Below are 129411 nucleotides of genomic sequence, written 5' to 3'. Positions count from 1 at the left end.
CGTTGTAACTGAATTGTAAGAACTTAGTTTTAGGCATATCCTGTTGATGCTAACTTGTAAAAATGCACGTCGAGAGAAAGTGCTTTAGTTCATTTCACGGCATAGGTTTCAATCCTGCCTAACAAAACCATATTACTCATGAATAACTAAGAGACATTGGGTAATATAGCAACCAGTTGATACTTAATCCTGATGGAAGTCAGGAGAAGGAGGTGTACTGAAATAACACGACTATATAGTGGCATTCCTTGGATTCAGTCATCGAACCAACCTTGCGAAACGTATAGTACTACAAAAAACGTTATTAGAGGGATGAATCAGTACCAGGAATACATACATATAGTACCAGTTGATACTTGATCCTGATGGAAGTCAGGAGAAGGAGGTGTTCTGAAATAATACGATTAAATAATGACATCCCTTGGGTTCAGTCTTCGTACCAACCTTACGAAACGTACAGTACCACAAAAAGCGTTATTAGAAGGGTACATCAGTACCAGGAATATATACATATAGCACCAGTTGAAACTTGATTCTGATGGAAGTCAGTAGAAGGAGGTGCACCACGACTAAATAATGGCATTCCTTGGGTTTAGTCTTCGAAACAACCTTGCAAAACGTACAGTACCACAAAAAGCGTTATTAGAGGGGTACATCGGCACCAGGGGTACATACATATAGCACCAGTTGATACTTGATCCTGATGCAAGTCAGGAGAAGGAGGTGTACTGAAATAAGATGACTAAATAATGGCATCCCTTGGGTTCAGTCTTTGTACCAACCACAAAAATTAGATGGGTACATCAGCACCAGGAATACATATATATAGCACCTGTTGATACTTGATTCTGATGGAAGTCAGGAGAAGGAGGTGACGACTAAATAATGGCATTCTTTGGGTTCAGTCTTCGAACCAACCCTGAGAAACGTATGGTACCACAAAAAGCGTTATTAGAGTGGTACATCCGATAGAATTACAGATACGCTTCCTACTAAATCTGAGTGAAGTATTAGCAAACTGAAACTAATTAAAAAGTATTTGCGATCTTCTATGAGCACGGAACGCTTACCAAGTCTCTGCGATAGAAAACTGAATTGCACACGAATTAAATTATGATAAGGCCATAGATTCATTTGCTGAACAAAAAACTCGAAGAGAAGAATTGTAATTTCAATTCACAATATGCAATAATATATTTGATTTTTATTTTACACCATATCCAGAACTGTTTATAAAATATATATCCTACACGTTCACGTCTTTATATCTGTTAATAAATAGGCTTGACACAGAAAGAACAGCGATGGATGCATTATTTCCAGAAGGCCTATGTCCAAATGTCAATCAATTCAGTTTTTGCCCCGCCTGAAAGAATTTCAAGATCCGGGGCTGATTGACTTATCCACAAAAATTTATTTCAATTGAAATGTTTTATTGTTAAACATATCGGACTCAATTAACTATATTTCAACCCAAATATCAAATTTCATATTTCAGGAATAAATTGCTGCAATTTACAAGGATTTCTTTGTCACCGTCTATGTTATAATTTTTGGCATCTTGTGGAAGTGTTATAAAACCAGCATATCGGATAGCATATCAGCCCAACTGCTATGGATACTACTTGTCATTTATGATTCGCTGCTACCCATAATCGATACGAATAACAAAAACCGCATTCAAATTTCAATAACATTCTATTCGGCAAACAACACAAAAAACGCAATGAAACTCCATTCAGTTTCCACATTAATGCAAATGAGTATTGACACAAAATTACCGTGTAAACAAAATATTGTATTCTATACCCTTTATCGATAGGATATGTATTCAAATCGGACCGCTCGGCTTCGACATCCCGATATATCCGCGTTCAAAGGGTAAATATTGTGACAAGAACTAACGAAGGGTTGGTGCACACCACCACACATCACACGGTCGCGACTACCGTTCTTCCTGATTACCATATTTGCATATACATATCGATATAACAAAAGACAACAGGCCAACATCCAAAATAAGCATGACTACTGTTCAGTTGAAACTACACGTTCAATTGAATATGTTCGCTATTGAAGGGACTTGTAGATCCCAATACAAATGTTACAAATAGTAGTATACAGTGTGGGCGATTTCAAACCGCAACACCCTGTTATTTTGGATCCCACGAACCATACTCATTTTCAAGGCTTACTATGACTTGCAAAAAGGGTCGAAATTTCGAGAAGGACCATTAGGCATTTTTTATCAAAAATGTGGATACCCCATTCCATTTCGAACATCTACATTTTAAGTTTCACCCCAATATCTCATACAAGGTGTTAATTATATGATGACAAATGTTCAAGTCAATGATTTTTTGACTGATCCTGTATGAGAGTCTATGAAATTTACAGAAAAAATGAAGTAACTATTCAATCAAATAATACTTCGCATACTCAGCTACGAAGTTATATAGGTTGTAATCGTTTAATGGAGTTGTCTCTTGTTTGATTAAAATCAACAAATCAAAAGTTGAAAACGTGTTTTTAATTTTAGAAAAACAAGAACAGAAATGAATTAAATGATGAATGGAACGGTTTTTTTAGATAAACACTTTCTTTCAAATATCCCCACAGAAAAAAACCAATGGAGCCAAGCGTGGTGATCGAGTGGGCCAACAAATAAAAGAGCTATTCCTTCCAATCCATCTTCCTTGTAATTTTTCATCAAAATATTGTCGCACAGCAACTCCATTGTGAATGGAGGCACCGTCTAGCTGCGTTCTTCAATGCTTACTTCTTCCATGAAATCCAAGAATGTCGTTGTCAAAAAATTATAGAATCCTCCACCGTTTAGCGTGTTTTCAAAAAACACTGGACCTATCATACGGTTTTTGAATATTTTTACCCAGATATTGATTTTTGTGAATACTATCTTTTTGCATTTATCATCCACTGTGGATTCTCCCTTGCCCAGTACTTGGAATTCTAAGTGGACACTGTAGGTACCGTTAGTGATAAATGTCGCCTCATCGCTGAAAAGAATATTACTCAGAAAGTTATTATTATTCAAATATTCACCTTGGCAGAATAAACAGAATTCCAACCTTCGTTCCTCATCGCATATTTCTAAGGTGTGCATGATTTTCGGTTTGAAGCAAATAACTTAATTTGTTTTCAAACATGTACGTATTTTAGACATACTAACGTGTAAATCTCGTGAAATCTGCCGCAAGCTATTTCTCGGGTTTTCTTGAACATATAGTCTAAAATTTGTCCGTCTTTCTCTATATTCCCTCTTTGTCTCGTTACATGTGTTTCATTTACTCTCCCGGTTCTATTGAGTAACGAATTGATCCTAGAGACGGTTGTATGGTGAATTGATTCACGATCTGGATGTCTTTTGTTGAATTCTTCCGCAGCCACCCTCGTTGATTAATCATTATCACCAACTAAACGCACAATCTCAATTCTCTCGACTAAGTTTAGATTTAACATTATGAAAACTCGCAAAACCCTTTTATAACTCTCTTCATTTTCAACTTTTGATTTTTGGTTGAACTAGGGACATCTATCTTTACCTGTTATGACGACAAAACTACGTATTCGAATATTTCATGTGTTCCTCATTTCAATGGCTACTTCACATTTTCTTTGAAATATATAGTTTGTTATACAGGATCAGTCAAAAAATCATGAATTTGGGTATTTGTCATCATATAACTGACGCACTGCATGAGATATTGGGCTGAAACTGGTATATAAGGGTATACAGGGCTATCCACTGTTCCGATAAGAAATGACTAATGGCCCTTCTCGAAAAATCCATATCTATCAACATCTTTGAATAGAGCCTTTCGAGTACCGTAATTTGAATTTTTATTTTTCAAAATCTGTTCATGGTTTTCAAAAAAACAGGGTGTTGCGGTTTTAAATCGCACACACTGTGTAAATATGAATGTTCTATAAAAAAGTACAAACACTGAAGCTTCTCATTCAAATGAACCTCTTTATTTTTTTTTCAATATTCTTCATTTTTCTTTAATTGAAGATTATACTTTATTCATCTTTTTAGTATAATTTTCCAACTGTGATTGAATCACGAAAATAGTTTTTGGGAACAGTGGGATATGGACACGCATCAAAAATTGAATAAATTACTCTCACATTTTGCTATTTGAAAATAGGTAGGTACTATAATTTCCGATTCATCTATTTTATTGAAATATTTCATGGAGACACGCCTGAGATGGACAACTGGAACGAATAAAAATATAATTTCAAATCTGACATTTTATTACTTTAAAAAATTTCAACTCAAGTTTATTAGAAACAATTCAGAACTATTCATAACTGGACACTATTAAACCAGATCCTTTCCTTGATTTGATCTAGGATAGTACGAAATTTTTCGAATATTCTGGTATGCAGGGTGTTTCCTAATTACGAAACTGCAGAGCTCGTATTGAAGAAACCCTTTATTGTGAGATTTCCACTACACAGTTTATAAAACCGTATGTCAGAAACACATGAGTTACGACTATGACGTTACATTTGGAAGAGAACACCTCGACATCACCTGTCCTAATCGCTGGATTGGACGAACAGGACTTAGAAATTGGCCTGTTCGCAGCCCTGATACGGTTCCTCTGGATTTATTTTTATGAGGTCATCCGAAGGCTCTTGTTTATTGAACTCCTGTACTAGACATGAATGATTCAGAGTTTCGAATAATTGACAATTGCAATGCCACAAGGAATACTTTGGGTACTTTGGGTAGTTTTGTGCTGTAATTGCAAAGGCTGCTTATCAAAAACTTGGAGAACACTGTTCTGAACCAGGAAACTGTACACACCTAAGCAACTTTTGATGCTTTATAAAGCTCAGATCAGACCTTCTGTGGAATATTGGTCTCATGTATGGAGCTCGCCCCTAAGCATACTCTGAAGCTGCTGGATTCCCTCCAGAAAAGAGCCACCCGCCTGAGTGGAGACGTGAACATCACTTGCAACATTGATAGTCTGGAACGTCGAAGAAAGGTGGGAAATTTATCACGGTTAGTGTTTAAGTATTCAAGTAACTTGTCACAATTGATTCCACCAAGAGCGGTACATTTCAGAAATATGCGATGGACTGTGAGTGCTCATCGTTTTGAGGTTCAAGTCAGTGTACCTCGAACTTCACTGTTTAAGAACTCTCTCATTTGAGAACGGTGGAGAACTGCATTTATGTGGAATACATTTCCTGAGAACGTTTCTGTAAATGGATTTAATCTCCAGCGATTCAAATCCAATGTAAATCGCTACTTTCGCACAGGCACCGCTCTCAGAACCACTTAAGGCTTTTTTGTGGTGCATGTGTTTTGTCCTTAAAAAAACAAAATTGATTGTAGTCGTGTATTTTATCAGGAAGCGAACATTTTCAAATTCAACTAGAAAAGACAAAACAAACCAAAAAAAAATGTATTTTCAGTTGCTTGACCTATAAAAATGAAAAACTATCGAAAACAGCAATGTTATAGGTTGTGATACCCATCGAGACACCACTGGACCTGATAATTTCAAGCTCCTTATTGCATAAAATAACTGTATCAAATTCGAACTAAATAGGTCCACGAATATTTATGACATACCTAATATATATATCGTAGGTTGAGAAAATTCTTGACTATGACTTATTTCGTCCAATTAATCAATTCTTTCTTGTTTCATTTCTTGTTGTTAGATTATGTGCCCATTGTGAATCCAAGATGGTCGCAGCTACAAAATGGCGGATTACATATTTACTACTACTATAGTAGTAGAAATGAAAATTAAAAATTGAAAGATTTCAAGCCAAGTTACTTCACGATGTTTCGATTGTTAGAATCCACAATCATCTTCTTGTTAATTGTTTAATTTTCAATTGTTGTTTGTATTTTATTTCATTGTAATTTCAATTTTTTTGCTTGATATAATTGTTACTCTTCAGCTAATCTTTTAAATTTTATTGATTCGTTCATGGATTTCAAATCATTTTATATCATATAAGACAATAGAATTCCGAACTAATGAAATGCAATGATGTAGATAATGTAATAAAAGCTGAAAATCAATTCGGAATGTCCTAGGTAGCAGTCATCACACCACTCTCCTCAGCAATCTACGGTATTGATCAGATAAGATAATATCGTTGGGCGTAGCGTAACCTGAGTAAATATTTAAATACACCGCCCAATAATCTCCTTATTTTTTATCTGATCAATATCGTAGATTGCTGAGGAGTGTGGTGTGATGACTACTACCTAGAACCTTCCGAGTTTTTTTAGCTTTCAGTACATTATCTGCATCATTAATTTTTTTTTCAATAAAACCGTTTTACATATTTTTTTTGCTTATTTTATTTCACTTCTTGTTCTACCATTTTTTTTATTCAATAATATAATATAAAGAAAGCATTTACTAACTACTCGATTTATAGAGAATATAATGAATTGAATTTTTTTAAATATCTATTATAATCTTTCGTGTTCAGCGAATTTTCAAGTGAAAAGTTTTTTTATAATTAGTTTACAAATAATTGTGTTTTCGGACGTTTTCTCCGTCAATATTTACCTGCGAAAATATTTGGAGAACCAGTATTTTGTCTTTCAAGTTGATATAACTTGTTTCAAAAAGTGATTATTTTTCATGTCAAGTTCAGAGTTACATTTCTTTCCCAAGATCACGGATTTCGCAAGCCATTGTACCCGAATAAAGAGATTCTACAAAACAAACTATTTATCAAATAGATAAAAAACCTTAATCGCTCTTAACAAGCCCCTTTTAAATCTTTTCACAACTTCAACCCTCTAGGGGATGATTATAGACCACCCCAGATGAGCAACCTTAATAGTTCGGTGTAAAAAATTGGAGCATTGAAAATGGTCTACTTCTAAAAAATGACAAATTGTTTTCTTTATATGATTCAAGATAGGTGTAAAAATAAGTGAACTGAAAAAATGCATGGTTTTGTTTCCCTGTTGAATTGCACATGTTATACTTTGTGGAAAATTATCAAAATGAATCTCGACTTCATGTTTTAAAGTTTTAATTAATTGTGGTAGTTATGTACTACCTACAATTTTCATCGATCTCAGTCATTTGCCTGTTTATTAAAATTGAAGATTTTCTTGCAGAACCATGTTTTTTGTATTTTGTATGAACTCTAAAGAGTTTTTTATACTAAAATCTGGTTCTGCAATAGACAAGGTTTGAAATTCCTTAGTGAGCAATTTTGCTATTTGGTAGGTAGGAGCTCCAATAGCTGACACGATGGGGCGCATTGATTTTCCCGGTTTGTAGATTTTTGGGAGGCAATATAGTTTCGACACCGTTGGGTTAGAAACTTGTAACTTCCGTTTCAGTTGGGGGGTAAGTATGTTGTCGCATTTCTTGAGGACGTCTTTTACTTCGGCAATCATCTTTAGTAACGGGTTCCTGGACAATTTCGCATACGGTCCGTTAGTAATGAGAGTATTGACCCTTTCGTAGTAGTCCGATTTATCCAGAATTACTACTTTGTTACCTTTATCGGCTTTCAAAAAAAAAGACCTTGTCTTTCAATCGTTTGATAAGTTTCTTTTGGTTTTTATCGTTGTTTATTGAATGCTTCCATTTATCTGTTATCTTGTTCTTGGAAATTTGATTCCTGCCGTTTTCTCGAACTACTCCCTTCGAGGAATAGGGCATATATTAAATCGAACTTTCAACACTAGCAACGATATCCTCAAGAACTTTCTCGGAAGGCGGGATCCTGTATGGTTTACCTGGATGGTATATCTATATAGTATAAATAGCGTTAGCTTCGCGTTAGTTTCTAGTTTAATCTTTCTCTTGAAGATGATCACTTGGTGATCGAAACACGTGTCGAGGTGTTAAAAATAACTATTTGGTGTTGGGAAAGAAACTCCAGTAATATTCATTACTACACTAAAGGTTCCAAACAGAGCATCATAAAAAAAAAATCTATCAATTATTAATGCGACCGATCCCTATTTTAGTTACTCACCGAATACATATAACTATAAAAAGTCTTTTGATATTTGTTATATCGAACCATGCAACAATATTGAATGTTTGAAATGAATACTACATTTTCAATTTCAATCGACTCAATTATGAACGCCTGTGGAACAGCCACATGGAAATGATTCATTAGTCCTCTGCTTAAGGAAATAGATTTTAACCAGCTAGCGGCTAAGGATTACCAATATCCTACCTTTTAACGTGCGATTTCTAGTACGGGTTGGTTGAGACAAAATAAAAACTGATCACGCTCAGGAATGAACTAACATTAAATAATTGAAAAATATATGAAAGAATCACCAAAAAAATCAGGGTCGAAGAAAATAATATGTGCGTCATTCTATAAATGTTCTGCGACCGTTTTTGAAGAATGACCAATGAATACTGAATACTCTCAATATTTATAAAAATTCATATGCTGAGGATGCAATGTGCTCCGGTCACCGTACTAACGTAAAATGCTTAATAAGCATCCGTGCAACGTTGCGTATTTGACGAGTTTTATATTTCTATATTCTGTAATCGTATCAATTTTGATGTCTATGAATTCGGAATATTAAAAGATGGAATTGTGGATACTGAGTGTTTTTGTTTTAGAATATTGAAGTTGAGGTCGAAACATTTTTCAATTCATGTATTTGCGTGAATAAATTTGAATTATTTCATGACTATTTTCCATATTTCTCAATATTATTGCCATGGTCACAAAATACACTGAAACCTGAAAACTAGCAGTGAAGTACTAATAAAACCTAATCCCGCAAGGGATTAGGTGATATTTGTCATTAACAATGATATGCCATCATTGCCACCAATGCCATATCAAAGAGAAAATTATGAGGCTTGTTCTAAATATACTACCCTTCGAATGGAGTAAATTCACCTTTTTTCATTGTTGGTACTGGTTACATGAAAAGAGAGTTGAATATATTAAGTTTTATCGAAATTTTCCGATGAGAAGGCCTTAGTCAATAGAGTATTCTGAAAAAACACAAGAGTAAGCTACCTCATATAAGGTAAGATTGCATTCATATGTGAAGTGGCATCAATATCAAGTAAAATTCATGTGAGTTTTCCAATATGAGCGCGTTTCATTTGGGTGGTCCAGTTTTCTGATCAGTAAAGTGTTTCTTCCCGACTAGTGTTAATAAATTCATAAACGCCTATCCTGATGAATTCCAAATTCAGAACATCCATCTAAAAATGGGTTTATATTCAAACCAACTGACTGACAACTTCTGATTGTTTTCGCTGACGAACCACCAGTCGAAAAAACAATAGCCGAAACTGTTATTTTAACGGAACATTTTTTATTTTTTACAATACCCTGTACTTGACGGCTGCCATTCACCATCATGTGAGTTGCAAATTCCCACTCTGGTTCAGTATTCGTAAAATCATGGGAATTTTTGTTCGAGTGAATATATATGTTCGCAACTGGTTATAATTTACCGTTCGATTTAAATGTCAATCATTAAATTAATGAACCATTTTAATGTTGATTTGGCAGAATTGTTTCACCAAATATCGTATTGTGGTGTAATAATTTAAACATAATTGAATGTCTGAAATGAAAAGTTTGATTGCTGAATTATTCTAATTAATTATATGTTTCACTATATTGACATTGTCGGTGTGGAGGAGAGTTCTGTTGTAACTTTTTGTAGTTCTGTAGTTTCTGTGGTACAGCTACAATAGCGACAACTCCTACTGACGGTTTCATCTGTCCAGCTTACTGAGGTTACAACTCTTTGACAGTGGTGAAAATCAATACAATTAAAAAGAATAGCTGAAAACAACAATTGTATCGAGCAAAAAAATCCCTGAACTGAAATTATAATAAAATGAAATACAAGCATAAATTGAAAACAATTAAAAAGAAGAAATAAAAATTAAAAGATTTCAAGCCAACTTACTTCACAACGTTTCGATTGTTAGTATCCACAATCGTCTTCGGGTGATGACTAGTCATCAACTGAAACTTTCAGTTTACACGTCAAGAAGAGCACTTCGACCACGTTACTGAAGATTACTGCTGCAGTTACAGTCAAAAAGTTTGAAGATTTGAACCAAAGAAGACCACGGCAAATCCCGGAAACTAACCAAAACATATGTACCATTAGTTTTGATGTCACGACCAGTTTCTGTTATGTTTGACATTAAGTTCTGTTGATGAATAATCTTTCAGTTCTGATGAGAGTGAAAGTGAGTGAGAAAGGCTCAAGGTGTGTGCTAAACTGTTGATTCGTCTTCCAAATAGAGACGTCACGCCGAATCAGACGACAATGACCTGTAAGTAGACCTGTTAGACAACGTAGTTCATCCCTACTGCAGTCTAAAAATTCTTGGGTGACATTTTTTGAAGGGTGTATATATGCCATAGGTACAATAGTGCAATCCTGATAGGTTTGCCAGAAGTCATCTTGAACTCCTGATATATGTATGTTTGATTCCCCAGTTTTGGTCAGATAGTTTGAGGAGTCTCTCAGCATGTTTGCCTTTGATGGTTCTCCTGACTTTTATGTCTTTCATAATATGATTTCAAAAGAATTTCTCTTTTTCATAAGATTTAAAATCTCTTGCAGTTCCAAAATAATTTTTGTCTCCACTCACTCGACAGATTTCGGAAAATTTATTGATTAAGTTTATTACTTGTATCTGATCTATGATCAAGGTTGAAAATAATTAAGTTACTGAAATGGTTATTGAAAAATAGGAATTGGTGATGAAATGATAAAAGTTGAGGGTTTTATGTATCAAGGCTCTACCTTGATGATGACAGTACGACCAGCTGTCGAAAGCGCTCGCATATAATTAAATAGGAGTTATAAAGCTTCAAATCCTTTTTGTAACTCATATTAATATTAAAATACATAAAATAAAAGAAAATTAGTTGCCTAATAATATATATATATATATATATATATATATATATATATATATATATATATATATATATATATATATATAATATATATATAATATATAATATATATATATATATATATATATATATATATATATATATATATATATATATATATATATATATATATATATATATATATATATATATATATATATTGAATTTTCCTCTATTTTCAGTATTTTAAAATTCACATTCGTTTACAGAAAAGATTTGAAGCTTTAATAACTTCTACTTATTATATGGGAGCGCTTTCGATAGCAGGCTGTACTATCATCTTCATGGCTCTACTTAAACTGAATGTTTTATCTTCTTGTTTGTTTTTTTATACGGTTAGAACGCCTCAGTGCAAGAATTTTTTTTCTCCTGTCTTCCGGGTGTCTCTTTAAATTTGCCTGTATTTGGGTTACATCAGGTAATATCCCTCGTGTTGGAGTTTCTCTAGTTTCATTATTTCTAGAAATGTGTATTGTATTATGTAGTATATTGAATGTTAGGTCTTGCTGTGTTTTGATTCGTGTTTGTTTCTCTATAAGTGAATTATGACTTTTGAATTTATGGATGTTTAGGTTATCCCAGATGTCCATATGGTTTCCATTATTGACTTGTTTTACGAGTTTAATGTTTTCTGGTGAGGGAAAGTTATGTTTATTTTGTATGGCGTTTGTTGCAAGGTTTGATTTATATGTTATTGGGTTCATGTATGCTTTTTTGCTCCAAAGGTACGACGAGCACAAAAAAGCATACATAAAACCAATGACACCGGAACTGCAATATTGTTTTCGATGCCAATTCAGCCATCCAAGTTTTCGTCAAAAGAAAGTGAAACAGACTGTGTTCAGATCAGTCTGTGAGATGAATCTAGTCTCGAAATCATCTCAATTTGGTTAGTGAAAAGCTCTTCGAAAAGGATGTTTCAGTTCTGATAAGTAGAAGAAGGAATTACTTTGGATCTATTCTTGAAACATTAAAAACTCTCGCTATCTTCAGAAAAGTGTATCATGTTTTGAAAATCTCTCAAAAATGTCATTACTATTGTACGAATTAATACGAATTGATCAATACGAATTGATCAAATCACTTTTATATATATTTTTAATTTTTTCCTGAAACCCAAATAAAAATGGTAAAGTTCATTTATGACGCAATTGAAAAGTTCTGATATGTTTGTTCACATCATTCATCACATTATCTGAATCAGTCTCGAAAAAGACAAAATGGGCATTTAATACTTTCCAATACACAAATAATCAGTTTGAAAAATTTTTACTTCAGTTCTTCAGTTCCTCAGATTCACTTATAATACGTCTTTGTTTTTTATATATTTGTTTTATTGCACGATTGGGGAGCAAAGGTATTTAACGGTGTTAAAAAACACACCTTATGAGTCTGCCAAACGAAATTTAATAGGATGAAGATTCAACGGTTTCAACGCATTATCGTTGTCTGGAAAACTCGATTCGGAAACCGGAGAAAGCATTCAATACTGATGGATGGATACCTATTCGCAGTGCATTTCCTTTCCTATTTCGTGAAGTATCAAATGTATCGATTAGTCCATCATTTAGTGATCCATTTGTAATTTTATATGTTTGAAAGCGTGTGCCAAATATTTGCACATACTCAGGGATTTTGCGAAACATATGTTGGCAAATATTTGTTTTTCTATCATTGAAAAGTAACGTTAAATTCCCACGCTGCTTTGTAATCACTTCTTTGTGATTTGAAAAATAGTACCATTGAATATAGTATGTTGCCTATCTAACAAAACATAATGGTTATTTTTCAAACATAGTTGATGAGGTAATTATAAAACATTAATTAGAGAATTTATTCGATTGAAAAAAGTATATGGCTCAAAACATTTTCTTCGCAATGCAAACTCCTACGTATGTAAAAACTGAGAGTGCCATTCTTCTTATAGCCGAGAACGTGGAAAAAGAAATTTCGACCATTTTTACAAGATGGAAAATGATCACCGTCATTAATGTTGAAAAAAAAATATGCATCTTATCACCGCACATAAATTTTGAAATCTGGGGTCTCATATGTCGATCATATTCCATCAAAACCTCCGAAAAACAAACTGGGAATTCTACATTGCAAACCTTAGACCGGATGTTTCTTGGAAAAAGAATTCAACAGAGCTAGAGTTGTCAGCAGATAGATTACATGGAGCTCTCATCTCTAGGCACAATGTTTTATATTTATCCAGAGATGTAACAGCGATGTTCCCTGCTGAAATAAAAATCTGACATGAATGGGGTAACAAACTAGAGAAGCCTTTATGAACACAAGATTATCAGGAGTATGGAAATCTGAAAGAGTCATGGAAAAAGCAATGGGAAGAGGTCGAACAGACTCAAGTGTAAACCAGACTCTGCAAGATATTCTCAAAGGAACCCCAAGTCTCAATAAATGATTTAACAGAAGGAGAGGCTATAAGAGAACTTCTTGGTACCCACTTCTCCTCCTCAGAAATTATAAATTCAATACTGAAGTCGTGGAACACTTCAGACCTGGTGGCTTCCAAAAGGAGCTATTGCAATTGTAAAATGAAGTGATACATTTTGAGGAGACTCAGACAAAAACCACACCAACTGTAGCACCGAAGACACTCGTGAATATTTCTCTTCTAGATCTTGCAATATGTCACGAACGGACTAATTCATTATGAAACATTCAACGTTGATATCCTAGCGAGTAGTAGAGAACAAACATACTGAGAACATGCTTAACAGAAACTCCTGGTATACATACGTGTCGAAACCTGAACATGGTACTGAAGCTGTAATTTACTGTGCCGGGAAAAATTTTCATCACGATTATTCACTCATTCTATACACAACAATATTCCAGGATGAAGTGTATACAATATCGCAGTATGTAAGAGACAATAATTTGAGTTCAGTACGAAATGAGCAGATCAGTGTTTTTACAGACAGTCATGCTAAACCCAAAAGTGGCATCGATACTGATCTGAGAATACCGTGAAGAACTGAAGAAACTGGCAGATAACGATCAACTCTATATAAGGAGCCAGAATACGTAGGAATTAAAAATAATGAAAAAGCTTGAAATTACGCACACGAGTAAAAATCAGAATTTCATTAGTTCGGACTTCCATTGTCTAATAATATATAAAATGATTTGAAATCCCTAAAAGAACCATTACAAATGAGAAATTTCTCATAGGATAGCTGAAAATAACATTTATATTGAGCGAAAAAACCCTGCAATGAAATCACGGTGAAATAAAATACAAGTAAAAAATAGAACAATTAAACAAAAAAAAAATAGGAAGTAATTATAGAATTACTAGGATGCTGTGTACGAAACTGTTATTTCCAACTGAAGGACGAATTCTTTAAACAACAGAGGGACTGCCAATGGGATCGCCACTTTCACCAGTTATAGCCAACATATATATGGAGTGATTTGAAACTCTGGCCATTGAAGAAGCCCGAGTCTGTTTGAGGTACGTTGACCACACCTTCATAATACGGAACCATGGGAATACTGAACTAGACGCCTTCCTGAAACACATCAACAGCATGAGACCTTCCATCACTTTCACAATGGAGAAGGCAGTCCACAACGAATTGCCATTTTTAGACGTATTGGTGAAGAGAACCGACACTAAGTGGAAAATATTTGTAAGTCGAAAACCCACTCACACGAGACAGTATCTGAACCATAAATCCAACCACCATCAATCGACAAAAGAGGAATCATCAAGACTATTAGACCGTGCTTTCGGAGTCTGTAATACGAAGGAAGGTCTTGAGAAGGAACTAGACATTATCAAAAATGATATTCAACGAAATGGCTACTCTAAAGCGATGGTGGAACAGACTTTGGCTAACAGACAGCAAGAGCCTCGCAAGGAAGAGGAGCCGTCACTACCAGTGCTTGCATTTCCCTACATCAAGGGATTATCGGAAAGGATAAGAAGAATTGGGTCCAAGTACAACATTTTACCTGCTTCAGATCCGGGAACACTATCCGTAGCAGCCTCACGAAAACCAGGCCACCAAACGTGGACTGTGATTCCAAGAATTACATTTACCGGATACCCTGTGAGTGCTGAAAATCCTATATCGGTGAAACTAAGAGGTCATTGAAAGTTCACATTGCCGAGCACAAGAAACAGAAGGTCAGGAATAGAAGAGCATTTTTGGACCCATCAACATAACATAGAGTGATCCCATGCTGAGATCATACACAGGGTGGAACACTGGTTTAGGGGGAAATTCAATACATATTGTCCAACAATGTATTCAGCCAAGCGATCGTAGAGAAACGCAAAATATGGAAACCCATAATCGTGCGAAAAATGGCCAACTCCCGCCAAACAGTTCATTTCCGCTAAAACGGAAAGAGGAAAGGGAAGATAAGTGAAAGTACTCGAATGATCCATAAATAGTCATCTCTCGGAGGAATTAGTTCAGTCATCTCCCGAAGACGATTGTGGATACTATCGAAACGTTGGGAAGTAACTTGGCTTGGATTCTCTCAATTTTTATTTTCATTTTTTGTTTAATTGTTCAATTTTTTACTTGTATTATATTTCACTGTATTCACAGGTATTTTTGGCTTAATATAATTGTTATTTCAAACCATTTCATATAATTAGACAATGGAAGTCCGCACTAATGTAATTCATCATGAAACATTGTCAATCACCTTCAATCACGAAATCAGAAAATGCTTCAATGAGGAATATAGAAAGTAATAGAAAAACATAGCTGGAAATACACATATATGTAAATATCTTTTTCTACAACTCGGCAACTTGGGGCATTGATGAACCCAGGTGTGAAAATACCCGAAGAACTACTCGACAAAGTAGGTATTGGCTCAGAATAGTTACAGGGGTTACTCTCTGGAGAATCTTCTGAGAGCTTATCTGAAGACAAAACACTGAAGGGACAGAATCAACTTGTCATGTTTTATGCGAATGTATCTGGATGGCAGAATGTAAGTCATTTGTGGACAATTGTGTACACTAAGACACTTCAACAAACTAGTACACGTAACAAGATTATTGCAACTGATCATATGATACTTGGAAGAAAAGAAAGTCATATGGCTCCCAAATGATAGGAAAAACAATATCATCTTTCGAGTGAGTAGATGATTGTTATCTATTTCTTACATTAGCTTAACCCTATTTAGTGAAATACTTTGTTAAACTGATTCATTACCGTTTTTTTCATTCGACTTTTGAGCACTCGCTTCACCACATCATAACTTTCGTTTGTAACAAACAAATAAAAAATATCACAACCCCAACGGTAGCTTCTCTTGAACTGTATTCATTCTAATTGATATACTTTTAATAAGCGTATCATTATGACCATTATAGCAATGGATGATCGATTGATTTCTGCGCGCACCTTTCCAATCGATCCTACCGATTATTGTAAATTTCTTTGTGGATGTATTCCAACAAAAGCCCGATGACAAATCAGTTTCTATTGGGGTGATTGATGAGTTGTTTTCTACGAGTGAATTCTTCCACGGTACGGCAGAGAGAAATGTTATTGAAGTATATACAATATTGTGCGATATTTTCTCTTTAGGTAATATCGACAATAGAATAGACAGGATGTTGCTAAGTTTGGTACGATTTTTATAGTAAATATAAATCGTTTTTTCAACTGATCCCACCATTGCTAACTCGTAATTTGTACGATTTACAAGTATGGTTGAATGAAACAAAAGTTCAGGGGACGATAAAAAAATTTGTCAGACCGCGACTATCAATGACTATTTGAGATATTAACAAAAAAACTAAAATTACCGACATTCTTGATAAACATAATTTTGAACCCCTGGTGTGTAATGCCTCTATTGAAAACACTGAAACTATTTTCAATAGACTGTAGACTTTCGTTTGAGAAATTAGGGCGAAATAACTTTTTATGCCATTTCATGTTTGTTACGATCTGATATGAATAAATTATCAATGAGGCGTTTCGTCTATTGGGTTGCATTGTCAAATTTGTTTTCATCAATTACAATAAATACATGTTGTATCGTAGCTTGGAATATATAACACACATGTACACATGTATTTCTTTTCGAAAAAACATCAACAAAGTCAGGTCATACAACTCCCAGTTTTTATGGACGTTTTTATGAACGTTTTATTTCTATTTCGTCAAATGAAAATATTAGGAAAATGTAATGTTTTCATAGTAAGCAATGAAATAAGGGAATATAAACGTTGAATGTAGTGTCAAGGATATAAATATCCATTTGATCCGTATAAATTTGTGGAGAACACTAACAGTATCACTGACAAAGGTGACATATAATAGTGCTTCGTCAATCTGGAACATTTTAAGAAAAAATAAATTGAGACTTTATAACGCCAGGAGAAAAAATGATTGTAGATGGCTACTCAGACAATTATGATGTGACGAGAGTGGATTCACAAATAATATATGGTTTAAACAACTTTCTTGAGACATCTTCGACGGTGGAACTACATTTGGAATTCTTGTCGGCGACTCTAGTTGAGAGATTTGCTTTTAAATATTCAGAGAAGATATAGATGATGTTCATATGTGATGGAAAATTAAAAAAGACAAACTCATCTATCAGATTATTTTATAAATACGCCACGTAAACGCTTGGTGCACCAGTCCAACTGATGGTACCGTTTTTCTGCCAACCCTCCGAACCACTGACCTTTTTTCATCGCTTCATATTGATCATATTATTGTTTGAGTCAATATTATCAAAGCTCATTATTATTATTTACTAGCTGGGATACCTGGCTTTTCTCGTGGAGTTGATATGAGACTGTATGGTAGTTGGAATACTGCACATCGTCTTGATTTCAAACAGGTTGGAGCCTAGCTTCCTTACCCTTTGGACTGTTGGAATAAAGATAAATTTCAGATTATGAGATCTAGCTTTACATACCCCTACCAATAGGTAGCTCTACTCATACAAAGCTAGCTCAAAATAATCCACAATGCCTCAAAATATTCCACAGCATTCTAGACATCTGAAAAGTTCCTCAATTATCTGGGTTATTCTAGAAGGTTTCAGACTATTCTTGAACATGCCACAACATTACACAAAGATTTGGTATGTTCTGGAATCTAGAATGTTCTAGACTGTTCTAAAACTAAAAATTTCCAGCCCTCAAATCTTCAATAGCACGCCTTTCAGAAAAACCGGACACATTTTTCATGGCGGGGAGAAGGTATCACAACATATAACTCACTTAATCGTCCATCAATGATCTGGGATATTTCGGAATGTTCCTGAACGTTATAAGTTATTCCCGAACATACCGCCGTATTCCAGAATGTTCCGGGATATTATTCACTTGTGTGGAATATTCTTGAATGTTCTGAACTGTTCTAAAACTTTCTAGAGGGTTAAACTTCCGTCCATATAACTTCAAAAGCACGCCTCTCGTGTGGCAAGGAAAACCTGTTTCATGGATGGGGATATAGGGCTACTGCAATATTATTTCAAGAATGATCTAGGATGTTTCCGAACTATCCACATTACTACCGAACATTCCACTGCGTTCCAGAATGTTCCGGAATATTCTGGAACACTATGAAATGCTCTCGAACACTCTTGATCTCTTGGAAGGCGAAACTTCCAGCTCTCATTTCGTCAACATCAAGCCCTTCAGGCAGAAACGAGAACCTTCTTCATGAATAAGTTGATGTAAAACTATGACATAAAAATCTAGCCAGATATGGTTTGTCATCCGTGCGAATCCGGGTCAGGTCGCTAATACTAGTAAAATTCAAAGTTTTAAAATCAACCAATCATAATGCAAACTTCGCCATTCAAGTCGGAAGAGCTATTATTGTTTGGATATCTTACAACATAATTTGTGTTTCACCAAACCCTATTTGGTGAAGTTTCAAATATAAAAATGTTTGCTTAGAAATGGCTCAACTTAATGGTCTGAACCTAGTGTGGAATTCAACAGGGCTCACATCTATTAACAAAACAATGGTGTGATGAATGCCAGTACAAGTATTTGCACAGCTTTCTTAAAAAATTAAGTTAGGGATTTTAAGAGTTCACTTGTTATCACCAATTTGTATGTTAACCAAATCTATATGTTCACGACGAAATCGAATAATACCTACAGTTAGAACCTTTGGAGTATATGGCTAGTTGGTCATTAGTCTCATTGACTTGGAGAGTCTTACACGAAACCGAATAGATGGAGGTCTGAAATGATTTGGTCTAACGAGTAATTTTTCACTCAATATTTCGCCATCAATTTATTTGAGTTTGTCTCGAAGAATTGCTATTGTATTATCGGAAGTAGTAAGAGGAATGATAATTGTACTTCTAACACCATCAGAGAGGTTCATTGCAGCGCTGATAAAAATTTTCACTTCGTCTTCATGGTGATTCTATTGTATGTCTGGTGTACGTAGTTTTTAATTAGACTGCTTTAAGAGTGAATATGGGGGTGCTAAGCGGAATTTGAAGAAAAAAAATGTAAGAGCTATTTGTTAACTGTAATCAAAACTTATTTTATTAGAGGTTTTGATATTTATTGAAACAACTGTACATCTGAAGTCATTATGATTCTTAAAAATGCACAATTCAGAGTTCATTTCAAATCACAACAATGAAATTACTCCACTAAAGATTTAAAATGACAGTCTTTCTAGTTTAGAAATGGAGATCCTTCTAGATCTACCTCCTCTCCACATTTTTCTGAAGAGAGAGACTAGATAGACTGCATATAGACTTGTGCACATTGCCAATTGCACAAATCGATTTAATGCAGAGTGCAACAGAGTATTAATTGACACTGGAAGTCTTCAACTGTCAACTACGGACTGCCTTATAAAGTACTGTTACCGAGTAGAGAGGACTGGATCCTCCGGGAGAAGGAAATATCAAGAGCAGATAGTTGTTGGATCATAGATAAATCAAAAACACCTTCCGGTTCCGGTGGAGGTGTTTTCAGTCGCAGACCCAGGATAGAGCCTAGAAACCTATGCGGCTGTATTTCTAGCGGAAATTTACGCTATTGAATTGTGTGCGGAGAGATTGGAAGAATCCAACCTCATTCACAAGTCAATAAAAATATTTTTCGACAGTCAAGCGGCGTTGGAAGGTCTTGGCTCCTACTGAGCAGCATCTAAATTGGTAGCAAATTGCCAAAAATGACTCTCCTCGATAGGAAGACCTAACAGATTGTCTCTGGTCTGGATTCCTAGCTATACTGGCCTGGAAGGCAATAAGGCTGCTGACTCCCTTGCAAAGGAGGGTGCTGCAAGCAGTTTCATCGGACCAGAACCTGTCATTGACATCGCTTTGGGTTTGCCAAACAAAGATTGAACACCTGGATGGCAAGAAGACTTATGGACTTCTGGTAGAATCTTCCAGGATTGGCTGACTCCAAGGCGTTTATTCACTCTTCGAAGCTTGATATCAAACAGTTGTTTGAACTATAGTACGGATGAACTACGATCTCTAACATGTCACTGTCATTTGAATCATCACATGCAGAGACTTGGACTGTCGGAAGACAGTGTGTGTCGCCTCAGTTTGGAAAATGATGAAACAGCAGAGCATATACTTTGTGCCTGCCCGCTGGGGACTGAATCAGGTTTTTAGAGTTCGGCAGAGCCGTACTCTTACCATCTGACCTGAAAGACCACTCACCATACAAAGCTGAGTTTATTTGGTCGAGTGTGAATAGGTGTGAGTCACAATAAACACTTGCGGGTTGCGGTGGAGGGTCGAATAGACCTACTCACTTTGGACCTAACATAACCTACTAGAAGACAAAAACTTACAAGAATGTCCTTGAAACAGTGAAAACTATAAATTGGTATAAAAAGGGTGAGATCAAAAAGGAACAGATTATGAAGTTTCCACAAATTATATTGTTTTGTATTTCATTCAAACATATTTCCAAATTCACTCGATGTTTATAACTTCAACATCATTCATAAAATGCTCACTTTTGTTCATTGAACTGTAATCTCTTATATAGCACCCCCCTAAACCTCGTTTGACCTCTGCCTCCCATTAAATGTATAACCATTGAGAACACTTCCTCCTAGCATAAAGACTCCCGAGGGCATTGTTCCGGTTTCTCGCCCCGTAAGACGGGCGCCGCTGGCCCCAGCAGGACTCCGACACCCTTATAAAACCTGTCACTTGCAGGATTCCGTCCTACTAGCCGATCCCTTCTGGGCCCTTCGGCACGGGGCACAGCGGACTATTAGTAATACGATTAACGCTGTTTTTGCAAATACACACTGTGTAGACTTGATTGATTTTTACCGCACCGAGTAATGCATCCAGCACAATGGGTATTGTTTTTGACTCGTTTCAATTAATAATGGGGCTATTGGTCGAGGGTGTACGATTAACTACAGTTTCCGGTTGAAAAACTTTTACGGGGTGTATCACACATATGCTTTTAATTCATCTATTTGTTCTTCGTATTAGACGACTTTCGAAAGTTTCTGAATTACTAGATATATGATATTATAAGTAACAAAGTTGAATAACATTGTTTCTCTTCTGCAAAGTATGTCAAAATTTCATATGGAATAATTTATTTTTCAATAATATTTTCCATAAGAAATTTGAGATAGAGGAGGTATAAAAAAATGTTTCACAAAAAGTTTTAGGCATAAATACATTGGGCTTTTCTGAATTATTGATCAATATTAGGGTACCCAGTGGAAGAGTATAACGTATCAAAGTTAGGTTTTTTTAATAGAATGTTTTTCTCAAAATAACGTCGAAAAATAAATCTGACTCTAAACTCTTTTATGCCTGTTGAATGTTTTAGAAATGTAGGTTTTTCATTATCAAATGGTAATTTGACAAAACGTTTCTTCTGATACCGGTTGAATCAAAATTCGGAACAATTTTATTAATGAAACACTCTATATTCCATTATACATTTGATTTATCAGTGAAACACACTTTCCTAAATTACGAGTTGAATGAGTATAGTGAGTTATACCACAGAGACAGGCAAAACTAATTTCAAACACAATATCATTGACCAAAGTTATTGTTCTCAGAAGTTAATTTTCAATGATTAGGTTTTTTATTGTGGATTCTGTGGACTTCAATATTCTGAAACTTTTTTCTAATTTTTCAAATTTATTTTTTTCGAATAAATTATTTGATTTTATAGATTTCACGTTGTAATTTTCTAGCAAACAGACACGAATTTTTTTAGCCTCAAATGAACCAGTTGAGAAAGTAAACTCTTTTGTAGATTTTCTTCATATGGAGATTTCGATAATTCTTGTAATTTTATTGTGTTCAGTAACATCATTTACGTTGGTTTGAAGGTGATTGACAATGTTTCATGATGAATTTCATTAGTTCAGACTTCCATTATCTGATAATATATAAAATGATTTAAAATCCCTAAAAGAACCAATACAAATTAAAAAGAATAGTTGAAAGTAACAATTATAATGAACAAAAAACCCTGAAATGAAAATTACAGTGAAATAAAATACAAGTAAAAATTGAACAATCGTTTTCGGGTGATGACTGCACTAATTCCTCCGATAGATGACTATTTATGGGTCATTCGAGTACTTTCACTTATCTCCTCTTTTCTCTTTCCGCTTCACCGGTTTAGCGGGAGATGACCGTATGCGGCCATTTTTCGTTTGATTATGGGTTTTCATATGTTGCGTATCTCTACGCTAGCTTGGCTGAATGCATTTTTGGACAACATGTATGCGGATTTTTTGAATTTCGTCCTAAAGCAGTGTTCGTCGCTGTGTATGATCTCAGCTTGAGACCACTCGATGTTATGTTGATGATGGGTCCAAACATGCCCTGCTATTCCTGATTTGCTGGTTTCCCCTCGCTGTTTGTGTTTTTTGTGCTCGGCAAGCCTAACAACATTCAATGTCCTCTTAGTTTCACCGATACAGGATTTTTCGCAGTCACAGGGTATCCGGTAAATGCAGACCTTAGAATCTCATCCTGCGTTAGGTGGCACGGTTTTCGTGAGGTTGCTACGCATAGTGTTTCTGGATCTGAAGCAGGTTCTGATGTTGTACTTGGACCCAATTCTTCTTATCCTTTCCGATAATCCTCTAATGTAGGGATGTGCAAGCACTGGTTGTGACGGCTTCTCTTCTTTGCGAGGCTCTCGCTGTCTTTTAGCCAAAATCTGTTCCATCATCGCTTTGAAGTAGCCATTCCGTTGAAGATAATTTTGGATCTCGAGACCTTCCTCCGTATTACAGAGCCCGAAAGCACGGTCTAATAAAGTAAAGATAATTCCTCTTTTAGTCGATTGATGGTGGTTGGATTCGTGGTTCAGATACTGTCCCGTCTGGGTGAGTTTTCGGTATACAGATGTTTCCCACTTAGTGCCTATATTGTGAAAGTTCTAGTGTAGTTCAGAATACTGAACTAGACGCCTTCTTGAAACACATCAACAGCGTAAGACCTTACATCACTTTATTTATTCTACTCTGTAATTTCGTTTTCAAATTTTCTGCTGGAAGTTCAAAATGATATATTTTTTGAAACTGTTATTTCATAAATTTCGATTTGCTATCTAGTTATATACCTCATATTTTTGGGAAAGGTTTTTGTCAAAGAGAAATCACGTATGGAATAAAAAGGTCCTTTTGTAAAAATCATGAAAAAATATGAATATTACTGAAGATTCATCCCAATACCAAACAGTTATTTCAACACCTCGACACGTGTTTCGATCACCAGGTGATCATCTTCAAGAGGAAGATTAAACTAAATATACGTACAGAGTGTTTCGAGTGTCTTAAATTTATACCACAATGTAGCCTTATCTACTAGTCTTAAATAAATTTTATAATGTGTCCCTATGTAACAGTCAGGTAAATCTGGTAATTAAAATATTATTTCAACAAGCTATATAGTATAATATTAGATATTGGTTCACCATCGTTATTTATACTATTATTATGCTTATTTCTACACTCTCGTAGGCATCTGGATGCATGTTGTCGTTAACTTGTCTAATCAATCTTAATGAACTGAAGTATATTGAATGGTTTTGTTGCAATATATGATAGGCGATCTCTGCTGATTTTCCTGGTCTTCCAATACCTATTAGTATACTTACTATATAGCTTGTTGCAATAATATTTTAATTATCAGGTTTACCTAACTATTACATAAGGACACATTGTGAGATTAATTTAAGACACTTAAGACGCGGGTACCCAGGCGAGATATCTATGGTATAAATAAGGATAACATTGAACGTATATTTAGTTGAATCCTCCTCTTGAAGATGATCACCTGGTGATTGAAATACGTGTCGAGGTGTTGAAATAACGGTTTGGTGTTTGGATAAAACTCCAGTAATATTCATTACTACACCAAAGGTTCCAAACAGTTCATCACAAGTATAAAAAAATATATTCGAATAACTTCATTATGAGATTTCACTAGACAGTTTATAAAATCGCAACACGTGTTTCGCTATACAGTAGCTTTGTCAAGCGTTTCCACAGGTCATGAAAAAAATATTTTTGAGCCTGGATTTACCTAGTATTAGAAAGAAAATTGCAAACACATAACATAACCGACTCTTCGAATAATTTTTCATTGAACATAGGGACGGTTCAATACATCGATTAATGACATTATTTTTGGCATAACTCCTGACCCGCTTGGTACATACCTACACATTACGTTTTAAATTTTTTGAAAGCGCTTTTCTGAAATAATATGTCTCATTTCATTAAAAAAATTTCAATACGCCACGCTTCTACTGTTTGCTCTGTATTTTGGAGATAATTTCAGAAAAGCCAAACGCATTGTTTTTAAAACTTTTATATATGAGAATTTTTGATAACTATACCCTTTTTTACATGGAACAACTTACCACAAAAAATTACCATACCGTGTATTATACCTACCGTTCTTCTTGGTATTTGAAAATGAAATAGTATTATTGATACCAGGTCCACCTGGTATATAGAGTAAATTTAAAAAATTTCCACTTTCAAAAATAAGACCCTTTCCCAAGGCAGAAGCTGAAAAACAATCCATCCATATTCGTCGTGAACGCAAATCCGCTCATTAAAAAAAATTATGAAGAAAAACTGGGCAAAACCAAAAAAAACGTGTGACAAAAATAAGGAAAAACGAAAAGGTGAAAAGAGAAGATAAGGGGAAGAAAAAACTTTTGGTTTCCGATTCAGATTCTGATACTGATGAATGGTTTTGTTAAGTGTGTACCAAAAGCACCTCTAAAAAAATAAGATTGGGTAGAATGTTTAGAATGCAAATTGTGGCCCCATGTCAAATGTGTAACGGAAAACTTTCACTCATTCATTTGAATTAATTGCAATTCTGATGAAGACTAATTTAATATTAGTATGTGATATTGTTACCCACCTCTATATGAATAACTATATATTTTTCTGTAATATAAGTGCCTTAAAAATGTTAGAATCCAAAGTACCTATTTTAGTTTGCTAATAGTATATTATGCAACGATCATGTAATGATGGTTATTAAGACACGAGCATTAACCAGGATACGAAACGAGCTGAAGGCGAGTTTTGTATGATATATGCGAGTGTATTAATAACCATTACATGAGAGTTGCATACGCTATTTTTTCTAAACCCGATAAATAATGAAAAACTATAAATATTATATTTGTATTGAACACATTTACAGTAATTAACTCATATTTAAAAAAAAAAACACAAACTTAATGGTATTATCATAGATATATGAAAACTATAAAGACTCTAATTATATTTATATTGAATATAACAACTGTAATTAATCTGATCTTTTAAAAATATTGGAGTCGATGGTATTGCTTCTATATCGCTGTTTTCAGACATTTTGATAATATAGGTAGGTAATATGAAAACTGATTTTGACAAATAAAGCAATTAGTTACTTAGGTTAGAATCTAGGACAAACAAAGGAACAGGATTCTTGATTGAAAAATTATGGGTTTCTATTGGTTGATAATCTGTATCGTTATGAAAAATCTGCATCATAATGGATATCATTATGAAACGGATTATGGTCATAAAAGTGTATTGTTAGAGTACGGGTGTAGAAAAAGTTTATTAAAATAACTAATAAGTATAAATAATGTACTACAAGTTATTATTTACATACGAAGTTTCTGTGTTCTGTGTTTGATATAGATATTATAATTACTCATAAATCTTAGAAAACTATTCAAAGCGATTCAAAGTGATAACGTTTTGAAATAATAATAAAAATTATTGATCATTGATGATTTTGTTTACATCGTGCTCCGAAGATGTAACAACTAGCCCCAAATTGGGGGTAAGTTGTTACAATCTACTTTTTTCGTTAATTTGTCCATTGTGACAAAATTACATAAATTCTAATAACTTTTCAATCATATTTTAATAGCTGAATAGACATACAAATGATACATCTGTTTAAAAATCTGTTTTTTCCGTTAATCAGCTGTCGCCCCCATACGAACGACAACTCTCAGAAGTTAAGAAACTTGTGCGAGCTAAGGACTAACGAGGTCTTACCTTTTAACGTGTGATTCGTAACACGGAAGCAATCAAATGTATAAATTATTTGAAAGCTTTTGTCATATTGACAATTATCTAAATATTATATTGTAACAACGTGCCCCCCGCTCTCCTGCTTGAATAGATTTTTTTCTCCAAATACATATTATATGGATCCAAGCTGGACTACTTCTCGAACGTTTTTTGTACCTATAGATATAAAATAAAGTGAAGATAAATCCTATAAACATTTTTTTCAAATCCAAAAGTGGACTTTCTATGCATACTTAACTGGTATAGACTGGACACCCTGTATGAAGGGTGATTCCTCAGTCGAACGAGATTAAAATTTCATTAAAAAATCCAATTGCTAAAAATAATTCCGTTCAGCCGTCGAAAGATTCATCTACAATAAAATCCGAATAAATCCGGAAATGAAGTTACAATAGCGCCCTCAGTTGCGATTTTAATAATTCCTATTATCCACCATTCGAGTGTTATTGCCCGACTGGAGACGATCTGAGCCGAAGAACGACGAGATTTAGGGGAGTGATATTAAATCTTCAACATCTGGCCACATCGGGCTTCTTTATGACATATTACTTTATTACTATAATAGAGGGAACATTGAATTATTAATATAAGATTATAAAAGCACATGGTGCTGCACAAAAACACCCGACCGCTTCGCTTCTCTCTGTTATTCCTATTATGATTCCGTTTCGGTGAAAGAATAATTTTGACCGAGGAGAATCGTTTTATGGAATGTGTCCAATGCATGCCCATTTCAGCATTCGAATTAGGTTAATAATATACCGTTTTATTTTCAAAACTATACCTACCAAGAATCAAGAGTAGTAATTAATAAATTATGAGAAATGACAAATATTTCAATGACAAATGACAAATATTTCAATATTTCAATATTTCAATCAAATGTCTAATCAAAAAATGAGGTTTTTAGTGTTTTGTCTCAGTATTTCTTGAATTTTTTTGTTTCATTCACTTATTATTTATTTATTTGACGAAATACTTTAAAAGGAAGTCATACTCAATTTTATTGGTAGAACTAGTTAATATTCAGTGTATTTCTTTTCCTAATTAATGTATGAACAAGTGAAGGTTAGGTTAGGTCCAAAGAGAGTGGGTCTAATCGACCCTCCACCGCAACTCGCAAGGGTTTATTGTGGCTCACACCTATTCACACTCGACCAAATAAAGCCAACTTCTTAACGAAGTCGATTAGTTTGTATGGTTAGTGGTATTTCAGGTAAGATGGTAAGAGTACGGCTCTGCCGGACTCTAAAAACCTGATCGGTCCCCAGCGGGCCAAGCACAAAGTATGTGCTTTGCTGTTTCATCATTAATGAGGTGGTCGGATAGTCAAGCTGCAAGATTCCCACCTTGATACCCGTGACAACTTTCCCATATGAGGGTTTTTGCACGTCAGCTACACCTGACGATGCCTTAGATTCACCCGTGCAGGGCTTTTTCCCCTCTGGTTTTGGTGAATCATCACTTGAGCGCAAACGTAAGCTAACCTGCTCATGGGGGGTTTGTTCCTCCACCTGAGGAACGTACGTCGCTCAAGAATTTGGTGCAAAGCGGTTTCATAAGGTACCCCACTCTTGAAGAGACGACTCAGTCGTTTCCTGGCTGCACCACCAAACATTTCTTTCAAGTTCAGTCATTGGATCAGGAGTTGGAGAGTTGAGAAGCTCTCGCTCTTGATCTAAATTTACAGGGAGGTCATTTGGAGTCGTAAGCTCGACATCCATCTCCTATGTAGACTCGGACTCGCTCCTGATCTAAATTTACAGGGAGGTCAGTTGAAGTCATAAGCTCTGTATACTCAGCGTCAGAAAGAATTTTTACATTTTCTCTGTCCATAAAAGTCCCATGAGTGGCTAGGGAAAGAAGGTCAATCACGGCAGATCCCCGCATTACCGTGACAAGGCGATGCTACGACGAGAGGGTGCCCGGTATCTCAAAGGTTCTGTAAAGACAGCTGATAGGCTCAGTGTCATTCATCCTCTCGGTACGAATACACACACCTTAGGATTGACCCATCTTTGGGATGCCATTCAGTTAGGGAATAACAGAACCATAAGTGATTCTGTCATTCCCGTATCTAGTGGGGCTACGTAGAATCAGACATCCGATGGCCGGTTTGCTCAACCCCCACATCCCAAACCATTGCACTCGCCAAAAACAGCATGCACAGTGATTCAGAGAGAAAGATGAACAAGGACAGCCAACGCGTCAACAAGTAGGTAAGTACAGAGAAACAAAAAATATGTACCAATTTCGAAAGATGTTGATAACAAAAGACCTTTTCACGGTACATATCAGAAATACGCGACGGACTGTGGCTGCTCAGCGGTTTAAGGTTCAACTCAGTACACCTCAAACTTCACTGTTTGAAATCTATTTCATTTGGAGAACTGAGTTTATGTGTAATAAATTTCCTGAGAACGTTTTTCCAAATGGATATAATCTCCAGCGATTCAAATCCAATGTGACTCGCCATTTTCGCACAGGCATCGCTCTTACAGCGCCTTGAGGATTTTCCTGTAGTGCTTGTGTTTTGTCAATGAAATAAAAACATAATGTATGGAGTAACTGGATAGACACTCCAAAACAACCACTTTTCTCAATCACCAGTAATGCAATACTCGTCTCGAAGCTCCTTTCACAAACCGAATTCGCGTCTGCAGGAGTTGAAGATAACTGGATAATATTTAACGATAATAAAAATAACACAAACATTGAAAATAATACAACGTAAACGATAGTCTGTCGTTTTCCTGATGACGCATTTTTTTGGCAGCTATAAGAAAAACGTAGAAAAAATATAAAACACCAAATTGACTAGGAAGTCTTCATTTTTCATATCAACTTATTTTTTGTGGAACAACATGCCTGAAGTGTCAATATTGATCAGCCCGAAAAAAATTTTGAAAAATATAAATTATTATTCAGTATCTCAGTTATTGTGAATATTCATAAAAAACGATTCATGTCTGTTTTAGATTACAAAATGACATTTTTAAAAGTGAAAATTAAAGCTCTATATTCAATCCCTCTCGAGTTACATTCACAACAGGCCAAATTTCAAATGAGAAGTAGAGTCAACTTATATTGAAAATCAAATACAACTCATGAAATAGTACTACTGTAATATTTGTACTTTGGTCATAATTTTGTTATCCATAAATTGATAGTCTCCTGTAATCCAGTGCCTGATATTACTATAAAACATGAGGAACCGTTTCTTCCAAGACTGTGGCTTGAAGTTTCCTATGATACAGCCCTATTTGGTTTAGGTATCCTTCGAATAGATATTGTCCAAAGGGTATACCTGCGAATATTCTGAGCAGATATCCGCTTTGTTGAAACAGTCCTTCAGTTCTATTCTCAGATGGTTCTCTTGCTAATATTTTTCCATATGTGTCCGAAATGTATTTCCAAATTACTCTCTTTATTTCTTATTGACTCATCATTGCATACTATATAATTCGGTTCTTCCACAAATTGTTCTGGACACCAAACCAATGAGCTTGTGTTCTTATGAAATGAATAGCATACGCTCCCTTTTCAGTTTCTTGTAATAGAAAAGTGATACGGGAATAATTTTAACCCCAAGACGACAGCGAGTTATAATTAGTCGATTATATTTGGTTAATTAAATAAAACCTGATTACAGATGAAAGTTCAATTGTTTCCAAAGTTCTATCAACTTCATTTCATTTCCATTTTATTAATGAAACCTTTTTTGAGTTAAGTGGTATATTTCAGTGTTTTAAGTTTTTGAAGTCAATTCCGAAACACCTCGAATGTTTTCATGATAATTCACAATCTCTTAAAAATCACAATACCATGCTATTGGAGAATTCAATGCGTGTTTCTTTCATCGTCTATAGAGAATTTTGAGTTGTAGAGTGAACGTATACTACTTCGCTAAATTCCTTCAATGTATCGAGGATGTTTTCCAATCAATCGCGATTATTACACCCCATACTGAGAAATGCTGCAGCCGGAAGTAATATAACGAATAAAAATGATACAAAATATAAAATGTGTTTCCGCGAATCGAGAAAATGTTTTTCAGATTACATTTTTGTCGGCAAATGTCCGAACACAAGTGCATTTGACGGTGTTATTTTTCACTTTGATACTCTGACAGGGGTGTAAAGTGACCAAAGGAAATACTCCCTTTTATATATCGCTTCCTGCGTTCCGGCTTGTGTTGCCAGAACACCGTTTTGAACATATATAAACGTAGCATTTAGAAATCCACGGTTCCACAATGTAAATAGGATTATAGTTCAGGAAATACAATCAAAACATGTTTTATAAATCTTGGTGAAATATTTGAATTTTATACATGATTTAAAGTCATATATTGAATGAAACTGGCCCTTACTTGATGAAAATCCATATCAAAACTTACTAATGAGATTTATTTTGAATTTCACTGTAAAAGATTTATAAAACCGTAACACTTGTTCCGCTATAAAATAGCTTTCTCAATCAAGATTACTTACAGATTGAAACATGTTATATTCTAAAAACATCACTATGATGTACCGCCCGATCAGATAATCAATTATAATCTAGTCTTAACAACCTAAAAAGAGCGGATTCAATCACAGGCAAATACAGATAAAAAAAGGGTGAAAATACTTATTCAATAATGGTAACAGATGTCGCGTCGCTTCGAGAGACTTCCAGAGACCATCGGATGCCTGCTTCCACGAATGTGAGTCACAAAAATGATTTGAAGCTTTATAACTTATAACTTTATAACCCTGTCTTATAGGTTATCAATTTTACCAAAGCACCTTCATACAAAATTTCAAAAATCATAGCCAATGAACTGAAAAACAAAATCAACAGGAACGACAACCACAGCGTCAAAAACTCAATGGAACTCGCGGACAGAATCTCAATAACAAAAGTCAGCCCGAGCACTAAACTATTCTCATTCGACATAAAAAACATGTACTCCAACATACCAGTCAACAAAAGTATAAACATCATATCTGATAAACTAAAACACCAAAACATAGACAAAACCTACATTAACCAAATGGAACACAGTCTAAATACGATACTCAGTTAAAATTATTCCGAATCTGAAGGAAAAATTTATAAACAAACAGATGGACAAGCGATGGGATCCCCACTGTCTAGTATTATATCCGAAATATACCTGGAAACCATAGATGAGAAAATCTTAACAATAATAAAAACACATGATGAAAAAGGAGAATGGTTCAAATACGTTGACGATGGACTGTACATATCACAAAACAATGGAATAAGAATAGATCAAATAACCCAAATACAGGCAAATTTACCTAAAATACCTGGAGTACCTGAATTGAGGCGTTCGGACCGTATAAAAAGACATACAACAATGACACGTTCAGTTTGAGTAGTGCCTAGATGATAAAGCTTCAAATCCTTTTCGTGACTCACATTCAATATCAATATCAATACTGAAAGTAAAGGAAAATTAGTTGCATAATTCAATATATATATATATATATATATATATATATATATATATATATATATATATATATATATATATATATATATATTACAATGTAGGTTTTCACGGATGGTAGAATATGATGTGTTGTGTACTATTCGATAGTCGACGTTTCGCCATCATCTCAGATGGCATTATCAAGACGAGTTACTGCTTCGCTTACACCTCTCGAAGCGAAGCAGTAACTCGTCTTGATAATGCCATCTGAGATGATGGCGAAACGTCGACTATCGAATAGTACACAACGGATGAACACCCGGAAAAACAACACATCATATATATATATATATATATATATATATATATATATATATATATATATATATATATATATATATATATATATATATATATATATATATATATATATATGGTGCTGGTGGCTCCGTGCATTTGTATTTCTTTCGACGGTAACCAAGTGTTGCCCATTCTTACATTTGGCTGCACCATACTGATGATGGGCCAAAAGCCCGAAACACTTGTCTATGGTTTGCCACTTTCTTGAATGCTATGTCCGACTAATAACTTCTTCATCTATATCAAGACACTCGATAACTTTCGTATTTGTATCATTTCCTTGACCCGGATGTCACACAGGTAGCTATAGCTGCCTCCGTGGTGATTTTGATAGTTTTCTTGTAAACGCAAGATCTATTAACTGAAACCACAAATGTGCGCCTGGCTCCTGCTGGTGTCTCCGTGCATTTGTATTTCTTTCTTCTGGTAACCAAGTGTTGCCCATCCTTACACTTGGCTGCACCATACTGATGATGGGCCAAAAGCCCGAAACACGTGTTTATGGTTTGCCACTTTGTTGAATGCTATGTTCGACAAATAACTTCTTCATATATATATATATATATATATATATATATATATATATATATATATATATGTGTGTGTGTGTGTATATATATATATATATATATATATATATATATATATATATATGTGTGTGTGTGTATATATATATATATATATATATATATATATATATATATATATATATATATATACGTATATATAAACGTAATTATATCATATTTATACGATGTCTTAAAAATGAACGTGATAAAATCACTTATCGTACTTGTTCCTCGATAAGTGATTTTTGACTGTTAAATTTATGGATGTTTAAGTTTTCCCAAATGTCTATGCGGTTTTATGTTCGTTTTGTATGGGGTGTATTGCGAGGTTTGATTTATATACAATTGGATTTATGTATGCCATTTTGTGCTCCTCGTACCTTTGGATCAGTTTTTTCTTTGTTTGGCCGATATAGAATTTGTTGCAGTCCAAGCATTGTATACTGTATATCCCGTTTTGGTCTTTCTCTTCTTCTCTTTCATAGTTGTTTATTTTTTGTATTATTTTCGTGTTTGGTTTGTATGTGATGTTGATGTTCAGTGGCTTGAAGCCGTTTGTTAGTTTTTTGGTTTGGTGTCCTACGTACGTAAATGCTGTCCATCGTTGTGTTGTTTTGTCTGTTGGGGTGGCTTGATTCTTGTTCTGTATTTTTTGTTTGATTCTGTTCTCTAATTTATCTATTGTATTTTGGGTGTATCCGTTCTCGTTCGCTATTTGGTATATGATTTTCCGTTCTTTGTTTCGGGATTCATTGCTGAGTGGTATCCTTAGCATTCTATATATGAATGCGTTATAGGCCGCCATTTTGTGTGATGGTGGATGATTTGAACTTGCGGGTACGGTGGAGCTTGTTTGTGTAGGTTTCCTGTATATTGCCATTTGAAATTGTGTTTTGTTGTGGTTATATCCTATGGTTATGTCCAGGTAGTTAAGTTTTGAGTTGTGTTCTTCCTCAATGCTGAAAAATAGTTTTTGATTCATTTCGTTAATTTCTTTTGTTATTTGATCTATTCTCATTCCATTGTTTTGTGATATGTACAGTCCATCGTCAACGTATCTGGACCATTCTCCTTTTTCATCATGTGTTTTTATTATTGTTAAGATTTTCTCATCTATGGTTTCCAGGTATATTTCGGATATAATGCTAGATAGTGGGGATCCCATCGCTAGTCCATCTGTTTGTTTATAAATTTTTCCTTCAGATTCGAAATAATTTTAACTGAGTATCGTATTTAGACTGTGTTCCATTTGGTTAATGTAGGTTTTGTCTATGTTTTGGTGTTTTAGTTTATCAGATATGATGTTTATACTTTCGTTGACTGGTATGTTGGAGTACATGTTTTTTATGTCAAATGAGAATAGTTTAGTGTTCGGGCTGACTTTTGTTATTGAGATTCTGTCCGCGAGTTCCATTGAGTTTTTGACGCTGTGGTTGTCGTTCCTGTTGATTTTGTTTTTCAGTTCATCGGCTATGATTTTTGAAATTTTGTATGAAGGTGCTTTGGTAAAATTGATAACCTCTAAGACCGGTTATAAAGTTATAAGTTATAAAGCTTCAAATCATTTTTGTGACTCACATTCGTGGAAGCAGGCATCCGATGGCCGGTTTGCTCAACCTTCACATCCCAAGCCAAAGCACTCGCCAAAAAAAACATGCACAGTAGTTCAGGTGGTGAAAGATGAACAAGGACAGTCAACCCGCCAAGCTGATAGGGTAGTCTCTGGAAGTCTCTCGAAGCGACGCGACATCTGTTACCATTATTGAATAAGTATTTTCACCCTTTTTTTATCTGTATTTGCCTGTGATTGAATCCGCTCTTTTTAGGTTGTTAAGACTAGATTATAATTGATTATCTGATCGGGCGGTACATCATAGTGATGTTTTTAGAATATAACATGTTTAAATCTGTAAGTAATCTTGATTGAGAAAGCTATTTTATAGTGGAACAAGTGTTGCGGTTTTATAAATCTTTTACAGTGAAATTCAAAATAAATCTCATTAGTGAGTTTTGATATGGATTTTCATCAAGTAAGGGCCAGTTTCATTCAATATATGACTTTAAATCATGTATGAAATTTAAATATTTCACCAAGATTTATATATATATATATATATATATATATATATATATATATATATATATATATATATATATAATGAATTGCTGTTCGTTCAAAATCCTAAATCTGCTCATTCATTCACGACTTTCGCCGTGTTCGCTAGTTTAAAGACGATTAAAAAGTCTCTGGTAGGAATACAGGCGACCAGCCAGTCCTCTTGTCAGAAATATGAATGGCTTCCCTCTCATCCTTCTTTTTTTAATTTAATATTTTCCCTAAATTAAAGTCGCGGCAAACGTCTTAACGTAGCCGTTGCATTTGACAAGTCAAAAATTATATCGGGGTGTATTTAGTAATTCTTTATTGAATAAATTAACCCCAATCATCTTTACTTCTTGTCTGAAATATACGGGGGACAACAGTATGCAACCAAACAAAATAAAAGGGTACTTAAATTAAACATTGTAGATTGAACAACAACAAATAATATACTTTTTTTATAACTACTGAAAAAAGCAACAATTATGTGACCAGTGCTTGTTTCTTGTCTCATATATCTTCGAACAAATCATAGTTAATCTCACTATTTTCAAAACCAATCACAGATGAGCAATCAATCATTTTCAATCGCAAGTAAGCTTTGAGAATTAAACTACATCTAAATATGTTATCAAATGTCAAAGTCTATCACTAAACTGACAGTTTGTTTTGAAATACATAGTTTCTAACGAAAAATAATAATGAAAGTAAAAACTATTCACGTATGTACTCCATTGGAAATCAGTAATGTGATGTTTCCAAAAGTTCTTTACCACATAAAAAATTGCTATGTGTCAAACGGATTTGTAAGCAGATTTTTGTAGCAGATTTCAAGTGGTATCTAGAGCAATTTTTTCAATTTCATTCAAACACTCAATATTCACACTATTCAAATCATATTGAACGCTCTTCTAGGTTGCTTCCACAAATATTTTTTTAATATTCCTTTCATGAGTTATAGAAAAAGTATAGTAATCTACACGCGAGAAATGATCATAACTCGCTCCATTGATTTCCCACGAGTAATGGCCACATTTCTCGCTCGTTGAATATACATGTCAGTGTCTCAAATATATGAATATGCAGATTCAAACATTAGTATCATCAACTTTACTTTGGTGATTTTTGTTACGGAGTGGTTTTTGATATGTAATAAGTTTAGAACGAAAGATACATTTGCTTAGGGGTACATGCGGCATTAGGTATATGTTGAATAATTTATAGGATTTTTTTCGCCAGATATTGCAGCTATAATTCCTTATGCCTTTTATCATTATAGCAGATTTGAATTATCATTCACGTCATTATTATTACAAATAATCTTTATAAAAATGATTTGCAAGTCGTCACAGATTTTTAATTTGGAGGAGTCGAAGGGTTTTTTAATGAATTGAAATCCCATTTCAAACTTGACTGAAATTTACTGTTGGAGATTGAAGAAGAGCCCATTAGACCAATTTCCACAGCAAGAAGAGAAATTAAAGTATTGATAGCTTTCGCAACAGGGTGTTGTCAAACTATAGTCAGCAGCAATATACAATATTCTCGAGTGAGCCAATCAATAGAAAGTTAATGTATTGATGAGCTATTAGAGATATTAAACAGACCAAATTTAAATCGACATATTTATTTTCCAAATTCGCTACAAAAACTTCAACTTTTACATCAGTTTCAATATTCCAGGTATAGTAGAATGAAGTGCACTTTTGTTCCAAAATTTCCTCCAACAATTAATTGACCCCCCATATTCAGAGTACCATTTTATTGATACGCAGTTTCACACTTTTCTGTTTAATGATTAACTTAAGTAAAGCTAACGGACTGAGTCATGGCCGGTGGGAGAAATCGTATCTGCGTAAAGTTTGGGTCGGTGTACAACAAACAAAGTATTAGGAAAAAGGAACAGAAATTTTTGTTCGCAATTTTATGTAGTACGGATTAAGGGGTGAAAAATAAATGGATATTAAAATACCATTCGGGTTCTTGTAGATATATAAAAATCACCGGCCATGACTCAGTCCGGCAAATGTAGACGCCATGAAGATTTTTTTCAATTTATGATTCAATTGTAATATTGCTCTCTGAAGAGCTTGAGCAGCAATTGAACGATGTAATGGACTTCTTTGAAATGAGGTTTAAATACTTGCTGAAAAAATAAGTTTCACATTAAATTCCAACAAAAGCTACATAAATAATAAATGCATGTGCTGTGTTAACCAAAAATTGGATTGAAAAAATATTATATTATACTTGATAAAAATTAATAACGTAGGTATTCAAGTAAAACCTCATTGTCAGGTTGCCGATGAACAGTTTACGAAACCGCAAAACGTGTTTCACTATACAATGGCTTCCTCAGGCGTGTTCATACTGTGAACAGTATAACCTGTGAACGGTAAGAAATGTGAATGGTATGAACACGTCTGAGGAAGCTATTGTATAGTGAAACATGTGTTGCCGTTTTGTAAACCGTTCAGTGAAAATCTTACAATGAAGTGTTGATTGAATAAAAATGATATCCTCAGCCAGAAATAATAAAGGGTGATGATGAAGTGGGAAGATGTGGATCTTAGATTACTGCAAGATAATTAAGATAATTTTTTGCATACTTATGAGACTAGTCCACACCGAAACTCTGATTTGGTAGCTGGTAAAGCAATTCAAAAAATAATAATCTAATCAGAAGATTTGCACTGGTTCCACCAGACTATTGAACTATATTTTGACAATTATGTCTTCTTTAGTTCCATTTTGTAACGTTGAATTGCTACATTTTCGATAAGTTAGAAGGAATAGAAGAAGTTATTTTTTTGTTTTTCAATGATTTTGTCCTCTTGTTTCACATGTTCGATACATTTTCGCCATTTTTCGGAATCGACATTTTTTAAGACTCGCCAAAGAGTATTCGACATCTTTCATTTCAAATGTTGTATCTCTTCTTGCAACGAAACTCTTCATTTGAACCCAAACGAGTTCAATAATAAGTTCGAAATGATGAGGGGACAGAAGCAGAATGATAATATTTCATTTCTGTGCCATCTTGTCGACAACACATTCCATGAAGTGAACTTTACTTGAACATAATATGGACAACAGTTCTTTTCCAACCATACTTTCATTAAATGGTGCGTTTTATTGTCGAAATCACTCAACGATATCCGCCTTGCTTCAAGCATCAGTTTGTATTCTTTAATTTTTTCTGGAATGATAACTTTCATTATCCATCACAATCACAGAGTTAGGTGGAATGAGGTCTAACTTCTGCTCAAAATATTCTTCAAACATATTGCCGATCATTTGTTCATGATAATCTCCAGAATGATTTGAATCAAACTTCAATTACCTTTTATCCGGTAGACTAGTCTTTTGAAAATACTTCTCATGAACTTCTGTTTTTGTCTTGCCACAGCTTTTCAAAGATATAACCTTCGTTAAGCCAAGTTTGGTCCAGATAACAAATATTTCTATTCTCGCATCGAAACTTTCTTATCTGTTTTGGTTAATGTCTCCCTCTGCAAGAAATGTCATCAATTTCGATTAAAAGCGATTTTCTATTCTGGTTTTGCCAGCTATAATTTAATTCATTTGAAGTTTTCCGCAATTTATTTTTGCCTATTATTGAAGACATTATATAGTCTTCTTTCAAGGCTCCTATTATTTTATGAAGGGTCAACAGGTACAGTTTTTCTTCTTAAAGATGGTTTTGGTGATTACAGCTTCATTATTTCTCCTATTCTTGAATTTATATATCGACGATATTGAAAGTCACGTCATTTGCAAACACATTTCCAGCAAAGTATCAACAGTATATGAGAGCGTCATGTACATTAGAAATAATAATTTTTTCGTCAACAAAAAAATACATTTGCATATAATAACACCTAATGAGACGCAAGTGCTTTATCATCAATTTATATTCTTCAGGTAATAAATTACCTTATTAAAGCAATCTCAGATGGGATAGAATCATGACGTTATTCTCTTTTCCAGAGAAATTGAAAATATCTCAACTATGTCTCATATGATTAGGTAAGCTGTGCAGGCATGTGATAAATTAAAACGAGCTTCAAATAGAAAGTATTGAAAATTTTGGGTGATAATAAAAAAACTAATAATTATTAATGCCAGTGTTCCATATTTTTGTTACTCACTGTATACAAAAAATTTTTTAAGATTTTTTCATCAAATTACAATTCATAAAATATAATAACGCAATCCAAATCAACATTCCTTCTGATGTAAAATTAGTTTTCCCGAAGTACCAGCAATTTCATTTTTTGCATTTTTTTGGCTTTGTTACTATCGATTTTTCATTTTATCAGCTCATCATAGTTATTTTTCATGAGGATGATCTGTTCAGTATAATATTTTTGTTTAGCAGCATCTTTTTTTTTATAACAATTTAATCAGACTGCAAAGACAAAACAATTAACTACACAGATATTTTAAAACTGAGTCCCGCCGCAACGTCCGTTTGACTATCTGTCTGATCGCGATTAACTCAAAAACTATTGAACGGATTTTCGTGAAAGGCAGAATTCTTTTAAGATATCCGTCAACAAGCAGTGGACTGAGAAATGAGTGTTATCATATGAAAGAATTTTAATGGTTGGTTTCCGGGTTTTGCCGTGGTCTTCTTTGGTTACTCTCTCTGAACGTCGAAGTACTTTTCTTGACGTATCAACTGAAACGTATCAAGTTGTCGTATAAACTGACGTATCAGTTGATACGTCAAGAAGAGTACTTCGACCACGCCACTGAGGATGACTGCCGCAGTTGTAGTTGAAACGTTTGGAGATTGGAAACCAAAGAAGACCACGGCAAAACGCAGAAACTAACCGAAACATTGATGCAAGCTGTGAAAGCATACATTTCTATAGATAGAATATTACATAGTTTAAATAAATTTAAGACTATCAGATCGTTTGAAGACCATTAGGTATCAAACATTGAAATATCCGGTATGTTCCATCTAGAAAATATGTTATAAGGTATATAATATGGATTTCATTCTTTCCAAAAAACTACAAAAGCAAACCATGGAACAGGTGTATCCAAATTCAAGATGCGATAACGTCAGTTATAGGACATTGTAATATTTGGGTTAACCCACCAATAATATTGCCCGTTTTTTGAAAACGGCAGTTTAGAAAGTGAATCGAGCGACTAAACAAGAAAATAGTGGAAATAAATTAGGCGTTAGTTGCTAAGTGTTGTGATAAATAAATTAGTTTCTGATTATTGAAATATTGTTGGAAATAAATTTGTTTAAGACAGTTAATTCATTAATTTGCCACAGTATGTTGGCCAAACAGGGAGACAATTTTCGTAAAGAATTGATATACAAACCACCTTTTAGCAGAAGAACAATAGTTCAACGATGAATACGACGTGTTACGTTTACAAGAGAAAAGTTTGAAACTTCTAGAATGTTTAGAAATCAATAGAAACAAGAATTTGGATAATTTAGTGAATGATCAATTAGAATTGATTAACTGCCAGTTACTAAATATTTTTTAAATGTGGAAACTGGTACATAAGCTCAGGTAATTAAATTCATAACAAACTCAGGTACACCTGAAACATTAAATGATCAGGTAAAACGCAGTTACTTGAAATGTAGCTACTTTAAATTGTAAAATTAATACCATTGAATATGTAGAATCTAGTTAGTTTTTTGAATACTTACGAACTAATTCAGAAAATTCAGAGTACATACTGATTGATCTGTTTAAAATATCTGTTTAAAATCTGTTTTTTCCGTTAATCAGCTGTCGCTCCCATACGAACGACAACTCTCAAAAGTTGAGAACTTGTGCGAGCTAAGGACTAACGAGGTCTTACCTTTTAACGTGTGATTCCTAACACGGTTGCAGAATCATTCCAGCTTCAACCAGATAAATTCTCTCGAGAAAAATATCAGGTCGAGGCGGGAATCGAACCCCCGATCTTCCGATCGTGAGTCGGGCGCACTACCACCGCGGCCAATTCCACAACAATCTATGACAACTGAATAGTGTTTCATATTTGATTCGAATAAATCCATTTCTGTTTCTTCTCAAGCCCTCATAGGAATGCAGTGTTGCTATCAAGGTTCTTTCTGATTTGCCTTCGAAAATTTTTGATAGATTTTAAATAATTTTACTCAGTTATTCAAGTCAGTCGAAACAATAATCTTCGCAATCGAAAATTGTTGAATTATTAATATAGATCTTCCACTTCTCCCAGTGCATGTTCTTCCGAGTGCAGCTCCAAACCCTTCTGAAATCCTCCCCCGTCAATACAAAAAGAATTATCCGAAGATACCCGTAACTAATTCCTTTATGGGAGAGCAGAGGTTGCTTTATTAAAATATTTTCAAAATAAATAAGGGCGACACGGCTCATTAGAATGATTAAATTTGCATATTTTACACGGAGCTGCGAGCCTTCCTGACAATCTGCTCCGGATTTATTTCAGTCAGTAGATAATTTGTTTTGTTTTACGATTGGTCAATGAAATTTACATGGGACAGCTCGGACAAAGATTTATGTTTATTAGAATCATATTCACTGGTTGAAGTACGAGAAGTACAAGGATGATGATTCATTCTCGTACGAAAGTAATGAAAAAAAAAATCGGGTAAATGAACGAAAATATACCAGAACCAAAATATTCAGTTAGTTAAACAAATGAAAAATTTGCAAGATTATGCTTAAAAATGAATAATGAAATGAGGATATGAAATGTAAAAGTATAAGAACGCTAATTTGTAGAATAAAACTATTGGACTTGAAATAGAAAGAATTATTGGCCATGAAAAATGTTACTGAGCCTAGATGGAAGTTCAATAATATGCAAATATGTAAAAAAATTATAATGGAAAAGATACAAAAAAATTCCTCATGACGTTGATTGTATTGTTACGTTTTTTCCCGTGGGTTCACCAATAAAATCGACTACACTGAACAATCAAACACTTCAACTAAAAATTTCAACTATTATTTGAATGTCTATCGCCTTACTAGATCACTTCGCATAACGCACTGTTACGTCCACTTCACTGTGTACTTGACTGTCTAAATACGCTTGCAGCCAGCATTTAAATAGGCAGTGGAACATTGTAGAATTTCGCCGAAGTTCTATCGACATCGGTAGCATGTTTCTTGCTCTTTCTCGAGCGGCAGGTAACATTGGATATTCCCACGCTCTCAGCTACGTCACGTTTGGTTCATGGTTACCAGTGGCGGCCGGTGTTATTTCCTCTCGGGCATGATCTACAACACTACCCCCTTCCCTGAGATTGTTCGCCCAGAACAACATTCCAAGAGGGTACATCACGACCCATGTAAGGACTCAGCCTCTCTTTGTGGACAACTTTTGGTTTGCTTCTGGATGACAAATGGATTTTGAACACCACATCGTTTATCTTCTTGGTTACCAAGTAAGCTCCTTGACATGGTCTCTGCAACTTAGGACACAAACTTTTTCGACGTTGGGGTTGGTAGAGCCATACTGCATCGCCCTTCTTGAAGCTCACTAGCAGCGACTTTTTGTCAAATCTCATCTTCATCCTGTCGTTGGAAAGTTGTAATTTGGTTCTGGCAAATTCGTGTACAATTTCCAGTCTCTCCTTCAGGTCATTCACATACTCTGAAAGAGGTACCTCTTGAGATTCATCGAAAGGACTGCCATACAATACATTCATCGGAAGCTTCAGTTCCCTACCAGTTAACAACATGGATGGTGTATAACCTGTCGCGTCATATTGGGAGCTCCTGTATGCCAACAGTAAAAGAGGGACCAATTCATCCCAGTCCCTTTGGTTTCCGGAGAGGTAGTTACTGATGGTGAGATCATGCCTCTCGACGATTCCATTAGATTGTGGGTGAAAAGCAGTAGTTCGTGTTTTCTGTATTCCCAACAGAGTCATCATTTCCTTCCATAAATCCGATTCAAAGTTACGGCCCTGTTTCGAGTGTAGTTCTTGAGATACTCCGTGCCTGGCAATTATCTTCTGCAACAGGGCTTTTGCCACCGTTTTAGCCTCTTGGTTGGGTAAGGCTACTACTTCAGGCCATTCGCAAGTTTTATCGACATCGGCAGCATGTTTTTTGCTCTTTCTCGAGCGGCAGGTAACATTGGATATTCTCACGCTCTCAGCTACGTCACGTTTGGTTTGTGGTTACCAGTGGCGGCCGGCGTTATTTCATTTCGGGCATGACTTACAACAGTATTCATAACGGTCTTCGGTTGACGAGTAGCTCATTCCTGATGCTTTTAGGATATATGTGCTTTTTTGTTGCAATAATTTCATTCCAGATTGAGGCATTCCAGACATTTTCATCTCTACTCCATTCATCAGAGACTTGAATAACATCAGAGATAGCGAATAAGGTTTGGAATAAGATTAGTGTCGACAAAACATCCCAATGGGTCATGCTTTTTCGTCTCTCAACTTGGTAGATTGATGGTGATCGGAATCTGTAATTCACTTTGGAATTCTTTCCCTTAATGAAAATTTTATAGGTCTCAAGCTGTTCATGTGTTGAAAAGAGGGTCATGTTCTGTGTCTCAGTGGTACAATACTAATGAAGGTGTCGTCAACGTTGTTTCTTCACTAGATAAAAATTCATCCTTCAGCTGAAAAAAGCTGTTCCGGGCACAGTATTCTGATAATTCCCGCCATTAAATACCTTGGCTTTCAGATCCTTGCCTTCGGATAGTGTTTGCTTGACGGGAGTTCTGATGAAACATACTTTTTGAATAATAATTGAATCCATTATGTGCTTTCAATTTGGTGCCGTAACTCATCATGAATGTATTGCCATTTCTACACCTTCATTACAAATCCAAGTACTACAAACTTAAAATTCTAATAGATCATTCATTCAGGATCTGTCACACGAATACATTTTTCAGACATTTTTCATGAGTAACTAGGTCACATCAAAAGGATCTCCAACAGATGGATATTGAAAAAAGATGAGGGAACATACATTTTATAGAAGGCAAGAAGAGCTCTTCAAAGAACAAAAGACGTTGAAACCAGTGTTACCTCTTCCTAACGTCAATGGCTTATAGCAAAATATGAAAAAAATTTAAAGAATGCCCAGCATTAGAAATAAATCAGTCATCATTAGGTGAGTACTGTAGATACAAATTATTAAAACGTCGAAATTTTTTTGTATTTTTGTATATATTTTAGGTTAGGATAATGTGTTAGCTTTACAAATTTCTGTTTTTACATTTCAACATATTGAATATGAATCAATATTTATTCTAGACTAGCGGACCCGGCGAACTTCGTTCCGCCTAAGAGTTGTCGTTGAACAAATTTAGGATTTTGAAATCGATACAAAATCATTAAGTATGATGAAGTAAATGGTATTGGTATATAGTAAAGCACTTTGTGATATACATGTGAGCTATCAGTTGCGTTCAATCATAACACGTCACTATTATCACTGATGTTTTGCCTCTTATATTATTATCACTTTTATTGTTAAAATATCATATTTCATTCCTATTCCCGATGAAGACAAATCCAAAATAATAAAAATTGATCGTCAAGCCGTTCTTGAGTTCTTTTTTTTATCATTTTCATTGATGAAATATCATTTTTCAATACTTATTATTCTATTCCTGACGAAGACAAAAACACAAAAATCATGAAAATTTGTCCAGCTGTTATTGAGTTCTTTTATTATTATTATTATCATCATTTTTAGTGATGAAATATCATATTTCAATACTTATCATCCTCTCCCGGATGAAGACAAATCAAAAAAGACAAAAATTATAAAAATTGGTCCAGTCGTTATTGACTTCTTTTATTATTATTATTATTTTTATTGATGAAGTATCATTTTTCAATACTTACTATTCTATTCCCGACGAAGACAAATCCAAAATGACCAAAAACATAAAAATTGGTCAAGCCACTCCTGAGTTCTATTATTATTATTATTATTATGAGTGTGATCTAGGTTTTCATCTGAGTGAAGTGCCAGTGGAGATGGGTGAATGGTACTTGAAAAAAGTTATCGTCTGTCAAGAACCTCGATTTCCCTCACCTCGCATAAGTTTCCTGAAAATTTCTGAGATAATTCGGTGTGCGGGAAAAACTATTTTATTTTTTTTTTTAGTATCGAAACAAATGAAAATGAATTATCTCAAACCTCATTCAAGTTGCCACCTTATATGCAATATAAAATATTTTTCTCAATAAAGTTGTTGTAGCCACTGTAATAATACATACATAATAATATATTTCAATTAATTGAAATATATTATTTGAAATAATGTAACAATTATTCGAATAGATTTTAAACAGTTTTCAATCTAGCGAAAGACTATTTTTCATTTTATGCACATATAACTGATGATTTCACAGTGGTAGACGAAACGTTTAACACTACAAGTTAAATTCAACCACGACCCGCCATACCGAATTTTGTTCTCTCGTGACTCAGGCTCGTATTCTGGGATATTTAATAAAACATTCTTCACATATTCTTCTCTACAAAGCATAGTATAATGCCATCAGGAAAATAAATGAATGTTGGATAATTTGAAGGTGGCTATGAAAGACCTAACTTAATCAAAGGAGTTGAATATTATTACCGCTTGTAAAATAATCATTTCTTATTTCATATTTGTTCCTAAAAGCTTCAGGGGAGTTTTATACAGTTCTGAATTAAAACAAAGTGAAAAATATCTTTGGTGATACATCGTTAGATTTGGTGAAAAGTTATTTTCACAAGGGTCATTAACTGCTCAAGTCCTTGTTGAGAAGGGTTACCCAGAGAGAATGAAACACTGGTACTTTCGTTTACAATATGGAATAATAATAATATTTGCAATAAACTTAAAAAGAAACTAGAGGATGAATTCCTAACTAATAACTTCACTTGTTAACAATTTTACAATACTTGTTATTTTTATATCACCATGGTAATAAGAATATATGAAAAAGAAACAGGTATACATAGTGTTCATATACTACAATATTTATCCTAATACTTTATCTTGTAAAACTGTTGATCTGCTGTAGAGCTTATATGATGGTGAACAACCTAAAAATTCAGAATGTGACTGATTATGATGCCTTACAGCTGCCTCGGGGCATTTCTTCCAACCACCAGGAAAATCTTCATAACATTTCATGAATGACTTTAGATTTCTTATAACACGTTCTGCAATTCCGTTTTCTTCGGGGTGATATGGGGTAGTATGTTTAATTGTTAATCAGTTACTATATTTTTTATTACATTCACAAATGGTAACTTAGGTAAATATTGTTTTACAGATTTACTATTTTCCTTCATTGCTTTTGCTGAAATATATGTTGTTGCCTCATCAACAATAATAATGAATGATTTGGTTGTTTTATTCAAGTCAGAATTTTTCTGGATTTCAGCAAAATTAACATGTATGATTTCATATGAATTTTGAGAACATTTAGTAATATGAACAAAGTCAGGTTTTGGTAAATATTTGAATTTTGCTATTTGGCATGTCTGAAGGAGCATAGTAGTGATATAATTTTAGAATTTCGTTTATCATCTGCTTGCTTTTAACTTGATATCTGCCATCTTCCATTTTTTCCAAATCTTGAGTAACCAAATTACACCAAAAAGAGTCTTGAATATTGTTGGGTATTTCAATACATAATCCCGATATGACATCAGCATCTTTCAGTTCTTTTCCATTTTTATGATGGACCTCCATATCGAAACTTCTCAAAAATATTTGCCATCTTGCCAACCTATCTCTCAGATCTCCGGTGGATAAAAGTTGGGTTAAAGCACGGTGGTCGGTATGCACTTTGAAATGTTGTCCTTCTAGATAGGTGCGGAAATGTTTCACTGTTTTTACCACTGCCACTTTGTTACTGAATAATACATTTCACATTTTGGAAAAGTATAAGAGTAATAGCTAATGACTCTTAGTTGTCTATTTTTATTTCTTTTGGATCTCTTTGATAGCCATAATATGAAGCATCTGCCGATAATTCATATTTCAAACGAGGATCTGGGATTCTCAAAATTGGTTCTGATCTCTTTCAGTTTCTTGAGTCCAGATAAATTTTTTGTTTTTATATTTTAGTTCTTCCAGAGGACGTGTAATTTTGCTATAATTTGGTTTTGCTTCTGAAATGATTGGTAAAGCCAGTGAAACATTGTGATGACTTGATATCATAAGGTCTTTTCATATTTTTCACCTTCTCAGTGATTTCATTCTCCATCTTTTTTGTATTTCCATCGATTTCTCTACCTAGAAAACTCACTTGTTGTACACAAAAAGAACATTTTTTGAAGTTTATTTTGAAGTTATTTCCATCATATTTTTCCAAAATGTTTAAAGTAATATTTTCACATTCTTCCAAAGTATAACCTCCACAAACAATATCATCGATATATGCAACTATATTTCCGTCCAATAAATCACCAAGAACATCCTGAATGACTCTCTGAAATTTTTCACTTGTATTCTTCCATCCGAATGGTAACCTGAGAAATTCATGATGCCCCTCTTCCGTTACAAATGCTGTAAACTTTCTGTTATTTTCTGTAATGCTCACATTCCAAAATGCGTCTTTCAAATCTATTTCAGTGAAATATTTACAACCACCAAATTTTTCTATTAAATCATTAATCATTGGAAATTGAAAAGGCTCTAATTCAGTTTTAATATTGAGTTGTGGAAAATCGATACACAATCTATAATTTCCATCCTTCTTTGTTTTGATAACGCAAGGTGAGGTATACGGTGAAGTGATTTTTTTTATGATACCATGATTTAGCATGTCTTTGATTTTATCCTTGATCCAAACTTGTTTCTTCAAAAAAAATGTATATGGTTTCAATTTTATAATTTTCGTGTTTTGTCTCATAGTTACGAGAACGAAATGATAGATTCATTATTTGAGGAAATAATTTCTTCAAATTCTCCTCGGAAAATTTTGCCTTGTTGAAATGAAAAGTTCTCTTGAATAATCCCAGTTTTCTCAATGCAATTTTGCCCAATAATATTTCGAATGACAAATTTTCCATAATGATAGGATCAATTTGAATGTCTTCACCTCTGATTTTCAAATCAAATATAGTTTTATGATAAGATTCTTAGGAATCACACGTTAAAAGGTAAACCTCGTTAATCCTTAGCTCGCACAAGTTTCGACTTCTGAGGGTTGTCGTTCGTAGGGGTGCGACAGCTGATTAACGGAAAAAAACAGATTTTTAAACAGATTTCGTTATGCCAGCTAAACTCCTTATATTAACATTAGTATTGAAATATGGTAAGTTCAATATTTTTACATCTCTTTCACTGATGAGATCAATATCAGATCCAGTGTCATATAATATTTTCAATGCATGCCCATTAATGGACAAAATTTCTACGTTATCATGATTTTCTGAATTTGAATGTATGATTCAAAATTTTTAATTTTGTCATTGTTAACAAACTCATCACATTGATGTAATTGCATTGTTCAGAATGTCGACCGTCCCTATTTTTTTGCTTGTTATTTACTGGATATCTCGTATTTTGAAAATCTGTCATGTTTCTTTTATGTGTTGTATGATGTTTCAGAAGTTGAAGTAGCTCTATTCTTGATTTTATGTCTTTATGGCATATTTGTTTCCTTATGTAGTAGGAAAGCCCTAATATCAATAGAAAAATAACTGAATTTTCGGAGAGAGAATTGTCTGCTAAGTATAACAACCGTTGTTTTTCATAAAAATATTCAATAATTGTTTCTTGACAGAGTTTATAATTCAGAACTTTATCCCATTGCGTTATGTTATCTTCATCAAACGTCACCATGAAAGATTTCTCCATTCCTCCCAAGAAAATGATCGGGATTCACTGAATTTTTGTTCATACCAACGAAGAGAAATACCGGATAAGTTGAATCTCAAATGATGTATTTTCTGATCTTCTGTAGTCCATTTGTTGGACACGGCCATGAATTCATATTGTTTTATCCATGTATTTGGGTTATCATCTTTAATGTTGAATGGGTTGATTTTAATAATTTTGGAACAGTCTGTCATCAATGACAGCCATTTTGACATCATATGGTCGAGTTCTTCTCTTCCAATAACTAGTTTGACTTCCAGGTCTATCTTATCTCCACTGTTTTCATCATAATTGATCTGAAGTATTTCGTTTTTCGACTGCGCCATATTGTGATAAACTTATAAAGAAACTAGCGGATGAATTCCTAACTAATAACTTCACTTGTTAACAATTTTACAATACTTGTTATTTTTATATCACCATGGTAATAAGAATATATGAAAAAGAAACAGGTATACATACTGTTCATATACTACAATATTTATCAATTCTCAACTCGTATTTCCAATATAAGAAGGTTGTTGAGAGTGTAGATTCAAAGAGTCTCTAAAAAAAAATTGAGGCTTTGGTAGACTAGACAATCATCCATCTTCGTCTTCGCTACAGGCTGATTAACCATTTCCTTTATCATTATTCAGGCCATTTATTTCATCTTGAGGTGCTCTAGCACGCATTTACGCATTTCTGTTCGGAACAGTTTTTTCCAGCTGTGACTCGTCTAGTGTATCTTCAAACTTCACCTAAATGTTGTACATTGATCAAAAACTAATATTTCCCAGTAAATATTACCTTTTCGATTTCATTAATCGTATTTTAAAATTCTGGTCTCCTCCTGAAGCACGCAAAAATCTCACAAAAGTTTGTCCTGAAAGTGAAAATTTTTAACAACATATATTACATCGTATCCATTTGTTCACACTTCACTCTGAATAACTTCCCATTCAAAAATATATGGAAATAAACTTCACATTTCATTCAGAAATATCACTTCCACAAGAATTTTTCAGCATTTCTGGATACACAAATGTCACAAATATGAAAGTTATTCCAACTGTTCAATTTTATGAAGTAGGCATGAGCACCTACTACGAAATAGGAATGAGTTCAAAAATAAATTTCGAAACTTCAAAAACAGAAGAAATTTCTTTGATAGTCTGCCTGGTATTGTTCCGCCATTCTTTTAAAAAACAATTTTCCATTAATATTTTAAAAGTGCAGTTAGTTAAAGTGTTGATTAAAAATTAAATCCAGCTTCTGAAAAAAAAACACTCTTTTAGGATTTTAAATTAAATCAAACGCAGACCGGCGTGTTTCACCATTATAACGGGTGACTAATTTCCAATTTGCTTACATAGATTGGATAAAAAAGGCTGAAATAACGGAGTGAAAATGCGCGTCGGTCAATTCCCCTAGGTTGTCTAAAGTTACCATGTAACATATATATACTAGCGAGCCGCCCCGGTTCCGCGCGGGTGCAATGCCAAAAAATATAAAAAATAACTTTATTTTATGAACGCGCCTTTTTTCCCCGCAGCTGGCTCCCCAGTTGGAATATTTGAAAATATTTTCTTATTGCACTACAATATAAAACGAACCTACATACAAAATTGCAGCCTTCGAAAATATAGCGATACGGATGAAAAGGAAATTTTCATATGTAAAGGCTCCTCTTTTACCCCTACTGGGGGCGCCCCAGTTGGAATATTTGAAAATCCTTTCTTAGAAACCTCAGAAGCACCTACATACAAAATTTTAGCTTCCTAGGACTTACCTGTACGGAGAAACAGAGATGATTGAGTGAGTATTATAAGAGTGACTTTCGCATTTATAAGTATAGATTAAGCCTTTGAACAAGTACTAAGCGCCCATAAAATAATACTCTTCGCTAAAATGAATTGGAATTAAATTTCAAGCTGTCCTGGAGTAATGTTCTCTTAATACGTATTACATAATGCCTTGCTTGATCACGTTAAATACCATGCTAACTTCATGCATACCGTTTATCTTTTATAAGCAACAATTAACCAAGAATAACCATTGGGCGTATACACGAGGCACGGACGTGACGCACTTTTTTCTCTTTCTCGTCTCTCCTATCTGAACAGATGGTTCAATGCACATAGAAACGACATGGAAGCGACGTGGGAGCGTTGTGATGCCACGTCTTTGCCAGGCATTCGCAGTCACCGCTTATACCTCTGATGATATCTGTCGCAGTAGCAGCGAAACGTTTGGTACTTCAGCTTCCATTCATCCATCTACCAGTCCTGGCTCCAACCGTGAAGGCCTAGGACCTTATATCACTCTGTTCTCTTTTGGTAACACCTCAGAAAAATTATCTATGGCTACTAGTGTTGATAGCCATATTAACATCTTATAACAGACATATTATTTTAGGCTATTTGAGCTTTGAGATCTTATTTTGGTCCCGTAAATTTCGGCTAACAATTTCCTCAGGCGTTTAGTAGTATTATCCAAATCAAACGTGCCAAACCTTTGTCAATATATTATCCAGTATGAGGTTATCCTCATTGTTCCTTTGACTATTTCGTCTCTATTTACCATGTGATCAACCTCCTATCATGTTCATCTTCTTAGTTTGAACGCTTCTTCGGTAAAAAATTACTAGTGATACTTTTTCCCAACATTTCATTTTGAAAGAATCCCTTTTAAATCCGTCCCAGGAACTCTCCTGGTTGGAACGCACTTCATTGGATACCTTAAGATAGTTTTTTGAATACGTAGTGCTTCAAGAATCCATCCACCACGTAAAACATCAATATAGTATATTTATATAACACCGGTTTGTTTCTGAACAAGGTTGACTTTCATAAGTGTGGCTTAATTCTAATGGCTTATCATCGTATATTCGTTTTGGGCAAGTGCCATTTTATCCTGGAGATTTAGTTGGATAAAACTTGGTGTGTTCTGTTTCCTACTTTTTTGGTATTTACTTCCATGTTCAGAATAGCTTCAAAATCTATTCTTTCATCTTCGTTCTTAAAGAACATCATCACACTATTATAGCGTTTGTTAAACTTCACTGCGTAAGGTTCATCTTACGGATTTATTCAAATACTTTAAAATTTTCTGAAGCGTTTGTCTGACTCGTTTTTTGAAATCAAATTTAAGATGACTCATCCATTACAGTGAAGTGACCATTGCTTCAAATAACTTTCTTGTCTTAAGGTTGACGGTGGTGATACTCACACCTTTCGTTGCTTTGCACGAATATTTTTGAGAGTTACTGAGGTTTCAAAAGATTACTCATTCTCGATTCGTTATATCACGATCCATCTTAGAGCGTGGTGGAAGGTTACATACATGTTACTTAAGAAATTGGCCCACCTTTGAATGAATATACATATCATGAGCAATGGCAATTTAAGCTAGGAGATAAATGACAGAATTTTAGCATACCGTATATCTTGAAAGTAATGAAGTTATTATTTCATCCTGCAGAAATTAAACTTGTTCATTTTATGGTACCCACTTGGGATGATGAGATAATTTTAGAGTTGTCACATTTCCCTCATTGGCAGATTTGGGAATACCACACTTTTAGAAATACATACAGAAGACAGATATTATTGAGGTATTCTGTATGCGATTGTAGAATGTAATATTATACAACGGAACCTATTAAGAGCTTAGTATAACACATTGGCACCGAAGAAGCTCAAAGTCAATACTTTAAAAGTTATGAATGAGGTAATTTGTTCTCAAATACAATTTTGTAAGCCCTCATTTTCGTGTATTGAACCTGTGACTCCTACTCGATAGTTTGACAGTTTAGCCTACTACTATTTCTGCTGAAATATTATAATCTATACTTATGAATGCAAAACTCACCTACTTAACACTCACTCATTCATCTCTGTTTCTCGATACTAGTGAGTCCTGGAAAGCTCAAATTTGGAATATAAATGCTTCTTAGATCTTAGATGCGCACAAATATTCCAACTGGGGCTTCCCCCGTGGGGATAAAAGGGGCGCGTTCACATATACAAATTACCTTTTCATCACTGTTTCTCCATACCGCTATATTTACGGAGGCTGAAATATTGGTTGTAGGTTCATGCAAAACTCACCTACTTAACACTCACTCATTCATCTCTGTTTCTCGATACTAGTGAGTCCTGGAAAGCTCAAATTTGGAATATAAATGCTTCTTAGATCTTAGATGCGCACAAATATTCCAACTGGGGCTTCCCCCGTGGGGATAAAAGGGGCGCGTTCACATATACAAATTACCTTTTCATCACTGTTTCTCCATACCGCTATATTTACGGAGGCTGAAATATTGGTTGTAGGTTCATTTTAGGTATGCTATAGATGTGCAATAAGAGAGGATTTTTGAATATCCCAACTGGGGCTACCCCCTGGAAATAAAGGGGCGCGCCACTTTTACCCCGTGGGGGTAAAAGTGGCGCGTTTACATATGAAAATTACCTTTTCATCATTGTTTCTCCGTACCACTATATTTTCGAAGGCTGAAATTTTGTATGTAGGTTCGTTTTATGTTGTAGATATGCTAAAAGAAAAGATTTTTGAATATTACAACTGAGGCGGAAGCTTCGCGTTCTTGAAATAATATTATCCTTTCATAAGTATATTCACAACTATAAATTTCAATTTGCAACCTAGGGAAGTACTTATACACCTAAAGACATCACAAAACAAAAGTGCGGCTTCAACATTTAAGTAATTCACTAGGTATGTGAAGGGTAACCAACGCAATTGCAAATTTTCGTCACCATGCGTATCGCATCGGTTTGTGAGGCCGCTTGAATTCATTTTGTCGCGCGATAGTTTCGATTTGACGATGATGGTGAGATATTAATTCAAATTATATGATGTAAAGAACAAGTATAATACCACTAAATAGCTTCTCAATTATCACATAATATGTGATCATTATTTTAAACGTTGAAATGGCTAAAAAAATAGACATCATTAAAAGATTAACATATTTTATGTCGCTCAATATTTAGTGGGATTAGGTAGCGTTTTCGATTAAAGTTTCCCGGTTTCTCACAGATAGCACCGACTTCGCGCATATAATATCGTCATATTTAAATTAATTTAGATAAAAAATTAATGAATTATATATATGCTAATCGTATTCATACAGATTGACAGACAGACGTGGTATTTGCTTCATAATATGTAGTGATTGTGATGGTATTAACTTTCTTCTTAACTTTCTCTTAACTTTTATATAACTTTCAATACATTTCATCACGACAGTGAATTTCAAAAATATTGCTCATATTCACATGGTCATTATAATAAAAAATGGTTGTAAATCAATCTGGAATGAGCACTTTTTAAACAACCCCTACCATCCCAACGAGCGAATTTGGAGTAATACCAGTCCAGTTTACGATGTCCCCGTCGAGTAAAAATAAAATTCATTTTCCCGGATTATAAAAAATCATTGATTTAGTGCAAGTCTTCACAGTTGAGAAGTGGGGGTAGATTCGAACCAATCAAAGTTGATTATTTCCGAGGCACGCCTTTCATAAATGTGCCCTCTTATGCTTTTATTTCATTTTTATGAGAGTTTTATGGCCTCTACCGCCGCAACAAATGCTCTTATTTTTATTTCCATTCCGGACTTGATCATACATTACAAAACATCGATTCTGTTACTAGCTGCATCGCTATTTACAACATGTGTTTGTACTGCATTGCCTCTTTTGCATTTTGAATAATAAATAGCTCTTTGTTGCGCACCTTCTAGGTGATGTTGGCTATGTTCCGAACAACACGGCTGGATGATTCAATGTATTCTCTTTCAGGCTGTCAATCGACACTTGATAAGTGACAATTACCTCGTAGAGGTGAGAATCAGAATTTGTTTACTGAAAATTTGTAAAAAAGTGATTCACTGAATGAAGCCTTTTGGTGAGTATGAGTGTTTTGTTATACTCATTCAACTAACCACTGTGTGAACGTGGTAAGTAATTTCTTTTCCTTCGGTACGGTAAAATGAGAGATTCGTTTCTTTGGTGACCAAATTTCTTTCTTTCAATTGAGAAGCTAGAAGTTCTGATGAAGCTTTAGACAATTCGAGATCTCTTATTAAATCGTTTAGACATCTTGGTTGAATGGTCTGGGTCTTTAGGCGTCTTCAAATTCGCTACCACAATATTTACAGCTTGTGTCACTTTCCTCCGTAATAATAATAATATAGTTTATTGTCATTAGGAATAAATCTTGTGGACAAAGCTTGTGAAAAATAAATACAAATGTAAATATAGAAATATAAAATGTGAATATAAAAACACCTACAAAAAAGTAAAGTTAGAACATACACTATAGTTCAACGCCGAAATTTTGTATCAACATGGTTGTGTACAGACTTGTTTAAAAATATTATTTACACTTATATAATAGACATAAATATAAATAAGTACTCATATATAAAATTACATAAATAAACACACCCATTGCACAAGACAATCAAACATTTATATCCAAACAAGAATATAAACAAAAATCTTATATAACCCAAATTTAAATATGCACATAAAACTCTTGCAAATTAAAATAGGGTCTTTCAGCCAAAAATGTTTTTACTCTTATTCTAAACATTTTGGTGGTCAAATTTGCCTGTCTTATATCTGAGGGCAAGTGATTAAACAACTTGACCCCATTATAATAAATAGAATTCTTAACCAAATGTGTTAAAGGAATTGGCAATTTCAACGCGTTGGAACGGGTGCTATAAGAATGGCATGAAGCCTCAAATAGGGAGATATTTTTGTAAATAAGGCAAACCGATTCCAAAATGAACAAAGCAATCACTGTTAAAATATTTTGCTCAACGAATTTATGTCTGCACGAATCACGAGGTTTAATCCTACACATATAACTGATAGCCCCTTTCTGCAGTAGTAATACATACAGAAATGCTAATGAATTGCAAACTCCCCAAAACGGTATTCCATAACGTAGGTGGGATTCAACGAGGGCGTAATACACCGTTCTGGCAGCTTTGATTCCCAAATTTATTGAAGTTATTCTCACTGCATAACATCCAGAACAAATTTCACTTTTGAGTTATTTGATATGTTCAATAAATTTGAGCTTATTGTCAATGAGAATTCCTATAAATTCAGATTGGTTCTAGTTCTTGATCACTAAGTTATCACCAAATGACAGGTCATCAAGAGCACATCTGAATGATAAAATGCTTGTTTTAGTGATATGGAAGGATAGCAAATTAGCATCACACCACTCCTTGATTTTTTTCATATCAGAAGATATTGCATTGTGTAAATCATTTGAGTTTTTGTTTTTCCACAATATCGTCGTTCATAAGCGAAAAGAGTGAAATTTCCAGAAATGCTCGAATTTGCAATGTCATTGACATAAAATAAGAATAAGATGGGTCCTTAAACTGATCCTTATGGAACACCACATAAAATTTCCATTTTTTTCTGAAAGTCCTGTTGTTCTTACCATTTGATCTTTTTCTGAATGAATGAATGAATTAAAGTTTATTGACTACCTTACATTACATAATGTTTGTCGTAAGTCTAAATAATATCTAAAAATAGTACAACACATAGAGAAACAAAAATAAGATAAAATGAAATTTTAAAATATAGTACACTGCTACTAGCTATTGTAAAATATCGCAGTGGTGAGTGCACTCCATAGAAATTCACTAGCGATGTCGAAAATGCTCCATGAAATCACTGACAGAATAAAAACAATTAGTTAGTAAAAATTCTTTTAAGTGCTTCTTGAATTTATTGTTTGATAGGATTTTGTATTCCTGCGGTAACAGGTTGTAAAGATTATAATTTAGAAAGTTTTTCTGTGACTTGGTTAAGCGAAAACGATCAGTACGAATATTGCCTGCAGCTCTGGTATAATGATTATGTATATCGGATTGTTTACGCAGACACATTCGATTTTTGTGGATCTAGAGCAGAACCGAGAAAATGAATAATGAAGGAAAAGACAATATGCGTAATTGTGCAAAAAGGGGCTGGCAGTGATTACGAAAACTCACATTGGCAAGTATCCTGATTGCTTTTTTTTGAAGTCGGAAAATATCTACAGCACTAGAGGCGTTCCCCCAGAGTACAATCCCATAAGTAATATACATTTTTGAGTGTTGGAAAACTTGTAATTGGCTTCAGTTGACGGAGCAAAAAAAATGAGCTGGCCAATTTATCTCGTAGGTCATTCGTATGATTTTGCCAAGATAATTTACTATCTATGTTTATGCCTAACAATTTCACACTGTTATCACTCGACATAGTGCTAGACAAACAAAAGGTGAGATTCTTTGTTTTTTCATTATTCAGTTTTAGTTTATTTAATGAAAACCACGTTTCAGCACTTGAGAGTGAAATTTTTACAGACTGTTGCAAATCCGGCAAGGTGCCACCTGAAAAGATGAGCGTAGTATCGTCAGCAAATAAAACTTACTTATAGGGATGTAAAAAATTCGGTAGATCATTGATGTAAATGATGAACAATAGTGGGCCGAGGACTGAGCCCTGGGGCACTCCATGTTTGATAGGTTTATAATTAGATGTACAGCTGTTATGTGACAGCTTGTAAACGATTTGTTAAATATGAGGCAATGAGCGATAAAGCTACACCTCTTATTCCATAGAACTGCAGCTTATCCAGAAGAATAGAGTAAGAGATGCAATCAAACGCCTTAGATAGGTCGCAGAGTGTGATGGCGGTTATCTTGCCCTCCTCAAGGCCCTCGATCACATTACTCACCACCTTCAGAACAGCTTGCGACGTTGATCTCTCTCTTCTGAATCCGAATTGTGAGTCGGTAAAAAACCTGTCTTGTTCAAAATAGTTGTATAAACGCTGTTTCAGGAGAGTCTCGATTATTTTACTGAAGATAGAGATGATAGTTATTGGTCGGTAATTATTCGTATCCGAAAGGTTCCCTTTTTTATGAAGAGGTAAGACTTTCGATATTTTGAAAGCATCCGGGTAGATACCGGACAAGAAAATCAGATTTATGAGGGAGGTGATATGCTTTACAATTATATGGTAAGATTCAAACCATTTGAGTGTCATTTCTCTCCAGCCGTATCGGTGAATTTTTCTTAGCAAGATCTTATGATCAAGGCAATCAAACGCCTTAGAAAGATCACAAAAGACCGCAGCTACTACATTACCAGAATTAAACTTTGAATAAAAATCATAAAGAAATGAAAAGATGGCATCGTGCATATTTTTATTGATTTGAAAACCAAACTGGCTTTCACTTAAGATATTGTGGTGTTGTAGGAAAACCGTCAGACGTATTTTCACTTTCGCTATAGTTGGAATGAGAGAGATCGGGCGAAGATTCGCGGGATCATCTGAATCTCCACCTTTATATAATGGAAAGACAACGGATGTTTTCAGAAATTGAGGAAAAATTCCATTGTGGAAAGAGATGTTGACCAGAGATACCAATGTTTGCGGTGCCTCAATTGGAAGATTTTTAATAATTTTTATGGAGATTCCATCATAACCAGTTGCATTTTTATTCTTTATATTCCTCAACATTTCTACTAATTCACTAATACTTATATCATACAAAGTTAGGTTATCCTCAATTTTGACATCTTCAAGATTTATTAAGGGATCATAAGTTACCACTATATTCTCACTATGGTTTTTTTGCAATCGAACATTAATAATCATTGATTTCATCAGGACTAAGTGATATTCCCAATTTTTTTTTAATTTCCCGTAATATCACTGATAGCAGACCATGCTTCTTTCATTTTATTAGTTGACTTACCGATTTGGTTATTATACTGGATATCCTTCGTTTTCTTAATAGCGGATCTATATATTCTGCTGTAGTTATTAAAGAAGATGGAAGTAAAGATTGTCAGTAAATTTTCGTATGTTATGCAGTGTAGGTACGTAAATTTTTCGAAGAAATTTTCAATCCTGTTGTAATTCATGGTTTTCTTTTTTTGACTTTGATTTTTTGCATGGGGAATGATTCATCAAATACATTCAATAGCGCGTTGTGAAATGCGAGGAAAGGTTCACTTTGGAACAGCATACCTTCCCAGTTAATCTTTAGATAATTCTGATAAAACCTATTGTAATTTGTTCTACTGTAAAGTTTCCCAAACTTAAGTTCACCTTGTGTAATTAATGAGTCAAGAAGTACAGAACAAGTAATTGCTTCATGATCTGATAAACCTGATGGTATCACTGAGCATGATACGTTCTGTACATCAAAATTGCTACAAACAAGTCAATACAAGAGCTAGAGAATTGGGAAACACGAGTGTCTAAATCAACGTGCATATCCAAGTCGAAAGTTGAAAATAAATGTTTTAGTGAGTCTGTATCTGTTGATTCCTCATTGGTATAATTTATGTTAAAATCACCAATCAATAATATAGATGAGATGACAGATAATTCGGATAATTAATAGCTTAGGTTATTAAAAAATATATCTACATCAGCAGAAGGTAAACGGTAAATACATAAAATGTACAGATTATTTTTTTGCTGTAAGAGAGGGAAAAGTCAAACGCTTTGTCTTCGGACAAGTCTTAGGACTTATCAACTTGAAAGAAAGTCAATTCACCAAGAGCCGAATTCCTAATCACTATTACAGTTCCTACATGATTAGAACAGTTTCTGGATTATCTAGATATTACAGTATAGTCAGATATTACAGTATCAGTTGAACGCAGGACAAGTCTAGTAACTGACGACACAGTAGGACAAACCCACTTGGAATGATTTTGGCGGTTAATTCCTATTATGTTTACGACCCAGAAATAACAGTCGTCGTGGTGGTTCGACGGTTCCCGCCAAATCATAGGACTAATGAGGTTCAAGTTATTTTTCCATAATCGTAAAGTCCGACACATTTACACAGAATTTTTTGAATGCATATTTTCCACAAATGTGACAAAATCAATTTGAATTGTTTACACAGATCCTTCTAGACGAAGCCATTGCAAAAAAAATAAACAGAAACTAGTTTGACGTTGACGAAAGCAGTACCAATATTTTAAGGGGGTACCTGTGTCTCCTAAACTAGAGCTGCTAGAAAAAATATGAGTAGATTCAAAATAAGCGAGCCTAAATTAGTAAATAACAAGTGAAAAATCTCATGCAACAAAAAGAAGGTCGATTATATTTTGCAATGTTATATGTATCTTCTGAATCACCAAAGTTACTCATATTCAAGTTATTCACCAAATTGTTGTATTTTATTTACAATTCTTTCGTTGAAAGCACAAAATTCAACGTATTTGAAATACATACAAAAATATTTTTTCTGCATGACTTTTCCTTATAATATTTTTCAACTCTGGGAATCGATTGTTCGAAGTTGGTTCATCAAGAAGAGTACTTCGACCACACCACTGAAGATGACTGCCGCAGTTGCAGTCGATACGTTTGGAGATTATAACCAATGAATGTACATCTTCACGAGAAGTTGTCCTCCTAGGGCATCGTCCATCCTGTCCTTTCCAGGAAGGTGGACAGGTCGCTGGGAGACATCTCCTTTATATCGGCAGGTGTAGGCCAAGACTCGCCGAACACACACTCTCTTATTGACGATAACTCCGGGCACTCGCACATGACATGTCTGACAGTATCATCTTCCTGTTCACACATCCTGCATAGAGGTGTGTCCACTAGCCCCATATTATGGAGGTGTTTCCTTAGTTGACAGTGGCCAGTAAGAAATCTTACTGTTAGACGTAGATTTTTCCTGGTCATCGCCAGATATTTCTTCGGAGCCAGCTTCACAGGGTCGCCCAAAGTGATCCTGGCAAGATTACATCCTTTGATTCCATTCCATATCTTCAAGGATTGAGCATGGGTGTAACATTTGATGCGATTACCTTTACTTCTGTCGTGCCACTTGGTGACACTCTAGTACTAGCCCTGAGGTTACACGTTGTCTATTCAAGGCTAATAGGGCTTGTCTGCTGTCAGTGCAGATTGTTATGTTTTTGCGAGAAATTCCTTTTTTGGTTATTTCTTTTGTGGCGGTTGAGATACCAGCCAGTTCTGTTTGGACCACGATGGTATTTCTTTCCATTCCCCACTCAATCCTTAGGCTTAGTGATCTGGAGTACACTCCACATCCAGAGCCTTCTTTGGTTTTTGAGCCATCTATATAAATCCGTATTGCATTTGTAGCATCTGACTCTGTGTTCTGCCTAATTTGTATTTTGTAGGGTTTATTGAACAAAAACCTGGATTCAATTGCATCACCTGTTGCCTGCAGCAGAGGTTGCGCAGTAAGCGCTTGCCGCCATCTCACCTTTTACACAGTATTTTTTTTAAATATTAGATCGTTTTCAGTCATGGAACCTACCTAACGTAACCTAACCTAACATATTTCTCACATATCTTCCCGTTTTTCTCTCTGTTTCTCTCTGCCCAGCAACACAACTGTTCAACCCTTTTTTATCCCATGAATAATTCTGTATAGTGATGAATTGGCTCTATAGCAGTCTGTTCGATTCACGATCCAAAGGTGGTGAGTTCAAATCCCTCTAAACCAGTTATTTTTCTGATGAGAATTCATTTAGTTGGAGATGAATCAATTCTGGCTGATAAACTATGGATAGCAAAGGTGCTCTCTAGTTGTCGAAGCCGAAGATACCAAAAAATGTATATTAGTGGAAAACGCTTGGTTATTTCTCTAATACTCTTCTACATAAACTAGTTACCTAAACAACTCAGCATTATAAGACACAAAATAAATCAACGTGAAACTTTGATGTTGTCATGAAACTTTGATGTTCATGTTTAGCTGAAGACATCGCTTTGCTATTTGTTCCACTCTAGATAGAAAGGTCAGATGTTTTGCAACTTTTAGAAATTGACAATTTATTATAAATTTCATTTTTTGATATTTTCTCTAACTTGGCAAAAACCGTGAAATACATTTGGGGGAAAACCAACTTTCGGGGAGTTGCCAAAAATCCAAATCTCTAAACCAGCTCAAACACGTTTCCACAGTTTCAAAACATATGTGGGATTCGATGTTAACTTGAATTGATTTAACGATGCCTATTTCACTCAAAGGCTACCGAATTCTGATTGATGACCCTGATTTTTTCTGGTTCTGAGGAAGTTGGAAAAACAATATCTGTTCATGTTGCGAAAAAAAAAAATACTCGAATGGGATTCAAGAGTCAACAATCCGAATTTATTGGATTCTGCTCCTAATACGAAGGCTACCGAGTAACAAAAAACGCCTAAATATGATTACGGCAAAGATGATGTTTTTTTTTAAATATGGTGATAACCAGTGAAACAAAGTGCAAGATATAAAAGGAAAGGAGCATGAAAAGAAACAACAAGTAGAAGACTTGTGATACACTGTTTGGAACTTTTGGTGTAGTAATGAATATTACTGGAGTTTTTTCTTGGCACCAAACCGTTATTTTAACATCTCGACACGTGTTTCGATCACCAAGTGATCATCTTCAAGAAGAAAATCAAACTGTTTTCCCCTGTCCCATTTGTCCCCGAAACTTTATGACTTTATGAGTCTCTTCAATCTTGGGAAGAGGAAAGAGTCGCAGGAGGGCAAATCTGGTGAATACGGTGGCTGAGGCATGATTACGGCATTGGTTTTGGTCCAAAAATTACACTTTTAAGCAAATCTGGATCGCCGTTGACTGTAAGTCAACAATCCCTGAGCGATGCTAATGTGAAGCTCCCGCTTCATGCCCAAAATTTCCGAAAACAATTGCATCGCTTGAGCCAACTGATATGCCAACGTCCTCAGCAATTTCTCTAATGGTGATTCTTCATAACAATTTTCTTCACTTTCTCAACATTTTAATCGGTGTGCTGGGGCGTCCAGGGCGAGAATCGTCATTCACATCATCTCGGTCTTGTGTGAAACACTTGTACCACTTCTAAACATTTTTCTAACTCAGAGAACAATCACCGTATGTCACTGTCAACATTTCAAGTGTATTTGATCATTCAATTCGATTTTTTACACAAAATTTGTTGCAAATTCTTTGATCCACTTTTTTTGAGAGCAGAAAATCGCCAAACACGCAAAACACTGTTAACTTAAATGCTCTCACCAACAAACTGTACTTGCTAAACAGCTGAAAATGTGAACATATGTTCGAGACGAGAGTACCAACTTAAAAAAATAAAGAAATCTCTAATGTAGGTAGCCCGCAAAATTTGAATATTCACCTTATTTTTTCAACAGACCTCGTACTTAAGTTCGCCTTCATAAGAAATATGGGAAGAAATCATTAACTATTTGAAATTTTTGAATAGCCCCATCGATATTCATAAATTCCACAATGGAAGATTATTTGAACTTTTATTGGATGTTGCGAACCAATCCAAATTATCATATCAAGACTTTTCCCATTTTATGTCTAAAATCTTAAATAAATAAATATGTTTCTCAAGTTGTGATTTGATTTCATCACATTCCTTGTCTAAGGAATCATACAGTCTACGCAGCGTGAAATGAAAAAAATATAAAAATTAAAATTGACTCATAAACTTCAACTTTTAATCATAAAAAGACTTGAAACACCTTGAAATAAAACGCCAATCAAGGTGTAACCGTTTTATGTTCCTAAGTTTTTCAATCATCTCTACTTGTCCTAATAAAATATCCAAAATAACTTTCTCCATGATAAAACCTCCCATAAGATCAAAACCCAATCAACTGCAGATTTTCCCGAAACAATAAAAGGACTATTTACCCAATATCCAACCAATAAACTCCCTGAAAACTATAAATTAACACCGGAAATCATGACTGCAATTATTACGTTTTCGATATACTAAAACTAGAGATGCCGACGCCGTTATAAAAGTACAATTTAAGGGTGCTACAACCGAGAATACAATCGAATCAAAATATAAAGAAAACTCCTCCCCTTGAAATAGCTCAAGCCCAACCCCCTTTGCCAGTCTAAGGGTGGCTCTCACAACAAATATATCAGTTCAGTTAAATTGCTACCCCTGCGCATAAGGGTGTATTCAAGAGCTGCCGTCGAACACTGTATTCATTGCTCTGCTTCCGGGAAAGATCATTTTCCACGCGTATTCATATTTTCCACTTGCCACGTGCGTGTTCTGACCCGCGAAAATGACAGCAGTTTGAATTGAACAACTTCGTTATGTTTCAAAACACCCTGCATTTCGTGAACACCCACAGGGAAAAGATGCTAAAAGGTTTGAATAATAACCAGAGTCCTTTCTCGATGGAAAGCCTACTCTCTAGCGGAAAAATGTCCCCGGAAAACCTCGACTTGAAAGATAGTAAGGAAGATTCTGAGGAAAGTTACAAGTCGCCGCATTTGATAAAACGAAGTCCTTCTCCTTCTAATGGAAAAATGGAAGACGACGACGACAGATTGTCTCCGATGTCTTCGGGAAGTATTCCAGTGGATCGAAATGATGTTTTCTTGAGGTTTAATAATTGTCTGAGAAGTAGGATGTGTTCGAACTGCGGAAGATTAGACTGTAATTTTTTACATTGTAGACTGAGTGAAAGTATCAAGGATTCCAAACCCGTATTGAAGTTTAGTGTGAGTGCTATTTTGGGGGACGAAAAACTACAGCAAAGAAATAATAATAGTGGTAAGTAGAAGTAATTTATAATTATCAACCAACTTTTTGTCAATGGAACCTTCACATTTGAACTATCAATTCAATCTCCAATCAATAAATAATTAAGAAGTAGGCCATAAAATTGAAAAGAAATCTGCTATATTACACCAAATTATTTATTTCTGCATACTTTTGCAAAAAAGCAAAATTTCTTTTTCTGTGCCTGCACAGTGTCCTGATAAATAATGAAGGTAACAACTCATTTCATCGTAGTTATGGTGGTTCCAGAAATATTACGAGTTTTTATAACATATATATCATTATAAAACATTATATGATTTGAAAGCTGATTTTTCCAAATGCGTTTTTGTAGAGAACTTGATTATAAACTAGAAAAATAGTTACTCATTTTATCGTAGAACGGTTCTCATAGATATATGAAATTGACATTTCGAACTTCAATAACAAATTTGAAAATGACTTTCAATGAGATATATTTAAAAATACTGATAAACCTCAATACCAAAATGAATATTTTCTGTACTGCTCTCTATACAGAATGTTTCATAATTGAGGTGAAAAAATGGTGAAATGTGGCAATGTTATTGCCACATTTCACCATGTGGCAATAACATAAAACCTAAAACCTTATTAAACAAGATATTGTTTAACACGTCCCCAAATGAAATAGATCATAACGTTCGTCCTTCAATCTCTCCAAGTCAGGACAATGATATCAATAATAATAATAATGAAATTCAGATAAATAATTATCTTTTTACTTCCTTACCATATACCAGTGAAATTACACCCAAACTCACACGAATTTTCAAAAATATTGATAATATAAAAATTGCACACAAACCTATATTAACAATTAATTCCCTTTTTTCAAACTTAAAAGATAAAATCCCAAAAAAATTTCAATCTCAAGTGGTTTATAGTATCCCTTGTATAAGTTGCAGTGCTGAATATATTGGTCAGACTGCCAGATTATTAAAAGACAGAATATCTGCACACAAAAGTGACTGTAGACTTCATCCAGAAAGGTGTGCCCTTAGTGAACATGTTTATAATAATGGACATGTAATGGACTTTAACTCAGTAAAAATTTTGACCAAAGAGAGGAATGTTTCTAAAAGATTATTCCTTGAAATGACTTACATTTCGCAATCACAAAATTGTCTGAATAAAAAAACAGACTTACAACATTTAAGTGAAATATATTCCTATTCACTTTTTATAGACAAAAATTGGAATTCCTTCAAAGACAACTCATTTGACATTACTTAAATTCATTTATCAACTTATTAACAAAAATTATATAACAAAACTCTTTCTTCTGGAGGCAACTGTAACTCTTTGATTAATTGCACCAGCGGCAAATGCCAAGTCTACTTCTTCTTCAAAATTTAATAAATTGACAAGTGATGTGTTTCTAACCTAAGATCACCACGTTCAATCTCAAATTTAAAAAACACAATTTTATGAATATTCCTCATTTAACGTATATATTTTGTAGCTTTCACTTACTTCATATGTCTCGTAATTTTACAGTTCTTACGTGTTTTTATCATGATCACAACGTTCATATTTTAATTTTAACTCAACTCAATTGCGACCAATCTCACTAACATTGTAAGTATCCGTCTGTTAACTTAAGTTCTGTATTAATTCAAAATCTATCATCTTAGCTCCCTGATGATGACAATAACCATTGTCGAAATATTGGAAATATAATGTTATAAGAGTATACTTGCGCTTCGCTGCTATCCCAAATAACTCCAAGGAATTGTTATATATATATATATATATATATATATATATATATATATATATATAACAATATATATATATATATATATATATATATATATATATATATATATATATATATATATATATACAGGGTCCTGCAACAGTGGCGCGGTGTTCCATATCTCTATATAGGAAGCAGATAGGAATCTAATTTTCTATAATATTACCTTATTGCTCGAGCTCGACAAAATAAAAATATTGGCGGTCACACAGGGTGTTCGATTTTTTCTGGGCGGATCCCAACTGTGTCTTTTTAAATGGCAACCTATATTTTTTATCGCTTTTTCGGTTTCTTCATAGAAAATAAAATAAACTTTATGTATATCTGCACTTCGAAAATATTGATGGTTTTCGAGATATCTAGCATGACAGGTTTTTTTTTCCAATATTCGTCACTCAGAATATTTGAAATTATAAAGTGGTGCCAAGTCCAGTTGAAATTTTTTTTTGGTCGAATATTCTACATTGGTAACTCTCTCAAACGATATATCTGAAATCGACCTGTGATATACAGGGTATGAAAAACCGCTTGCCAAATATTGTAAATGAAAATTTGCAAAATCTTCCTTATATTAAATGGAACACCCTGTATACTATTGATCCATAAGAAGCGCCAACGAAACCTCTACAAATTTCATTAAGTATTCCCTATGGCTAAGTTCAATAGTTTTTCTTAAATGAGCATTTCTTTCGAAAAATGGTCATTTTTTCAAAGCGAAATCCATTTGACGACTGATAAGAATACAAATACAAAAAATACCCTTTCCTTAAAATATCGCCCATTCCTAAAATTACCTGTTGCTAGATAAACAAGTTGCGAATTACACCACAAAATGGACGTTCTTGAATAGTTACAATAATTTCAAAAATCTCGGAATTTGTGCCATATCCTTTCGGTCTAAAACAACCTTTCAGCGAATGAAATATTTATTGGAAATCAAGTAGTCTGGCAAATGACAGAACAAAATATTTGGCTGCAAATGAATATTGAAATTTTTAGTCAATCGTGAAGTTGAACTGTCGGTATAATTTCATCAGAATGTTGTTATCAAAAAGTGATTTGATTGATATGATTTTCATATTAGGTGAATCAGACAGGAATTGTTTATTGGCAAGTAGAATTTATTCTCAACGGTATCCAGATAGAAGGCATCCAGATGAAAGATCTTTCCGAAAGGTCTTGGGACGATTCGTTGAAACTGGATCTATTATTTATTCCAAACATGAGCGCATCAAGCCAGCTACTAATGAAGATAATGAATTGCAAGTTCTTCTTGCTGTTGAAGAAGATCCTAGTAGGAGTCAACGACAAATTGGGGAAATAGTGGATATAAGTGAGAGATCAGTGCAACGAGTATTGAAGAAACATCGCTTGCATCCATACCACGTTCAGTTACATCAAGAACTACTGTATGCTGATTTCGAGAAAAGAGTGAGATTTTGCAATTGGGCCATGAACAAAATTCGTCGAAACGAATATTTTTTCAATAATATTTTATGGTCGGATGAATCGACATTCCATAAAAATGGATTTGTAAATCGACATAATTAACATTATTATGCGACAGAAAATCCTCACTTATTGAGACAGGTGGATTATCAACATAGATGGTCGATAAATGTCTGGGGAGGCATCATTGGAGAATATGTAATTGGTCCATACTTTTTTGAGGGACATATGTATGGTGCAATTTATCTCAATTTCTTACGAAATGATTTACCAGGTTTGTTAGATGATATTCCTCTTGACCTCCGCAATAGAATGTGGTTACAACATGATGGTGCACCTGCTCACTATTCGGCAGAAGTGAGAGATCATCTAAATAAAGTATTTCCCAATAAATGGATAGGACGGAATGGGCCTGTACGGTGGCCCGCTAGATCACCAGATTTGACGAAACTAGATTTTTTCTTATGGGGATACATAAAAAATATGGTTTACGTTGAGCCACCAACTTCTCCCGAAAATATGCGACTTAGAATAACGAATGCTTTTCGCAGCATTACACCAGCTGTCTTGCGCAGGGTAGAACAGTCTTTCAAACATAGACTTCAGCTCTGCATTCAAGAAAATGGAAGACATGTTGAACATATTTTATAAAAGTTTCATTATCAACCTTAATTAAACTCTCCCTTTTGTAGTTTTGTAATTTGCCAGTTGACAAATTTGAATATCTAGAACTCAAGCTCTGAATGAATATAATAACATGAAAAAAATAGTTATTTATAATGTTTCTTTTAACTTGTTTGGTTTGATATTGCACGATTTATGAGTGAAATTCTGCATCCAATCAAAAAATAATTTTCCATTTAGCAAAAAGTGATAGGTACATACATTTATTTCGTTAAAAAATATTTGTTTGGACACCTTCTAATGTACAAAATTGAAACAAGATATCTTTCGTATATTTTTATCAGTCGTCAAATGGATTTCGCTTTGAAAAAATGACCATTTTTCGAAAGAAATGCTCATTTAAGAAAAACTATTGAACTTAGACATAGGGAATACTTAATGAAATTTGTAGAGGTTTCGTTGGCGCTTCTTATGGATCAATAATATACAGGGTGTTCCATTTAATCTAAGGAAGATTTTGCAAATTTTCATTTACAATATTTGGCAAGCGGTTTTTCATACCCTGTATATCACAGGTCGATTTCAGATATATCGTTTGAGAGAGTTACCAATGTAGAATATTCGACCAAAAAAAATTTCAACTGGACTTGGCACCACTTTATAATTTCAAATATTCTGAGTGACGAATATTGGAAAAAAAAACCTGTCATGCTAGATATCTCGAAAACCGTCAATATTTTCGAAGTGCAGATATACATAAAGTTTATTTTATTTTCTATGAAGAAACCGAAAAAGCGATAAAAAATATAGGTTGCCATTTAAAAAGACACAGTTGGGATCCGCCCAGAAAAAATCGAACACCCTGTGTGACCGCCAATATTTTTATTTTGTCGAGCTCGAGCAATAAGGTAATATTATAGAAAATTAGATTCCTATCTGCTTCCTATATAGAGATATGGAACACCGCGCCACTGTTGCAGGACCCTGTATATATATACGTTGGGTTATTAGTATTAAGACTACCTGCAGGTATCAGATAGTTACGGTTTAGGTTACACTAATAAACGAGTATATTGTCTCTCATGCGAATTTCATTCAGAAATGTAACCAAATTTGTTTCCAGAAGCACCTTTAGGCCGCGTTCTAAAATGTAACTATATTCTACACAACGCATTATTTTCTGGACACTCAATTAAAATTGCTCAACAATCACTGGCACTTACAAGTTAGACACATCTTGAACATCTTGAAATGTTCGTGGGTATATTTTGTTTGGCCTAGTCGGAGTCCAGAGAGGATCACTTTGTGTCTTCTGCTTAGAAGGAAAGTTTTCCATGGCTCTACGAAAGTTTTCATTTCCATAAGCTTAGTTTTCTTCTGTTGCCAGTCGTTTCGCCATTATTCTCTTAGTTGGGAATTGATGTAACTTTTAGATCACTTTTTCCGTATTTTCGGGTTATGGTGTTCTGTCCAATCGTTCACCATCTCTCTTGCTGCTTTGCCTACGTTCTAGTTGCCAAGAATGCCTACGTGAGAAGGTATCCTTACAAAAGTGATTTTAAATCAAGTAGGGAGTGAGGAAAATTTGTTTTTTTGGAAAAAATCTTGTTTTCTACTTTTTCATCGTTAAACAATGATTTGGGAAACTTCCAAAGAATAAAAGCAAGAAAACAACTTTTATATCTAAGATAATTGGATTACTATTATATATTCGTATTGATCCTTCACTAGACTAGGCCAGTCTGTGATCTTAAGAGATTTGTCAATTTTTTGTAAAGATATATACCTATTTGAGAGCATGGAGGATGGTATATGATTTCTCATTATAAGGTTTTTTTCTTACACTCTTGTAGTAGCTTAACTGAAGTGAATTTTACATAGGTGAATTAGAAAAGTTCATAATATAGTATGAATGAATGATTAATATTATATTAATTTATATAATAATAGCATCCAATTCAAAATTTGTTTTTTGAGACCTTGACATGGATATGTAGATCATTTATTGAATACTCGTGGTTCGTGATTTTTTATTATTATTCATTTCCTACTTCAGTTTTCAATAATTCTGACAATTTTTTTACAAATGAATTTATAATTCTGAATACAGAAATAAATATAATGGCTTTCCTTTTCACTCGTGGATGATCAATAGGCGACTTCTTATTCTGAATGGAAAATGAATTATAAGAAGCGTACTTCAATAAACTACGCAAAAAATTAAATAAATTTTTGTTGAAATCAACACAGAATGAATGAATAATATTTGATAATAACTTGTTAGTTTTCTCATTTTCACAAATATATCTCTTGATTTGAGAGAAAAAAATATGAAAATTAAAACAAGAGAACACTACTACTACATTATACTACGCAAAATGTCTTCTATTGTGCTTTAAAGAATAATGAGTTTCAAACCTCTACTGTAACAAGCCTTTAAAGATCACCGATATCATCAGATTGCATTTTATAAACAAACAAATAATAAATCTGATAGAGTTAAATCCGTTATTTCAGAGACTACTCAATTGTTTCTCTTCATTCTGTCAATCCATTTATCCAAGAATCTCTCGTTCAACCATTGTCGAAGGGAAAAATAAGAAGGTGGAGCATAATGAGAAAAAAATGTAAAAAGTCCTTCTATGCTTATGAGTTATAACATAATGGGTAGTCCCTTTAGACATGTTGAAAACTTTTCAAAAATATCAACAGCAACATTGCCATTTTGTAGCAATTTTGGAAAATATATACATTGCCATAAAAAACCATGGCTAAAGTAAATATTCGACTTTTTTTATACATCTCCTGAAGATCCTTCATTTCATAGGGCTGAAATTTATATATTTTCAATGCTTTTAATAAACTTTTGTGAGACAAACTGTTAGTTTGTCTATTTTGCTACCTTTGGTAAAGTCTTCATCATATAGTAATCACTTCGCTTCCTTTATCTACCTTTGTAAAATTGAGTTACTGATTTATTCTTGAATTCTTAAAATTTGGTTGACAATACTTTTAAAAAACTACTTTAGGAATTCTTCAGAAAAGTAAAAAAAACGAATCTGAAAAACAATACTTTTCATTTATTGAAAGTTAATGAACTACCACCGAAATTTTACGACTACATTATTTCTTGATGTGATTTTTTTGGTAGTTATTTTTGTCTTCTGTAAGTATTTCTATAGAAGGACACTTAATTTAAAAAATATATATTTCAGTCATAAATTACTCATCGCTTATTTCTAGTTTATCCTCACCAAAACATAGATAATGATAGATATGAATCATAAACTGTCTCTAAACTATAATAATTCATAATCATTTATAGATTTGAAACACAATATCTCCTCGGCTGATTTTATTCTGATAATTTAATCCTCAAATAATTCAGTTTAGTTTCAAATCGGACTCTCCGACAATTTTGACAAAGATAGCAATCGAACTGCTAACTCAAATCTGCGAATCTATCCTCTCGCAAACATTCACACGAACGTTAAATAGATCCCGAAAAGCTATAAAAAATTCGCTTTTAATATGCACGCCCATCATTCCAGTCAGCCGAAGGGGGATCATAAAAATCGCACAAGACCTTAAAAAAACAACTGGTGATCATGTTCTGCATTATTGAACCATATTGTTAAATTTATGGCAATGAAAAGAACAGTCATAGCAACGTTATGAAATACAATGTATCTACGAACCTAATAAACGGGGCCTTTGTTGGTAGGTTTCTTAAATCCTCAGTGTAAATATACTGGAGGATTATCACGAAAAAACCCATTGTGGAGGCACAATACAATGGTTTGTTGAACATTGTTAATAGATAGTTACATAATGGGATGTTTTCATAAGGTGTTATGAAGTAAGGGAGGTTTAAGGGTGTTTTTTTAGTTGCGGTTTTGATTTTGAATCTTCTGAAAAAATACAAGTATGCATTGGAAGCTATTGAAATGTATAAATGAAAATGCATTTCTCTCATGTAGAAAATGTATGAAATGATAGTTATTGGCGATTTTTATTTGTTTTTTTTTGTTTTTGATTATTTTCATGAAACTGCTTTCCAAATTATCAATGGAATTATACGAAATTTTGTTCATCAAATTTGACAACCACATTTTTAAAATTCGACCATTTGATAAAATTTAGGATTGTGGGAGCCAGTGAGGTTTTTGCAGCGTATTATCAAGTGTTCCTCAAGAGTAACACCTGAAAATTTTGTAGAAGTTCTTTTTTAGGTTTGGCAAAGTGGTTTGTTGTCTTGTATGAAAAACAATGTAACTAACTTCACAGACGTTTAGGAAAAGTGAAATACTTGGGATACTGTGGTGGAGGATGACCATCACCTTTATCGCCATATAATAATGTAGCATCGTCGACAGTGAAATATGAAAAATTCCAGGTAACCATGATGACGAACAAGTGTAACAGGATATACCCCTGAAGGATACATATATTGTTCTGCTGTGAATTTGACATAGGTTTACATTCTCAGCTCTAGTGAGAATCCTTGTTCGGTTACGATGTTCTTGATCACTTTCAATTATTTTTTTTCTTTTCTCTCATCTCAATTTTTAAAAATGCTATTGGAATGTCAAATCGAATGATCATTTAAAATTTTAGGGTTGTTACCCACCCTCGCTGGGGGTTGAAGGCACAGGTAGAAAAATACATCTAAAATGTGTCCCCCTCAAAAGCAAAATTGACATGTCCGAGCATTTTTGCGTTAAGTTACAAAAAAAGGAGAAAAGCAAGGTGCATACTTTTCGTTGGACCACTCGATATAATAACATTCTATATATATATATATATATATATATATATATATATATATATATATATATATATATATATATATATATATATATATATATATATATATATATATATATATATATATATATATATATATATATATATATATATATATATATATCCATCTGGAAATGGAAGAAAACGATCTGTTAGCATTTCTAAATACTAAAATTATCAAAGATGCAAACGGAATTTGAAAAGTATTTTTTTCTCGAAACAGATAATTAAAGTTCGATAGATATACAATCTAACAAAGTGTACAACTGTGGAACTATCCTAAATGCTATGTTGGTCACACCGGATGTGAACAATATGTTCACATAACAGTGTTGCAATAGATATTTCTTGTAAATTTCACTCTGGAAGACGTTACATTGATTTTACCAATAAAGTTCTGGAAATGGCACTGGGTTAGTGTGATTTTTGAGCAGATTTTTGGCGCAGTATCCTTAACTGTGTTAGAAATCACACTATGAAAGGTAAGACCTCGTTAATCTTCAACTTGAACAAGTTTCTGTTTTTGAGGGTTGCCGTTCATAGAAGGATGACATAGAAAGTACATAACGTAAAATAAACGAATGAGTACCAACGAAAACTTCGACCTCAACATCAATATTGAACACGAATGATAACTACTACAAACTTTTTTTTAACTTACATTCCCAAACTCCCTTTCTCATTTATTCAGATATCCCTTCACGCAACCACTTTCATCCCTCATTTCGTAAAATGAAAGAAAACTACCTCATTTCCTCATACAAATGTTCCGTTTTCCTCACGTAACTATAATATAAACACAGAAATATGGGAATATCTTCGGATTAGCGTTACTTGAGGCGTCCCGGTTACCGTGGTAACGTGTTCACAGAGGGCGCACACTTGACGAAGGTGTTGAAGTGTGTGACGTCATTTGCTCCTCCGGTGACGGCGACGGTTCGACTTCACACTTTCTGGGGATTTGTCGACGACAACTTGTTATTTAGGTCGTTTCGAGGAGGACTAGGAAGTAAACATGGTGTTCGTACTTTCATTCTGGAGAGCTGTTGTTTCAGGTTGAAGCATCAGCGACAGATGGAACTGCAAGCGTTGGGAGAGAGTCTTAGAACTTCTCTCATATTATTATTATCATTAACATATTGTGTCAATGAATCATGAATACGGATTTGGAAGATTAATTACAAATTGATATTACAATAAACCATATGCCAATTACAAAGGAATAGGTTTTTGGATACAATTGTTATATTTGTGAAGTGTGAAATATGATGTTATTTGTTACAAATATCTATCTATATTCATTCATCCTAGCATAAAGTTATGGTGTACTCAAATTATGGATGAAAATTCAAATAAAAATCTATTTGAGATTAAAATGAGGTAGCTAATCAGACAATACCAAATGCCTCAATGTAATTCAGAATTTTTGCAGATTACGGGAAAACCAGTGATTCTAAAGTTAGGAAAGATAAAATTGGTAGATGCATTTTAGTCACTTTCAGTACTGGAAATATCATGCTTTTTAATTACTTTGAGTCAATGATCTTTGATTTGTCTTCCAGTTGCTTCTTTTTATTCCGTCTTGATAGATTGAATTTTGGGAACAGAGCATACGAGGAATTACTAGCAAAAGTTATGTTGAAATTGTTAAGTTATTATTGATGTTTTTTGGTATGAATAATTCTTGATATTCTACCGATTTTGGGTTGAGACTAAAACACCTATAAACAAAGGTAACCGAAAAGTAAACCACCTAGAAACATAACATTTGTGACAGACATAAATAGTAAATGATGATAGATCACTAAGTGAGAAATGGCAAGCAAGGTGAAATTCCAAAGATACAGCGTGAACTCTTGAGCTTCAATGGCACAACTCCCATAGATGGCAATGCATTCGTGGTTCAGTCTGGCACTACTGATGATACCTTCTTCTTTCTGCATCTCGTTTTAGGAAAACAAAGGAAAGGAATGTCGATTTCTATAGGTAGTTATTGGAATTTTAACTGACTTATTTTCTGATATGCTGATACCCCAATGTGGGGTGTAGTAGATTTTGGTATTTGGAATATCAACTAGTACCAAGTAATCTGATATTTTATTACCTCAGATGCTTGATGCTCAAGATGTCTATCAACCGATCTATGTACACTCCAGATCGAAGATCGATCACAATGGGCAATCAATTTATTATATTACACAATTTAAATGATAAAAAGCTTTGCGCGAGATTCACCTGTGCAGATGAATAAGAATACATACAACATGTAACTTGATCTTGACAGAAGTATTTTACAGAACAAAAAATTCTATGAAATAGATTAATCCAGCTATAAGTATTTATATAATATAAATTGTGTAATGCAATAAATTGAAGATTTTGATTTAACTTAAAGTTTATTTTCTTCTTTTCAGAGCTGGTAAATGAAAGCTTGTACCCAAAATTGTCTTTACCATTTATTTATTAGATGATGAAGTTTATCTATCTGCCAGTTCCTAATGGAACAGTAGTTCAAAACAACGGTGCAGGTTAAATATTGGCACCTTCGCCAATTCCTGGTTTGAAATCAAATTTAATCTTTCATTACATAAATTGTTCATAGTAACAATCCAGTGATTTCATACAATAGTTACTCGTATACCCGTTTAAAAACATTAAGAATAAATCCATGTATATTGCAATTCTTCTCTATTTGACAAAATAGATAGTTTCCCACATTTAATATTCAATTATGGAGAAATAGAAATCCAAAAAGCCCTTTTTCCAAATGAGAATGAATCTGGAAGTTAAAAATTCCTTGAAATAACAAATTGAATGGAACTGGCCGATACTCGATGAAATTTAAATTGAAAGGGTATATTTTTAGGTTTTGGGAAAGAACATTTTTGGCCTTCTACTTCTCCATATTGATATAAAAAATGTGGGAATCTTCCAAAGAAAGAAAGGAAACAATTTCACAAAACTGATTCTATACAAAAATGTGTAGATCATGCAAATAAGTAAATAAGTAACATTGAATTTCAAGAAAGAAAAATACTTTCGAAACAAATACTATTAAACATATTTTAAACACATATTTAAACATATAAATGCTAAATCATATGAAATTTCATATTGATACAGGTTACTGTTTCCTAGTGAAAATCACATAAAACTTCCAACATTATTTTAGTACTATAGATGAATGATTTGAAAAGTCAATTTCTTTTTCAATCTCAATATGAATGAAGTTAATCAGAACATGCTTTATATACTTTTCAATATTTGTTTCTATTAGTATTTTGTGAAATTTCGCATCACTATACCATTCTATAGAACTAACCCTTTTACGTAATGACTCATTTCTTTCGAAAACTTTAAAAGCCTCTTTGTTAAAATTTTCGATACATTTACGAATTCCAAAATATATTATATAACCTTTGCCTTACATTGTCTCTATTTGAAGAATTTTATAACATCTGATAATATGGTTTTATACAGGGTCACTGATATGTATGGAAACGGTCGATTATCTCTTAAAGTAAGATAGCTAGCGAAAAATGTTGGGATACAAAAGTTTTAAGGTTTTTCAAAATCTATCACACTAAATGAAAATTGAGTATACAGGATCAGTCAAAAGTCTTGAAGAAATGAAGTTGGTTTTTCTTCAACAAAACTCCCTATATATTATTCCATATTTCAATTTTGCTCGAAATTCTGAACAAAATTGATATAGCACATCATTTTCTGAATTCAACCGATTTCGAGATATCGAATCTTGAAATTAACTTTTTACTACTCTTAAATTTTCCTCAACATCTAACATGACATTCAAAAAATGTTCTTCATTTGTAACGCTTACTGGTCTTTGGTCGAGTTTTGACACCTCTAGTTTCATAAAAACGTTGCAATGTTTTTGAAATGGGTTCCTGATTGGAATGCAATTCACTAAAATTATCCCACACTTGGTCACAACTTCTTCTTCTATCACCATATCCTATGATCATGAAATTTCAATAAGCTCAGTATCAGTTAAACGTGCCATTTTTGCGCGAAAATTGTTTACACTAAAAAATGTATTTTTGATATGTATTGTCAAAATCATCATTGTTAGACAAAAAAACGACGCAGCGTTGTTGTGGAGCTGGAAACTTTCAAAAGGAAACTCGATGGATTGTGAACTTAATGGACTAAAACATTATTGGATAATTTATTATAAAGTTATTTTCAAAATTCGATGTCTAGAAAACGGTTGAATCAATTTTGTTCAAATTTTCGAGCAGAATTGAAATATAGAATAATATATAGGGTGTTCTGTTAAAGAAAAAGCAACTTTATTTCTTTAAGACTTTTTGACTGATTTAGTGTGATAGATTTTGAAAAACCCTAAAACTTTTGTATCACAACATGTTTCGCTTACTTTAGGAAATAATCGACCGTTTCCATACATATCAGCGACCCTGTATAAGATTTGGAGTAACAAGTTGAAAAAATTATACTTCTGTAATAATTTCAAATACCTATTGCTTTTTTCATTCTTGAAAGATATAGGCATGATGTCGCTGGTGTAAGTTATACGAAGAAACGTTGCAGTCTGCAGTTTATTCAGGATAATCCTCCAAAAAGAATCAATCTACAAAAATATCTGCATCATGCAGACACGTTCCACCAATTTTCCTTCCGATGGTCATTCTTACAACCCTTATGAAAGTCATATTCGGAAAATTAAGACCAAGAGAAAGCCAAAGACCGCCCAATAAACAAAGTTATATTATCCGCTCTGCAAAAACCCCCGTCCGAGCTACAAGGGGTTGATTTGAGCGCGCGTCAGCTGTGCAGGCACTTAGCCCGAGCTTACACTGTAACCGTCCTTAAACGAGGACACCCTAAGGTCCGGAATCGGGCCACTCCAAACTAAATCTTTTCCTCCGGCGGCGGCCTGTCGAAAAAACCTGCCGCCGCATTTCGCACGTATTAATTCAAACGCGCCATTCCGAATGCTAAATTCGGGAATAAATTGACTTGCATCCGTACGGATTTTATTTCATTCCATTCAGATGCCGAGTGAGGTATCATATAAATCAGGAAATGTGTTAGGAAAATTTTCTCCTTCGAATAACGAGCTCCAGATTGTTTTTAAAAAGGCTGTTGGATGGCTTGAATAATGGTGAGGAAAACAAAGCGGGGATTGATTAACATGTCGGAATTTCGGTATTGGTGGTTAGGCTGAGTTTGACCATATATTTTTCATCCTTCACATTCATGAATTTCAGGCTTGAGATGAGACTATACTATGTTTCCTAATAGTAGAAAGTAATAAATGCTCATTATAAATGAAAAAGGCACAGACTGCTCAAACGAAATTCTGTGATATCGTAATGATTTGCCACAGCTGGCAACTTATTTTTACATGGCAAACAAAATATTTCATGAGCGTTCTGGTGTTATTTCCTACTTGCAGATTTCTACCTTAGAAGGAATAGATTACAAAGTGCGAAAAAATATAATCAGTGTCTCCAAAAGAAATGCGTTCGATTGTGTGGCAGTGAAGTGCTCCCTAAATAATATAAAACTCATTGTTGCTAGTATTTATATATCTCCAAAATCTGAAAGCCTTGATGAGCATTATGATAAACTTATGGAACTGCTTGGAAAAATTGATGGTGAGAAGAAATTGGTATTTATAGCAGGGGACTTTAATATAGTATTGAAAGACTCTGAAAAAAAGAATCAGAAGAATGAACATTCTACTTAACTCCTATTCATTCATTGTCCCCATTAATGAGTATACTCGAACTACAACGTTAAAAAAATGTATTAATAATATTTTCACAAATCTAAAAGATGATTATATCACAAATATTTTACAAACTTCAATATCTGATCATACTGCACAAAAAATTAGTTTCCTGGTGAATATATTTCCAGGTGAAAACCAAAAATTGAAAGTTTAAAAGAACCAAACTGGTTGGATATTTATAACATTTACAGAAATGAAGTAAAAAAGCAATGGAACCATTTTATGAACACATTTTTGAGAATATTTCATGAAAGTTTCCCTGTGAGATTAACTCAAGAAAAAAAAAAGAAAACTTTCTTTGGAGCTAGATAATTTGCTTAGCTGTTGATGTAATTTCATTTGCTATTCAGATGTTTTCTACTATAGTTAAATTTCAATATTAGTTACCTGAATTAATGGAGTATGTGTACCTGTATCAATTAACTATTGGGTACCTGAATCAATTACTTGGAAGTACCTAAAAGGAGTGGAGAATTGATACAGTTCAATTTGAAGTTTGTATTGTCTTACTATTGTGTGAGTCTTGGTATTGTGATAAGAGTTCAAAAGTATTCTATAGAATTATTGTATCGAAATAATGGAAGGATCCAGAGTATATGTTGGTGGTATTCCCCGTAATACGGAAAAATTGGACGTGAAAAGGTTTTTTAGAAAATATGGCATAATAAACCAAATTGTTCTAAAGACCAAGGTGTGTAAATTATAACAACGCTGCGTTAATTTGAACTGTTTGATGTCGCACTCTGATTATCAACTGACAATGTGTTCTGCTTATCGCAGGTCGACAGAAAGGTATTTCCAATACCAATTGGAACAGCAAAAAATAAGCCGACATAGGCGTCGGCATATTATTTTTCAGTGGTAGTTTTTCAGTTACTTATTCTCACAATCATAGCAATTGATCACCCCATGAAAAAGTTATCTCAACAGAATTTTTCCACCATGGGTAATTATGAAAAACTTCGAAATTTAAGGTAGTTGATTTCCGAGTCGAAAACTCTAAAATACAATGAAAACACAAATAATCACACCGAAGTCTCGTCAAACATATATTTACAAAATAATAGAGGCCAACAAAATTGCTAGAAAGATCAAAATTTTTCTTCGCTATATTCGAATGAGGTGGAATCATCATCGGGTTGAATAACGATCGGATTTATGGAACTTTGCACATAATATTTGTTCTCTTCTTTCATAACTTGGCCACACAGTTCTTCCACATATCACTATCACCTACTTCATTCACCACTCGCCTTGTTGTGGAATTGGCCGCGGTGGTAGTGCGCTCGACTCACGATCGGAAGACCGTGGGTTCGATTCCTGCCTCGACCAGATATTTTTCTCGAGAGAATTTATCTGGTTGAAGCTGGGATGATTCTACAACCGTATTAGGAATCACACGTTAAAAGGTAAGACCTCGTTAGTCCTTAGCTCGCACAAATTTCTCAACTTCTGAGAGTTGTCGTTCGTATGGGGGCGACAGCTGATTAACGGAAAAACAGATTTTAAACAGATTCAAAGTCGGTGACTGATTACATTTCCGCAAGCTTTCTTTCATTGTGGCCCAAACCATTTCAATTGGATTGAATAATAACACACGATAGTATGGAGGCAAACATAAGAGAATATGACCACGTGTTTCACACATCGAATCAATAATATACTCTTTTTTGAAATTACGTTGTTTTATGGTCGCCAGTTATACCTTTTCGGGTATTTCCATGTCATGATTTCGCATGAAATCAACAATATCTGCTTTTTTTGTGTTATTGTTTGGTATTGTAGTCACTGACCAAGAATGATACGAAGCGTTGTCTATAACAATAACCTAGTTTGGAGGAATATTTGGGAGAAGCTGCTCACTAAACCAGGTTTCAAATAAAGCCGCAGTCATATCTTCGTGGTAATCAGCAGACGAATCTTTTATATTTTTGGCCGACAGAAGCAAAGCGTTAGGTACGAAACCACTTTCATTCCCGGCATGCAAAATTATAACACGTTTTCCCCTTGAAGAAGGTGTGTTCAAAGCACAATACTTGGTTTCGTCTACCCAGCCATATTTGACAACATCATGGGTGTCAAACCAAGTTTCGTTGAGGTAGAATATATGTCTGCTGGATTCTCGGTAGCTTTTCATTCGCCCCAAATATTCTTGTCGGAGTTGTACAATGCGTGTCGATACCATTATGAGCATCCGTTTGTTCAATTTTTTATATTTGAAACCACAAAACAATAAGACACCTCGTGGAGTTTCTAAAGATTTGTAATTGTAATCGGGATAGTCGAGTAATTTAAACCAAATCATTTCCAAGGTTGGTACTTCATTTTTTTGGTATATACCATAAATTGTTCGCCGAATCACATCTTTTGTAGCACCATCAACGTTTGCGAATTTTCTATTCCTTTGTTTTCGTTTCACTGCATGGTCAGTGACATCCCCTATTTTAATGACTCGAAGAACTGTCGAACGAGATAGTTTCGTTAACTCGCATATTCTATTCACAATAGCATTTTTTGAAGTGTGACAGTTTTCCTTCTCCAAGCATTCATGAATATTTAAAATTACTCGCTGAATTTGAACATGTAAGTCCTTATTTTCAGATTCCGGATCCCTGTCGATTGACACAGATTCCTCACACGTAATGTTATAATTTGTTTCAAAAGGTCTCCAGAAAGCCATATCTATTGTTGACAAATTAATTTGTATATTTAGGTATATAAACAGCTAACCCTTGTCTTTAGATTCCGTATCAATTTGCTTCTCCTGAAGATGCTAACCTTGTTAGCGAAACTCGCGTCGAGTGCAAAAATATCAGTTTGGTATTAGGGTAATTGATCTCTAGAAGAAGTATTCAAAAATCGGTTTGCAAAAACACTCACCACCTCACCTAACCCCACGAACACACGGCACTGATAAAGAAATATTGTGAAACGACAAAAAAATTAGTATTCAGCCAGTCCAGCTAACCGAGCCTTTACTCCTCAACTACATTTGATAGCACGTTTACTAATTATCTGGGCGACTAGGAGCCACAGGCAAGAAATGTTTATGACTGTACTGATCTTTTTATTGCCGTTCCAATTGGGAATGGATAGACTATACAAAAAAGGACACTGTTTTTATATGTGAAGGTTAATGAATAAACCAATATATGACAGTTTGCCTTCGTGGATTTTGACGACAGCATAGATGCCGACAACGCAATTCATGAATTGAATGGCGAAAAACTTCTAGGAGTTCGAGTGCGACTACGTCTAATAGAAAATAGAAGATCCCGTTCGGTCAATAGTCGTAGCAGAAGCCGCACCATTTCCGGTAGTAGAAGTGGCTCTGGGAGTAGCTCTAGATCCGAGGACGGTTGAGGTGATGATTTTGCATCAGCGATTCTTCGTGCAATGGTCGTAGCAGAAGCCGCAGCATTTCAGGTAGTAGCAGTCGTCCTAGAAGTAGCTCTAGATCCGAGGACGGATGAGGTGATGATTGCATTAGCGATTCTTTGACCGTCGTGATTGGAGAAATAGAAGATTCACCAGATCAAAGCCACTGGTGGTGTTCGAACGAGTTTGCTGAAGAAATTGAGGAAATCTATGATCGATTGCTAGAAGCAGGAGATCGGGATTTCGGATTGGGATTTCTAGACTGAAATTTTGTATTCCCTGAAAGTGGCTGTCACACAGTTTTGTATTTCATTTTGAATAAAAAAATTATAAACATGACTATTGCAAATATTTACTATCACTTTTTCAAGATTATGTGGAAAATTCCAAAAAGAAATGGAATCATCAAATTAAGTATCAATATGTATTCGTTATCATATATGACTTATCCTTCTAGGGTAATCTTATAACTAGAAGCTTATGTAATGGCTTATACTGTAATTTCAAACTGAACTACGTGTCGGCGTATCCAGTGAGTAACCGGTGCAAACCATTTCATTCAATTATAGTTGATATTTTGATATAACTTTGAGTAGTATGTTCAATTGGCATGAATATATTTCCCAAGTTTCCTAATGCGCATGCTAGTAATAGTAAAAATGCGTCGTTTTGAACTTCTTTTCGTTCCTGAAAATCTATGAAAAATATTAACGCGTAATGTCTCCAAAAATATAATAATAATAAATGGGCTTTATTCATTGACATATATTGTTTATAAAGAAGAAGTAGATACAAAAATCAATGAAAGGCCGAAGTTCTGCTGAGGCTCTTTTACAACTTTACAACCTAGGGGATAGCATGTATTATATAGAAATATAAAAATAATTACCTAGTATACATTGATAAGTGAGTAGTTAATACATCTTTGTAAAACTAAGAAAAAAACAAAGGCTATAAATTTCAAAGTATATATTAAAAATCTATTTGGCTTAAATATATAGCAAAACATGCACAAAAGTGAGACAAGGGGAAATCATACGAGCGAGGCATAATATGAATATATTTATATTATCTATCTAGATATGATTTCAACTTTTTCTTGAAATTATATATGGAGTAGTGTCTAAATTCACTGGCCAGAGCGTTATATTGTTTGATAGAGTTGTAAATAAAACTACGAGATAAGCAGGTTGTCGAGTGTTTTGGAATAATGATAAGTGTGACTGAAATAGTGATAGTTTTCATCGGAGCGGCTTGAATATCCTCTAATATGGGAGAAGGGGACCTGATAATATCTTGAGTAGCAGTAGGTGGAATGCTGTTTGATTTAATTAGTTCTTTTGTTTGCTTATCCTCCAATTCCAAAAGATCAGCAACAGAAAATTGGGAACCACCTTATTTCCTTCAATGTAACAGGGATTTGAGTTTCCCTTATTTATATAAAGAAGTCTTCTCAAACATTTTCAAATCTTCTTGCTGATTTCGAGTGGAATCATGTACTTATGCTAGATCAAGTTTCTGAATTTCTGGAGAATTTTCTTCTTTATCAAATAGGAAGCGAATTTGATTTTGACAGGAGAGTTTTTTCCTTTCCAAGGCAGTAAAAGTTATTTATATGACTTTCACTGACATTGACTTCAAACAGCCTGGTTAACTCATTCAATAAGTATTGAAGAGTTATTTGCCTTATTTCTTCGTTCAACCCAAATAGTACTAAATTGTAAAGATTTATTATTTCTTTCAATAATTTCAACCTTACTTGTGTTTCACTAGACATTATAGCTAGTTTCACTAGCTATAATGGCGTTTTTCAATTCTTGCTGAAGAATAATCTGTACAGCTGCATCATTCATGACACCGTATGATAATAAATTATTTATTATACTTCGCAGCTTTGTCCTCAGTTATTACAATTTGACACAAGTATTAGGTTTGACTGTTCACGTTTTCGTACAAGTTGAAAGAAGTGCAAATTTCCTTTATCGGCAACCCCGCATTCGTCATCCAGTGCTCAGCGTATCGAGAATCGTAGCAGATTCATGTCATTTTGTTTGATTGAAAGTGAAAGTGATAGAAGTGCGCTATGGGTAAAACAAGGAAATCGAAACGAGAAATAAAACGTAAACTACAATCGAAAATTAAAAAATTAAAACGGAGAATTGAAGAATATTCATCTTCAGAAAGTAAGTAGATATATTAATTTGTTTTAGATTCTACAAGGACCACAGACAACATTGACCGTGACAAACTTTTCAAACGGCATTCCGTTTAGTCAACAAAAAACTTTCCTTCGGAAGGTTTTAATTGTTGAAGAAGTGCTGAAATCGGAATTCACATGGATTGCATGTTTTTCAGTAGCACTAGTCAGAATTCACATGAATTTCATTGAACTAGCTGCTCAACACGTCACGAGCAAAAAATGAAGACTGTTGTTGGCCCTGCCTGCATATGCAATGGCCTATGGGACTCGTAAATAGTGACACGTATGACTTTTTATTTGCATAAAAGACATATTCACGCAAATAATCAGCTGCTACGCAATTGTTTTCAGCATTACCTCACTATTTAGATATGACTCCATTCATTATCTTTACAGGTTCAGACAGCTCCTCGTCATCGGAATTTTCCGATACCGTTAGGTCAGAGGAGAAAACCCCTAAAACTACTGAGAGGCCAGTAGGTACACTCCCAGATACACACCCCGACATCCTATCAATTTTGGGTTGTGATTCCAATTCAGAAGGTCCTGAGGTGCATGAACAGATTGCCAATCGTTGGACTTCAGTTATTAACTGCGGTATCGACAAGGCTGAACGAAAAACTCTAAATTCATTAAGTGATAAAATACCTAATAGTAGCAATAAATTGAAATATGCTGTTGATGTAATCTCTTTTGCTATTCAGAGGTTTAAACAAAAGTGTGTTTTCTTCCAGTTAAATTTCAATATTAGGTACCTGAATGAATTGAGTATTGGATACCTGTATCAATTACTTATTGGTTACCTGAATCAGTTGCTTCGAAGTGCTATATAAAAGAAGTGGAAAATTGATGCATACATTCAGTTTGTGGACAACAAGTCTTACTAATTTCGAGTTCAAAAGTCTTCCATAGAAGTAATTTGTATTGAAATAATGGAAGGATTCATAGTATATATTTCTTCGACCATCGAAATTGGCGGAATAGAAGATTCAGCGGAGAACGGACGAGGTTATAATTTCATCAGCGATTCTTCGACCATCGAAATTGGCGGAATAGAAGATTCACCAGATCAAAGCCACTGGTGGTGTTTGAAGGAGTTTTCTGAAGAAAATGAGGATATTGGCGGAATAGAAGATTCACCCGAGAACGGACGAGGTGATGAATCCTTTAGCGATTCTTCGACCATCGAAATTGGCGGAATAGAAGATTCACCCGAGAACGGACGAGGTGATGATTTCATCAGCGATTCTTCGACCATCGAAATTGGCGGAATAGAAGATTCACCAGATCAAAGCCATTGGTGGTGTTTGAAGGAGTTTGCTGAAGAAAATGATGATATTGGCGGAATAGAAGATTCAGCGGAGAACGGACGAGGTGATGATTCCATCAGCGATTCTTCGACCATCGAAATTGGCGGAATAGAAGATTCACCCGAGAACGGACGAGGTTATGATTTCATCAGCGATTCTTCGACCATCGAAATTGGCGGAATAGAAGATTCACCAGATCAAAGCCACTGGTGGTGTTTGAAGGAGTTTTCTGAAGAAAATGAGGATATTGGCGGAATAGAAGATTCACCCGAGAACGGACGAGGTGATGAATCCTTTAGCGATTCTTCGACCATCGAAATTGGCGGAATAGAAGATTCAGCGGAGAACGGACGAGGTGATGATTCCATCAGCGATTCTTCGACCATTGAAATTGGCGGAATAGAAGATTCACCCGAGAACGGACGAGGTTATGATTTCATCAGCGATTCTTCGACCATCGAAATTGGCGGAATAGAAGATTCACCAGATCAAAGCCACTGGTGGTGTTTGAAGGAGTTTGCTGAGGAAAATGAGGATATTGGCGGAATAGAAGAATCACCCGAGAACGGACGAGGTGATGATTCCATCAGCGATTCTTCGACCATCGAAATTGGCGGAATAGAAGATTCACCCGAGAACGGACGAGGTGATGATTTCATCAGCGATTCTTCGACCATCGAAATTGGCGGAATAGAAGATTCACCAGATCAAAGCCACTGGTGGTGTTTGAAGGAGTTTGCTTAGGAAAATGAGGATATTGGCGGAATAGAAGAATCACCCGAGAACGGACGAGGTGATGATTCCATCAGCGATTCTTCGACCATCGAAATTGGCGGAATAGAAGATTCAGCGGAGAACGGACGAGGTGATGATTCCATCAGCAATTCTTCGACCATCGAAATTGGCGGAATAGAAGATTCACCCGAGAACGGACGAGGTGATGATTTCATCAGCGATTCTTCGACCATCGAAATTGGCGGAATAGAAGATTCACCAGATCAAAGCCACTGGTGGTGTTTGAAGGAGTTTGCTGAAGAAAATGAGGATATTGGCGAAATAGAAGATTCACCCGAGAACGGACGAGGTGATGAATCCATTAGCGATTCTTCGACCATCGAAATTGGCGGAATAGAAGATTCACCCGAGAACGGACGAGGTGATGATTTCATCAGCGATTCTTCGACCATCGAAATTGGCGGAATTGAAGATTCACCCGAGAACGGACGAGGTGATGATTTCATCAGCGATTCTTCGATCATCGTGATTGGCGAAATAGGAGATTCGCCCGATCAAAGCCACTGGTGAATTTCGAACCAGTTTGCTGAAGAAAATGAGGAAATCTATGCCCAAATACAAAAAACAGGAGTTCGGGCATGGGAGAGTATATTCGAAGCAGAATTTTTAGACAGAAATTTTGTATTTTCTGAAAGTGGCTGACACACAATTTTGTATTTCATTTTGAATGAAAAGATTATAAACAAGACCATAGGTTTGCAAATATTTACTATCACTTTCCCAACATGATATAAAAACTCCGAGAAGTACAAGTAGAAACGGATTCATCAAATTGAGTGCCGTTATATATTCGTTGTCATGTATGGGTTATCCTTCTAAAATAATCTAGAAGCTTATGTAATAGTTTATGCTGTAATTGGCAAACTGAACTACGTGTCTATGTATCCAGTGCACATCGTTTCATTCAATTATAGTTGATATTTTGATATAACTTTGAGTAATAAGTTCAGTCGGCATGAGTATACGCTTCATCTAGCCAGCTGCGCATAGGTTTTTTTCTCATTTTTACAAATTGTCCCAATTCGTCCTAATGCACATGCTAGTAAAGAACGTCGCATAATCTGACGAACATTGTTTTTCAGAACGTGTTTCTGAATTTTCAAGAGTAATACAAAACAATAATGGTATTTTCATAAACAGCGGTGCATATTATTTTTGAAATATCAAATAAGCTATTCGTGAAACATTATTGATGGTCGCCGTGCTTAGATATCTTACGATAAAAGGACAGAAATGGAAAACAGAGCCTCTGCTCATTAAGAGATAAAATACCTAATTCAACACACTACTAAATCGGATCGAGTCATGACATCATCCTCTTTTCGCGAAAATCAAAACTATCTCAAGTATGCCTAATTCAATCAAGTAAGCTGTTCAGATATTTGATAGATTAAAAAGTGCTTTTTATATAAAGTTTTGAAAATTATAATCAAAATTCAAAAATGTTGGGGATTTAATTGAAAAAATAATTAATAATTATCAGTGATGATTTCATCAGCGATTCTTCGATCAATCGTGATTGGCGAAATAGGAGATTCAACAGATCAAAGTCACTGGTGCTTGGAACGAGTGTGCTGAAGAAAATGAGGAACTCTATGCTCGAATGCAGGAAGCAGGAGCTCGGGTATATTCGAAGCAGGATTTTTAGACTGAAATTTTGTATTTTCTGAAAGTGACTGTCACACAATTTTGTATTTCATTTTGAATAAAAAAATTATAAACAAGACCATAGCTTTGCAAATATTTACTATCACTTTCCCAACATGATATAAAAATTCCGAGAAGAAGAAATGGAGTCATCAAATTGAGTGTCGTTATTTATTCGTTGTCATGTATGGGTTATCCTTCTAGGGTAATCTCAAATGTAGAAGCTTATGTAATAGATTATGCTGTAATTGGCAAACTGAACTACGTGTCGATGTATCCAGTGAGTAACCAGTACACATCCTTTCATTCAATTATAGTTGATATTTTGATATGATATAATATTAGGTGGTAAGTTCAGTTGGCATGAGTATACGCTTCATCTAGCTAACTGCGCATAGGTTTTTTTCTCATATTTCCAAAATGTCCCAATTCGTCCTGATGCGCATGCTAATAAAGAACGTCCCATAATCTGACGAGCATATTGTTTTTCAGAACGTGTTTTTGATTTTTAAAAAATAATACAAAATAATAATGGTGTTTTCATAAATAGCGGTGCATATTATTTTTGAGATATCATCATTGATGGTCGCCGTGCTTAGATATCTTACGATAAAAGGACAGAAATGGAAAACAGAACCTGTTCATTAAGTAATAAAATACCTAATTCAAAACACTACTAAATCAGGTCGAGTCATGTCATCATCCTCTTTTCGCGAAAATCAAAACTATCTCAACTATTCAATCAAGTAAGCTGTTCAGATATTTGATACATTAAAAAGTGCTTTTTATATAAAGTTTTGAAAATTATAATCGAAATTCAAAAATGTTGGGGATTTAATTGAAAAAATAAATAATAATTATCAATGAGGATGAAATATATTATCTGTATTTCACCCACTCAGCTTTTACAGCTTATGATATCATAAGAAATTAACAGCTTCACTAAAATGTGTGTTTGAAAGAACTGAACAATGCAATTACAAAAGAGTACATTCAATTGTTACTTACTCAGGCCTCAAGTATGCCTGATGTGATACATTAACAAGAGAAAGAAAGTTTTTGACTTTCTACTACTCCATCTTGATACAAAAAACAAGGATGAGGGAATCTTCCAAGGAAAGGAAGGAAGTAATCAAATTTAAAATAAAATAAGTAACTCTATACATGGATGTGTAGATCATGCAAAGAAGTAACTTTCAGACACAAACTGAAAGAAAGTCCTCCTGAAACAGCTACTTTCATATAAACATTGAATTACACGAAAGAAACAAATACTTCTATATGAACAGTGAATTATACAGAAGATACTTTTCTCTACTCAGTTTGTATTTCAAACATTCGTTGTGGAATAAAAATCAGATTTTCACATGAGTTCTACTTCAAATGAATGGTAATAAATTGCACTTACATGGAACACTGTCACCCTCACTGATATACACCGATGTTTCGCCTTAAGACACTTGCCACAAGGCTCTTCAGTACCAAATTGTATAACATTATAGAAAATACATCCTTGTTTTTTTGTATCAAGATGGAGTAGTAGAAAGCCAAAAACTTTCTTTCCCAAAAATTAATCACTCCTAAAAATATAACCCCTTCAATTCAAATAACAAGAGCTTTTCATATAAAATATGTGCTCGGTAACAACCTAGTCTATGGAACTCTCCATCGCTGATTTCATAATCCTTGTAAGTAAGATTAGTAGGGATCCAAACAAAAAAATCAAGAAAATGAGAACCAAGATCATTAACTCTTTCACAAACCGCGTTTATTTTGGTTAGGAAAACTGTATGTATTCCTCTTTTCCTTCTACCAAACACAAAATTTTGTATTATGATTGCAACAGTTCAAACTGAGGTCGAACTTCATCAAAGAAATGAACAGTCTACATTGAACAGTTTGGAAATACTGATTAGGCAATACTGATTAGGCAATAGAACATGACAATATTCCTTTTATCAATGCTTTCGTCTACCAAAAAATTATCGATCATAGATGAAAATTTGTAGACCATCATCTCCAAAGTGACGGAAAGAGCTGTCACAATGTGGATAAATGTTACTGGAAAGCATAGTTATTCCTTCACTATAAAGAAACTAGTCACAATCTAGTTCTACATATGGGTATGCTAGAAACATTGGCAAGCCATCATCATTAAATGGAATTTCTTTTTACGTTTCAAAGTTGTTTAATGTCCCAGGAGCAATCAATGATCAATGAGGACCCGATACAAAATGCTGCTCAAATCTCAGCCTCAGTGAGTCTCATTCATTTTCAACTGTCTGAACTTTAGATTGTTCAATAAAATGTGTTCAGTGGCACCTCTCTTCTTTTTCTTTCAACTTCAAGGGGCGAATTGTTTTAATCCCCCCACTACCAGATTGACACGCATAATTGAGAGTATTCCTATTTACTGGGAAATATAGTTTTTGGCTTTCTACTACTCCATCTTGATACAGAAAAATCTGGGAATCTTCCAAAGAAAGAAAGGAAGTAATCAATTTTACATAGATGTGTATATCATACAAAGAAGTAACTTTCAGACACAAATCTGAAAGAAAAAGTCTTTCTTCTATATATCTATATATCACATTAAAAATCAAGAAAACATGTCAATTCACTTGAACCACGCAACATGAAAGATAAATGAATATTCATCAATTATATTTGACTTAAAAAAACAGTAGAAATATATTAACTTGATAAAATCACTCAATCAAAATCTGGTCAGTTGATCCCAAGTTGGGATTACATCAATCATTCTACACTTTTATAACAACGCTTATGTTATGATCGATGCAACAAGTTCCGCACTGATCAAAGTCGTAAATTGGCTGTGCTCTAACATTTCATTTGTTTTTTCGCAGATAATTTAGTGCACATAACGCCGCCTAGTTTATTGGGACTCTCGACGTACCTCAACAATCATTCACCGGCGATCGCCAAACCTGTTGCGAGTAGGCCGCCCCATTTCAACCCCCATCTGCTCCTCGCGGCGCATTGCAGGCCGCAACCCTATTTGACAGGTAAGTCAACTAAAGTGAGGAAAGTGTGTGAAAATGAGGAAACAGTAATGAAATGTACAGTGTCGGACTGAATATACAGCCGATGTGGCACTTGCCAGCCGGGTCCTGACCTGCGCGAAACCTCGACCTTACCTCTCCTTGCTGAAGACTTACATGTATAATGTCTCATATATATGTATCGGTTGGTTTCTGGGTTTTTCCGTGGCCTTCTTTGGTTACAATCTCAAAATGTTTCAACTGCAGAGCGGCAGTCATCTTCAGTAGCGTGGTTGAAATACTCCTTCGACGTATCAACTAAAACTGAAGCTCTCATTTCTGCCATGCCATTTATAGTGCTGATTTTTCGCGCACACTCTTTAATGACAGGTTCGCGCGTACTTACCGCGCGATTTCGTTGACATGTCTCCGTTTTGGCGCCTTTCAATGCCGTGTGCCACATCTCTGGTAGATATGTTCGTTCTTCCTCTCTGTTGAAGTTCGCTTGGTGTTTGTGTAGAGCACATACATACTTAGAGAGATAGGTAGAATTGGAACCTCTGACGTAAAATGAATCTTTAGAACACTTTTCCGACGTCAGAACAAAATACTACTTATTCTCGAAGCGCATGTCACTATCCAAGATATCATCATCAGGAGATGACTAGAACAAAATGTTTCGGCTAATTTATTGTTTCGATTTACACCTAGACTGACCATCACATTACGTGAATTAAATTAACTCTCAGAATAACTTATTATTGTTCTCAATGTTACTCACCTGTTATGGTGAGTAATCTTTTACCTGTTTTTTACCTGTAATTATAACGTACGAGAGTTCACAGCGGATTGTTTGGAATGGGACCTTGGTCCCATAGACATAGATTTCAATCCAGATGTTTGGATTCATAATAAACTTTCGAATGCATTTTAAAACCTTTTGTCATATACTGGTCAAACATTGCCCACTTATTTTGTCGCCATTCTCATAGGCATATTGAGCGACACAATACTTCCCTGGCCTATTGAAACGAATATATGAAACATGTTCCGTAGGTGTAATTTAAATCAAATGGGTAAATCATAAATTTTAAGTCTTCAATTTATGGAGACACTCTCTCTATGTGAGATTCTAGAATTGAGAATTATGAACATTCTCTGACTGTCAAACAGAGTTGAAATCTTCCTCTGTGTTTTCTGATGTAAAAATCGCTAATTACTTCATTACATGTCCATTCAATGTTTAAATTTTTGATTAGCTTATTCCTAAACTCAGGTAAAATTGAATTATTAGTTATTGAGTAGGTGGAACGTCATACGATTCAAATTTTTATTGTAAAAAGCACTAATTAGGTAGGATTCAGTCGGTATGAAAACGCTTGAGGAAGCTATTGTATAGCGAAACACTTTTGCGGTTTTCTAAACTGTTTAGTAATAATCTCACAATGAAGTGTCACTTGAATACGTCAGATAGATCAGGAGTATATAAGTTGACTTGTGATTCTGGCCCAAAACAAAAGAACACAGGAGTAGTTTTTTGAATGTAAAGACCAATTCCAAGTATTACATTCGAAATATAAATGTTTGAAACTCAATCTTTTGGAATGTTTGAAAATCAATGTATTAAGGAATAATCACCAAAACTTTCATTCGGTTGCCATTTTTCATTAAAAATGCCATAATATAACGTCTTAGCGTCACAAGACAGAAAATTATCCAATTCGAAACAGTAGTCTGTGCAAATTTATAATTTACCGTGTTTTTGTGATTTATTGGTGTTATTCAAATGTTGATTGGTTATACTATAACAATTTTCAATTGAAGGTGATTCATTAGCAACGTCGCAGTTGAAGTGACCAGCGGATAAATCTCTTACCAACTCTGCAGGGGCGTACCAAAATAATAATTACGCAAAAATTGTTATAGTAGGTGGCGCTACCTGGTGTCAATGGTGAAACTGATTACATTTTCTTATTATACCTAATACAGTACGTCAAAAAAACAGAAAAATTTACAAAATATTATTATGTTTCTTTTATATAGAAAGAGAACTACAAAGCAAAGAAATAATTACCTATATTATGCTTATGAAGTTTCAGAATCCATTGACTCATCCGAAGAGGAATCCCCAGTCACACTTAAATCTATTATTATTTGGTCGAAAACAGTGTCTACCATCCCGTCCAATCTTCACATTTTCTCTTCTTCCTTGATCACGTGGGCATCACGTTGGACATCAGAAATTTCATATGTCACGTTTTCACGAGCCACGTAACCCTCAATTTGAGCCCAGATTAATTCTATCGGGTTTAATTCGCAATGGTAAGATGGAAGTCTCAAAATGGTGATGCCTTCAGCACGAGCTATTGTATCCACCACATGCTGGCGATATCTGTCACGATGCTGTTTAATGACACTCATAAACTCGGCCTTAACCATGTCCTCGGAATATGGAATTCCTTTTTGTCCTAACCAACTCTGCATGTCTGCTTTTCTGGTGGTCATAGTTGGCAGCTGTTCTACTAATCGGCATTGATATGAAGCGTTATCCATTACTATTACCGGATGGATGGATGGATTGGATGGAAAAATTAGTGCACTATCGTCTAAAAAGCCATTCTCGCTACCTATATGGGCGACAGTTAGTCGTTGCCCTTTATCCGTTGGTCCGCGTAACCCTGTTGATAAACCGTCCACAAATGCTTGACGATAACTAGTTACAGTAGTATCTTGCCAGATCTTAGATACTGTGTGACCAGCATTCGCCCACGTTTCGTCCAGATAATAAATCTTTTTGTGAGCAGAACGCATTTCTCTAATAGAGCGAAGATATCTCCGTCGCCATGAGACAATATCTTCTCTTTCTATTAAGACAGATTTACGGGATCGTTTGGCATATATAAATTTTAAATCTTCTTTTATTATTTTCCTTAACTTCTCTCTGCTCATTTTTGGAATGAGATCATTATCCATTTCCTTTGTCCTAATGGATTCGAGGGTAGGCGTTTTATTCTCAAAACCGAAAGAATGAATGGTATAGCGTACAAAATTTTTCTGGTACTCGTCCAATTCAATTTTTTTCTACCACGACAATGTACTTTTGAAGCTTGCACAATCCCAGTCACCTTTTTTTCACGTACAATGTTCAATTGTCTACACGGATATTCCCGTTAAAAATGAATACTGGGCTACAGCTTCCACTGTACGGAGTATAATTTTTAAATTTTCGAACACTGTACAGACAATCTGTTTTTCTTCTAACGCCATAAACTTCCATTTTCTTTGTACATTACTTAGACCTGCTACGGCATCCATCTTAATACTATAAAAATAATAAAATTCAATCATATTATTCAGCTATTTGTCAGTTGTTTACTTACCTCAAAAACTATTTTAAAGTTAATGTATTTTGAAAAATACTTCATTGTGAAATTTGTAATCAATTATTTTTATTTTAATGCATAAGTTTGAAAATATCCTTATAGGACGAAACTGTATTAATGTTAGTTACAAATAAAAGTGGTAAAAAACCTGAAAGTTTCATTTCTCATTTTTCATGATGATTTCCTACCACGTAGGAACGGCTACATCCATCAATAAGTAGAGAGCAACAGAGAATTAAAAGTTTTTTATTATGTAAGCATGATACTATATCAAGTTATTATTGGGCATATATCACAAAAACATTTTGTGATCAAATAGCCCACCATCTCCAATGAATATTCATTTATAAACATTAGTGAAATTATTAGGCTATTACCACCGACAACAGTTTTTGGTACAAAAGATAATTAAATCTGAAACGTTTTCTATCAAAAGTATAAATGAAAATATCTGTTAATGTTTTTACATATTATTGCATACAATCTGAGACAAATTTAATATTTCCTGTCAAACTAGATAACAAATTAACATGTACCAATTAATCTTAGTGTCGACCCCTGTCTCCGGATCTCAATCTGCCGTCTTTCCTCTGCCGGGTACGTTTCCATGGGCTCACAGTGGAAGAGGGAAGCCTCGTCGAGGGATGATGAGGCGTGCCGTCTTCAGCGATCTACAACGAAAAGGGTTGGAAAGGCGGTTTCAGATCCAGAAATACATCAGCAAACCTGACAGGAAGAAGCTCGCCGAGAAGTTGGGACTGAAAGATAGCCAGGTAAATTTTCGAACGAAAGGACAAATTATAAATTACACAGAATGTTAAGTTTCGATACTGTTATTTACTGGTATGCTGTTGGCAACAAATCCGATGTTGTCGTATTGTATAGTTCAAGTAAACGATATAGTGCAACCTACCTTCCAACAGTTCCCCTTTGATAATATAGTTAGGGAGCTAACTGATTTTGTTATTCAATAATCATTTCTGATTATACAAGAATCACAATAACTATATTACATAAATATATGTAATATAGTTTTTGTGTAAATATATATATATATATATATATATATATACATATATATATATATATATATATATATATATATATATATATATATGTATATATATATATATATATATATATATATATATATATATATATATATATATATATATATATATTAATAGATCACTTTGCTCTTGGAAGTTTGAGTATTTTGCATACAAAAGTAAAGATGCTGGAAAATATTATTTATTTTCCTTGAGTGAATCAACCTTTCGGGATTATATTAATAATATATATATATATATATATATATATATAATATATATATATATATATATATATATATATATATATATATATATATATATATATATATATATATGAATTTATTTCCACCATTAATATGGAAGTGTCCAATCTCCATATAGTCTTTTTCAACTAAAATTACTATTTTAATCCTTTTCTGCCAGTCTTCTTCGGTAATATACTTCTTCTTCAACTAGCTCTATAACCTTCTTATCAAATTTTGGAAAATTATTTTTACGCTTGATGCTTTGTTTCAATTTTCCCGAAATCAACTCGAAGGGATTGAAAACACAAAAGTAGGGAAGAAGTCTCAGTATGGCGTGTCCATGCTTTTTCACTTTTTCAAATGTTTTTGTTTGTAAAACTTCAAGTAGTTGGTTTTTGATATACTTATCTTCAAAATACAAATGATTATCCATTAAAAAACTTTGTATTTCATCTTTCTTCGAATTTTTATTCGGTACTTCAATTAGCTGTCGCGAATGAGGAAGCGTTGTCAAGAACTATTACACTATTCGCATCCAAATTTGGGATCAATGTGTTTTCAAACCATTTCTCAAACCATTCCATGTTCTTATGATAGTCAACATTGCAGTCCTCAAGTTTTTTTCCACATAATTTCAAAGAATTTGGAACCCATCCTTCACTTCCTCCGCAATGCACAATGATTAGTCGCGATCCTTTGTTTGCAGGCATGTTAGGCGTACACATTCTCGAACCCTCAGTCCTCTCTTTCGTAACTGTGTTGTGAGTGTCATACCAAGTTTCATTCAAATAGAAAATTTGCTGTTGTTCTTGTCTATATTTAGTTATCAGTTATAAGTATTTGTTACGCAATTTCACAATTCTTCTGCTTTCCATACCTGTTTGACGTTTGTTTATTATTTTATATCTAAATCCTAGTTTTCTACCCAATTCTGAAGAGTTTTGTCACAGCAGCTCACGGAAATATTCAATTTCTTCCTTATGATTTCATTTGTAGGAATCTCATTGCTTTCGTAACAGTCGTATATTGTTTTTTCAATGATTTTGATAATTCCGTATCACATCACGTCTTGCGTTCATAAGGTTTTTTACTATTTTACGTACAGTTGAGAAAGGAATTCCAGTCAAATCTGATGTTGCTTGTAATAGTTTGTTTTCCTCGAAACCAAACTTGAGATGTAGATTCTTATATACATTGAGACATACTCTCTTTTGTTTCACTAGTATCTCTTTTTCGCATTGTTCACCATCGCTATTGGAATCACTACACAGGAAAAATTCTGCGTTGTTATCACACTCGTTATTACTATTAGTACTTGTCCAAGGACGTCACATTTTAAAAAGATAACAAAAATTTTAAGTAATTATAACTGCACCAATATCGAATTTCAACACTCAAATCACGATCAGTTCCTGAACTGAACATTGACGACACTCCACATTATATTCGTCACTGTAACATGACTTCAGCCAATTATAAAACTCGGTTAGTAAAAATTATCCAATACGAACCGCCAATTCTTCAGTTCACGTGGAGGAGTTCGCAGCGGCATTGTTTTTCTGTATTGGTTTTTCTGACCTTTAAGATGCCGATAGCTTTAAGTATTCACAATAAAGGTCACTTCGACTATACAAAACATTCGATTATTTATGATATGACAAATTCAAAACAAAAATGAAAGGGTGTTTGTGCTTTCTTTGTGTTTAATTGTGAAATTGAAATTCTCTAATTAGAACAGCGGTATCGAAATAAGTGGCAGTCTTTTGTATGCAAAATACCCAAACTGCCAAGAGTTTTTGCTAATCATTTGTGATTTATAATGTTAAAATTAATTATGAAAACAGTGTATTGAGTTTTGTTATCTACCATCCATTTGAATAAAAGCTCAGATATTTCTGTTTGTTCTGTATCTCAAGATGTTGTAAATTTTTTTATGTTCACGCTAGATTTAAAAAAATAAGTTAATACTCTCTTTATCTATAAATTATTCGTAATATACTTTTTACCGTAATATCATTTTTGACAGTAATTAAATAAGTAGATAATACAAAGTGATCTATTAATACATGACTCATAACATTTTTACAAATTCAATCATTTTTTGACATTCTGGTTATAGTGTTCTACAAAATTGAACTTAATTTTGTAATGACTGGCATATTTATTTTGTATGAACTGTTAACTAGAAAGGTCACTAACAAATAAAATAAAATAATGAAGTTTTGAGCTTGCGTCACCCAATATTCTCATTTTTATTAAAATTTTCTAAGCACTTGGTTACTTTTCGTTATATCAAAAGTAAAAGTTAATTTTCTCATTTTATTGAAACACCTGTTATTCGGCCGTTTCGTTTTCAAAAAACTTTAAATCACTACGTTCTTGAAAATTAAAATTTATCGATAGTGAATTAGAAAGATTTTTGAATTCTCAAGGAAAATTTATTATCGTGAGAAATATTCAAACACAAATTCAATATTCAGCTTATTAGAAAAAAGTAAATTGCGTTCATGTTAACTATTGTACACCGGAAATGTACGAGTACCCCGAGTATGATGCGAGGGTTAGTCATAAGCTCGTTCAAGTTTGGCCGCAGCGGGGCGATTGTTGGCGCTAATGTCATTATCCTGGTATCAAACCAAAACTCAGAGAAAGAGAAAACACCTTATAATAATAATAATAATAATCGTCTTTATTGTTACCCAGCTGTAGTTACATACAAATATTTAAATAAATTAGAGAGCTAGTTGCTGACATAACAAAAGGCGAAGTTCAACTTAGTTAGCACAAGTGCTACTGAGTTGTTCTTCCACTCAACCTCAAAAAGATTCTACCTAAGCTGAAACAAAAAAAAAGTAATACATGAAATAAAAAAAAAAGATGGGATTGTTCCAATATCTATTTGGATGCTGGAGAGGACGTCCTTTACTAAGACTTATTCTGGTCTCATAATGATGAAAAGTGTATAGGGTTGGGCAGTTTATATTTAAAGTTGGCTTTCGAACAGAAGTAGTTTGAATCTTTTCCGTAAAACAGAAAGTTCTGAATTTCTTATTTCTTTTGGTAACAGGTTGATCACTTGGCAAATATTATAGCTAAAAGATCGCTTGAAAAATTCAGTTTTAAAACTAGGTGGGGTAAGAGTACCCTTGAATCTGATGTTCAGATTGTGAACATCAGTACGAAAAGTGATTTTTCTGAACAGATAAGGCGGCGTTTTGGTTTGTATAATTTTGTTATATAAATTAGCAGCATTCAATATCCGTCTATTTCCCATTGTGATCCACCCCGTATCCCGTAACTTATGGGATATTCTTTGATATTTCCTAATTCCGTGAATGAACCGTAGACACGAATTTCGTACTTTCTGTATTTTCTGAGCATACTGTTTGGTTAAACATGGCCCATATAAAGTATCCGAGTAGTTGAAGCACGATAAAACCAGTGCATCACAGAGAGTTGGTTTCGTCTGCTTCGTGAGTATGTGTCGTAGTATTGATTTTTTTATCAGACAACTTTTCGATTATGGCTGAAAGGTGATAATTCAGTGAAAATAAATATTCAAAATTAGGTAACTTCGATTCAACCGAACGCGACATCACTACCGATCACATTAATGATCAATAAAATACACAATATGGCAGAAAATTATAATAATTCATTTTTAACATCAATCTGTAAATTACAATAATTAGAGACTTCTGCTAAGACTCCGTCATTTTCCATAAGAAAGTGACTTTTATTAACAGATTAAAAAGCTTTTTCATTCTATTCTAGGTTTTAGTAACTAATTATTTTCTAATATAAAATGTGAGCTAGTATCTGAATAACCCTCGTACATCCAATTTTGGAACAACTGAACTAATGAGTTATGTGAAATCAGTCAGTCCAGTGAAGCGAGGATGAAAACTTAAAATCAATACCTGAATAATTTATGAGTGCACAAATTATTTGTTCATTTGTATAAGAGCAATATTATGTCCCTCAGATTATATTGATACACCTCGGAACAAGAGATAGTCAGCTCTAAACTTGTATAAACCTTTATGACACCCTGAGACTTTTCTCAAAACCTACTTATCGTTAGTATTCGCGACTACAAATATTCCAAGGTCAAAGGTAAAAAAATCGATTTATTGCAAATATCTCGTTTTCTATGGGTTTTATGATATTTGTTATATGATAAATATTGTAGTATTTCTAGTATTTCTAAAGTGACACAACTGAAAAATCGATATTTTTGAGTTAAGTCTATGAAAAAAATCGGTAAATATTTCTTTATCGATCATCTGAACTGTATCAAGTTGATACAGTATCATCTAAACTGTATCAAGTTGATACAATTTAGATGATAGTATCAAGTTGTATCAAGTTGATACAGTTTAGATAAAGAAATATTTAGTCTTAACTCAAAAATACGGATTTTCGAGTTGTGTCACTTTAGAAATACTAATGCGATATCTTGAATCATTTTCGAGATAGAGGGCAGAGTGCGCGTAGTGTTTTACTAATTAGATTATCATTCGAGGTCAACCTGTATTCCCGACTAAAAACACGCCGTATGAAGTTTATAAATTATTGATAAATTTGTAATTCTGAATAATTTGCATTTTTTATTCATCATTACCTTTTCATTTATATATTTTTTTCGTTAATTCAGTATCAACTGATTTAATTTAAGAAATACTTGAATAATTTTTTTATTTGAATCTTATTTATACTAATTACTTCGTAACTAAATGAAAAAAAAAAATAGAATTGTCAATTAATATTTTCAATGAAAAATACCATTCCATACATTTATGAACGTTGAAAATTGAAAAATTGAATAATACTAGAAATTAGAACTACTAGTTCTGATTTAAATTTTTTTAAATCGCTGTAAAATTTCAAATTCCTCTGTATTCTCGTCTTCAACGGGATTGGTCTCCAGTTTCCAGGAGTTCGGGGTCAAAAGTACCGGCTTGATGGATATCACTCTGTGGTGAAACATCAAGACGAACTTGTCCATTCCACTGGCCGCAAGCTGAAGAGCTTTCCGGTATCCACATCACGAACCACTACCATTCTTGTAGTTGCAGAATATTGGGTTGAGCAAATCCTCTGAAGCTGGTGGATTCATTGTCATAATAGGTTCCAGGAATTCATCACGAATTATCCAACCCCAAATCAGGGATTCTAAATCAGGCCCTAACCAAATCTACACTAGATAATAAACACGGTTGAAGTGTTGGTGAGCTCTGGCACCCTTTGGTGGAAGATTTGATAACTGCACAGGTTTATTCAGTTTTGTTAGCTTGATAAACTGTGCATAGCGATACAGTTCTCAGAAGAGACAAGTCTATTTCAAATAACCTTTTGGACCTCTTTCTTTCAGTTTGTATCTGAAAGACAATTCTAACCAATTACTTTTTTACATTCTTTGAAAGTTTTCCTAATTCATTTCTTTATATAATGTTAGAGAATTAGAAAGCCAAAAAGCTTTTTTCAAAAAACTAATATCTCCTGAAAATATTCCTTTTTGAATTCAAATATGATTCTGAGCATGGAGAAATTGATACACACTGAACACACTGATTTGAAGTGAACAGAGATTGAACCATGTCCAACTTGGCAGTTATTTCGTGTGAGAAGCTCACTAACAAACTATCTACCAACCGACTAGGAAGAGCTACGTAATTATGACCAAAAAAGCTCCAGAAATTATGATTATGGCCTTAACGGAGTACTCAAAATATTTATTGAAAAATGTTCTCTCACTAATGTCAATAATTTCTTTCTCCACAGTGAAATGTTCAAATTCGGGGTTTTGAGTAACATATGGTATTTGTTGTTTTCGGGAATAGTTCGTCGTTCATTTCAAGTCAGATTAACATTTTTTCAGCATGAACACGACAAACACTGCTAAACTCATTCAAAATGATGGATTCAACAATTCCAAAAAATTACTAATAGGTATGTCATACGTAACCTCGAAAACATTATCAGTCTTCTCATAGTTTTATTCAAAGTAAATCAAACATAAACTCCATGGAACATGATATTGACTTTCACCATTGGTACTGATTTCAAAGATCTGCAATTCTAACTATATTATAATCAAAGCTGAGCCAATAAAATTATCAAATTATTTTTCGCTTTTCGGGATTATTGACCATGGTTTATTTTAAGTGAGTTTGTCAAAGTTTTACCGATACTCTTCGAGAGAGAACAAAGAACTATTTCTTAGACGTCTCCTGAGACCTCGAAAGAGTCTTTGTACTCCTGAAGATGTCAACCATTTGTGGATGCGAAACAGTGAGAAACTCATTCGAACCAAATGACGGTCAACATTCAATTCAGTATCATTCAATTTATGTTTAAATAATGAATTTGAACTAGAACTTGAAGTATTCAGAGCGTTTAAAATAATCTATGTTTTACGACTTGTTTGTTTAAAATCAATTCATCTGTTGCTCTTTTCCGAGCAACCTCGAAATACTTTTGAAGAGTAGTCTTGTAGCATTAAATAAAATTGGCCAATGTTTGATGAAAATCCATTTCCTAAAACAGTTTGCTATGAGTTTAGGTAGTAAAGGTTTACAAAACCGCAACACTCATTTTGAGGGAGTCAATCGGTATACATTCAACATACAGATAGCCCACACAGCGAACTCGCATAGCACTTGTCCCAAATTTGAACAGAATAATTTTTGGTAATCTTGGAATCAGATAGAGCTCAAATAAGTCCCATCTAATAGCTGTTTCATCAGTGAAACTAACAACTGGCAACCGACTGACTCAACTTAATTTCTAATCTTTACTACACATATGTCACTATGAAAAGCATCTTTCTTGGTTTGATTATATAAATTTGTCCAGAATCAAAGAGTCGATCTTCGTTAAATGCCATCAAATCAAAACTTATAGTAGAACTTCGAAAAGAAAAGTATGTATTACAAATAACAATACCATGACTATAATTCACCAGAAAGTCTTGTACTATTATTTTATAGTCAAGAAAAAGCCCACTTCATTCAAAATTGATTTCTTGCCATAAACTTTCAAAGTGTTAGCAGACCGATTTGTAGGATATCCAAACATACAAAGTAATATATCTTGAGCAGTTATGAGGGTGAACCGGGGTAAATATTCGCATCCGTGAATATCGTGTTTTTAAATGGAGATGGAACTACCCCTTGTTAAGGGTGCCATCAAAAACATATGTCGCAGATCTAACGCAGTGGATAATATAATAGCCGAGACTTTTGACTAAGGGGAAGGAATCTATTACGTTTCTCTGTGATGTGTCATCGATCACAAACATCGGTTGTGATACAATGAGTTATTATTTCATTGGAAACATTTGTTGATTGTATTAGTTTCGGATGCGTTGAAAATTTGGAAAGCTGAAACTGACGTCGATTAGTTTTCCGCTGAAAAACGTTGTTCCGCCCTTTTCGCATTTTCATTCACTGGGTAAGTCAGCAGGATCTTGCCAAGTTGGTATTTGGACTAGATGGTAATGGAATGAGATCAGATGAAGAAAAGTAAGATTTTCAGTAAGATCATTGGAATATATGATTTGATTCCACTTTACATAAATAAAAAATTAGAAATGGTACACATATTTTTTAATCATTCTGAAAATGTGAACGTTTGCATTACTACATGATCTACTTACAAGTTGCTTTTCATTATTCATATCTAGAAAGAATGACCACGAATGACAGAAAGGTATGAAGGATTAGTTAAAATAAAAGGTAATTTCAAAAACGATTTCAAGTAAAAATAAGCACAATGATCTCAGATCTCAGTAATAAATTATCATCTGTCAAGGATCTGAAATTGAATAAATTCAAAAAAGGGGCTAAAGTGGTCCTAGGTGAAAAAAAACTATAACAGAATCAGTTGCAGGCACAGTATACTTGAACAACGAACCGTTATTAAAGTCAGAAAGATACCTATATGAAGATATTGGACATACTAAACTGCATAGCTGTGCTAGTTATTGTATCCGAGTTGATATAACTGATCTCTAACTCAGGAAATTTCAAGAAAAATATTCAGTTATGATAATTTCAACTCCAATGCAAAATTGTGATAACCTCGCCTCTTGTAATCCTGAGACTAATCATTAACATTTTTTATTGTGCTTTAGAAGACCTAATGATGAATATATACTTACACCATTAGTCTATCGATTGAAAGAAATCGTCTCAAGTATTCTAATGTCGCTATTTTTCAACTTACTCTTTATCCCTTCAAAAAGCATGGAGATAATAACCAAGTTTGTATCACAGAATCAAATTATACTCCTAGATCAACAAAAATTTGTCAGAGCTGAATTCTCTATTAGGAACTTGCTGCTGAAACTACTGATGACATTGATGATCCCCGATGCCAGACCTATATAGACTTCGACAACGCTTTTGATGAAGTTTCTAATGAGATACTGATGAAGGAAGATTCCCAAAATGGCTAGTTTTCAGCCATTTTGGGAGTATATGAGTTTTAGAGTAAAACTGGACCATTTATTTTCCTCCAACATTACTAATGGTGCAAGGAGCTCTATCCTCGGCTAACTGCCGACCTACTGACTAGCCATCACTTCTCTGAAAGTATATTCACTTCAACTACTCTTTCAGTTGTAGGTATGAATAGTTTTAACTTTCATCAGACATAATTACACAAAAAAAGGCATTTTATTTGTTCTATTCACTCGCTCACTAAATTGTCGTTGGGATACCAAAAAATGACTATTAGTAATAGATATTATTCAACGAGCGAGAAATATGGCTTGCAAGAATAATAATAAGTTTATCGACGCGAGCTTGACGTAAAAATTTATATTTTTCGAAAGTTCCTCACTAAATAACAAAATGAGACTTACTAGAAACTTAAATAGCTTTATATCACGCCAAGTTGTAATTTGCTTCTTGGAGTAGTATAATGGCGTAATATAATTCTAAGTGTAATAAAGTTATAATTCGACTGAATCTTAGACATGGAGGTGAGGAATAGCATTGAGGTATATGGGGTACAAGCCCGTACTTATGTGCCCATTCAACCAGCCGATTATTAATGAAAAAGCCAAAAGACGGAGACTAGATGAGAGATTGTAAGAGTGAATTTAAGGAATGGGAAGAGTAATTTTTTTTTCGTTTTCTTCATAATCTGTAATCAAAATAATGTCGAAACTGACATGTCTAAACCACTTAGCTGTCAGTCTTGCAGTGGTAAAAAATCCAGAATTGAATGTCAGTTGCAAGAGGTTTCAAATATAAGATACTAGCGACCCCTGCAGCTCTGCACGGGTACAATTTTTGTTTTGTTTAAGGACAAAACACAATCACTTCAGGAAAGTCCTTAAGGTGCTCTCAGAGAGGTGCCTGTGCACCGGCTGGCGTCCCAGTTGGAATATTTAAAAATCCTTTCTTATTGCACATCTACAATATAAATCGAACCTACATACAAAATTTCAGCCCCCAAAAAGTATACCAGTACGGAGAAAAAGTGTTGAAAAGGTAACTTTGTTATTAATATACAAACTGTTAGCGTGTTCTATTTGAAAAAATCGCATGAATTTCAACTGAAGTTCGAAATAAGGCCTCCCTGGTGTCATAAGTTTCTTTTGAAACTTTTTTATAGGTTTCTTTTCGCATTATCAATACATTGAACAAATGAGCACTGTTGGTTCACCCGGTCAATCTGAAACAGTTTTCTTATTTTTTTTTCATCCCTGATCCTTATTTGGAAACTATATTGATTACTAAGAAATAGATTGATATTTTGATATATTTGAGGGTGTCAAATCGCTTTTTATTTGGCATTGACACAATATTTAAAAGAACTCTCTGTAATATTTTCCTTCTACTGAAGAGATTATGAAAAGTCTTGTATCATCCTGAAAAATATTCAAGTTAAATCAATTACATGCAAATCTCTTGAGAAAAATTCAACGCAATCTCATTTCATGGTTTTCTGCTACGGAGGAAAGTACATTTTACAATTTTAAAAATCAGCCTCTGTTACTTTCAGTACAACTCATAACTATGGAAAGATACAGACACTCTGTATTAGTATCTTTACTAGTGGAATATCTGTTTTTCATTAACCCATCTGCATTTCCATAACAATGAAATCCGAAAGAGCCGCGGGAAGGGGGAAACCGTTTTCCCATTAAACAATCAAGGTTTATCGTAATCATAATTAAAGACCATTAAATTAGATTTAATCGCAAAGGAACTGATTTAAACGAGTATTTAAGAGCCCCTTTTACGTTGGAAATGCACCCCTAGATCGTAAGGCGGACCATCGACGAAGATTATATAAGAAAAGCGACCAATAGAAAACCATACATCCCCACTTCTCGAGAAAAAATGCCGACCGTTTCTCTCAGATGTACACACAAGGGATGAATTGCTATTGCCACCCCTTTCGAGTGGAACTGCTTGAAAAACTTTCCGAATGCCGCGCAATGAAATTTGTAATACCTCTCCATAGATCGGGTGTTGAACTACTTTTTGGTTTTTGTTTCTTTCATTGATTCGGCCTTTTGACGTTTCAATTTATAGAGGTGATTTCGGCGTTAGCATAGGGTGATTCGGTAATAAATGTTTATTTATTCTTCTATGGCAAGAAGCATGATGTGGTTCTTTAATATTATAACACTATTGTTATAATATGAAACATGCATGACATAAGTAGTTTCGAAAATCCTAAGAAAGAACATTTTATATGAGAGTTATAGAGTGCATTTCAGTTGAAACGAGCCACCATGTGAAAGACAATATGTTATTGAGTCGTCAAAATTGTTGTTTACACAGGTATAGATATACGTCACCAGAAAACTCTTTTCAGAATCTGTTGCTAACTACTTCAGTTACCAGTTGTGTTTCTATTATACGAATAAGCACCACCATAACAGTATCAATGTATGACTCACAAATGGAATGTTATTGAAGTTTTTATAAGTATTTCAAACTGTCGACTGGTCATTTCATTTTCCTTGTTTTTTATTTCATAATCGTCAATATTTTTTTTCATTGCAATTTTGTTGGTCTCACTCCAAACAGTTGTTGGACTACAGTAGGGATGAACTACGATGTCTAACAGGCCTTCTTACAGGTCACTGTCATTTGAATTATCTTATGCAGTGACTCGGACTGTCGGAAGACAGTGTGTGTCGCCTCTGTTTGGGAAATGATGAAACACCAGAACACATACTTTGTGCCTCCCTCCCCCCATCAGGTTTTTAGAGTTCAGCAGAGCCTTACTCTCACCATCTGACCTGAAAGACCACTCACCATACAAACTAATCGGCTTCGTTAAGAAGCTGGGTTTATTTGGTTGAGTGTGAATAGGTGACAGCCACAATAAACCCTTGCGGGGTCGAATAAACCTACTCACTCTGAACCTAACCTAACCTATCCATCCTGTCCTTTTTTGCAATTCTTCAAAATTGTAGATCTGTTTCCCCCATTTTTTCTATGTGTGGAACCTAGTTGTTTATTTCAAATCGCTCTCGTTCATCTTATCTCCAAATTGATTTATCAGGTTGTTTCAGAAGTTCAGTCGGGCGTCGTCGTGAAGCAGAATCGAACCTCTTCTGTTGACCAGTGCCGGCTGCTGCCGACGCAATATTTGTACATCTTGTCGATTTTTTCACAATGGGACTCTGATGTGATGGTATGGTCCGGTTGCAGAAAGTTTTAGCTGCTGACCATCATACAGGAACCATGGTCATTGGTATCCAACCACTATCCTGAACGTCTTGTGTATCCACTTTTCATCATACGTGACGATACAATTCTGAAAAGGATCGTATCGGTTGCGCAATAGCAAAGAACAGACCTCGAAACATAAGAACATGACAATTTTTGTCGATCGTTCAAATCATGGAGCACAGACTTTTCGAGCTTTTTGACCTTTCCAATACATTTTAAACCATCAAGAATCGCACGAAAGCTGACGCTCAGTTCTTCCGGGTTTCCACGCAAGGTCAATCTCCACCAGACTTCCCAAATCCCCGTTCTGGATTACTGTAGGTCGACAACTTCGGAGCTCATCTTCGAAGCTAAAATCTCCGGAACAAAATTTCGCAAACCGACGTCGATCAATGCGTTCATTAACACCATCATTGCCATATAGCATGGTTAATTTGTTTGGCTATTTTGGCAGCCATTGCCATATGCCTGGTTAATTTGTTTTTCTGTTTTGGCAGCGCTTTGGTTCACTTTAAACCAAGCTGCGACAGGAACATAAACTGGAACTAAGAGAATTTTTCACCGTCCGGAAGGACCGCCTTGATGCTGTAAGATGAGGTGGGGTGATAAGAAAATGTATCGCACATACGCAGATACCCCAGCAACGAAGCAGCATTGAACATGTTGGTGTCAAGCTTGCAGATGGTACCCGTGTGTTTGCGGTATACAACAAGCTAGATAGACGCTTCACTCCGCATGATTTGGACAATCTGTGTAGGTGCTGGTTGTGGGAGACCTCAACGCCAGAAGGCGTGAGTGGAACTGTCACAATCGACCTAACACCAATGCCAGGACGCTACTAGAGTATTCTCTGAACAATGAAATTGTCATTGAATAGCCCAAGGATCCGACACAATATCCTTGGAATGGTACGTCGCCCTTCACGAGTGACCTCGAACTTAACAGAAACGTTCGGGATCCGGTCGAGCTGGTCATTGTGGATAAGCTGAGCTCCTACCACTGTCCGGTGCTCTTCAATCTCAACAGGGCCAGACCAACAACAAAAAGGGTCAAATATGACTACAAGAGCACGAATTGGTCTGAGTACAGAGCCTCCATGAACAATTTCACCGTTATCAAAAGTAACATCGATAGGGATGATATTATTGAAATTTGTGAGCAATTCGTTCAGAATATTCGAAGATCTTGAAACGTCTCTACGAGGAAGGTCGTTGTGAAAGGCGATCGAGATATTCTTCCGCTTGATGTTGTCGAAGTCATTAGGCGAAAACATCGGATGATCAAGGACTGGCAGAAAACGCGTGACCCCCGTAGCAAGGATCAAATGTTGAGACTTGCTGCAGAGGCTGACGATCGCATAAGAGAGTTCACCAACATGAAGTGGAAGGAAAAACTCGAAAGCCTTAACGTCCACGATCACTTTTTTGTGGAGGATGGCCAAAAGACTGAATAACCGGTCTGAAGCCATCCCGGTCATAGAGAACGGTGACGTGCAGGCGGTGATGGATCATTAAAAGGCTCAGTTGTTCGGAAAATACTTTGCCAGTATCCACCGAATTAAGCCCGACGTCTGTGGATCACGGATGTCGAGGAGGTGTTCGCAACCATTAAGCGCCTGGGGAAAAATAAAGCCCCAGACGTAGATGGGATTGAGATAGTTCTACTCGCAGTCTGCCGCGAAAGGGTGTTGTACAACTAGTACATATAGTTAATGTTATAATCAAACACTAACACTACCCAGACTGTCTTGAGCACGATGAGTAGATAGTGCCCATCCATAAGCCTGGAAAACGAAAAAAATCGTATTCATTGCTACCGCCCGGTCTCACTACTCAGTGCGGAAGTGAAGGTCATTGATAAGATTCTCTTGAGTAGACTTTTTCGCCTGGAAGATTTGATGGAACTCATTCCCGAGGAACAATTGATCCGGGTTGTTCACGGGGTGAAGGAAGCCTTCAATCGGTGGAAGAATACAGTTATGGTTCTGTTGGACATAAAAAGCTTTCGATAGAGTTTGGATAGAGGGATTTATCGCCAAGATGTGGTCGGCAGGCATGCCCTTATTTGTGATTAGGATTCTTCAATCCTACCTGAGCAACCGAACTTTTCGTGTGAGAGTGAACCAAACCACATCTATATAAGAATTATCCAATTAAAGCAGGTGTTCCGCAGAGGTACTGCCTTTCACCGCATTTGTACTCTCTGTACACGCAGGACTTTCCTATGAACAAATGTCGATATATGCGCATTCGTTTTCGAGCGAGGTGGCGAAGCAACAGCTTCAGATCCACTTTGACGGGTTGGTCGTGCCGTACTTTGAGCGTAATAACATCGATGTTAACCGTAACAAAACGGAACTCGTCAACTTCTCGAAGAAATTTACTAACGTGAAAATCTTCGGGAAGTTACGAGTCAAGGCTAACTGAGTTGACGAGCAGAGAAGCGCGCGATATCTGGGAGTTATCCTGGATAGGCGCCTGATTTTCCAGGAACATCTGATCTTGGCGATCCAACGAGCGAGTGCGGCGGTATAACGAACGTACCCATTCATTGCTTTCATTGCTTTCCATTCATTGCATTCAAAGCTTAGTGTTGACAACAAGCTGCTAATTGACAAACAAATAATTAGACCAGCTATGTTGTACGCCTGTCCCATATTCTGTAGCCTCAAGAAGACTCCTTTACGGAGACTAGAGACAATGCAGATGCTGATATTTGCACGGTATTTGCACGAACAGTGACAGATACATTTCATTGAATGATCTGTTAGATCTGGCAGTAGTCGAGACGGTCACTGAACACATAATGGGCTATCTTATAGATTTTTCAAGTTCTTTCTACCGAAAAGCCCGCTGACGAAGGACGTCACGGCGCTTAGGAGTTATCATAATCAACCCCGAAAACACGGACTGATTTATGAAATGCTTGATATCTTCCATGAACGGCGCGAATGTGATCGCGCTTAGTTCATGGAAAATGCTGGCTAAGATAATTCACGTTTTCTCGTGAAATCAGAATAATTCTTACCTGGTTTTTTCATGAACTTTTTCCAGGGGGCAACACCCATCTACTATATTCAGATATGAGGTACCGAAACCGCAACATAACGATAAATCTCGCGTAAGCCTCGGCAGGAAGCAGGAAGTCTTAGACTGAATGCTGAAATGAGGCTCTGTTGGGCAGAGGAGAGCCACCCGTTAACACAAGCAGGGTGCCTCCCATCAGCCTGTCGTGGCATAGACGGCGCTTTACCTTGCGGACGTCTTGGGGCTCAATATTGAAGTATCATCCCGCTGATCCGTCCTTTTCCTTCACCAATCCCTTTCCCCTCCTCCTACCATTCCCGCGTGTGAGAGAGATGTAAATATTGTAAATACTTTGTACAGTAGACCTTACATTTGCTAAAGAGAAATGTATAATAAAGTATTTTCGATTTTGGTTCAATTTAAATTCGTAGAGAAAAATTGGCCGAAAATCGCTAAATGACATCATAATAAGCTGAGAAGAGGCAAAAAAATTATCAGCATCAATGTATAGAGTATAAAATTCTCTATCGATCGGTATACACCACGACATGAATAAATATTTAATGAGATATGGAGCTATAAAAACACATGACATTGAAATGAACAAAACTTTTGAAACTACCTAACAGTTTCATTTCTGCGACTCTTCTCATTATGAAAATATTGCGTATCAACTAAATTTAGTGTATGGGAAACCAAAGTGGAAATTTTCTGGGAGTGCCATTTGAAAAAACGAAGTTGAGTGTGGTTTCTTAGTAACTATAATGGTTAAAGCGATTTCAAATATGATCTCGGAATGGCATTCTGACGTCTTTCAATAACGCTTCCATTTCATGCTTCCAGCTTAGCAATTAGAGGAGATACCGCTCGCTAACTAAATTCTGGGACACCTTATATTTCATTTAAATAAGATCAATAATGAATTGTTGGATTGACATTCGACCTGAAAAGATATTTTATATGAATACTCCCTCTCTCTCCATTCAGCTCATTTAATCGAAATCAAAACATCGAATCTATGGAACAGCTGATTTTTCGAGAGGTTTGAAAATTCAGTCGAAAAAACAGTTTTAAATTAAAATCTAATTTAATTTCGTTGATCTGGAAATAATTATACTCAACGATATGCGCAGCAACATATCCAATTATTTTTCACCTAAATAATTACATTTTCATGTTTTTTTCGCCTTTATTCTACGTTAATATGTTGCAAATACTTGACATGAAAATAATGTATTTTTGAATTAATTTTATATGTGCATTCAGCATTTTTCACTCATATATTTTGATGACTGTAATTCAAATTTTCCGTTTTCATTTATCAGATAGGCCAAATTTATTGAGTGACTTAGTGAGAGAAGGGGATATGTCACACAAGTTTTTTTTGTTTCAATGGATCGTGCTGCTATATACCTGTGGACCATAATACGAACTCTTTAGAAGTGTGCCATATCCCCATATCATTTTTCAAAATGAATAATGATTTATTTTAGTGTAGTATTTTAGTGTAGTTTGAGTCACTTCAATAAAATCTTAATTTTCTGAAAAGTTTGATTTTGGACATTGAAAGTAAATAGCCTATAGTTTTATATTATTCCAAAAAGATATTGAAAATATCTTAAGTTAAAAAAGCAGCATATACAGGGTGAACACGAAATCATTGTATAATTTCTTGAACGTCAACATTAAAGTTATTAATACGTTATTGTGTCATAAACTTATTGAATTTCATCTTCGATTTATCATTTTTTCAAGTTGTTTCACAATAGATAACATCATAGTTCTGCAGTATTGAATTCACCAAAAGTAGCTTCTGCGCATCCAGTTGGAACATGTGTTTTATGGGTAAAAAGAGAATTTCATGTTCTACCTCAATAGTCTTTTTAATCGGAGAAGCGGAAATCTTGCATAATACGTTATGCCGGATTCCTATCAACTAAAACCCCTTCCCCTCTCTTGCTCATCCTTAGCGGAAACCGCTTTCGTATAACTTCACTAAGGGGGCTGTCAAATATATCCGTCTCATAATCTCTCTTCTCTCTCTTTTGTTTGTGCCTAATAATTTTATATATACATCTCTACTTTTTTTCGTTTGACATTAGACTTAGCATCATGTTGTTTGAATTTAATGGCATTCCCGATTCTTGTGCCCGAGAGGGCTTGCGTATTGTCTCTCAAGCCACCTTCTGATGTCCAATATCAGGCTATAGTTTCATCGTTCCATTTAGCCTGCCACCTTATTATTAGATTTTCTATCGCCATGGCATTACTTATAAAAGTATATGGGCATTACCCATATATTTTTAATATCTTTTCTGTATCAGGAATTCTATGGGGCAACTCCAGATATCAGTCCGGCGCTTTCTGCTGAAATTATCCTTTAAGCGCAATATATTCCTATAGCAGCTTTTCTTTTTGAGGTCACCAGTTTTTCCAAAAGTTTTTCATTTTCAATAACTGTATGCTAAGAAGGTGATGCATACAGTATCTGAAAGTGTGCCACACTAGGGAGTACTTTTCTTTTAGATGAGCGGGGCCCACCTACATTCGGTATAATTTTAGTAAGGGCAGCTATGGTTTTCTCTACTTTTTGAGATACTTCATCCACATGGAGAAAAATGTCAATTCAGTATCTAACCATACTCCCAAGTATGGGAGTATGGTTAGATACTGGATATACCGTTTCTCCTTGAACCTTGAAATGAATGGGGGATGTCTTCCTCTTCTCTGTGAAAAGAGCGAACTTCGTTTTTTCCGGGGCAAACTTAAGGTTAACCGACTCCAGCCAGTTTGATACGAATTGCGGGGCCGCATTCATAAGCAGTTCCTCTCCTTTTGCCACAACTATCATGGTAGTCTGGAGAAATTCATCATGAACTATTTAAAATTATTGGCTCGTTAAGCAAGCGGTGATTGGTAATTGGTATAAAATCTGGCTGTTAACCGGGCTGGGTCTTTTCAAACATAAATCGTCATGTACAGAGTGGGCCAAATCATTGTTTCTGAGTTACAGCATGTTTTTCGAAAATATGCATTTTCGAAAATAGAATGCAAATATTTACTTGTAGCTGTCAAATTTTAATTTAGGCAGTAAAGACGCTCTTCAGAGAATTATAAAAAATGGGATATGATACTTTGTTTTACACAAACCAGGGATTTGTATCACCAGAGGTATTCAGAGAGAAAATAACCTCTTAGAGACATTTTTTCGAGATTGCGACACAACCTAATCGATGGTGGTCAGTTTGAAAAGAAAAAGTCAAAATTATATGAATCAAATAGGAATGAGGGGTTGGAAGAAATAGTCGTTTTAGGAGATTTTGGAAATAATCCCAAAACGTCAACGCGAAATTTGAAAATTTCAACAGGCCTACCAAGAACTAACGTCAGGAGGATTTAAAAAAAACACAAATTCAAGGCATACAGGACCAGAAGAGTTCTTCAACTCAGACCAATAGATTGTGAACGCCGCATGGCTTTTTGCCATTCCTGGAAAGTTGTAACCAAGTGATTTTTCGTTAAATTGTATCTAGACAGATGAAGCTTGTATGAGCAGTGCCGGCATTTTCCACCGCAACAATTCCTATACTTGGGGACAACAAAATCCTCATTCTATTGTGGAGTAGAGAAGTCAATGAAGATTTGAATTCAGTGTGTGGGGGGTAGAATTATTGGCCCTTTCATTTTCAATGGCACTCTCACATCTTAGAGGTGTTTAGAAATTTTAAGACAAAATATTGAACCCCTTGTTGATGAGTTGCCAGTAATGGAGCTCAAAAAATATTTTTAACAAGACGGGGCTTCGCCTCACAACACTGCAATTGTAATCAATTTTTTTGCGGCAAATTTTGGTAATAATTGGATAGCCAACCAAGGACTCAACCGTTGGCCGGCCAGGTAACCAGACCTAACGCCTATGGACTTTCACCTCTGGAGAAATTTGAAAAATCGTATTTTTAAATTGCCGACCAATTCTAGAAAGAGTTGAAAGCGGCAGTGATGCAAAGTTTTGCTTCTCTCACTCCTATTGAACTTATTAATTCGGCAAAAAACGTTCAGAAAAGGTATCGCCTGTGTGTAGGAGAAGCTGGTAGACATTTGGAACACCTTCTCTGAACGAATATATTTCATTGTTTTTTCTTCATCATTATTATAATTATTGTTGAAGTTCCATTCATTAGTAGTGAATATAGTATAAATTAATATTAGTTTTATTGAAATTATGCGTTTTAGTTACTGCTGTGAAAAGCTTTCGCAACTTCTGATAGCTACTACTGAACAATTTTTTTCTGAGTTATTGACGCATCGCGTCATCCAAAGCCTACCTGATCAAAGTGTGCGGTCCAAAGTCTACATGAAAACACATAAAAGGTATGTATTTCAAAGAGGCCTTTAACAAAACATCAAGTTTGCTACATTTTTGGAGAGGTTATTTTAAGCTCCAGTGAAATATGCAGAAATATACAGGGTGTCTCATTGAAAGAAATAGTTTTCCATCAATAACGATTGGTATCGAGGGTCGTTCGACAATTCGCCAATATCTTAGAACTTTATCAAGAATGTGTTACTTTTTCTGGTTCATAAGAGTAAATGTTCACTCTTTGTAATATTTTATAGGCATCTATCACCTTATAAAGTCATAGTTTAAATCTTGGAAGTATCTCAAAACTTTTATACATGTTCTGTCTTGAGACTGTCTGAAAAAATAAAGTCAGTACCATAATAGGAGAGACTCGCCATATCCCACAACAATAAAGTGAAACCTGCAGATATAATTCGTGATCGGCGTGGCGCGTATATCCATAATTCCCCGGAAAAGGGTCGACTCGAGAAATGCCGAAAGCAGTCTATATTGAGGGGTGGTAAATCGGCGTTTAGCGAGTCAAAGATTAGATAAAGATCGATGAAGTGCAGAGATGGATTAAATTGCCAGTCGAAAACAACCGCAGTGATTTAGTCGTGGTGATGCTTTGTTGGCAAATTAACAACCCTCTATTACTGATAGAGAATGCCTTACGACGTTCTCTTGGAATAATGTTTGTCGTGTGTAGATTATTGCAGTATTCTGTATTTGAATTTAAATAATGACAGATATGGCAGTTGATTCCAGGCGGACCAATCAACTGAATTCAGTTCACCTGAAACAAAAATAAACTGAAATAACAAATAATCTTTTAACGGTAAGATCACCGCACTTCTCAGTCACCCAAAAACTTCTTAGGGCTGCTCGAAGGACAATAGGTATTCAGCAATTTAAACTGTTTTAACAATCTTCAATTTTTCCATTCTACCAATTTATTATTTCAAATATTTCCACCGCCCTATGATTTACTTTGGGGTTTTTGAGGAAAACAGCTCTTACGGGCGAACGATCAGAAAACAAGAGAAAACCAAGGGTAGTTGATTATTAATTTGGCAGAAAGAAGAATTTTTGGGTGTGTTAAAAGTTTTCCCTGTTGTTTCGAGAAAAAAGAACTTCCAAGAGACAAAATATCACTTTATAAGGTGATCGATGCCTATAAGTTTATTATAAAAATATAAGCAAAAAAACAAAGTAGGTCAGACGACAGCCGGCTGGTGAGTCCCACTCATGAAGCCACGGCTATTGTGAATGATGATTCGATCCCAACCCTGGGATGATGAGTATTCTCTCGGTATCATTTGAAATGATAGAAATTATAGCACAAGTTTCGGTTTTTGAGGGTTGTCGTTGTTTTTTAGGTGAAATTACCAAACTGAATCGGTGACATGAATAAAACAAGTGATTCAGGAACTTATAGAATGCTTTGAATAAAATATTTTATGATAAGATACAGAGTGTATCAAGTTCAATCGGTTGAAATGGAAATGAATGATTTTGAAAGTTTTGCTAAGCCAATGACGAGTATCAATGTAGAAGTGGAACGTTTACATATGAAAATTACATTTTCATCATTATTTCTCCCTACCGCTATATTTTCGGAGGCTGAAATTTTGTATGTAGGTTTGTTTTATGTTGTAGATGTGCAATAAGAAATAATTTTTGAATATTCTAACTACGGCGCCAGCCGCGAGGGAAAAAGGCGCGTTCATAAAACAGAATTATTGTTTCTCATCACTCTTTGTATTGTCTACTGACAAAAAAGCTGTGAACGTTGTATATATAGACATTCTGTAGTATATTAAATATCAGCATTGCACCCGTGTGTAGCCGGGGCTGTTCGCTGGTTATTTGACGAAATTATTCATCTTGAATTATAGTACACATAATTTTTTTTGGGATTGTACACATTTTTGGTAGATTGAGCTCAATGTTAGAGGAATATATGTTGATACGATAATATAAATTCAAATATCTTAAAATATCTCAAAAAGTTCTGAAAATTATAATCAACTGTCAGAAACATTAATGTTGACAGCGCATCGATTTATGTTCACTTTGATCAGGTTAAATAGGTATAGTGCATTAAATGGCTGTAAAACTTTGTAAAAGCCGCCTCGCCTTCATTTTTTTCTACCGTTTTCAAGTTGAGGAAAATAAATCTTTGAACTTACCAATTAAAAAAAAATTACAAATCAAAATCATTACTTACTTCATAAGATAGAAAAGTTGAACCAAGGAGACTTTTGTCACAGTAGGTATACTATACAGTGCTAGTCAAAAGTCCCCTCCCCCCCTCGTATCTTTTGAACGGGTATACGTATAATAATGAAATTTGGAGTGTGGAAATAAATGGATGTAGGCTTCTTAACTGGTCATAACAGGTGACGCAATAGTCATAAATGACGTCACAAGGCCACTGTGACCAACAATTTTAAATGGGACCCTATGGCAAGTGACAGCTCGTTTGAAAGGTATTGAAAATACCTATTCAGTCATACCAATTTTGTTTGGGTTTCGGCTGATTTTGATTGATAAATTAAAGAAATACGAAAATTATAGTTTCGCATTTAATTAATAAAGATTTAAGAACCAGTTCTTATAATAAGTGTTCAAAATGTGCTCCATCTACTTCCTGGCAGTAATGCATCCTATTGCTAAACTCTTGTCGTACTCGTCCCAGTGTGTCAGCGGAAATTGCCCTACATTCTTCAACAATTCGTTGTTTCAGAATGGCAATACTGTCAGGTGCTGTAGCGTAAACCTTAGATTTCAAGTACCCCCATAGAAAAAAATCTAATGGTGTAAGGTCCGGTGACCGAGCTGGCCATTCGATCGAACCTCGTCGTCCAATCCATCTACCACGATATTCTTCATCTAGGTAACGTCTTACTGCACCGTAATAGTGTGCAGGAGCACCATCTTGTTGAAACGTTATTTCCAAGTTGTCGAATTCATCTGGATTATCTTCTAGAATTTCAAGAATTAACGCCTCAATATCAGTTTGTAACATCTCCAGATACAATTCACCGGTTAAGTTAGCATTGAGAAAAAGAGGCCCAACTATGTGGTTTCCCAAAATACCTGCCCAAACATTTACTTTTTCTGGAAATTGAGTATGTTTTTCACGAAAGATGTGAGGATTTATGTCACTCCAATACCTCACATTTTGAGTGTTAACATTTCCATTGAGAAAGAAAGTACTTTCGTCACTAAAACAAATTGTCTGTATGTAGCCTGGTTGTTGGTTCATTTTATCGGACATAGTTTCACAGAATTCTAGTCTTCGGTCGGGGTCATCATCTGAAAGTTGGTGCACCATTTTTAATTTGTATGGATGAAATTTGTTTTTAGCCAACACCCTATGTACTGTCCTTTGACTGACTTCACAGATAGACGCAACTTGGGCTGTGGAAGAAGTAGGGTTCACTACCATTTCTCCAAGTATGTCAATTTTTTTGTCATCACTAATTGTTGGTCGACCAGATCGTTTGGCATCTTGAACACTACCTGATGCTTCAAACTTCCGAAGAAGCTCCCTCAAATAAACCCTCGATATAGGGCGATCGGGGTACACTCGTTCCGCTGCATGGAAATTGTTTCTACATTCACCAATTATCAAGATAGCTGCTACTTTGTCGGCTACAGTACGTACCATTTTGCCTATGTAAACACTTAAACGTCTCGTTAAACAATAGCTTAGGTAAATTTTCAAGGTATAAACACTTTTGACAAGTAGATAATTCAAACACGTCAACCTTTTTGACAATGAACCAGAGGCGTACTTTAAAATCTTTATTAATTAAATGCAAAACAATAATTTTCGTATTTCTTCAATTTATCAATCAAAATCAGCCGAAACCCAAACAAAATTGGTAAGACTGAATAGGTATTTTCAATACCTTTCAAACGAGCTGTCACTGCCATAGGGTCCCATTTAAAATTTTTGGTCACAGTGGCCTTGTGACGTCATTTATGACTATTGCGTCACCTGTTATGACCAGTTAAGAAGCCTACATCCGTTTATTTCCACCCTCCAAATTGCATTATTATAAGTATACCCGTTCCAAAGATACGAGGGGGGGAGGGGACTTTTGACTAGCACTGTATATAGTAATCCCACTTCGGGTGATTTTTGGTTTGAATTTTCTACACGCAGACCCAGGAGTTGCAATCTCAGGTCTGCGCAAACGACAAGTTCAAGACAGGCACGCAACCCTTCCATAGTTGTCGAATTTCCTGGGTTTAACCCAACCTACTGTGAAATTTTGTCACATCCGAATATGAACATCTGACGATCCCATGAATTTTTAAAATCTACTTGAAACAGTTCATCATTGTCCAAATGATCTGGGTTACTTGAATATTACACAAATGCAAAATTATCATTTGTACAATTTTCTCAGGTGCCCAACATGGTTTTCATGGACTGTATTTTTTGAGCAGTTTATATGAATAGTTGTTATGTTGAGCAGTGTTTAGACGCTTTGGTTGAGATTGTAGTAGGGAGAAATGTCATTAGTGTCAAATACGTCAGCATAGTAAAAACTGAAACTCCTGGACACCAACATCAAAGGGACCGACGCTAAGTGGGACTACTGTATATAAGTATACTGCGCTTTTGTGGAAAAAATACTCCAACTTCCTGATACAATTCAATGTAATATTTTCACTATAAGAAATTCACAAAACCACAATATGTGTCAGCTGGAGTAAATTCACTGCGATAAAAACTGGTAACATAAAGTTTTCATAAAAAAACACCATTCCTAAATGGACATTAACATTTCGCAATGAATAATTTTGAAGATTATAAGGAAAATACAAATAATGTGATAAGCAGAGAATGATTTAAGTAAATTATTTAACTGAGAATGAATGGAATGAATAATACATAATATACATTTTTGGGAAAGAAAGTTTTTGGCTTTCTACTACTCCATCTTGATTCAAAAAAAAGGGGTGAGGGAATCTTCCAAAGAAAGGAAGGAAATAATCAATTTGAAAATAAGTAACTCTTTACATGGATGTGTAGATCATGCCAAAAACTTTCTTTCCCAAAAATTAATCACTTCTAAAAATATAACCCCTTCAACATAATATACAATTTTCCAATTCATTATACGAATTGGTAATTGGGAAATCAAAAACTTATTTGGGTTCGAATACTATTTGCCTATTCTTGGCAATAATTCCACTCATTGAATAGAGTTTGTAGCAGTTCAACGCAAAAATAGTTCACGACCCAAGTTTCCATTAGGAGGAGATAATCATAACATAATTGTTGATGGTAGTTTTGCTAAAAATGTATATTTATTTTATCTGATGTGAAGAATATTACTGAAGTTCAGTCCCAACACAAAACCGTTATTTTCAACACCTCGACACGTGTTTTAATCACCAAGTGATCATCTTCAAGAGGAAGTTTAATCTTCCTCCTAACCTCCTTCCTCAGGAGGAAGATTAAACTAAACTCCAGTAATATTCATTACTACACCAAAGGTTCCAAACAGTGCATCACAAGTTATCTAAAGTATATGATGGAGTACGTTGTGGCGACTCACGAAGGAACGCCATCGACAATATTCTTACCACAAATAGTAGTAGATACCCCAGGTAAAAGCTTTAACATGATTTTACCACTCGTAACGTATTGATTGATTGATTTTTCATTGATAAGGAAATAGCATGTGCCTTTTAATTTTCACATAAAATGCAACATAAAACCAACAAATGCTTTTTTGTCGTCTATAAATCTACAAGACAAACTCACCCTCTTGGTCAACAATCCTTGTTGGCTCAATTGTAATCAGAGTAAGCTAGCTCATAGCAAAAGCTTCGTAACTTTGCAAGTGAAGAAACTAGTGCTTTGTATTGTATGGTCAATAGACGCAACTTATGAAAATACTGATTTTATATGTTGTAATCACAAATCATATTTCCTCTTGGAGGCAAGATAAGTTACTTCGGAAAAAGAAAAACATCCCGTATTTATGCATAAATGAGGAATATTACTATGAGCTTGAAAATAAAATCCTCAGTTTGGCTTCGGTAAATTCCAGAACATGAGGATCAATCGTTGGCAAATGCTGATGCACCGAATTAATATTTGAGTAGTCTTCTGATGTAAAAGAAATCGATCTGAGAGTTGCTACTAGAACTTTTGAACGCCACAAAAATAAACAAACGTGGAAAAAGCATGGTTCAGTAGCTACTGTATGAAAAAGGTATCATTATAAGGAACCCATTGTTCAAGGAGAGAAACAATGGTATAGTTTATTCAAAAATTGGTTGATATTATTCATCTTCAGATAACTTCAAGGTAGGTAGCAGGAAATATCTTCATCCAAATCAGATTACATACGCAAACTATAATAATGTCTCTAAATAAGGTCGCCATAAACAAGGGAATCAAATCTAGAATACTGACTATCAATCCAATCGTTTTCTAATTTTTGATGATGCCATATTTGGTATCTCACAGAGACCAAATGAACATCCATGGCAAAGGTTTTTTTGATTCATCCCAAAAATATACGTTCTATTTTCTTAATCCAGCAAGAAGTGAGAGTTAGTGAAATATGAATTAAAGCACTGTAGGGAGTTAGCCAGAGTTGCTACTTCAACAAATCTAAGAGCTGCCGTTTATAAACTGCACCTAAGATGCCAGCCTCTATCAAAGACGCCAATCATCTGGATGAATGCATGATTGAAATTGAATTGCATAACGTGATTTTACATAATTGCTTTCAGAATTATGCTGACTGCACCTGAAAGTACATCTTCCACAAAGAGAAATTTCTGTAAATTAAGTTTTTATAGTAATATTAACTTTCTCTAATTGATATATTGTCCATGTTTTGAGCACAGAAAACAGACACAACATAACTTGGAATTGAAAGAGACTCATAATGAACCGAGCTGGTCCTTTACCCATTTCAAATACTGTTACTAATCGCGTTGTATGTCTTAATTCACTCTGTACGTTATATTAACAAAATTTTCTCTATACGTAATAATAACGCAGTTTAATTTTTTACAGGTGAAAATATGGTTCCAAAATCGTAGAATGAAATGGAGGAATTCCAAAGAAAGAGAACTGCTTGCAGCAGGTGGATCCCGAGAACAGACCTTGCCCAACAAGAACAATCCACACCCCGATCTGAGCGATGCTGACGGGGACAAGCCAAAGCTCGACTTGAGCGACGTACAGGACATTTCACCAGCTAATTCTCCTATCGACCATCAGAGGGAAACAGGTCTGAATAACACAGGACACTGTGCTCCTGTAAATTATCATATGTTTGATGCGGTGGATTACGAGAGCTCTAATGATAGCGACGAAGAAATCAACGTTACTTGATTTGTCATCAAGAAAAGAATCAAAGAAATGTAATGACGAACTGTACAAAAATGTTAGTTCTCGACTGGAGTTGGCACTAGCGTCACCTAGCGACACGACTATGAAACTGCTTGAGTGTAAATAGAAATAGGGATCTTTTTTCTGATGTAATGATATGTTTCACAGGAACGAATTTGTATGAATACTAAAGGGCACTTGCTTATGATATATTGGGAAATATATGGGCATATAACCATAGTATAAAGATATCTTTATACTACGATATAACACGATGAATCGTTCAATGGAAAAACGATAAGGTTCCATACTTTGTCAGAATTGAGATTTCAATGGCATCTGTTGACTAGTAACATGAAGTATCAACACGCCCTCTAGCTCAAGGAAAAAACAATTCATTTCCACTAAATATGACGATTCAGTAATAAGAAGAAGTTACTTTGATTAAACTGCCATTTTTGTATTAAACCAAATAAATTGGTTTTTTTTTAATTCAATGTTATTGATCTGAGAACAATGAATTTATTGAGTGCGATATTGGAACTCGAATAAAATAAAGAAAACATTAGAATGCCAGGAAAATGACGGTTTTTTCAAAGTACCTAAATCCTACTGAAATGTTGTATAAAGTCATAATTTCTTATCTAAAAAACTTTCTTCGTAACATTTCGACCATTCTTGAACAGAGAGAAAATAGTCTTGCTTCACCTTCAAAGCTGACTTATTTAGAAAAACTGAAAATTTCTTAAAGCTCATTCCTGACCAAATAGAACTCAAACCCACAATCTGGAAATGAAATTGAAAAATTGTCAATCCATTACACCTCGTGTAATATCAATCCTGGGACATCCTGTATATTCGATTTCAGATCTCAGAGGGTGAAATTTTATCCGCAAAAACTTTTCTAGTTAGGGTAATAATTTGTTCGTAAATATGTCTAATCAGAGATTCCCAATATGAATTATTGAAATTTTCAGACAAGAAAAATAGTTCACTATCGTCTTTCATGAACTTCTTTATAAATATCATCATTTAAAAGTCAAAAGCATTCTCTAACTTTCAAGCACCAACAATTATTGTACTGTAACTATGGAATGCTTTTCTGTTTGTGATAATGAAATAACTATTAATAAAGTCATAAAAACATTAATCAAAGTTTCTCCAAAGTAAAACAATAGAAGAATAATGATGATATATACCCCTTGCTTATCTTATATGAGCATTATATTTTATGTTCAGATATAAACTTTGTTTTATAATTTGGTCTGGACTTCCACAATTATATTTCTGATAGTCACGGAAATGGTTTTTGTTCAAATCTAGAATCCGCTTACATAAATGTGAATCAAATCTGTATTTATTTTCAAAATGCCGTAACTTCAAACAAGTAATTTCATGAAAAATGATAAATAAAACTTGCTATATTTTGTTAACACTTACAGGTTCTGCAGGTTCGTCCTATAGGGACATTTTCAAAATAAAATAAAATTGTATGGGAAATAGAGCTTTCTATGTTTTTTCACCACTTGTATTTGTAACTATAATTTTATTACATTGTATTCGTTTGAAAATGTTCTTATAGGACGAAACTGCAGTAACTGTGGTTACAAATACCTACAAGTGGTAAAAAACATAGTAAAATTTTATTTTCCATTTTTCATGATGATCTCCTACCACGTAGTAACTAACGGCTCCATCCATCAATTCCTTCAAGATTTTTAATCAATTTCATTTTACACAATGAAGATTATGTTCGTTGAAAGATGATGTGATTGATAGAAGTTCGATATGAGGAAATTTTACTCATTTAATCTACTTCAAACTAATTTTGTTATTAATAATTGTTTCATTCATATGAGTTCGATAATGAGGAATTTAGACCAAGGATACTCGATGTATTTGAAAAATCATCTTCTAAACTGTCATCCCTAATCTTTCGCATTGGAAACCTAATAACCAGGTTAAGTTAAAAAACTCGAACCCTGCTCGATATCCTATGTCCTATAATTTAAGTTGCCAAAGTCATTACTAATGGTTACTTCCAATGATAGAAAATCTTTTGTATAAATCTATGTGAATATTGCTGTATAGTGTATAATTTTGTGAGTGATATTAATATTAAAGCACAATCAGATATTTGAAATTTTCGATGCATGTAAAAAGTATTTATTGATAGCTCAATCATAAGATAACTTTGAGACTATTGAATATAGGTAGGAATACTACAATTCTCCATGTAAATACTTATTTCTAAAATATTATGAATGTATAAAAATTAAAAAATCCTAAAAGTCACAAATTGTTTTTTTGCTGGGCTTAGTTTTTATCATTTTCATATAATCCTGAAAAACGAATTAACAGAATTTTTTCCAAATTTTATTACCAATAGTCATAAATTATGAAATAAGTGTAATTTATTTTTTAAATCAAAAAAGCACAACCTGAGCGGTTACAGTATTATTACCATCAAAGAATAATCTTTGAAACACTTTTTTTGAAACTAAATATTTCTTACTGTTTTTTGGATATATAACTTTTTTCAATCTGAAAAATTAACAAAGCTAAACTAATAGAGAATCTGCTGAAGTTTGGTAAAGGGGAAAGTGAAAAGTTAATGCGAAATATAAACCAATAGAAAATCAATTGAAAAAAATTAAAATTTCTCTGTGTATTGCAAATAGCTTTATGGACAGGGATCGTACTTGGTTGCCATTGTGAAAACGAGACTTATGTCAAAAGTAATACAGGCTATTTATTCACAAATGAGTTGAAAGTTTTCAAGTGAAAAAAATTGTTTTTCTTAACGTCGACCACTGATTGGACTCTTCACTGGTTTATATTATGCAGTACACTTTTGCAGATTCTCTATTGATTTAGATTTGTTTATTTTTCAGATTCTAGAAGGTTATATACCCAAAAAACATTAAGAAATATCAGAAAATATCATATTATAATTTCAAATACCGTGAGAAAATGTAAGCCGATCGATGGAAATTAATTGATAAGACATAATCGATAATCCATACTGGCCAAGCCTGTAGCAACCTATATGTTGGTGGTATAAAAAAATCGCGCTGGAAAATAGCAGAAGAGTGATCTGAAAAAACCAAAACGTATACAATCGCCATCTGTTTTTCTCTGTAGTCATCAGTACTAGGCAATTAGATAAAACTAAAAAAACATTCGTGGTCCAACCAGACAGTCCTGTTTCGACCAGTCATGTGCCTCATCACTGGTGCTAGACCTGACCACGAATTCATTGTTCGACCTAACTCAACGTGGGAATCCTTGTTTATCTTGGATAAATAAGGTTTGAGTTTTCTATCAGTCACAGAGATTGCGTGTTCACAAGGGGAGGTATCCATACTTACTCATACTTACGCTTGTTCTTCAAGTACAAATCCAGCTTGAATCAAACAGATGTTCGTGGTTCAACATGGCACAACTGGGATATCGAAACAGTGCTATCCGGCGTTGGATTTCGAATACTTTGTTATGGGCATTGTTTTTATTGCCTTGCAGTGAATATGCTCAAACGATAATATGTCTTTAGAATCATTGATCCAGTCGCCAGAGTAATCGTTGATACAAGCTGCAGGTGGGTAGACGGTTTAGAGAAGGTTAGTAAACATGACACTGTGGGAGAAACCGTAGTGGAACGGGTGATAGCAAGGAAGGAGGTCACAACATAAGCCCATCCAAAACGACCATAGTAGCATTTATCAAGAGCATGACCTATACATCTCCAAGTTGAAGATATACAACTGTTGAAAAAGGCTGAATATATAGAATCCCAAACTGATCAGGATGTAGAAGTAATGTTGTCCAAACATCTTTATGGAAAAAATGATGGGTCGAACAACAAACACGGGATGGAAACTGGATTATACTGTGGAATAAACTGGAATATACACTCGGCCAATACACGTCCGTTTTACAATAGAAAGTGTCAATCTCGCAAAGTATAATAATTTGAGGCCTCAACAAAATCGATTGATTATAGTGAGTTTCTGGACACTCAGAAATTACAGTCAACGATAAAGCTGATGAGAGAGCTAGATACGGATCATCAACTCCATAAATTGGCCCTGAACCAACTGAAGTGTAACAAACTTTATGGAACAAGATCAGAAAATGAGTGAATAATAAAAGCATGAAGAGTACTGAGAAAACTTGGAAAATATACCTAGTAACACATGGGAAAACCTTTATAAACAGGCCGTCTGAAAGAAAAACTGAAGAACTGATTTAACAGTCACATTGTACATTAAGAGGACACCTGAACAAAGAAGACCAGAGAGCTTCTAGATGTAAATAATGCAACAAGATGACATAGGCAGCTCGTCATTTTTATGCCAAGCACTTCACATGAGGCAAGCTATTTATGGTCAACCCAAATTATCTCCGGAAGAATATAAGAATTATAGATAAACATTCAATTAAGGGTCTGCAAAACTAGTACAGAGAACAGGAATGTTGGTAAAGGTGTCATAAAAAGATGGGAGGAGAAACGCAACAAGCCCAGCGTTTTCCGGCGACGACTTATAAGTAGAAAAAAAACTTAAAATAATAGAACACATTTTCTCACGTAATAGTTGAAAGAACTATATACAGGGTGTTTCAAATTCGATCCTCACCATTGGGATCTCGGAAACTATGAGAGATAGGAAGATGGTTAAGTTGGGCAAAGTTGTGCAATTACCTGACTAACAATATGTCGTTAAGAAAGTTCTGAAATTCCGAATATATCCTCCGGAATAAACGGAAATTTTGGAAAATGTTTTTTTTTATTCGAAGGATTCGAATAAATTGCATTTCCACATTGCCACTTTTTCCCTGCTACATATTCGTGTTTTCTGATTTGAAATCCGACGATTCGTCTTCCGGCCACCATCATCAACTTTATTTTTTGTTATGGGCCCCAGATTGGATTCTTTCTGTTTTGAATAGAACCAGATTTTACCTTTTGAATGATATATCATAAGTTATCATTCTTTATCGAAAAATTGGAGATATTGAAAAAAAATTTCTTATCATAATAGGCTTTGACTTTAATGTTTCCAAATTTGACTTTCAATTTGTTACACTCGATCACATTTTGTTATTGTGTAACTTTTCATACTCATCAAAACAAAAACGTACCGCCATTAAATATCAACATTAATAACACATGCATTTATAGTACTGAAAGTGTTAAATTTCTTGGAATTTTTTTGGACGAAGACTTATCATTTCGAACTCACTGTCTACAGCTTTCTAAGACACTGAACTCAAAATGTTACCAAATCAGAAATCTTAGATATCAATCAAGAATAAACTATGGTATTGCAGTCTGGGGTGGATCAGCATATGCACAAAATGTTTTTCTGGCTCAAAAGCGCATTGTTAGATGTATTGCTAGAGTCTCATTTAACCATAGTTGTCGTGACCTTTTCAAAAACATGAGGATTTTAACAGTTAGTGGTATTTTCATTTTAGAACTTTTGAAGAATATACACAAAGCTCGTGACGACCATATGCGTGTAGATGAACTACACAATTATGATACTAGACAGAAAGGCAAATATTGCGTTCCCTTCAAACGCTTAAATATTAGCTTAAATTCACCTACTGTACTTGGCTTAAGACTCTATAATCGACTTCCACAAAGATATAGATCCTTTTCAAACCAGAAATTTCTTATTGAAGTGAAAAAGATACTAATTGATCTGTGTCCCTACTCCCTAGAAGATTATTATGAATTAATTTTTTAAAGAACAACCTGTAAACATGTATTATTTCACTATCCTATGTTAATTGTATTTTGTCTGCAATCCTTGTTATGCATGTACATAATTTATTTTATTTTATCATTTTACTCACTGTACTTTGTTGTATGTCTATATGTTTTTTGACTTGTCCTATAGCTGTATTTGCTCGAATGGATAAATAAAGAATTGAATTGAATTGAATATTGTACAAGTCATTCAATTTTTGGCAAAAAATGACGGTCACGAATGAAGAAAAAAGAGATATGATACAAAATTACAAATACGATAGAAACAGTGTTAGGACATCGGAAATGTATTTAAACTTGTATCCCGAAAGACGACAACCATATCGAACTATGTTCAAGTTATTGGATCAAAATTTCACCAAGTTTGGTTCGTTTGAAAAACTAATGAAAAAATACGGAAACAGAATCGACAATCAAAATTTGATAAATGGTGTATGAGATAAATTAGACATTGTGTCCTTTTCAACGAAAATAGAACTTTGAACAAATAACAATAATTACTTAAAATGTAAAGACAAAAGTAACTCATAGCAAATGCTCAAAATGCTAGCCTTATTCATGATAACACAACTGTGGCCTTCTTCGAATATTATTCACTACATGATTAATTTCCCTCCTCCTCAATCTTCCGAACTCTCTAACAATGATGTGTTGAAGGTCCTTATTATTTTGATATTCCCTCTGACAATAAATTTTATTTTTCAGTATACCCCATAAGAATGTATCCATAACACTTAAGTCTGGAGACCTTGCTGGCCACTTCACTGGCTCATTATTCCCTACCCATTTATCACCAAACCTTTCAGTCAGGTAATTAGATAGTCGTCTGGTAGTGTGCGGTGGAGCACCATCATGTTGAAACCAGATGTTGTTATAGTTAGCCAAAGGTAGATCATCCAAATAGTCTTCGAAAATCGACATTAAAAACTGGTGATAGGTTTCTCCATTCAGAATTCCGTCAAATAAATGAGGACTCAAAATTCTATCTTTGTAAATTTCTGCCCACACGTTAATACTAAATCGCACTTCAGGTCAAATTTCTCGGAACTGCCTGGGTTTGTTTATGCTCCAAATGTGTTTGTTATTTCGGTTGAATACCCCACAATGCGTAGAAGTGCTTTCATCTGTCCAAATTACATTTTCCAGGAAAACAGGAAAATTAGATCTTCTTATTACCCAATTACAAAATTCTAATCGCCAAGATGCAATTTTTGAGATATATGTATTTTGTAACATTTTAAACCGCTTCTTTGATATGTTT

General features: G+C 34.5%; 1 protein-coding gene and 1 long non-coding RNA gene across 2 annotated transcripts; one reads left to right on the top strand and one right to left on the bottom strand.

Annotated features, from left to right (window-relative positions):
• Nucleotides 1-48416: 48416 nt before the first annotated feature.
• LOC141487040 (uncharacterized) lies at nucleotides 48417-49994 on the bottom strand. The gene is made up of 2 exons (XR_012468175.1): nucleotides 49642-49994; nucleotides 48417-49592 (listed from the first exon to the last, which is right to left on the bottom strand). It is a non-coding gene; the product is annotated as an uncharacterized lncRNA (long non-coding RNA).
• Nucleotides 49995-63887: 13893 nt separating this feature from the next.
• Dbx (homeobox protein Dbx) lies at nucleotides 63888-124671 on the top strand. The gene is made up of 4 exons (XM_074185728.1): nucleotides 63888-64464; nucleotides 91109-91267; nucleotides 95176-95399; nucleotides 122057-124671. The coding sequence occupies exons 1-4, from the start codon at nucleotides 64002-64004 to the stop codon at nucleotides 122375-122377; spliced, it is 1167 nt and encodes a 388-aa protein (XP_074041829.1). The 5' UTR covers nucleotides 63888-64001; the 3' UTR covers nucleotides 122378-124671.
• Nucleotides 124672-129411: the final 4740 nt, after the last annotated feature.

This window comes from Leptinotarsa decemlineata, unplaced genomic scaffold (assembly GCF_025532065.1).
Source record: "Leptinotarsa decemlineata unplaced genomic scaffold, Ldec_3_MD MMD2_tig00078346_RagTag_RagTag, whole genome shotgun sequence".
Taxonomy (NCBI): Eukaryota; Metazoa; Arthropoda; class Insecta; order Coleoptera; family Chrysomelidae; genus Leptinotarsa; species Leptinotarsa decemlineata.
Note: the sequence above shows the minus strand (reverse complement) of the source record. Positions and strands in the feature narration are given on the sequence as shown.

Excerpts from the sequence above, each read along its gene's own strand:
- Dbx (XM_074185728.1), top strand. The coding sequence starts at position 64,002 with ATGTTTCAAAACACCCTGCATTTCGTGAACACCCACAGGGAAAAGATG. Across the intron at positions 91,268-95,175 it reads GCCGCAACCCTATTTGACAG|TGTCGACCCCTGTCTCCGGA; the intron begins GTAAGTCAACTA and ends AATTAATCTTAG. Across the intron at positions 95,400-122,056 it reads TGGGACTGAAAGATAGCCAG|GTGAAAATATGGTTCCAAAA; the intron begins GTAAATTTTCGA and ends AATTTTTTACAG.